Source organism: Emydura macquarii, unplaced genomic scaffold (genome assembly GCF_026122565.2).
Source record: "Emydura macquarii macquarii isolate MOO-44397 ecotype Brisbane River unplaced genomic scaffold, CSIRO-AGI_Emac_v2 contig_1253, whole genome shotgun sequence".
Lineage (NCBI taxonomy): Eukaryota > Metazoa > Chordata > Testudines > Chelidae > Emydura > Emydura macquarii.
In genome coordinates, this window is record NW_027131390.1 from 15,301,294 (window position 1) to 15,416,231 (window position 114,938).

General features: G+C 43.1%; 1 protein-coding gene across 1 annotated transcript; it reads left to right on the forward strand.

Moving 5' to 3' along the window:
• The first annotated feature begins 8,252 nt into the window (after window positions 1-8,252).
• Window positions 8,253-102,153, forward strand: GAB3 (GRB2 associated binding protein 3). Its single transcript, XM_067548203.1, has 11 exons — window positions 8,253-8,312; window positions 9,244-9,449; window positions 68,886-69,189; window positions 81,654-81,870; window positions 84,577-85,052; window positions 88,555-88,610; window positions 89,947-90,202; window positions 92,211-92,292; window positions 94,184-94,286; window positions 95,567-95,680; window positions 96,767-102,153. The coding sequence occupies exons 2-11, from the start codon at window positions 9,378-9,380 to the stop codon at window positions 96,881-96,883; spliced, it is 1,797 nt and encodes a 598-aa protein (XP_067404304.1). The 5' UTR covers window positions 8,253-8,312; window positions 9,244-9,377; the 3' UTR covers window positions 96,884-102,153.
• The last annotated feature ends 12,785 nt before the right edge of the window (window positions 102,154-114,938 follow it).

A 114,938-nucleotide genomic window follows, 5' to 3' on the forward strand; every position in this document is an offset into this window, starting at 1 on the left:
AACTCGTAAAAACTGTAGTTTTAGTCAGAATGGGAGACAGTTTTTATAATTTAGACTTGTAAACCCTCTTATAGGTGTTTTTGTGGTGATTATTTGCAGTACTTCAACTCTCTTTTCACTGCTGAGCTGCAGAGCTCGCTAACTTAAATACATCATAAGTGCCTTAGACCTGCAGTCATCACTCAGTCTGCTACTCTCTGGGTTTGAAGGCAGTATTCTGAATAAACAGCTTAACTTGACGCTCAAACAAAAAGCGGTTACAACTTGCTTCAAATAATCTCTTTGCTCAAACAAGATATTACTCACCCACAAAAAGTAAAGGTGCAAACTAACCTGGTGTCAGCACATTGTACACACAAATGGGATTATGTAAGAAAGTAGTATTTTGATTACACAGCAGATGGGAAAGCAAGGGTCAGTCTTCAAATTTAGAGATCTATTTTCTACTTTCTGCATATGTAGCAAGAGAAGGGACCTCCCAATGTGCTAAAATTACTAGGAAGCAGGGAAGTCATGGGAATCAGAAATGGGAGCAGCAGGAGGAGTTTGTGCCTGGCTCAGAAATTTCTGGGGTTCCTGGCCATTTCTGTTGGTTTTTATAACACAGCAACAACACTTGATTTGTCAGGGGAGGAGGGAGATGAGAGAAGGGTCAGAAGTGTTTCTTCAGCCGCCTGTCCTCTAAAAGGGATTTATTTACCACCCCTCTCCTTTCACTCACACCTCACAGCTTCCCCATATCTTACATGGTGAAGGGGAGGGAGAAAGTGATACTTAAGACTAAAGCTATCTGTTGTTGCATCAAGTGTGTAAGGCTGGTCAACATTTCAAGAGTTTTTCATCTACAAAGAACTGTACTGAAACCACCAAACTCGCTCTTGCCATCTGCTGTTTAAAAGGACATAATGAGCCTTGGATCAAATGTCTTAAACCTAAAAAATAAATATGGCAAGCCAATCAACAGTTTTGTTTCAAACAAATAAATCCTTACGCACTTATCTGGTCGCCGTCACCACAGTATTGCTACAGAAGGGGGTAATGGATGCCCACTAAGAGTCCTTGACATTGTCACCCACCCAGTGTGAAACCATAGAAAGTGGAGAGTCCATACAAACCCACGCAGAGGGTCTCTAAGGGACTTTTGTAAGGCTAATGGCCCAGGTTTGCCTGGTCAGCCACACCACTGCGGCAGAGGGGAGGGGTTGTTTCCCTGTGTGTTCAAGCAGTTGGTATGAGGGAGTAGAAGCTGGAAAGAAGCAATGGCAGAGAGTTTTTGGCTTGCGGTCCCTGTGAGAAAGGGAGGAGACAGCGCCATCTCTTGGGACAGGACATTAGTGCAGGGCCAGAGATTTTTGTCAAAAGGGGTTGCTTGTGCACTGCTTGTTACCACCTGTGCTTCAGAAAACAGGACTCATGCATTTGTAAATAAACTGATTACATAAAGAAACTCCAACTTTGTCAAAAATTTCTGTTCCAAATGGGAAGTTTGACCTGAGAGACCTGCTGCTATTCTCCAGAGAGACAATGGTATTTAAGTGCGTAGTTCTGGCTTACCCACTTATGGGAGTCGAGGGAGAAACAGACAAAATCATGTCTGTGTATTATGATAGTATCAGCCAGCTTTTGGCAAAGTAAGATTCTTCCCTGTCTGTGTCAACAATGGACACCACCCACATGCTGCTCACAAACTTGACGTGTTTCTCCCAGCACAAACACAATGGGGACATAAGTTCAAGTGTCTGCTTTCCTCTTTTATTTTTACAGTGGCTCCGTCTTTCAAAAGCAGGTAGCTGACCATTTGGCCCCAATGCCCTGGGCACAGAATGACAGACTGAATAGGAATGCCTACTCTCTGGCATTGTGCATTCAGGAATGCACCCACTAACCCAGCAGAGAGGTGCAGACATATGCTATGTGGGTTAGACTCCGGTTTATGCAGTGAATTGTTAAAAAATAAATCCTAATGCTCTGAGAGTCTGTGTGCTTGCCTCTAACAAACCTGATTTGTAAGGAAGGGCTGTACTCCAAGGAAGCGGGAGGCAAAGAGGCTGACACCAACATCCCCTCTAACTTTCTTCATTCAAATGGAAAAGAAGGGAAATATTTGGTCTGTAGGAGGAATCAGAGTGGTGGCTGTCAGGGACAGCTGGAACATGTATAGTATATCATTTCTTTTTTGTGAGACTGGGTTTTTCTGCTGGCTGGGGGAATGCTGCAGAAGCACGTTAACATTTTGCTGAGTAAGGGCGGCACCAGCTCCGTATGTAAACAGGGATCAGTCACTACATGAGCAAAAAGGGTTGCTGCTTATGCATGACAATGGCTGCCTTCTGCATGCTTCCCTAGCCTCTATCCAGTGAGGGGGTATAGTACATGAAATAAGAACGCAGATTTGTAAATAGGCACTTCAAAAATTGTTCCAATACAGGCCAGTTTAGCTGAATACACATGGAGGATGACAGATACATTATGGCTATTGTAAAACACTTTATTCGCTACGTAAGTTCTAGATGCTACCCAAAGGGATTTTATTTTATTTATTTGTTTATTTATTTTTTATAACTGACCTTTAGAAAAATGTACTTGCCTTGGACCCTCAGTTATGGTCACTGTGCTCATAGGTAAGAATAACATAGAAATGCTGCAGTTTGGGGAGATGGAGAAGGTTTAAAGTGGAGGAGGAGGAGGACAATGGAAAGATGCAGATGAGGGTGTAGGAGCAGAAATGTTCCCATCAGTTGGGTTTCTCAGATTTTTGTTGTGATAGGCGCATGTTTTGTCTCCCTAAGCACATCCCCTTATCAGCTACAGCCCCATGGATCTTCTCTCTGAATCTGTGGGTGTTGGGCTGACAGGGAATCTGTTCATGTTAACTACAGGGCTGTGGCTAATAAGGTATGCTCTATCCATGATTAAATCATGGGTAAAGGCCTTGGCTTTGTTTATGCAACTAAGATCTGATTGGATGACTCACATGGCCCTTTGTTAGTGTCAGCTTTCCCCAGACTTTCTCGCTATGAAGCATGACTGAGTTGAGAGAGAATCTCTGACGTGGACTGGCTCAGCCAGCTTTCCAACTTTAGATACAGGAGACAAAACTGACTTTGGCGTGATTTAGTTTTATCCTGTTATTTCTGAGACTCAGGTAGGGTTAAAGATAAGAATAATTGTAGTGAGGCATGAGCTGAATTAGTTTTCTCAAAACGGCACTGGTTTCTTTTTTGCTCATTGGTGCAGTTCGAGAAGTTAGATATTGATCTACAGAGTCTTATATGGCTATGTGAGAGGCCACATCTCTGCAATCTCACTGCAGCTGAGATCAACTGAGCCACCAGTGCCAACAAGTCCACAGATTTGAATGTCTAGGACCTTTGGGAAGGATATTTTGTCACAGGGCCCTTCAACAGGCATTCATTTCTTCCCCTCCCTGTCTGATGGCACCAGGGTATGATTTCTGCCAGGGTAGACAGACCCAGGATCTTAAGACCATTGTGTGTTCTTTTTCTCAGGCCTTTGACTAGTGGAATGGGGAACTTGGTAAGCATCTTGTTCTACGCAGGTTGGCATCTTAAAAACTATTTTCACAAAAGGGGCCAGATCCAGGTACTGCATGCCTTTCATAAAAGTAAAAATAGAGTAATGCTGTGAAACACTGCTGAAGAAGCATTACTCCAAACAAGATATCTGCAACATTAAGAGCTATTGTACTATTTACAGTAAATCAATTTAGTGAGATCTGCTAGTGCCCACTCAAGTTAGTGGCCAAATCATCAACAGGACTAAGAACATTCTGACTCAATTATTGACTTCTCCAGAAGAGGAAAACCCCCTGTCACAAAAGCCTAATGGGCCTGAGTTTTTGTATGATTCCTTTGGAGCACAAAAAGTGAGGTAAGGTGAAACTTTACTCTTGAGTGAACTTCTTAGTCGTATGTATAAATTTGAGACCAAAAATTCAAAGGAAGTCGGTATGCACAGGACACATTTTCATCCTGACTAGGGTCAGCAAAAATACAGAAAGATGATGTTCTTAAAATCAGTTGGATAATTTTGGCCCAGTTTTCTGGTGAGTGGTATGAAGTGTTGGCTAGCCACAGGTAGAAAACATGCTCTCTTAATATCCTAATGTATTGCATATGATAAAAGAGAAGTAATCTATTGGTCATTTAAATATTTATTAGAACCAAACTAACTCTTCTTGCAAGGATAAAAGCAAACTGTTTCCCAATAGCATCACTATTCACTCTCTGGCAAACTCAAACATAGATTTGCTAGCTAGAATGAATTTGTTTTTCTTTAAAAAAAACAAAACAAGAAACCAAAACAGACCCTAACTCTTCTTTAATATACTGGTGCCTCTACATACGTACAAATTAGTATATTCCAAGTACAACACTTGCATCATCTCTGTGAAGACTGTTTAGTTTTGTGGAGGTATTTTAGTTGAAATGAGGCTTATTTTCCTCCTTCCCCTTTCAGAATAACCCAACAGCTATAGGGACTTCATCCTTGTTGTGGATCCTTGTGGTTTAAAAAAAAAAAAAATTGGCCATTGTACCACTGATGAAAGATACTGAAACATTTCAAGCAGGTAGCAAGGGACTAGCAAATACTAGTCTCTTAGGGAAAAATTTTCAAAAACATCTAAGTGATTGAGGAGCTTCAGCCATGGCTGGTTTGTAAGGAACTGAATTAAGGGAGCCAACTTTAATGTTATAATTGTCTTATGGTTTTAGGTTTGTTTTAGCCTTGATCTATTTTCTTATGCTTCCTCCCTTTAAGTCCCATGGGACATAGGTTCCTAAATCACGTAAGTGCTTTTGAGTAGACTACCATCAGTAGAAATGCTGCATTGACTGGAGACTAAACAAAATTGTTCTGCATGGGGATTTCTGAAGTAGTTTAGTAAGGATTGTCCCTTGGTGTGGTCTCAAGTATTGCTGAATCCCTTTTCCCTCCCTCAGCCCTTCCCCTCCTGGACCACCAGCCATATAGCACACCTAAATGAATAATTATTACTATTCATTATTTATGCTGCAGGATTTCTTTTTTGTATGTCTGTTGAAAATACACATAGGCAAAAGAAGCAATCCCTCACAAAGATGAAACTTATGCAGCATTTCCAGTTAATAAATCTCATTAAAAAACAAAAAATACAACTTATAATGTTAGGGAAGAATCAAAACATCCAGCACATGCCGAATGTTTAACTAAACTCAGTGAGGCTACTACTATAGTAAGGCAAGTAGGGCTTGGCCTTGTTTCCACAAACAAGATACTCAAAATACTACAGAGATGAGAGGGGGATTAATGCATACACAGACATGACTAAAATGTCTGAATGCAGCCATGTGGTCTGTGAGACTAAAGACAAAAAAATAAGGCTTTCAGTGGTTTAAGATTTCCAGACAAAGACCTGGCAGACTTCTGGAGAAACCAGCGGAGCAGCACGGTGCTAGAATCCCACAGGTTCACTGTTCTTGATGACTGCAGCCTCCATGTAGACAGTTTACAAGGATGCCATAATTTCCAAACTCCTCCCCTGTATGGAAAGCATGGAGTTCATGCAAACCATCTCCAGTCCCACATGCTCAGCTAGACATTCACTCTGCCTGATATTTAGTCTGTAGACTAGTGTAGACACAGCAACAGACACTCATCCAGGCAAAGGTTATGGCCTTCCTTTTCCTCTCTCAGGCAAAGTAAGCAGCAAAACTGGTTCAGCCAAGAACTGCTGTATCCCATATATTTTCAGCACACCTTAAGCAGGCCAACTACCCACCTACAAGGTTTCTACTTGCTCATGAACACTATAATTTCCCTGTGATGATGGCCACTAACGCCCTGTCCCCTAGACAGCCTCTCTCCTGAACTGACTTGAAGGTACTTGAACTCGTCAGCCTGGTTCAATCAAGCCCTATTAATCTCTATATCCAGTTTCCCTGTGACACTCAACTGACCCACATTACTTCAGTCTTAGTCACGCTCATTTTCACCTCATTACTGCTTAGCTGGTTATACCACTAGTTTACTATTTCATCTGGGTCTTCTTTAGAGGACATCCTTATCACCATGTGTGACCCACTTGATGCCCACTGACAGAGGGTTACAAGGATCCCCTGGGTCTAATATCCATAGTTTGTCAAAGGGTGTCATGTAAAGTCTCTAATGAAAGCCTGTGTCAGTCTGATCATCATAATCATTGTGAAATGCATGTAAGGATAAGGAGTTGCATGTATATATATACTGAAATTTATGCTCTTAAAGTCTGTGAGTTGGGTTGGTCTCTAGAAGATGATAAACAGGTTTATCTACCTGTCAGGCTATATGTAAATAGGGTATTGTATACTTTACTATGAATGCCTGTTTAAAGTCTGAGCAAAATGCTAATCAAGCAATTGTAAAGCCTCCCGGGAAGATTATATACAGGAGAAAACAAGCAGCAGGGGGTACTTGTTTACAAGGAAAAGTAATAGATGTTTGAAACTATATCTGAGGATGCGGAGATACACACAGGTATCCTTCGCCTACAGGACAAGATGTCAAGATATCAACTGACTTGTCTTATGAATGGATGATCACAGCCGGTCCGTTTGATTAGCACTAGGAGAAAAACTTTGGGTGAACCATCCTTTATGAGACAGGATAATGTCTAGCTAGTTAAGTTTGGGCTCTAGAAAGGGTGTTATGATTTAATTTTATATGTAACCATTGGTTTCCATTCATTCTATTTGCTTCTGAAATTGCTATTATTCGTTAAATAAACAGTCACTTGTTTTCATTATAAACAAATATAGGTGTTGGGTGTTGAGCGGAGCTGTGATCCTGAGGTGAAACTGATAGGGTGGTGTGTACGGACCCTTCAGTGTAGCAGATCTGTGAATTCTTTGAGTGCCCAGGGGAAAAGGGTCTGGGCGAGCCAGTGGGATGCTCGGAGTGTTCCAGGGCTGGAGTGCACCTGTTGCTAACCTGCGGAAGGACTGCGGGGCCTGCGTAGGCTGAAAGAGAAGTGTTTATGTTTCCTGTGGCTGGTGGAATGGGGGAGCTGACCACCTGGTGGGCACAGACGGGGCTTGCACATACAAAGGGCAGGTGGTGGCGAGGTGCGTTACAACCCTGGGAACCCCAGAAAACGCCACTGTCATCTGCATATAGCAGCTTCCCATCTTTTCCCCGTGGGACCTTCCCACTGATGTCCATCAACATGATAAACAGCAGCAGACTGAGGGCTGACCCTTGATGCCATGCGACTTCCACTTCAAAGAGGCTTGGAATCCTAAAACAGGTTTGGATCACTGTTTTAAGTGTTCCTAGTGTTAACATTGTTATTAAATTCTCAGACATTTTGTATTTCCTCAGCACTGGTGTGATTATCCTTCTATCCACTTTGTTGTATGCCTTTTCTAGGTCTGTAAAAGCCCAGAAGCTCTCCTGTTGGCACTCTAGCCGCTTGTCTAGCACTTGCTGAATTACAAACATGGCATCTCCCTTTCCTAAAGCTAAACTGTTCTTGTTCAAGGAAGGCTGTCACCCTTCTCCTACTCTTAGCATCTAAGATGTCTTCCGGTACATTCATCCCATGTGTCACTAACTTTATGCCTCCACAGTTTCTGCATTCATGGGTGCTTCTCTTCTTAGATATTCTTTCTTATGTAGCGGGACCAACATAGCTTTGCACCTATCTCCATTGTCTTGCCATATGGCTTTAATCTCTCTGCTCATCCATTTTTTGCCTCTCACCAGGTCTGCCGTCACTTCATCAGATCCTGCTGTCCTTCAGAATCAGGACTACCTCTCACTTCTTCCACAAGATCACATGTTGGCAACTCCACCCACAAAGGGGTTTGCTTCACCTAAGAGATTCCCACCTCACCTTCACTTGTTCAACTGTTACTAGCAGACCCCTGGTCATCATTTACATATACGGAGCTGTAATGACATTTCATCTATGACTCACCAAGGCAGCTGTTCTCCACTGGGTCAGTTCTACTCACAAAACCCAGAACTAAGAGTCTGCCAGCTGTGGACAAATTGCTGTCAGCTGAAGGGGATTTGCAGGGATGAGAGCTTCCAGAGGAGCTCAGACTAAGCCAGCGTCTGACCGCTTTCGGGGCAGGATGCAGACCCTTCCTCTCTTTCCCACCACAGCCAAATTAATGGGAACGTCCCGGGGGGGGGAAGGAGGGGAGTCAATATGCCCTTAGGTGGGTGATTTTCAAACTGGGGTATGCCAGTTCTTACTGGGGGTATGCAAGAAAAACCCTGTAATAGTGGACAACGCATCTTATTTAGTAAGACTTGGCAATCTAATGGTAAGTATGTCAGGACCTTATCTCAGACGGGGGACCGGGAGGCTACATTATTTGGAAGGGGGCAGGTGGCCTAACAAATATGAAACCCACTGCCCCTGGGGCACCTCTGGACCAGGGAACAGCAGGAGACTCCTGCCATCCACTAGGCACCTGGTCAGACGACTTGATTTCTTAGGGGAACATGCAGAGGCTAGTGGGAGGGTAATGTTTCCTCCGGCTCATGTCCAGTGCCGCTGGGAAGCCTGGAGGGCGACCTGTCCCTGCAGCCGAAGAGAGGGAAACCAGAGTCACCTCGCCCTGGCTTCCGGTCAATGTGACAGCTCGCCGCCGCCCCGGCTGGGGTGCTGGCTGAGCCGGGTCGCACGGCAGGTGGCTCGGAGCGCATCCTTCGGCCGGCAGCCGGCGCCCAGGGGCTCGGGCGGGGCCCGACGTGTTTGTTGCGGGCGGCGTTGGCTGGGTACGAAACCCGCGCCCGGCTGAGCCTGCGGGTGGATGGATGCGGAGCGATCCCCGCCCTCCTTCCCGTCGCCTGAGACGGAGCAGGTTCCTCCCCCTAATGGGCTGGGGGCTCGGAGTGAATCACACGCCGGCTTTCCCGTCCGCTTCTGTCCGTCCGCCCGCTTTCCAGAGCCCGGCGGACCCCCCTCCCCAGCCGCCTGCTCCAGTCCAAGGTGACCGAACAGGAGGGCCAACCCTGCACCAGACTGCGGGCGAGACGCAGCCGCTGGTCCGGCCCCAGCCGGGCGGTGCTCGGAGAACCGGCGGCGCGTCAGTTTCGGGCTGTTTTGCACACGCTTGTTTTTGTTTATCCCAGTCCCTGGCCCTCGGCCCCGTCACGTGCTCCGTGTGTTGCATTGTGTTGTCCGTGGGAGGGGAGCCGCCTGTGTCCGCGATCAATGTTGTGACTGACTTCCTCCTTATGCTACAGCAGCATTGGAGCCCAGCTGAAGGAAGCCGATCGCTGCTAGTTTCAAATTGGCTGGGAAGGAACAATACACACACACAGACACACACACACACACACACACTGGGTTCCGTGCCTCTTCTCTTCCAGAGGGGGGGAAGATGAGCTCGGGGGACGTTGTTTGCACTGGATGGCTCATTAAATCACCCCCCGAGAAGAAACTGAAGAGATACGTAAGTAAAGCGCCTCTCCTGCTATTTATTCTTCCGTGTCCAAGAGCGTTGGGTGCATCTGCTCCGTGTCTAACTCTCTTGCCTTTGAAATGTGTCGCTGATTTAAGCGTTGGTCGGGACCAACACAATAAGAGAAAAGTCTCCACGCTTGTTAAGTGATTGAACGTTCGGTAACATTTTCGTGCCTTTCGAAAGGAACCTTTCCGGCTCGCAAGACCCGAATACTTAAATTGTATGTTATGCAACGTAGCTTAGGTTTAAACCACATTTCAGTTTCAGTTAATGTTGCCATAACTATAACAGTGTTGTAACAGTCACTCCAATGTATCTTTTCCAGAAGCTGAGAAGAACCTAATGTAAAATCCTGGCTTGAATTACGGTGATATGTTTTGCTAAGATGCTATGTAATGGCAATTAGACTTGATAATGCCAGTGTTTTGTGACATTTTTGTTTGCCAGATTAACATCCCAATTGCGTTTACACCGCTGCACTTTTTTTGCCTGTCATAAAGAAGTGCTAGGAGATGCCTTGCTATAAAGTTCCAAAAGGTAAAATGGACTGAGCAAAACAAACCAGGATTTCCAAGCCTGGATAGCAGCGACTGCATTATGAGCAACGGGGGCCCCCTTGTTTCATTTTCTATCTGTCTGCCTGTTTTCCTACAAAAAAGGGTGTGTGTTACAAACATAGCAAACCGGATCACTGGTAGGCTGCATGGAAGGCATTCCAGGCAGAAATAAATAACTTTTTTCTTTCTTTTTAAATTTGCTTGGAACAGCACTAAACTTAAACCCATCTTGTGCCATTCTGCATGCACATTTATGAAAAATCCTAATTCAGGCATGTTATTGTTCAGTCTTTTGGAACTGTATGATGTTCACTTAAGCAATTAGCACTTTCAATCTATCTTGCCCTACAGCACTTTCCTAGACTAAAAGGATGCCACCATATGTTTCTATCATAATTTTGTAGCCATTACATCATTTGTCATATTTGCGTGGGTTTATTGGCATTTTTCTTCTGGACTGCTGATGCTAGCTTTTTCTAGTAATATGGGGAACCACTCTGTCTTGTGAAGAATGAAATCACAGCTCTTTTGCAATGGACTTCTTTTCTAAAAGCAAACAAAAGAGGTAATTTGCTGATGATAAAACTGACTCACTTATTCTAAGCATCAGTTTCTTCTCTCAAACCATGGTAGTGCATTTAAATGACTGAATCTTTGCTTTGTTCAGATCACATTTTTTAACTAAAATAACCCCTCAAATCTGTCTTGAGGAGCAGAATATAAATAGGGAAATCTAGGTTTTGTAGTATTTTCTTTAATAAATAGCATACTAACACTGTTTTGCAGCAGGCACTAGACAGTGTATAAGCCACTGATTCATCCAGCTGGTAGCATTAGAAACTCTGTCAGTGAAACTATTTTTGATGACTCAATATTCATAAAAGGCAAGGAAGAGAAAACAGAATGTGACAAAGCTGGGAGTTGAAAGCCCCCATTATACAGTCAAGATAATAGTCGCAGCAGGGGCAGTGATCAGCTCACAAAACTAGCTGCAATCTGCAAAAGCTGTCTCTATAAACCCCTGTGGAATTGGGTCTACATTATTCTTCAAACCTGAGCCATTAGATTAGCTAGATTTCTCCCCTGATTAATGTTTGTTTTCTGGTCAATGGGATAAACTACTGCCTTGTTCACAGTAAAGCAGAAGCAAATCTACTGTAAGTACAGCAAAGATTAACGTCCTTTCTCTTATCCCAGTGGTTACAGTGTGGGTGGCAAAACCTGAATGGTAAAGTAATTTTTGGTAGTAATAATACCTACTTCTTATATTGCATTTTTCATCTGTAAATATCAAAGCACTTTAAGGGATGATTTTTTTTCTGCTATGGTTTCATCACCAGTATTTTCTGGCATAATGACCCCCAAAAAAAACAACCAACCCTGTTAAACGAGTGACTGACTAAATTACTTTCTGCATGTACTAAGTATCAATTTCTTACTTCAGAATGCTATAGGCTACGATTGTGGACAGAAACCATCCACTGATCCCAAAGCTTGCACCACTCTTTGTGCCCAGTTGTCAGTGTATATTCGGATACGGAAGCTTTCACAGATTTTAAAACTTATTCTGTTCAAATTGTAAACACATGGGTCTGATGTGCCACTCGTTCGCACCAGTTTTACACTAGTAACTCAGCTGACTTCACTGGTGTTGCTCCCAGTTTACACTGATCTGAGTATAGGATGGAGACCCATAAAAGATCAGGTACTCTCCCTGTTCATACACACAAGTGTTCTTATGCTGCATCTATTGCAGCCATTGGGAAATTCTCAGTGATTTCAATGGGATAAGGAGCAGAGGTATATGGAGGGGAAGGGAATAGACCCTCAGTCTCAGACTTACACATTAGGGTGCTGAGGCTGCAAAGACTCACAGGTGCTTAATGTTGTGCATTGTGAGTAGTCCCACTGAAGTCAATGGGGCTACTAGCAATGTGTAAAAGGAAGCATACGTGTACCTCTTTGCAGGATTGGGACCTAACGCTCAGTCTGCCCTCTCTGAGGCCTGGCCTGCACTTCAAAGTTAGGTCAATGTATCTACGGTGATCCAAGGTATGAAGCTTATGCCCCTGAGTGCTGTAGCTATGCTGACCTGACCCAGTTTAGGCACAGCTAGGTTGATGGAAGAATGCTTACATTGACCTAACTACCATCACCCAGGGAGGTGCAGTTCCTACAATGACAGAAAGAAAACTCCTTTCAGTTGCTGTAGGAAGTGTCTCTAGTATGGCTACAGCACTGAAGCTGTGCCAGTGTAGCGCCCGTAGTGTAGACAGGGCCTCATGCTTCTACCCAGTGAACTCAGTTAGTTAGGTTCCATGAGCATAAACAAAGTCAGAATTTGGCAGTAAATAAGGATAAAATTATTCTGAAGCCTGTGGAAACTGAAAAACAGGTGTTGGAGTCTGTATTTTTCCTGTAATGTCTCACGAAGCTGATACTCTTAGTATTGCTATCCTTAGAAGTGTCTTATCATTCCCTAACAAAGGGTGCTGTCTTACATGTGCAGGAAATGAATGTGAGATTAATTATCAACATGTAACTTTCTGTAAAAACATAGCCTAATGCTAAATGCAGAGAATTCATTAGAAAGCACAGGACACTTGATTTTTTTAAAAAATCTTTTAACAGTATTCCTGTACAATATTGTACTGCTTTCTTAGCGTGAAACATTAATTTTTCATCAGCCTATCTAAAGGCTTAACTGTGCAAGGAATCTCCCTGGAGACTATTTGGTGTTTGCTGCAGCCCTTTGTCCCATATATATGACCTGCAAATGGCTGAGCTCTCATTTCCCCACTTTGTTCCATTTTGGGCTTTTCTCCATTGATTTAAGCTATGTAGGTTTGGGGGGAAAGTGGTATTCTATAAGGTGCTGGTGCAGGGTTTGGTGGGCGGGAGAGGATAGGAAGATGCTGGGGGAGTAACCATGAAAGCACTAGTTACAGAGTAGGCGGGGACCATAGTTTCCTAGAATAAGAATTCTAAATATCAGGCTCAATATACTTTAAATTTGGACATTTTGGGCGAAATCCTGGCCCCATTGAAGTCAATGGGATTTTTGTCATTGACTTTGATGGGGCCAGGGTTCTGTACTGGATGACAAGGGATTATCTGGGCTTGTTCGGAGAGTGGGCACTGAATATTTAGGTCTCTTTTGCTGGTGTGCTTTTATCCCCTCTATTAACACTTAATAAATTCAGCCAAGTCAGCAAATTAGATTAAGTATGTAACATCTCACTGGAGAGAGCACTTACTGTAGAATAAACTATGTATGCATCTGCATCTTTCCAGCCAAAGCCGACTCTAGCCACTTGTAGCTAAGGCAATGAGAGTTCAGAAAGGAAGAGCGGGCCGGGATATGCCATCTACAATCAGTTATACAGTATGAGTCCTGAAAAATAGGAGCTTTTTGGTATCCTTAGTGTTGTAGATGTAGCTGGGAATAACCACCAGTCTCTCACTGTTGAGAAAAATAAAACTGCTTCATGGCCTAGAAGAGAGAGGAAGTATTGTCAGTCAGGGTGTCAAATTTACTACTAGCCAAGAAAGACACAAAAGAGGAGGATCCACAGCTATGCTGGCGAACTCCAGGACTAGCACCCTGGTGAGAAGCCTAGCCCCATAGATGCTTTTTTGGTTTCCCCCACCCCATAACCATAAAGGCTAGAAACTCTAAGGCCAGATTCTTAACTGGTGTAAATCAGGGTAGTAGCTCCATTGAAGTCTGTACTGCATAGACTACCAGCAGCTGAAAATCTGACCCTTCGTTTTTAAGCTTCAATACTGTAGAAATTGATGGGGTAGTCATCCTTCCTCACCAGGCCAAAGTTTCCACTTGACTTGGGTGAATGGATCTTTCAAATAGTACCAACAATCAAAATTCCTTGTCCAGAGCTTGAAAATATAGGCTAAAATGGATCCAATGTAAGGAGAGAGAGAGACTTCAGTTTTTCACCATAATCCTTCTTGGAGCTTCTATGTTAGAAATGTCATGAATTGAAGTTAGCTTTGGATTTTTGACAGGTTAGCTAAATTGCTAAACTAGGTTGTGGTAAACAATATTAGTTCAGAATATCTGAAGCTTCATGATCCACACACATGGTTTGACATTGAATGCTAAGCTTTAGAAAGATATGAGAATGGCTAACAGTTTCCTCTGAACAACTTCTCCATTTTTTGCTGAAGTTCTGGTATTTGTCAGGAGAACATACAGGAAGCTACTAGCAGCTAAGAAGAAACCAAGAAAAATTTAATTATGGGAATAAAGTGCTCAAGCAATGGAAACAAAAATCCTGCTGCTGGGATGTAAAATATCATCCAGAATGGTCTATGATTCCTTAGTACTTGAGTTGATGTCAGCAGGGGACACTTCCATCCTGCTTGAAACAAAGTCTGCACATTCTACATACAGGTCAAATTAACCCCTTTAGTAAGGTTTTACTTTATTGGTATTGCTTTAAAAAGAACAGAAGAAATCCCTGAACTTAAGTTTCTCTCTAAGCCTACTTATTTCTTGCAGTGCAGAATCTTCCGATTTTTACCCTATCCCCCCGCAGACAGTAATGCCCATCCTTTATGCTCTAGTGGGATTAATAAGATGCACTTGTCACAGAGAGACAGCCAACCACTTTATGAAAGGCTTATAACTCCTGTTAACAACAGAAGACCCCTATGTCCTCATGTGTAGGTCATAGATCCTGTCTCCTTGATATAAATTGTGTGTTCTTCAGCTATGTTCTATTCTATGTGTTGATAGTGGCTGGTGTTCCTATCAGACTACTAATTTTTGAGAAGGGTACAGAAAACTGAGGTACCAAGTGAAGACTGGTTGCAATGGAAGTTCCTTTGGGGCAAGGACCATGCCCTTTAAAGCACTAGAGAGACTGATGTCAAACAGTGAAGTTATTTGCAGAGTTTCCTTCTCTGCTATTAAATGTTCATAATTCGGTGAGTGTTAATCAGATCATTTAATCCTACTTTAACCATGTGTTGGTGGTCTGATATAATGTTTACTCTTTTGAGATAGGGATTAATTCTAAGAAAAAAAATTATAAAAAATAACCACTGCTGTTCTTGGCACTCTGAATATCAAAATTTCCGTCAGACTATTAATTTGGGTGGAGCCGTAATAGCCCTGAAGCCCCAGTTTAATCTTTGACTACATGTTTTCAGTGCCCTGGAATGTCCAGCTATTGGTTTCTTTTCAAAACAGCAAAAGAGAAGTTATCAAATCTTTGCATTTGAAAATAAGGACTTTAAAAAAAAAAAAAAGGCATTCCATGAACTAAAGTGGAGAAGGAAATGTTAACTTAATGGTAATTAACCTAGTGATGCAATCAGACATACAGTAGAGGAGAAAAAAAGCTGTTAAAATAGTGGCCTTGTGGGAGAACCTTTGTTATAGCCTATGGAAATTGCAAGGCACCTAACAACGTTTCTTCTACCCAATATTATTATTAAAAACATTATGATAGAGCAACATTTGTATTGGTCATCTCAGAGCATCTGCCACTTTTAATGTGTTCTATACTAATTTGTTTTATTATTATTAGTTTTTTTGGGGGGAAGGCATATTATGTGGCAAATTTACACTTGTAAAGTTTTTCAGAAGAGAGGTTTTTTTCATCTGTGCTGAAAGTGAATTAGTAATATGATCATGCAGGAAAAAAGCCACACATGCTAAATCAGAAATGAAATTTGCATGTCAAAACATTTCATCCAGGCAGATGATGTAAATTTGCTCCATCTTATTTGACTATTGAATAAAATGCTTTAATTCAACTTTTTGTTTTATTATTTTTTAAAATCCCTGCTTTAGTTGGTTTTCTGTTTCACCCAACTTGCACCAGGACACAACTGGCTTTTCAAATGTATATCAAGAGAAAATTGAAATTTAACGAGCCTTGAGAGGTATCAGCCAGGGTGGTGTAAATTACAGTATTATCAACCCCAAGCATTCAAAAGTCATGGGTGAGATCCCCAAAAAAGTAACGAGATTCTTTTAACAAGAATTCACTTTTTTTAAAAAAAAATATGCCTTCTGGCTTTTGCACTTGTGGGGTCCATGTTTGCTTTTCTGCACAATGATGAAGGCTAGAAACTGTCTCTTTATTTAATTAGATCTGAGATTCTTACAATCACATAACTCTGTGATCTGAAGCCTTAAGAAAAACACCAAATATCACAAGACTTGCAATGAAATCATGACAGTTGGCAACATATACAGATGATAAAGTGGTGTAAAGTTCCTACTGAACATAGGATCTGGTTGAAATATAGTTAGGACCCTGCAACCTCTAAGGGAAGGGTCCTGTTTTACAATATAAGGGCATAGGCAAGGCCCTGTATATAACTTAGTTCTGCAGTCATTTTTTTAAAAGAGTGCTCATTTGTGCTCTGGAGCTATTAGTTAAAAATAAATCGAGTCTTAATGGTGTAGAAATGCTTTCCTCACCATTTTGAAGCTGAGCATTGTTATCTTCCTGAGTCTGCAAAGAGACAGAGCTGAAACAATAGTTCTTATAGGTGTGAGCTGCTCTATGCATTTGTGTCAACAGGCTATCTAATTGTGAAGGCAAATGATAATATCAACATTGTTTGTTCTTCTCTGCTGATCTTTTTAGCAGGAACGTCAAGCTAAGGTACTTACTAACTGTTGTTATTGAGTGTATTGGCACATATTGAAGGGGGCAATTAACTGCTGTTATAGGTTGCTGGAATAAGGGATTCAAGAACCCGCTCTCACTTAGCATTTAAAGTAATCATTGCTCTTCCCAAAATGGGGAGGAGGGGGGAAAAAAGAATCCATCCCTTACCAATAACAATCTGGCTGTCAACAGCCCCAGCTGCCCTGGACTGTCACAACTAGCTCTGGCTTCCCTCCCAACAACTTGTACAGTACAGTTCTGCATTTTCAAGGCAAGTATCAAAGCACATTGCTTCTATATTTTCAAAATCCAATTAAATTCAATAGCAAATAACACAAGAAACAGCTAACTTATTTATTTACGTTCTCATTCGCTAAAAACCTGTGTGTTAAAATGTCCCTGAATATGCAACGGACTGTCCAGTTTGCTGCAGGAAAACCTGCACTGTAGGCCCCTGATGAAGGTCCGGAGTACATGAGACCTTGCTCTTCTGGTGCTCCCTTCCTGCAGAATTTGCAGGTCACAGGTAACATTCAGGAGAATAATGGTGATGCTACCTCTGTGACTTTCCACTTATCACTTAATTTTTGTTACTTTGCTATTGTTTGTCTTCTAGAAATCCAGCATAATCCTTCTGTTTATGAAAGAGACAAGCTTTTGAGCTACACAGAACTCTTCAGGTCTGAGGAAGATACTCAGAGTGTCACAGCTAAATACAAGGTGAAACAGATTGTAGCAGCATGTGTAGTTAACACATATTCTAAGGCCATTTAAGCTAAAGTGATTCTGGCAATTACAGGCCAGTAAATATAACTTCAGTACCAGGCACATTGGTTGAAACTATAGTAAAGAACAGAATTATCAGACACATAGATTAACACAATATGTTGGGGAAGAGTCAACACGGCTTTTGTAAAGGGAAATCATGCCTCACCAAACTATTAGACTTCTTTGAGGGTGTCAACAAACATGTACAAGGGTGATCCAGTGAATATAGTATACGTGGACTTTCAGAAAGCCTTTGACAAGGTCCCTCACCAAAGGCTCTTAATTAAAGTGAGCAGTCATGGGATAAGAGGGAAGGTTCTCTCATGGATCAGTGACTGGTTAAAAGACAGGAAACAAAGGGTAGGAAGAATTGTCAGTTTTCAGAGTGAAGAGGCAAATACGGCGGCCCCCCACAAGTGTCCATACTGTGACCAGTGTCGTTCATAAAATGATCTGAAAAAAGAGAGAAACAGTGAGATGGCAAAGTTTGCAGATTCAAAATTATTGGAGATAGTTAAGTCCAAAGCAGACTGCAAAGAGTTACAAAGGATCTTACAAGACTGGGTCACTGGGCAAGAAAATGGCAGAAGAAATTCAGTGTTAATAAACACAAAGTAATACACATGGGCAAACATAACCCCCAACTTTGTGTACAGAAAGATAGGGTCCAAATTAGCTCTTACCATTCAAGAAAGAGACTGTGGAGTCATCGTGGATAATTCCCTGACAACATCTGGTCAATGTGCAGTGGCAGTCCAAAAAGCTAACAGAATTAAGAACCATTAGGAAAGGGAGAGATAATAAGACACAAAATATCATAATGCCACTATATAAATCCATGGTATGCCCACACTGAGAATACTGTGCTCAGATCTGGTTCCCCTATCTCAAAGAAGATCTATTAGAATTGGAAAAAGTACAGAGAAGGGCAACAACAATGGTTAGGTGGATGGAACAGCTTCCATATGAAGAAAAATTAAAAAGACTGGGACTGGTGTTCATGGGCCACTTCACCTTAGAATGTGTGTGTCAGGAATCAGAGGCTGCAGCAGATCTAATGTCCAGGCAGCCTCATCACTACAGCTGGCTTGCAGCAGGCTGCCTGATTGGCCATGCCACCTGATTGGCACCACGGCCGGCAGACTGGCTTTGAGCAGCCAGCCAGCAAGGTGCTGCTGCTGAGTGCTGGCTTAAATGTTGTCTGCCACTGTGCCTGTTCCTGTGTTATCTACTTCCTGCTGCTCCTGCCTTGCCCCCAGCCTTGTCTCTTGCCTGCCTAAGTCCCCTTCTTGCCTGATACCATGCCTGCTCTAGTTCCTGCCCTCCAGTTTGACCTTGGTTTTGGATCCTGATGCTGGCTCTGACCCTAGTCTTTGGGATCTGACGCCTGCTCCAATCACTAGGCTAGACCACCCTTGTCCCAGTCAGCTGACTGTGTTAATTATCGATATTAAACAATCTGTTTTACCTTGTCTTTAGCTGTGGCTCTCTGAGTACCTTTCCCAGACCACAAGAAGAGCTCTGTCTGGCTCAAAAGTTTGTTTCTCTCACCAACAGAAGTTGGCCCAATAACAGATATTACCTCACCCACCTTGGCTCTCTAATATCCTGGGTCCAACACAGTTACGACAACACTGCAAACAGTAAAATATTTGTCATGAGTAGAATGGATTTAAAATTAAATTAATCAAGGGCTAAATTTAAATGTGAATTGAACTGAACCCTGAAAACAGTATTATAAAGTCTCACGACTGATTTTAGACAACAAATTTTAAGTTAATGGTCACCATTATAAATTGTGTGAATCCCATGTTTCAGTTATCATGGATTATATAAACTCTTCTGACAGGCTTTTTAATGGTTATAACTGGACAGTCAGTCACAGCTGTAAACTCAGCAGAGTATATAGCTCGTGAACCAGCTGCTTCTACATCCAAGACTTTTACAAATTCTTTGTAAAGGTCCAAGGAATTTACAGTTGAGAAGCTGTATTTCCAGGCTGCCAATGGCTGCCAAAGAGAAACCAACAGTTCACAGTGATCATGAATTAGCTATTTTTATACTTGCAGCAATTACACACTCTGCAGAGAAAGCTACTGAGTTAATAAAGGTCTTGAGCTATCTGTGAGATCACAAACTTACACACTCTGCAAAAAGGTGGACATTTATAAATGGTGTGAAATAGCATTTCTAGGATCTGCCGCACATTTACAGAGAAGCCAGAGAGTTCATAAAGTTCATGCACAACTAAAATAGATATGAGCAGAGAAACAAGCACTAAGATGGCAACTACATTTTCGGTGGCAGTGAAGAGACAATTTTTCAAGAAAGCCTACCCTAATTCACAATGGCATCATTAATCCTGCCAATCTATCTATTATTTAATAATGTTGACCGTGTCAGCTAGGTGCTTCCCAGCCTTAAGTAGTTTAACTTTTATTAAGTTCAAGAGTTTGAACCCAAGCCTAATACGAATGATTGTCTGAGTTCTCACTGAAACTTAGGGTAAACTTCAAAAGTGCTTACGTGATTTAGGAGCCAAAGTCCCATTTTTTAAAAGTGATGTAAGCACTTAAAGAGACTTACTTTCATTGGGAAAGCCAATGGGATTTCGACTGCTAAATGCCATTTGAAAATAGGACTTTGGCTCTGAAGTTACTTAGGGTTGAATCCCTAAAGGGCACTTAGCTCAGCATTGCAACACTGAACTTAGGTGCCCTGTGACCTGACTGAATCCACAGCCCTGAGGCAGATGTCCAGGCTCCCAATGAAATGCATGGGGTGAGTTAGGCATCTAAGAATAGATTCCACAAATGCCATCAAGGTGAACGGAAAGCTAGCTAAGCTAGCCAATAGGAAATGCCAAGGAGAGCCGTTATGGCTTAAGCCAGTCCCTCAAAGGGTGTTAGGCGCTGCAGTCTGCACCTGTCTCCATGTCGGATTCACAGCTGTGAACCCTCTCCTGGATTCAGGTGCCTAAGCCTTCGGTTGCAAAAGACAGCGGTGGAGGCGGCACCTCCTGTATAACCTTTGGCACAGAGGTTAGAGCACTCACTCAGGAAGCCTCCGTTCAAACCCTCCAGCTGCCTGATTTGTAGCAGAGATTTGAAACCTACTTGTCAGGGGAATATCCTAATGGCTGAGATATATAGGATATTCGGGGGGCGGAGGAGGAGGCCCTTTCTCAATCTTTCCTGTTGAAGCCATTCTATTTGACTCCTACCTCCCAAGTAAGTGCCCTAGCTACTGTCTGTAGTCATTCTCACCCTTCCTTTAGCTCAATGAATGTTTGATTATTTATGCGCCGTGGAACAGCTTCCAAAGGAGAGACTGAAAGAGACACTCCCCCTGAATATTTTGAGGTACTCTCCTGAGCAGTGGGTTCAAATCCTTGCTCCAAATCAGGTAAAAGGAGGATTTGAACACAGATCTTCCATACCAAGGGTGAACACTATAACCAGTGGACTGAAGATTGTAAGGAGGACAGTGGCACCACCACCATCCCCTCCCACAGCTTCCTGTGGGGCACAGTTTGTTAGGCAGCCTCTGAGATTTCATATCACATCAGGCCCCACCGGTGAGATAGACAAGGGAATGCTTAGTTTGAGACCCCCCCCCCCCCCAGGGCTTAGGTGTGAGCTAGACCGTGGGTGTCAGGACTTAGGTGTCTGTGTGTATGCTCACCAGCAGGTTTGTAGGTGTTACGGGGACTTTTATCAGCAGAAACCCTTAGGGATTTTAGGCACATCCAGGGTTAATGACAGCTGAGTGGGGGAAGTGGGGATCTGAATTTTGGATTTAGCCATTTACAGTGACAGATGTCTAAATTCCTCTGGGGATCTAGCTCTCAGACACCTAAAATGTTTTACTCCTAGAGCATCGTAGATCATGTTGTTCTGGAGCTATAGATGGTCAAATAATGTTGAACTATTTTTGAAAAGTGGGAAGAAACCCACTTTCCTCCACTAAGTTGCATTAATAATTCAAACTATTCCAAAAGCCACTCTACTCTGCTTTGAAACCATGCTACACGTGCTCACATGTTTGTAAAATAAAGGTTGGAGTGAGGGAGGTAAGAGGTTTATTATGGGAACAACCTCCATGATGGCTTTTCTGTTGTGATTCCATATGCATCTCTCTGTGCTTTGTGTATTGCACAAACTGAAAACACTGTAATACTGGCTTTTTAAAAGAAAAAATGAAACCATTATCAGAGGGTTATTAAATTGAAATTCTTTAACAGACTTTTCATATGAAAAACATGTTTGGTGGTTTTTTGGTTTTTTTTTAAACTGACATCTGAAAATTCTGTTGCTATGTTACTGTAATAGTGTGTAGGCTGCTAAATAAATAAAGGGAGTTTAGTCCATGCCAAAAATAGAAAGTCAGGTCAGAGGTGACATTTGGGAAAAAATATATATAATTATTACTTTTTCTTCCTATCTCTCTCTTCTGTTTCTTCACCCCAGACTGGGCACAAGTGGGTGCTGCACTAACCCCAGAGGCTTTGGATCTCTGACACCCCAAGAGTTCACTTTGGTGTGTTTTGTTTTGTTTTGTTTCACATTCCAGCCCAAATCTGCAAAGGAAATTCTGGCAAAATTACTGAGTTTTACATGCTTCTTAAACAGAGAATAAGCCCCTCCTGGGAGCCTGTGGGGAGGGGAATTGTCCGAAAATGCAGCTGAAGTTGGTTTGCTCCGATGGTAACATGGATGAATGGTGTGAACTTGAAGGAAGGATGGTCTTGCAGTTAAGGAGCCGACTGAGACTCATGAGATGTCAGTTTACTTCCTGGTTCTGCCCCAGACTCCCTGTGTGGCCCAAGGCCAGATTTACAAAGGTATTTAGGTGTCTTAGGCACTCTTGTGAATTCCACTAGGTGCCTAAGTGAGTCAGATGCCTAACTGTCAGTGACTTTCAACAGGAGGTAAGCCCCTAACCCGCTTAGATGCTTTTGTGAACCCCACTAATTGCCTAGCTGCATCTTTAGGTGCCTAAATACCTTTATAAATCTGGCTTCTAATTTCTCGCTGTGGCAGTTCTCATCTGTTCATTTTGTAATCTTTTCATGGCGAGGACTATCCCTTTCTCTGTGTGTACATTGCCTAGATCCGTGAGCTTCACTATTTTTCAAGTGGGGGCCACTTTGGCAAAAAACCTTCAGTGTGAGAGCCACATCAACTACTAAATTAACACGTTGGTTGCTATGGTAATATTATGGTTATTATACAACGGATACACTTAGATGTACTTATTGGCGCGTGTCGTACCATGTGGCCAATGTGACGTGTAAAGAAGGGGGACTTAGAATATGTACTGAGTTTATCAAATGTTAAAAACAAAATAAATTGGAATATAAATAGTTAGTCAGGGAGCCGCACTTAGGGTTGATGGGAGCCGCCACTGGCTCCCGGGCCTTGCAATGAAGAACACTGGTCTAGAACAACAGGACCGTGCTGCTACCATTATACAAATAACAGAAAAGAAGCTGGTGAAGCTGAGGCAATTTTAGAATTTGTAACAAAACTTAAAACCAGGCAAGTGGTGCTTTCAGAATGAAAGATTATTACTGCTCAAGTTTTGATGTCATTTCGTCTCCCAGAATGTGAGCCTGATCCTACCTCCGTTCATGTCAATGGGAGCAGAAGTAGGCCTTGTATTAGAAATAAATACATCCTGCTGCCTTGTTGCTTATGGTGAATGCCCTATGTCCACAGACCTGTTTGTTACTAAAGTATTATCTCACTTGCTGCACATTTCTATACTACACACATCTAGCCACAAAACTCTTGTTAAGTACCTGTATCCCCAAAGCTACTGCCTCATGCACCTGTGTGATTGTATTGCTCATTTGATGGTCCATTCTTATCATGCCTGTGGCCTTTATCCTTTTGTTTTGGCACAGCTGATCGTGCATGAGAGCAGATAGCCCTTGTCTATCCAGTAGAGCAGATATAATTTGTCAAACCTTCCTGCTAGAGGGAAGAAACTGATCAATATGGACTAAGGTCAATGGCCTCTGTTGTTTAAGGTCTGGTCTACGCACAGAGTTGTATAGGTTTAATTTAAGGTGTGATTTTTATTCTGAGTGAGGGCTTGTCTACATGGCACCACCATCAGGAGTACAAGGTTGTGAATTGTAGAACACTCTCATGTGTTGTTCTCTAATGACACCACTCACATGAACTAAATGGTACCTAGTTCACATTAACGTAGTCCTGTTTGAAATGGGACTACCATCAATGCGAACTAGGTACCTTTTAGTATGCAGGGTCTACATGGTGCAGTGAGAGTACTTTGCAGTTGAACAAGGCTTTAAAACCCCCCGTAGTTCTGACTGCAGCACCATGTACATAAGCCCTTAGGAGTGTTCAGATGCAGTTCAACCAATTTAACTATCGCTTTAGATTGCACCAGTAAATCAACAGGCACAAGCGAAACCCAATAATTAGTTTTCACTCACAAAGTTGCACTGATTTAACTAACCTGATTTTAAATTAAACTTGTGCAACTTATTAGAGGAGACAAGCCCCAAAAGTCCAAAACAAATTATTCACATCATAAGATACAGAGCATCTAATTTCTTTATGAGTTAAGAAGAGGATCCACAACCTTCCAGCAAAGTTAAACATGACCAACACAGTTCAGTAGATTTCTTGCCATTATTTATATAGTTCCACATGTGTAGTAGGCAAAAATATAGATGTGGTCCCTGCCCCAGAGAACTTTTGGTCTCAGGATGGGATTTTAGGTGGTCCTAAAAATCCTACGTTCAATCTAAAATGTATAGATGAAAACTGAATAATGGGGTATAACAAAAGCACAGATGATTGAGCAGTAATGCTAAGCAGAAGTTTTATTGATTCCATGGTTAGTTTTTATTTTTAATCTCCTTTCACTTTTTAATACTAGTTTGAGTAGAAGGTTAGGGTTTCAATGGCTCAGGGTGTCTCCTCACATAATGGATTAGACTACCTAGCTTTATAAGGAACTGTCCTAATCTTTAACCACAAGACAGTCCATAATGGCAAAGAGCTTGAGATGTGGTCACAGAAAGTGTGGGGTGCTGTGTTATAAAGTCAGACTAATAGTTTGGGTCTGTGATTAATATTTTCTTAGAGGTTTTGCTGCTGCAGTTATCATTGGGAAGAAAGTTGGAGTGGGGCAGTTTATTTTTCACTTCAATGTAGAACAACCAGTGTTCAACACCATATCAAAAGGGGATGTCAGAGACATGCCAGACCCTAGTGGCGTTCAAACCCCTTTCACTTAACTCTGCCAAATCCTCCATTTTCATGAGGGATGAATTTTACCCTTGACTAACAAAGAAAATCTGAAGAACAATTGTTATTGTTTGATATCATGTATTTGTTTGCCTCTGGAATGAACTAGATTGTACCAGGCACTTTCCGCAAAAATCATATGGCAAGGATAATCCTGAATCCCCCACCACCACCACGATCCCGTCACAGGGGCTGTGTCCCCATGCTCTGTGAACTACCCACTTTGAGCATCAAGCAATAAAGGTCCTGTTTATTTTTCATTGTACTTCTAGATCCTCTCTGCTTGAAATGACCGTCTAACCCTTATACATAAACACCACGCTCCTCACTGATAACTTAGGTAATTATCCATTCTATTATTAAAACACACTGCAACTAAGTTTGTCCATCATGTTGTCAGGCTTACAGCTCGATCACAGAAGTTGGATGAGACTAACAGGCAGAAGACTTCTGACTCTGGCAAGTTTCAGAGCTACTGTAGTTATGTAATTGTTAGGCCTTTCTGTTTGTGGTGTACTGTGGCTTTAAATCCCCAAGGAGGCTGCTGTACACAGAGATGGTAGCTAGCCACTTGGTCTTCACTTCAGTTACCTTGTTTAGACTTAAACACGCTGCACAAGTGCAGGTGCAGCAAGTTAAAGACGTGGGGAAATGGAGAGAGCCCTCTTGACGTTGCAACTATGCATAATATTTTTAAGCATGTATCTAGAGGGAGAATCAGTTACAGAGATGTGCCCAAACGAAAACTTGGGGATCTGAACTTTGGGGGCTATTCACACCCAAATGACATATATCAGCACCAATTCCAGACAAACAATTTGTATATGTTTATAGTGCCATGAACTATATAAATATTGGATTAGTAGCAAACTTATTTCTCCCAAGCACAGAATTTATTGTGAGTCCAGAGGCTAGATTTAGTTTGACTAGTTTGTGGGTTTCCTGGTTCTAGAAGTGGGACCATCACTGTGCTATTAGAATATCATGACTTGTTTTGGCTTAGAATGTAGTCGTTGGAGAAAGCAAATTAAAAAAAAAAAATTCAGATACGCTTAGAAATAAATGTGGAGTAGATGAAAGCAAACTCCAGGGATCAGTTTGCGGCAAAATATATCAAGCAGCTTGTCACCTTCAGTTGCTGCTGTGAAGCTGTGAGCAGTGGTTAGGAACATGGCTTTGTGAACCCCCTTAAGTAAAACCCATAGACTTGTCAGCAGGGCAGGGTCATTATGGTGATGGGGGCATGTTCCAGCGGTCCAGCCGCAGCAGCAGCTGAATATGGAGGGGCGGGGTCTGAGCACTGGCTGAGTCAGCGCTATGAGTCGGGAGCGTCTCCCTTGCAAATAATAAAGCAATAATAGCAAGGAACGCTGACAGCTTCTCTCATTAACTGACAGAATTAAAACATAACAATGTGCTAGCTCAGGCCATGAAGTTCAGCTCCGGGGCCAAACTTCATCTGGTTTGGGGAGTTTAGCTCTGTGTTTTTAGTATGTACCCACTGGTTCACACACCTCTGCAAAATAGCTTTTTGCCCTTGGTAGTAAGGATGTCATGTGGGAATCTCATGCTTATTGAAATCATTTACAGTATTCAGGTAACATATTCTGAAAAAGAAATGGACTATCATGCTGCTTGGAAATTAGAAAGGCAGCAGTCTGAGGAGAACCTAAGTAAGCCATAGTCTCCTCTTTTGTGATCTTTACATGACTAAAATGTGTGGGCTGTACTTATATTTGCTCTACTTGTTCCTTGCTTCTAACTGTCATTTATGATCACTACTACTTGTCTTCATTAATAAAAACTGGACTCGATTGTAAGACTTGAGCTACCGATTTTTCCTTTTAGGGAATGATTGGTTTTGGTATTTGTTTCAGTTGCAAAGTGAAAAGCTGAATGCCGGTTAAGCTGAACAAGTGGAACTGTGTGCTGCTCTGTACCTGTGGCAGTGCTGCTTCCAACCTAACTTCCTGTGCTCCCTGTTTTCCTGGTGACTTTTCAATAACTGTCCCTCCAGAGAACCTTGACCCTCCGACTCCAGTTCCACTGATCATGATACACTCTGTGTCAGTGTCCTGGTCCTTCTGGCTGCAATAGGTCTCACCCCATTGGTTTTGGTCCTTTATCCCCTCAATGCCTGCACTGGACTGTTTTGGCAACGCTTTGATGGGGTATTGCTGTGGGCCAAAAATGCTACCAAAGGGTCTGAACCAGAAGGAACAGCCTTGTGTAACAGTCTCTTAGTGCTTTTCACAGCTGATTCCACCTTACCATAGGTGTACTGACTGAATCATTCCACTCCAGATATCACAACCAGAAGCTCTTTTTTCTATTTGGGCATACCTTATTCAGTCTCTGAAAGGGGTTTTCTGGCATAAGCAGCCAGCTGTTCCTTCAGAATAGCTACATCCAGTCCTTTCTCTGATGCATCACATCACTGGAGTGTCAGTGGCTCTCATGGCTGGTAGTACTTCAGGATAGGGGCATCCAATACCATTTGTTTCAATGTGTCAAATGTTTGCTATTGGCGACCTGCCCAGTCCTACTCAACATTCTGCCTTGTGAGCTGACGTATGGGTTCTGCTGCTGTAGCCAGGTGTAGACAGAACTTGGACAGAAAATTTGTCATTCCTATGAAGTGCTGAACCCTTTCACATCCACTGGAGCTGACACGTCTCTGAGTGTCTTGATCTTGTTGGGTTCTGCTTTCACACCATCTGCCGTGAGCCAATGTATGTCAGTCACCTCATTTTTTCTAGGTTATGTTTTATGTTCTTGTCACTGTAATGCTGTAGAAAAGCTTGTTGTTTTATGTCGTTCAGCTTCTGTATCATTCACTTTCACCTCTAGTGAGAATATGGTCTGCAATTATTTTCACCTCCGGCAATCCTTTCACGCTTGGGTGACTGGTTAGTCCTGCTCTGAGCAGGGGGTTGGACTAGATGACATCCTGTGGTCCCTTCCAACGCTATGATTCTATGACTGTTCTCTGGAACACTTCCGATGCTCAGCTTATGCCCATTGGCATGCAAAGCCATCTGTAGCAAACAAATGGTGTTGCAAAAGTTGTCACCATGCTGGGCTCTTTATCCAGGCTTATATGGCTAAACCAGTTCCTCATATCACAGACTGCAAAGATTCTGACTTTGAAACGTTCTGGCAAGATGTTATCAATTATGGGCAGTGGCTAGTGGCATCTTTTCAGTGCCTGCTTCTGTGGCTTTGTGTCTATGCAGATGCGTAATTTGGCTTCTTTACCACTACTATGCTGCTTATCCAAGCTGTACTAGTCTCTACAGGTGCAATGAAACCCCTACTCTGCAGACTTTCGAGATCCTTACATACTGGTTTTTGTAGTGCTACTGGGATTTTCCTTTGTGGTAAGCACACAGATTCCACAGTGGAGTTACTTCCAGTTGCAGCTTTCCTTCAAGGCACCTGTGATTTTTAAAATCGTTCCCATATGCTCTTAAAATTGTCCATGGTTGCTGTCTTCTAAAGGAAAATACCAGCACGCTGCCATGGCCAAAATTCTTGGTGTCTTCAGTGTAACTGTGAGATATAGTAGTGGATATAGAAATTGTGATGCATAGTCAGCTTGTAGTTGGAAACTGAAGAGAAAAAAAATTGTGTCTAGATTCTATCAATAGTGAAGGAAAAAATAGCACAATTCATCTTCGTTTTGAACAGCAGCTTTTGTACAGACAATATCCATTTCAAAAGCCATTAGATTTGGATATACTTATGGTGATAAATAAGAACTGAGTCAAAGAGAAATTAATCTCTTTAAAGAACCAACTGTCATTATTTGGAAAGTCTCTCACTTTCTATCTGTGGGATCAAAATTTATACAACAGAGTAGCCATTTTTGCTTTGCATAGTGCGGATTTTGTATGACTCACACTCAGCAGCAGTACCTATTGCTGAGGACTGAGAGAGAGACAGCTGTGAGCTGGAGAATTCTCATAGCATCCTTGAGCTTACTTGATGGGCAGAACAAGGTGTGCCATGTCTGTGTATTTACTGCCCTTCCCCTCCACAAGGTAATAGAGGGAGTGAGCAGCCTTGACACTAGCTCTAAAAGCAGCTGCATATGCAGAAGTATATCCTAGCTGAAGAGGAGAGGACTATAATAGTCCAAGCAGGAAGGAGAAGGTTTCCAAATGCGAGGACGTACAATTTAAGGATTGCATGCAAAAACAGAGAGTTGCATTCCTAATTCTAGAAAGCAGACAGCTCAGCAGATGGCCTAGCAGATGAGTTGTAGGTATCAGAATGTTGTGTGAGAATATGATACTGTTAAGTGAAACTGGGAGGCTGTGTGCAGAAGATTTACCCTGTTTGACTGAATGGTATTGGGGGGGTGATCTGATGCCATATTGCACTACCTGACTGGCAGACGCGCCCATGTTTCTCCCACTGTCCTACCAATGTGCCTCTTATCACTTCTGGTCGGTCACAAGAGGGTAGTCCAGTTTTCATGCCTCCCCTTGGTCAGCCCACCAAAAAGGGTGTTCTTTAGCACCAGTAGGTTTGGAGATCTGTCCGCTGGAAACTGGACCAAGACCACCAAATTCGTTTCACATAGTGCAATAGCAGCCACTTTTTGTCATTCTCATTCTAGCTTGCCTTTGAACTGACAACCTCGCTAGTTAATGTCCTGTTAATCCCCTGAGCCAGGAACTCCCCCAAACAGTGGGGTTCCTACAAAGCAGCAAGTGAGTGAGTGACTCTGCTAATGGTGCTGTTTGTTTGTTGTATTGCTGACAGGTGTTCAGCAATGAGTGTGGTACATTCTGGTGCTTCTGCAGGAAATATTTGTCAGAGAATTCGGTGTAATGTTTACAGGCATCCTAAACCAAGGTTTGTGTATGTATAATAGACAAAAATCACTAAACCACAAAAACCAGTTGTTATAATGATGCGTCCAATCTGTCTTTCAAGCTACAGAGCTTTGAGTTGAAGTGAAGGGTTCTGTTCTAAGGAAACAGTGAATTAAACATCATCTGATACAAACATCATCTGCTTTAATGAAAGGAAGCAGAGAGGTGCTTTAAAATATATTCCTATGATTTATTATTTTATTGTAAATAAGATGATCCCTCAGAGTATCATACATTTTTATAGTAAAGCAATTAAATAATAAATAATGAAATACATCATGGAATTAAAATGGGTTTCTCAGCCCTAACATACCTGTGAGGTGGAATAGTAAGAATGGAACAATCTGACTGTGATTTTTTTTTCCACAGCTTGAAACTCTGGTGACCAGCTGGGAAATTACATGGTTAGGTATGCTCAACAAGTCCAGCAATCAGTCTAGTCACTTTTAAGGAACTTAAAACTTGTTTTACACAAGCAAATAGAACTGGCAACATGTTCAGTTAAGAGAATCTTGTTTGGTCTTGTTCTTACTTTGTGATAATATAAATCTCTCTCTCAGTGGGCCTGGTGCTGCAGTCCTCACTCAACCAAAATTCCCATTGATCTGAATGTAAGTTTTGCCTCCATGGGTATGTCTGCCCTGCAGTGTAAGCCCAGGGTTTTTAGAACTCAAGTTAGCAGACACTAGGTTTGTTAACCTAGGGCTCGAGCATCTACACTTATTTGTAATCACAGGTTAGGAATTATTGAAACCTAAATCCCAACCGAGGGCTCCAGGGTTTTCAGTGCATTATCCAGGCCCAGATCCAGTCACCCATATCCCAGACTTTCTAGCACCCTCCTAAAATGTGGCCGCTCTAATCCTTTGTTTGTGGTGCAGTGTGGGGAAACGTGACTGTCCACCAAACTTGATTGTCCAGATGACAAAGGAAGTTGGCCCGTGGGATTGTGGGATACTTTTGGCAGACTCCTAGGGTCTGCCTACACTGCATTAAAATATCTGCAGCTGGCCTGTGTCAGCTGCCTCAGGCTTGCCAGGCTTGGGTTGAGGGGTTATAAAACTGTAATGTAGATGTTCAGGTTTGGACTGGAGACCGGGCTCTGGAACATCTGCACTGCAAATGTATAGCCCCACAGCCTGAGCCCCATGAGCCGAGTCAGCTGACCGACCAGCCATGGGTGGTTTAGTGCAGTGTACACATACCCGCAAAGAACGAGTCCTGTGGGGCAGTGTCTACACTGCAAAACAATAGATCTTGAAAGCTGGGTCCCAGCTTGACTCAGGCTCAGACTTTCCACCCCCATGAGGTCCTGGGATCTTGGGTTGAAGCCTTGATTAGCATAATTTGTGTGTAGATGGAAGGGGGGTTAGGGTGGAGCCTGAGTTCAAACTATGGGCCTGTATTGCAGTGCAGATATACCCCATGAGAACTGCAGGAGCAGGTCCAAAATGTTTCAGTTAAAAGGCATTTGAGACTTCTTCAGAGCTGGCTTCATAATGCAGAAGATACGCACGTCCCACTACAGGCAATCCAATAATCCCCCTCGGGGTAAGAGACAAATGAAGGATCCAGGGCTATGACCTTTTACTCATGTGATTAGTCTTTAGTGATATAAGTAGTCTTCTTGGCATGAAGGAGTTAACCACAAAGCATGATTTAGCATTCTTAGTTCTCAGGTCAGCAGAGGATCCAGTTCTTTGTAAGGTGATTCTAGGAAATCCACATAGATCTGGGCTAATTACACTTTATTTCCGGTTTGTTGGCCCTTTCAGGAAGTTGAAAAAATTTCATTTTGGGTCAGACTAAAAACGAACATTTTTAAATTTTCAGCAAATCAAAAAATGTTTTGTTTCAGATTGAATGAAATGTTTCATTTTGATAAATTTGAAACATTTCATTTCTGTGTTGACCATTTTAAAAATGTTTTTGAAATTTTTAAAATTAAGGACACTGAAATAAAAAGTCATTTCAAACTGGAAAATGGAAACCTTTTGATTTTTTTTTCATAATTGCTTTTGAACCAAACAATTTGGTGAAATTGACATGAAGTTGCAAAATGATTTGGTGTCACCCAACCTGCATTTTTGCTGAAAAAGTTTCAGCCAAAAAAAAGTCTATCAGCTCTAAATCCATGGGCTTCATCTCTCTGCCACTGAGTTCAAAAGAAAAATGCATGTTTTGCTTTTGATATTAATGGGTGTAGGACCCCGATCAGTGTTTGTGCCTTCTGTGTGCATGCAGGAAATTCCGTCTTTAGGGGAGGACAGGGAACAGAGGGAGTGTTTTGCGGTTTTTTGACAAGTATTCTTCTGATTCATTCATAATTTTTAAAAAGCAAGACTAATTTTGAAAAATATCAATTGAAGTTGCCAGCTATCCCATGGTTAATAAAGTGTGTTGCTATTTTGTCTTCAGATTAAAAATGCTGAGCCATGCATTGTGCCTCTCTGCTTCTCACTCTTAATTAGTCGGCAAATACCAGAGAGGCGCTTTAGGGAGTCAGTGAAAGAGAAATGGGGAAATGTTCATTAATGATCCAGTTATTCAACAAGAATGTTGACTTGCTGAACTTCTAGCAAAGAACGGGTAACAACATTCTTATAGTGCTTAGCATCTCAGTTGTTTTCAAGGCCACAAGTGTGATAAGACTGGCAGTATCTATTAGCTGTGTGCAACGAAGAGGTGAGATATCAGATAGCTACATAGCTAACTGAGCCTTCATAAGACCTTTATAGCTCTATCCCACCACTCTTTGGAAACTCCTGTGGCAAGGCATCTCCTTTGTCTTGCTGGGCCATGGTGGGGCAGGGAGCCTGGGATAAATCATTCCCACTCGGGGGAGTTTTCATTCCTCACTCAGGTTTTATTTTTCAATATTTACAAGGTGGGCCTCAGGGTAGGCCCAAGGAGTACCCTTCAGCCAAACCAAAGAAACAAATTTATACCACGCAAAGAAGGAATACCTTTCCCTATCCTCTCTCTGGGGTATTGCCTTATTATGTAGGCGGCCCCAGGGTGCCAGTCCTTCCCCAAACAGGCAATTAGCTCGGTTTCTTCCCCTACAGCTTCTTCCACCCGGGAGAAGCCTTTTTTCCCCATTGCCATGAGCCCTGCTGCTGCTTGCCTCTTCTTCTTCCCTCTCACCAGAGAGTGGTTTTAAAGGTTACAGGCAGCCCTTAATAGGACTCAAAGAAAAGGGCCATTACCATTCAAGGGCTGAGACATCCCTGCCCTCCACCTCTGTCTCGCAGGTGTGGAGCTGTTGGGACCAGCATGCCAGCCTTGCATAGCTAGGTTTGCCACAGCTTTCCATCGGGGCCAGACTCGACCCCTTCCCTTGCTCTCTCCCTGGCTGCTGCTGCTGTTTAAGGGGGCCGTGCTGGCCTGCCTTCCGGAGGGGAGTGGTGCCTATCCCTCGGCCCCCACAGCATACTCCCAGATAGTTGCAACCCCTCCACACACTGCCCCGTCATCTGCCCCACCGCCTTGTCTAGCTCATCTCTAGTGGCCAGGGCCCTTTTCCCACCCTAACAAGGAAGCATGGTGTCTGGTGCCTCCTGGTGTTGCCTCGCCCCACATAGTGACCTATGTGTAGGCACTGGCGCGGGTGGTGGGGCCCACGGCCATCGCAGCAGCCTCCACCATGTACGGGAAGGTCATCTTCCTGGCATTGGAGGCTGCCACCCAGGAGGCGGTGGAGAAGGGCCTTGTGGTGGGAGGCGTTTATGTACCACTTGAACCTTGGAGGACCTGAGTATACAGGTGGTCTTCAGCTCTCTCCCACATTTCCTCCCTCACGCTGCCCTTTTGCACTTCCTCTCCACTCTGGGAAAGCCTACCTCCGTTATTAACCCTCTCCTGTTGGGCTGTAAGGATCCCGCCCTCTGTCACCTCCTTTCATTCTGCCAGCAGATGCAACTCCAGCTGCCACTGGTGGGCATGACGGGGAGGCTCTCAAGGGGTCCTTTCTGGTGCCCTATCAGGGGGCCCAGTACTGGACTTCTATTCATCAGGGGAAGCCTGGTGTTTCCTCTGGGGTAGACTGCACCCTTGCCTGGCACGGAGGGGTGCCTGGGACCCCTCAAGACTCCAGAGGGTGTTGGCCTTGTCACCGCCAACAACTCTGGACACCAAGTCCCCAATGCTGCCTCCCCTACTCCATTGTCTGCCTCCATCTCTGCTCCAGTCTCAGGGGTGGCCCCTCCCCACATTGTTCCCAGACAAGCAGGCGCATAATAGTGCAGGCCCATGGAGGAAAGGGTGGCCGGGTCAGTCCCAGACTTGAAAAAGGGCCCACCCCAGGGGGAGGTTTCCTATCTCCCTGTTGTCCTACCCTTGCCTCCTTGACCCCTGAAGTCATCGCCCTTCACCCTGGACCCGTCCCTACTGGCCCGCCCTCCACTACCTCCTTGGAGGGCTGGGTGCTTGTTGAGGAGAAGCGCAGCAAGTGCAAAGCACGGGCTCAGCACCTCCCCCTCAATACAGAGAGGGAAGAGGCCCCTCAAAAGTCCATGAGGGGGGCTGCTGTTGATGCGCCTCCTGCTGTGGCCCCTGACAAGGTCCAGCAGGTGGAGCCGGCGAAGGAAGCCATGTCAGTGGAGAGGGGCAGTGCAGGCCCCCTTTTGGAGTCGCTCCCCGAGGAGGCCTCCCAATCCACCCGGGCTGGTGTTCTCCCTCCACCACCATCCCTTGGCCCAGGGAGTGAACCAGGCAGCACGGTGCCAGCAGTACAGGCACCACGCTGGGGATCTTCCCCATTTGCCCATCTGTGCCAGCCGTGGGGCTGTTTCAGGGACCCAGACAGAGGATGACAGGGAGTCTCGGACCCTGGCTCCCGACGCACCGTGAGATGAGCTGTGTTTTTCTGCAGGAACAGAGTGCAGCTCGCTCTCTAGTGCTGGGGGGATTTCCATCTCATCCTCCAGGCCATGAGGGCTATTCTGAGGGGGGGCAAAAGAAGGGGAGGCAGGGTGCTGTGGCTGAACAGTGGACCCGCAGCTTCCGTGACTCCCCAATGGCCTTCGGGGTCGGTCATGGATTGCTGTGGGACCCAATGGCGGCCGCTAGCACTCCTGCCCGTGAGAATCCTCCCCAGCCCTCATCATGGCACCAACCATCTTCACAGCATTGAACACCTGGGGCTGTAGGGTGGGTGTCTGCAGGTGCCAGGTGCTCCCCTTTCTTTGGGAATGCGGGTACTCTGATCTTCCTGCAGGAGACCCACACGGATCCAGCCGTCGAGGTCATCTGGCAGCTGGAGTCGGGGGACAGGGTTCACTTTAGCCACCTCACAGTTTGTACAGCTGGAGTGGCCACCCTCTTCTCCCCTGACCTATGGCCCGGGGCACTGGGGGTTGCCCAGGCTCGTGTGAAGGGGCTGACATGATTCTGAAATAAGAATGTCCACGCATGGAGTTATTGCTATTGGGCTTTATATTCTCATCCTACCTCAGTCCGTCTTAATTTTCAAGTGTAGACAAGCACTGAGACTGTAGATTAAGGGCCTGGTTTTGCAACCCTTGGGCCTTGTCTTCATTAGGAAAAAAAAAGGTGTGTTCTTATCTCACAGTAGCTAACACATGTAATTAACACAAGGTAAAATTCTAGTAAAGACAAGGCAAGTTGTAATTTTCACATGAGCTTGGCAGATCAAGATTCACCAGATGGCCTTTAACTCATGTGAAAACTACAAACTGCCTTGTCTTGCCTAGGATATTACCTAGAGTTAGTTAATACAAAGTAAGAACACACCTTTTTTCCTGGTGAAGACACACTCTTGCTCAACGTGAGTGACCCTTACCTGAGTAGTACCATTTTCTTCAATGGGACTACTTAAATGTGAAATTGAGACTCAATGTGAGTAAAACTTGCAGAATTTGCACATATAGAAACATGCAAGTAAGACAATGTTGCAGTAAGGGTGACATGCGCTCATTAAGACCGACACACAAATATAATCTGTAGCTCTGGTTTGGAACAGTTTTCAAATGATTTGTAATGTTTCACCATCATGGTACTGGCTTCATTAGTAGAAAATAAAGCCTGTCTGCTCTGGCCCAATTTTGCAGGTTTTTATTCAGGGAAAACTCATGAGAGTAGGGACAAAGAAGAGTAGAATTTGGACCATTTTCTATCTCTGATATACATGAGTGTGTGCACAGCTACTCAGTGGAACCCACACACAGGCAGATCTTTGCCCTTTCATAAACAAAGATTAAGGAAAAATATTAGTTCAAGTTAAGAAAACTGACTGGGTAAATTAGGTTAGCATAACCAGCTCATCCTGACTTTATTGATTCTTTAACTATCAGACAAAATACAATGCTGGTTCCTCATACTGATGAATAGGAAGCCTGCACATAATGTTGAGTCTGTATTCCCTGGGTTTGGTCAATTTGCATGTCCAAGTTCAAAATGACACCTCCTTGCTTCATCTGTCTACCATGCAAATTGAGATGCTGATTAGAAAGACTTGATGACACAGGAACATATGAAATCTTTGCTGTTGATCTTTACTGACTCACTTGTGGTTCCATTACTTGTAAGTTAAAGCTTATGAATAATGCTCAGAGACATTTATCTCCAAGATCAGCCCACTGGATAGCTTGCATTGTGTAGAGGTTATCCTGAAGCACCTCAGTTTTACTCATACTGTCTTCTTGCCATTTACACAATATTGTCAGGTTGAAAGCACTGCTCCGCAGCAAAGGTTTTGAGCTGCTTGTGAATGTGATTGTTTTGACAAGTATATTGTCACCTTTTTCGAAAACATCTGACCATTTTACTTCTGATGCTGCACATCTGGTATGTGGCAGACAGCATTCTGATGCTGTACAGGTGAAATTCACCACTGTGCAGAGGGGCCATACAAGGTCTAGGTATATTTCAGTGCTCCAAACAAGATTTAAGGGGGATTAAGTGGTGGATAGGCCTTTTGATGGCTGTATACACAGGGGTGAATTTCATACCTTTACATTACTCTTATGCTCCAAGAGTGCAGTAGGGGTCCGATTCAAACTCCATTGACTTCCATGGAGCTGGATCAGGCTTGATATTACTCCTGTTAAGTTCCTGTACTGACATTCAATAAAATCACATTGATTTGAAAATTCTTGTTATTGACATTTAAGGTATTGAATGGTTTTGCACCATCCTATTTATCTGACCTTTTAGTTTTATATTCTGAATTCTTTAGTAAGATCCAAATAGGTTAGCTCTTTAACTTGTCCTGAATTTACTCGAATAAAATTAGGAGCCAGGACTGTTTGTGATTTGAGCCATGTCTGTGATGTGTCAACATTACAAACTCCACATCGATAGCAGAACAGACATGCATTGCTATGTTGTGTTCTTACTGCTGGGCTGGATTATGTTCTCATCTACACATGTATGTACAGCGGTGATATACTCCAGTATAAACCTAACTCCATTTGAGTTACTCTGGATTTACACCAGCATAACAGAGAGCAGAATCTGGCCTTCTGTTACCTGTAGTGTAGGAGTATAGAGTGCTCAAGAATTTTTCTATGGCCTTTACAAGTGCAGGTTTTCTGTTGTAGATGGGCTTGTACTAGGATGCGGAACATAGTATAAATATGAAAAAAGATGTACAATATATTCTGGGCTAAACTTTCAAAGATTTGGCCTCCTTTTTTTGCAGATGCAAATCAGGCAGCTAGCCATTCAACTGGTGATAGCTTATACACTATCTGGCTTGGATTTTATATAGCTTTCTTTCACTATGCATATTATTTAAAAAATGCTTTAGAGAGTTAGTCATATGATAAAGAGAGAAGATGGGTTTTAAGGTGAGATTTAGGGAGAGGATTCAGTGCCTCCTAGGGAGAAAGAAAAAGAATTCCAGATGTGGAGCAGCGTAAGTCAAAGAGCGACTTATAGCCCCACATCAGATCATGGAGAGGCATAAGTGGGGAGTCCAAACCTGATTTTCCTCTCACTTGCACCAGTGTAATTTCTTTGCATAACAGTGGGGCAGATTATCAATTGGTGTAAATTGCCAGAGGATGTGCCTTAATGGAGTTGCATCAGGCTCAAAGTGTGTAAGTGCATTACCTAGAAAGACTCTCATTGACTTTAATAGGGCTACAAGTGAGAGGAGAATTGGGCTCCAAGATGACAGGAGTGAAGTAAGCAGATGGGGCGGTAGCTGGAGATTGGAGAAGTAGGATAAAATCATTCCATGGAGTGTTCTGAATACTAGCAGGATAACTTTGTACTGGATCTGGTGACTTGACTGACAAGAAGCCAGTGAAATAGACACATCCTTCAACTCCTGCCACCTGCCCCGAGACAGGCTAAATCGCTACTTGAAATGTTGTGTTTTGTTTGTTTTGTTTTTTTGTTTGAAATATTTCTCTGTATGGTGCAGGGCATGGGATAAATTCATGACTGTAATAGTGCTGCCTTAGCCTGAAATCCTCTTATAATGCATATGCCTCAACCATAATAAATAACAAAGGCATGGAATTAAATAATCTCAGATATGTTTTTTTCTTACCAAAAAAATAAAAATAAAGCAAGATCAAACTATCTAATAAACTAATAAATAAACTAACAAAGCCAGAAGCACTAAAAGTTGCCAAATTAATGTTCTCCAAGTAATTTTTTAATGTCTTGTGGATTATTTCCAGGAAATTAGAGAGATCTTGTGCAAACACTTTCAAGCATTTCTTGCATTTGTTCCTCTAGTTATACACTATGAGACAAGAAAGATCATTCCATCTCTTTGGCCAGGAAGTTAGATATTGAAACAGTGAACTCCCATTTAAAGCCACTAATGCTTAATTTAATTTAAAAAAAAATATTGAAAAACTTGCAAGTGGTTTTGCCGCCAGTTACACTCTTTAAAAAAATCCTCTGCTTTTAGTGTAAAACATATTTTGATGTAAATTGAAAGAAGCAAGCTGAAAACTCTTTATGTGGTAAAATTCAAAGCAGGAGTTTAATATAGTGATTATGGGGATGAAGCTATGTAAATACTCTCAAAATTGAAAGCCACAAGCAGATCTGGGAATCATGTCCCTGCCAAGTTAGCTCAGATTCCAGGGTTGATTATGTTACATGAATAAATGATTGGGAAGGTACATTCTGAGCTTGTCTTTTTTCCAGGGGGGAGTGAAGAGAGTGATCCATATTTATCTTTTGAAAGCAGAGCCAAGATGTTACAATGAATATGACATTGCTGATTTTCTGCCAATTGGATTTTTAGATGGCCCTTCTGAGCAATGCTGGTGAAAATATTCCTCAGATTAACTTTCTGATCAACTTTTAGTTAAGGGCCAGATTTTTCAAAGGTAGTTAGGTGCCCTAAGATGCGGATAGGAGCCTACTGGGATTGTCAGAAGTTCCTAAAAAGTGTAGGTGCCTAATTCCCATTGGTGCCAATGGAAGTTAGGTACTTAACCTGCTTGGTTGCTTTTGAACATCCCACTAGGCTCCCATCCACTCTTGGGGTGCCTAAATATCTTTGAAAATCTGGCCCTAATTGTACACTCACTAGCCCCCTCACATCTCTAAAGAAATGTTTTTTTGAGATTGTCTCTCGTCCTCCACCATTATGGATGGCCTTGTGGGTAAGGCATAGGAGTGAGTGTCAAGGGACCTTTTCTTAACTCTGTCACAAATTCACTGTGTGACCTTGGGCAAATCACTTAGCCTCCCTCAGTTACCCAGTCTGTAAAATGGAATTAATAATAGCTATCTCACATGCAAATTTAGGATTAAATGATCAATGCTATAGTTACGAAGCAGTAGGAGAGCGGTGGATACAAGCATTCGTTTAAATCTATATAAATAAATATGGAAGTGTTATGGTGTTTGGTACAGGTGTACAAATCCGTGTGTTATTTCTGCAGAATCTCATAAAATGCTACAGTATGACTCGCTGTATTGCTTTGCATTGGTTCTTTGCACATGTCAGGCCTTTTGGCATACTGCCTTTTACCATGAAAGGGGATATTAAAGCCTTAAGAACCATGACACTGTATGGCCACAACTGTACTTCTTTAGTAAAGATGAATTTGTGATCACCTCATGGAGGCAGGAAGTTTTTCCATCTTCATGATAATTTGTGTTAAAGGCCTATCTAAATAGGCTACATAAGATACTGTTTGCCCCAAGACCATTTTCAAATGTAAACCAAATCACATACAAAATATAAGGAACATAGCCTGAATATATGTTCCTCTTGGCATCTATTTTAGGTGCTATGCTGAAAGATCACTGTTAAGCGAGTGGCGGTTTTATTTTGTTCTCCCTGCCGTACCTTCTGAGGCCAGCTCAGTCCCATAATAAAGTTCAAATCTGGATTTCAAAGATATATTAAAATCAATGCTGACAAATAACGATTTTTTAAAAGTGCGTGCTAACTCCTTCCATTGATTAAAAAAAAAGTTGTTTAATGGTACTATGACTCAGGGAGATAGAAATCAATTATTTTTTAAAATCAGGGTTTTAAAAAATGTAAGGTAATTTTTCTTTTTAAAAATAAGCCTATTTAAAAGTAAAATTGACGTAGGTTGTCACAGTGTTAAGGACTAGACTTGCTACCTCTAGTAAAATAATTTAAATTCAATTAAAAATACCTTGCAGTACACGTTTGCTGCTGAAGTTTAACCCACTAAGCGTGTGGAAGTCAGTGGCTAAGCACCTGGAACAGAATTTGTTAACATGCTAAACCACTTTTAACAGCAGTAGCCTCTTCCGCAAGTTCAGAGAGAATATTTTCTTCATTTCAGTTTATTGAACTAGTTCAGTGCAATGATTAGTTCATTCGAAGTTGAGAACCCCGTTGGGAGTTGAAAAAGCAGGAAAGTTTATTTTCTTCTTCCACTCTATGAATAAAAATGAGTTGAGAGAAGATGAGACCTACCACTTCCAAAATCTTGAAGGACATAGGGACCAGAAACAATATTGCCTCCTGGTTTAGTAAAAAGAAGTATGGTATTATAGCAACCAATGAGAATCAACCTTTCTTTAGGAAAATAACTAAAAAAGTGCAAAGGCAAATCAAGATTAAAATCAATAATTTAAATGAAGGTTTCCTGCTTGCTGATTTAAATCACGATTAAAATCAGCGAGTTAAATCGTTTTGATTTAAATCATTCCACCATGCTATGACTATTCCTTCTAACACAGCAAGAGTTAGGGATGGTAATGGATTCAGTGGTATCGTTGTTAATAATCTTGATTGCTTTTTCTCTTTTTAAACATCTTGGAAGTTCAGCTGATGTGGTATTCACATCTAAAGCTGAATATTGTCAATCATAGGACTTGGTGGTGTTCCATCCCACTCAAAGTTTTCATGTGCATCATCTGTTTAGATGTTAAGCTCTTCACAGCAGGGTCCTTCTCATACCTTTCTCTAAAGTAGGTAGCATGATGTTGATAATATATAAATAAAAACAACAGCCCTCTCCTTACAGGTCTTTTTCTGTGCAACAACCAGAGTACCCGCCCATATTCTGTGGAGAGCTCTGCTAAACACAACGGTTTGGTTTACACAGGGTCTCAGAATATTTCCTTCAGCTCCACACTGTGTGGGCTTCACAGCCCTCTGAGTTTCTGCTTTAAACTCAAAGCAGAACTACTGCTGAGTTTTACCTGGTTATGTATTGAAACCATTCGAAACCACAAATTTCACGTGGTTTGTAGTGCGAAGCCAGAACTAGCCAGAGTTTCTTGACTAGTTCTTGTGCTTGAATTGAAACCCCCAGCAAGACACAGTTTACTTGGTTATAAGTTTTGCTGCAAATATTTCACGTGGCTTTAAATACTTCTTAAATTTCCTTCAATTTTAAGACCATGCAAAGGAAAACCATCAAAGAAATTTCATAATTCATTCTTTGAGGCACTGCATGGTCTTGCTGATCCTTACGTTGCCCAGTAGATCTGCTCTTTGAATGCTCCTGGTTAACCAAAGGAAAAAGAAAGAGTAACTCTAATAGGGCAAAATGTTGGTCCTATTGCAGTCCATGGAAACTTTACTATTGGCCAGGTTTTTGGTTTGTTTGTTTTGTTTTTTTTGATCCATTGTTTTCAAATATGGTGCCCGCTTCTCCCTTCCCAGTCGTCCCTCTAAATTGTACTCTCCCCCTCTTTTTTCACTGCAAGGTCCTTGGTGTGTTTATTGAAAGCATCTTCAAGCCATCAGACTCATACCACAGTCCTCTATATGATCTTCACCTCAGTTATACTCACATCCATTGATTGGGTTCCTTAACATTACTATTTAAAAAAAAAAAAAACCCTTATCTGTGGCTAATATGGCAAATTAGGTATATACTATTTAAATTATTTTCATTAATAATTGGTATTTGCTTTTTATTGTGCTCCTTACAATTCTAGTAGCAGGGTTTAAGCATTTAACAGCCACATGTGCAGCCTTTCATCTGATCCTTCTTTGTTTATGGCGCCCAGTATCTATATATATATATATATATATATTTTTACACGGTATCCTTCACGCACACTCTCACAAAACACTTCACTGAAAAACACAGCAAGAAAGTCGTACGCAAAGAAGAAGAGTAGGAGGAATTCAGCATTCACAGCTAAATTTGTATCAAGTGTGGGATGTAAGTTAAAATAAAAAAGAGATAATAATTGGAGCTCTGTTGTTTTTTTGCACATTGCTCTGAAAAGGAATCTTTTGATAACTCTAAACCTCTTTACAAAATGTTATTTCTACTGGAGGCTCTTTACTAAAATAGTGCATAGGTTAAAAGTAAACAACTGGGTGATATTTGCTCTTGCCTTTTTTGTAATCTGCCCAGAAATGGGTAACATGCAAATATTTCTCTGTGGTTAACAAATAAGTCATGAAGTCTAAAAAACGAAAGCAGTGTGTGCTTTCTGTGTACAGCCTTTCCTTTCAGATAAGTCTTTTTTGTCTGTTTGTGCCTGTATGATTGGGGATTGGTTTTTACTTTAAAAAAATAGCATTGTTGATGTTGGTGAGGGTGGGAGGAGAAGTTTTTGTAGTTTTCTTGTTGCTTTTGCCTGAAAGAGAGCTGCTAATATCAGTCATATGAAAATGAGTTAGGGCTATGTAAATAAGACAATAAGAAAAGTGCCTGTTTCACTATAAAACATAAAAAATGTGTCATTCAAAGAACCATCAGGGTTTTGTTCTTCAAAGAACGTAAACCTAAGAACCATCAACCTAAAATCTAGTTAATTTCAGAAAACTGAAGTGAGGGTAGTTTCAAGTACTTTAACCATCCCAGAGTTCCCCTGCTAATCTTGGTTTTACAAACACATTTCCTATTGTTTTTCTTAAATGTTGTTCTCTCCCCTGTTGCTGTGTGAACCATCCAAACACACAGGGGAAACTGACTATTCCAGGGAAACAGTGGAATGGTCTTTACATAAAGTTCTGTCAAATACAGTAAGCAAACAAACTCAAAAATAGAGAAAAATGATTTTTCTCTCTTCTTGTTCGGTTGCAACCATTTTGTTTGTTACAGGTAGCAATTATTTACAACAGAAATGGAGACAGAAGTGATAATGTTCCTTTAAGGGCCATTGTTACAAGTCACTGAGCAACGCACAGTCCCTCTGGAAGCAACGTGAGTAGAGGGGTGATCAACCCTTCAATGGCCAATCCCTATGGCCAAGACTTTCCACCGGGTATCTGAAGTTAAGCTCCTAAGTAGAGCTGGTGGGAGAAATTGTCAGGGGCCAGCCTGAAGCAGAGCCAGTTCCCTGGCATCCTAATGGGAGCAGCTGTCCCTGGTAGAAGTTGTCAGATTGGCTGTAGGAGTCATGCTGCTCCTTGCCTGCAGCTGTGCTTGGTTCTGCCCCAATCACTCCCTGCCCCCACCCCGCCACCCTGCTCCATCCTGGCTTCTGACTTCCAGCTCCCAATCTCAGTTATGCCTCCTGACTGCCACTCTGTTAACGCTTTGGCTTCTGACTCTTCGCTATACCTTCTGACTATGGTGTAGGCTTCTGATCCCGGTTCTGACTTCTGGCTTCACTCCAGGACCCCGTCCCAGCTGGAGTCAGCTCTAAGCGTTAGGTCAGACTGTTGCTCCAACCATTAGGCCAGACCACCCACGACACAATCACTGACAGAAACTTTGCTCGAACCGTGTTCCTTCGGAATATGCAGTTCTGTTGAAATCAAAACACTTTGCGAAACTGGGTCGATTCTGCAGGAATTTCATTTTGGAACAAAACCAGGAAAAACATTTTTTGACACTGTCAAATAAATTTTTGAAATGGTTTTTGTTTGTTTGTTTGTTTGTTTTGAAACAACTTTTTGTTTTTAAATATTTTTATTTCCTGTTTTATTACAAATCTCAAAATCCTTTGCCAAATGGAATTTCCATCCTTCATACAGCTCTAGTTCAAAGCCTCCGGGCAGCTTTTACATTGATGTTTTTCAATGAAAAGCAGAAGGAAAATACAATTTCATTATATTTTCCTCTTATCTTCCAAACCCTTGAGACCCTAATTGTTTTGTAGATGTTGCTAAATTGGATTTAATTTAGCTTGTGTCAGTCTCAATTAATATGAGTTGTATCACTCTGGTGAACTGGAAGACTCCATGGTTAGTTCTACTTCATTTGGGACTTCCACTGCTCCACGCTACAGTGTGAGAGTCCTGTGCCCCCAGAGGGGAGTATTCTCTTGTACCTTACTAATGGATCACAGAAATCCCTCTCCTCTGTATAACCATCCATTTTATTTTTTGAAGATATATACTTCAGAATTGCTACTGTAAGGAACAACTGTAACAAGGTGTAATGCAGCAAAAAGATCATTGAGTAATTAGTTCAATATTTTACAGTTGGAATTGTTTCTTCATCAGCTTCATTTCTTAATTAATTCTGACTTATAATATGTACATTAGTCTTATTTTAAGAAATGATGGGGACCCACAAATCTATTTGAGCCATTGGAGCGCAGAGCTCAGCACCTCTGGAAATCAGGCTGGTAATTTATATTTTTAGGAATTCAAACCTCTTGAAGTTCAGTCTTTGTTCTGCTGGAGTTATTATTATTATGGTTCCCATGTCACACAATAGCTTGTCATTTGCATATCTTGGAAGGTTTTGGCTACTGAGTTGCTTTCTTTATAATATCATAAATCAAAACAAAAAAATCCATAAAAACATTTTAACTCTTTTAGGGAGGAGAGTTGTAGAAATCTATTTTAATAAAGCAGAAATACAAGCCAAGATCACACATTTTGGTTTAAAATGACAGTGAATGTTTTGGAACCAAAAATCAACTTACCTGTACAGTGGCTCCCCCTAGAAGAGCTCACTTCCTGGAATCCAGGGGTCTCTTTATTTTTGCAACTGGTTATGCACTGATTTCTTATTACATCTACCAACAGTGCGTGGAGGACCATATGATTCAAGGGAGACAGGAAACTGGACAGAACTTTTCACTTGGTTTAAGAAACAGAAAGCAAATACATGCTATCCAGAACACACAACAACATGAGACAGAGACAGCTATCAATACACAACACATATACAGTCCACAAGAACTAAACACAATACAAAAAATGCCTGATTCTGCTCTCATTGAAGAATGGCCATTAACTTCAGTAGTAGCTGGATTGGGCCCACACCTTACCTAATAGGGAAATACTAATATTCCTCTGTTCCTTAACTCTGGTAAGGATATTCGAGGTAGCTGGTAAATGTGCAGCATTGTCGTCTAGGTTGAAATTCACTCTCATCTCGTTACATCACTATCGGTACAAAATTAGACTTCTTCAGATCTTGTTTTCTTCGGACCCAGGGTCAGTGCGCTGGTGTTTGTTGTTGTCATTTCTATAGTTACACTGGAAGCACTAAATATTTTGGCTGCCCAGTGCCAGAAATAACTAGCTGGAATAAAGTGTTAATAATGTGATGGCTGTGTGCATGAGTCACAGCTCCAGTGGCCTTTGAGACAGAAGAGAGATTGCATTGCTGTATCAGTTTTGAGAGCCCTCCTCTGGGGCATTTGCCTCCAGATTGAAATATTTCTTGTAGGCCATATACACACAGGGTACTCTTCCTTCCTCTGACTCCCTTGGATGCATGGGGATCCCAAGAGATATTAAGGGGTTGGATCCATGACTTTGTCTTGTGGGTGGGTAAACCCCACCTCAACCCTCACTGGAGCAACTGGGGAGAAATCTCTTTGAGGAGACCCTATGGAAATTTCCTCCCTGGTGTCTGCTTCCCACAGAAGCAATTGATTGGGCCCATCGTTTTTAGACAACCCTCTCGAACTCCCACTGAAGTCTTGAGTAAGGACAAGAGGCTTTAGTTCAGTATATCTAAGTCACTCACAGGCACACATGCATTTCCACATGGTGCATGTTTTGCCCTGGAATTTGCCTCAGAGGATTTTCTCTTTTGCCTTAGTAGGGCTCAGTCATGTTTAGTGTTACCAGTGTCGTGAGTTAGGACAGGGAGGCTTTCTTTCTGAAGGAGCCTAGAAGAACCGTCAAATATGAGCAACTCAGTTGTATGGGACCAAATCCTAAGATCCTTAGAACATTCTTACCTCAGACAAACACTCATAGACTTCAAACAATAAAAACAGAGCAAAGAGCTCAAGTTGTGGCCCAGGCATATCAAGGTCCCAATTCCAGCAGGTATATAACCACATTCTGAACTTTAAGCACACAACTATTCGCACTGAAGTCAATGGATTACTCCTGTGCTTTATATTAAGCACATGCTTGAGTACCTTCTGAGATTGGGGTCTAAATTTTGATGACAAATGTGTTGGCTAAATGGCTTCTTTGGTACTCACGGAAAACTGCTGTACACCAAAAAGGAGTCGTTTCTATTCAAATGTACGACTGGATGGTTGAATCCTGAATGTATTCCCTTTAGACTTAAAAATCTTATTTTTTAAATAGCATTAACTCTATTGAGGTGTAAGAAACAAAAGGCTCATGTTTGTTTTTTATTTATACTCAAAACAGCCCTTTTCTCACATCGCTTTTTTGTGATTCAGCGAGCAAAATTGGTCACAGTGAACTTCGCACTTCCTCTTGTAGGTTCTGACATACTTTTTGGTTTGTGCATTCTATACATTTTGCAGATTGTGTTCGAGTTTTGTTGCTGTTAACGTGAAGCTACAGATGCCACAGCACAACATGCTGCGGCATTTGATTAGCATAGCTTCCCATTCTGTGGCCAGAGTTGGAAGTAGATCACATTACAAAAGCAAATCATTGTTGAATTATTGGTGCTAGTAACCTACATTTTCAAAAGTGACCGGTGATTCTGGGCAACAGCCTGGCTTTGCACGCTCAACTTGAGACACCTTAATGGGCCTGATTTTTCTGAAAATTAAAGGCTCCCAAAATCATTTGTCAATTTTGAAAATGTGGGCCATTATTTCTAAACATACAGTTGCACTAAGAGGAAATCTGCCCAGAACACGTTCCGTGTGTGTGTGTAAATATGGAAGGGGGATGGGAAGGGATGCAACTGAACTTTATTTTTTCCTAACCTGTTACAGTGAATTTCTTTTCCTTATTTATGTTTTAATCTGCTCAGAAAGACTGATGCATGCAAAAGACTTTTGTGGTTTTAAGTAAATAGGCTTGCAGTAGAAAAATATTTGCATGAAGAGTCACTTGGTTTCTTTTATTGAGACTTTGTTTTTTTTAATTTGCAAATACACGTTAATATAAACGGCTGTTCTCATCCACTGGAGGCAGGGTGGGCAGAGGAGGAAGGAGTGTTGCATTATTAGAACTGTACACCATACAATACTGTTTGGAACAAACCTGCATTTGAAAGGGTTGGCATTTCTTGAAGAGTGTGTTAGAATCACTTTGTTTCCTGTGTACCCTATTCTAAAATACGGTGAAAGCCTCAATAACAGTTTTAAATGTATTTATGATGATTATCTTTGGCCCCAATGGCATCAGTGGATTTGCTCATAGTGCATGAGATTAAGCACCTGCATAAATCTATGCAGGATTGGGACCTTTGGCATGAAATGCTAAAGCTTTAATCCATTTTATTCCTGTTGCAAAGGTCCAGTTTGTTTTGAAACTGCAATGCTATATGAGTGATAGCACCTAGTTAATAAAGTCTTGGGATATTCCATAACTTTGTTATTTAACATAAATCTCAGGATGGAAATTATATTGCTGTAAACATCTGATCCAGCAAAACTCTTTGTGGTGATATATGTTTGTCTATATATGCAGGGTAGCTATCTGTTCAACCTGTAGACCATTGTTTGCACAGGGCTTTGAGATCCCCAGGAGAACAAGTGTAAAAATTAAGGACAGCATTATTTTCTGCTGCTGAAACAGAATTTGCTCAGTGAGTCATGAGACTATCACAGTGATGAAGAGGAATTACACAAAAATGTCCAAATGTGACACATATATATATATCCATAGTCTATTGGGTTGTTTTTAGTGGATCCAGGAGCGCTGGATGGAAAACAGGGAAAGTCCTGACTTTTTGTGTCAAGGAGCAAAACACTACAGATATATTGTTAAATTCAGAGGTGAATCTGACTAAGGGGCTGTCTATATTGAGGATATCAGAATCAGTCAGTCAGCAGGGTGAGTCACATAGGCAAATGCCAGCACATATGACTTGAACACAGATATTTGCCTGCTGATCAGTACAGTATTAGAAACTAATTTACCTGACACAATACATCCTAAGAGTAAGACTTTGCTTTAAAAGCCATAATTTAAAATATGTGTTCCCTCACTTCACCAGGGGCCTGCCAACAGCTGAGCATCCAGAATTTGATCCCCCACTTGATTTCTCATTTACTGTGCCAAGAAATGGCTGAAAGCATCAGAGATGATGCTTTAAAAACAAAAACAAAAAAATGATGGCTGCTGTGCTGGACGGCTGAGTAAAAGCTGTTCCCCAGGCTCCATAGGGAGCATGGTCTGGTTTCCCAGGCTGAACTATGTTACTGTGGCACTAATCTCCCTGTAAAGACAAGAACTCTTGCAAATAACACTTAGCACTTGCAGTATAATGCTTATGACTGTACATTCTTCGGGGAAGTGATTGTTGTTTTTGTACAGCACCTAGCACAATGGGGTTCTGGGCTATTCCTGGCCACTGTAGTAATACAATAATAATAACAACGGTATATGGCCCTGTTCACTTTCAAAGTGCTGTACAGCCTTATCTTCCCCCATCAGCTAAATATGAGAAACACTATTTTATAGAGGTAAAAATTGGGCAGAGAGAACTCAAGTGACTTTCTCCAGGCCGCACATGGAGTGAGTGTCAGAGCCAGAATAACAACACAGCAGTTGCTGTCTCCCAGCTCCATACACAGATCTCTTCTGCTTGGAAGTTGTGCAGGAGGGATCTCCAGTGGGTGGGATGAATCTGGGAAATAATGGAGGCCCCGCTATAAAATGTTTATTGCAGGGGGAGTAATCCTGCCTCCCATGATCCCCAGCTTCTATCCAGAGTCAGTGCCTTACTCTGACCGTACTTGGGACCAAGGCGGAGCTGGTGTGATGCAACAATGATATGCTCCTAGAATCCGAATGGATCAATTTTCCCCTTTCTCATTCTCACACGTGCATGCACAAACACATACCTCTTGCTATTCCAAAAAGGATATCTAAGTTAGCCTCTGAGGAATAGCTATAAAATACAGGCGAGAGGTCAGTTTTAAGAGCTGTCAGCGGTTCTGCATGAATGGCTCAATGGCAGGGCAAAGCAGGGTGGGGTCACTGAGCCCTTGCACAATTCTATCAGCTCCCTTTTCTCTTCTGCACATGTGGCCTCTTCAGGATCTTTTATATCTTGCTCCAGTTAGTCACACAGCAAAGGCTCTCTCCTTTCCTAAGCAGGCCCGACAGACATAGCTATCTAGCCAGTCAGACTAGCCCTCTCCAGCACAATCACAGGAAGTTATTCCAAGCCTCAGACAAATCCCATTTCTATCTCTGGAAGAGTAAAAGGTCAAAAAACACCAGGCTGTAGCTTTGCCAGCAATATCAGCCCTAGCAGTCGCAGCGGCGGCGGCAGGGCAGAACAGAGGGGAACACGTAGCAAGCAATCATGTGCTAGTGACTGCCAGCCTACTGCTCACGCTCATCCTGACATGCCTGGACTCCCAGTTCCCACGTGGGTCACAGGCTCCGAAAGGAAGCGAAGGTGAGTGGGGGGCTCAAAATGGATTATGGAAGCTGCGTCAGTCAAAGAGCAGCCCTGGGAGAGTGAAGAAGAAAACGTAACAGCCAAATGACCAAAGCAGCTCTCTTCAAGTTCTGTGAGGCCTGTTGTCCCTCGGGACTCTAATATTTTCTTGAAAAAATGAGACGAAAGTGTCTCTTTGTTATATTTTTGTGCCGTGCCTAGCGCAATGGGGCCCTGGAATCGACGTGCTACAGCACTGCAGATAACAAATGCTGTTAAAACGCCCAGTCCATCCAGTGTTCAGCTTTGCTCCCTATTTCCATCCCCAGGCGATCATCATTGTTCTATCCCTAGTCAGGTGCACGCACAGGATCAATGGGAGATAGGTTGCTGGGATCAAGCCAACCAGAAAGCTCATGCAAAGCTACCAGAAAATGCTTAGCCAGCTGGGATTTGAGGCTTTAGTTCAGTGGTTCCCAACCTGTGGCCCGGGAGCCAAAAGTGGCCTGTGGGGTCTTTCAAAGTGGTCCGCTGCTCCCCTCCTGCTGGCTACGGAATGGAACCACCTAAGGACCCAGGCAGAGCGCGTTGCTGCGGGGCTAAAAGACCGGGGCAGGCTTCTTGCTGCAGCCAAGTGGATGGGAGATCAGCGCTCCCCTCCCTCAGCTGTAGCAGGAAGCACAGCAAAGCGCTACACCTGGGTCTGCAGAAGGGAGCCACTGCCTAGGGACCCAGGTGGAGTGCACAGGGCTACAGGACACGTGCAGTTTCTCTGCTGCAGCCTGGGGAACGGGAGATCAGCGAGAAGACAGCCTCCTCACTGAACTCCTTCCGTGCGGATGGGGGGCTGCTGGCGGAGACCAATGGCCCTTCAGAGTTGTAAAAATGGCATCTGTGGTCCTTGAGCCGAAAAGGTTGGGAACCACTGCTTTAGTTAATCAGTGAGCTCCGTCACTTGGTGCACCATGGGCGTTGTGGGGCTTCAGCGAAAGAAGGGATGAAGGAAAAGATAGTGAAAGAGACGTTACAGAAAAGCAGAAACAAGTGCTGCAGTTCTCAAAATGATTGCGGGAAACCCCTGCTGGTTTGTTATCAGCACTTTCATAAAGGTGAACTCAAGTAACCATTCCCCAAACACACATTTTTATCATCCCTGTTGATTACTGAGAATGGTGGAACTGTTTAAAAAAGATTAAGACCCTGATACAAAACTGGTGCAAATAGCTCCATTGACTTCCGTGGAATTATGCCAGTTCATAGCAACTGAGAATTTGGCCCTGTTTCAAATATTAGCATTATGACAGTTTGAGAAATGATAGAAAGGGAGCGATTACTCCTCTCCCACATTACATATATTTAAGATATGGCATTTAATTACCCATTGTTCCCAATAGAGCAAGCTCTAGTCTCTAATCTTTTCTTTCTGGAGCATGTTTTTTTCCCCAAACTGTTTTAATAATCGTAAAGTTTTGCATAGAGTTTTACTTCTGCTGCACTGGCAAAGCTTGCCTTAAAAAATGCTACCAAGTTGCATAACGTAACCCCAAAGAAAAGGCACCTGTTCAAGAATACAGTTCTGTCTGCTTGTAATTTAGGAAACTGCTCATTTTTGCTGTGCCTAGAAGAGTCAGACCATGAAGGGAAGGACTGAGAATTGCAAGGAAACAAATTGAGGGACACGTTAGTTCGCAATGGTATCGTGACAGGAGTGTAGCATTGTATGACTCAGAAATATAAAGGGAAACATATAATTCACAGTGCTAAAAAGGTTCAGTGTGCAATGTGCCAATTATAATTGTTTTCCATTTCTGACCTATTATATTCAGATGTTGAGGAAATGATTTAATATTTCTGAACACTGTGATTTCATCATTTGGTTAAGCAAGGGAAGTGTGAGACTAATGTAATTTAAAACAAACAACAAATACACCATAGTTAGTATTTTATTAAGTTTCATGACTTTCCATTACCTTACATAAACCACAGTCCATCAATTAAAAGCAAGATTATGCAAGATATGCAAATCAGTGCCATATTGTCTGCATAAAAGACATAATGCACACCAATATTAGCAGACAATATTAAAAAGACAACCTGTGTGTGATTCTCTTGTGTGAGTGAAAGGCTCAGTCCTGCCAGGTGCTGAGCCCCCTCAGCTCCCATTGAAGGCAGTGGACATTGAGTGCTCAGCACGGTGCAGGATTAGAGTCTAAGAGTGTGATCTGTTCCAAAGCCCTCTAATGGCAGCAAAAAGGCTTCCATTGACTTCAGTGGGTTTTGGATCAGGCCCTAAGTTCCAGTTCCAATTTACCTTTTCAGCGTATACACTGGTATAGAGCAGGCAGAGTGTGAAATCGATACACTGAGAGACAAAGCACGTGTCTGTAGAATTTCACATCCAGTGTTCCCTTTCCACACCAAAGCGTGGAACTTTGCACAGGCTTATCTCATGAGCATGAGAAATTTAAGTAACAAATGCTTAGATGCTTGAGCTGACTTTACCCATGTGCAGGATGCATCTAGAAGTGATAGCTAGAATTTGAAGGAAAGTAGGGGTTTTTCCATATAAGGAATGAAAATATAATTTTTAAACTATATTTCCACTCATAACCCTGCTTGTTTGCAAGAACCAGATAATGCAAAAAAGAAAGGAAAGGAAAAAAACCCCACACAACCAACAACTTACAAGGAATTCTTATAAATAAATAAAATCAAAAGTGGCATATAGAATTTTGCTTTCATTTTGAATTAGATTTCTGTATTTTAAAATTAAAAGGGCAAACAAATATTGATGCCTAGAGAGCCCTATGATTAATGATCAGCATGTTTCCATAAACTAAATAGGGTCAAAAAGTAATTATAGAAGTCCATAAATCCAGCTTACTTCTCCTATCAAATGTAAAATAGAGAAGAATAATTTCGAGTAGATCACAGACTTATAGACTCATAGATTTTAAGGTCAGAGGAAACCAGCATGATCATCTAGTCTGACCTCCTGCACATTGCAGGCCACAGAACCTCGCCCACCCACTCCTGTAATAGACCCTGGCTCTAAAGAAGAGAAAAAATAAGTTCTTAAAGTGGAACAATTCCTAATTAGATACAGAAAGGAAAAATAACACATCTTCGGCAGTAAAAATCCAGTCAAAAAAATCAGACATTAGAATAAAACAGCTTTTTACAGTCCTTAGGGTAACTTTGTAATTATCCTAGTACTATACTCTGAATTAAGCAGTCTCATGTATATCAACTATTCAGTGGTTCCTATTGTTATCACTTGATCTTCAGTGTTTTTCAAATAATGCTAATTTACAAAATACAGATGGGCCCGACAATGGAGTTCAGATCCAAATTCAGATCCAAATCCAAAATCTCTTAAATGTTGCACAGTGTTCAGGCCCAGCATTCAGGCCCGTGTGTATGTGTGGGCACTTTTGTTTTGTTTGTTTGCTTGTTTGTTTGTGAATTGTCTGCAAGCCACTGACTATTTTTTGGAGTGAGTTCAGTTATTCACTGAATTATTCTGGCAAATAAGTCTTGATCTGTAGCTTGTTCAGATGTAATTTCTTGTAAGTAGTCAATGATTGAAATTTGAGCTATGTTGGTTAGCCTTGATTGAGCACACAAATCACATGGCTCAGTGTGACAAATCAAATTTCCAGGGCAGATACCCATATTTACATATTTAAAATGTTTGTTTATTTGTTTACTTATTTCTTACTTATGCCATGGTAGTGCCCACAATGCGCCAGTCACCGTCTACACATAAATGAAGACCAACTCCCTGCCCAGAGAGCTCACCATATCTTTCTTCCAAAATTGTCTTAAATGTTGCTATTTCCACAACCCTTCTTGTCAGTAAATCTGTGGGACAGAATATTCAGAGAATCTCACCAGAAGTCCTGTTCCCATGAGATTTTTACCCCCCTTTTACAGGACCAATGGATGAAACCCTGCGCCCATTGAAGTCAGTGGGAGTTCTGGCATTGACTTCAGGGGAGCCAGGATTTTACCCAGGAAGACTGGATATATCCTATTGGACTCAGTTCTGCAAGATGTTGACTTCTCTTCCCCCAATCCAGCAAAGCACTTAAGAGTCTGCATAATTTTTCAGCATGTGAGTAGTCATGGGACTACTCGGGTGCTTACCAGTAAGCACATGCTCAAGTGCTTTGCTGGTTTGGAACCTCGTGATGATATATGATCTCTTTACATTTTCCTTTCTTTGTGTATATGTTGGGAATGTTAGTTCTTCTCTTCAGCATTTTATGGCATAATCTCTAGGACAAATCTGCCCTCGGCACCCTCACCATTTAAGACTGGGAGAGCCTTGAAGCTTCCTGAGAAATCTCAAAACAGCACAAATATTTCCAGATTTGGGCATCTTCCAAAGGAGTTATTTATAAAGATCTTTCCCTTGTCACTTGCAGGATCTTTCTTTCTCCAGGCAATTTTAGGTGGGACACACGATACAGAGTCAAATCCTGCTCACCTTACTATGGAGATAGTACTAGTGAAAGCAGGAAGGTGTGATTAAGACTATCAAGATTTGGACCCAAAATAGTTTAGAAAATATTTTTGATCTGTTAGATTTGATTCTTCTATGAATAATTTCCTAGAAACTCACGAGTGAAACCCTAAAAGTCAGTCCATTACAGTAGAAACTCAGGGTTACGAACACCGGCGTTACAAACTGACCAGTCAACCACACACCTCCTTTGGAACCAGAAGTACACAAGCAGGCAACAGCAGAGATGACAAACAAACACAAAAAAACCAAATACAATGCAGTACTGTGTTAAATGTAAACTACTAAAAGAATAAAGGGAAAGCAGCGTTTTTCTTCTGCATAGTAAAGTTTCAGAGCTGTATTAAGTCAATCTTCAGTTGTAAACTTTTGAAAGAACAGTCATAATGTTTTGTTCAGAGTTACAAACAACCTCCATTCCTGACATGTTTGTAATTCTGAGGTTCTACTACATTTGCATTCCTGTTGAGCAGCATTGTTAGTATCAGCATCACCATCACCGCACAAACCGTTGTGGCTTTTTCTGAATTCCCACTCTTCTAGTTACCTTGGTAATTAAATACAAAATTTTACTATTGCTGAAGAGTTGATTTGTTATTTTTAACAGTATTGCGGGGCTCCTGCTCACAGAGTCACTTTGCCCAATTTCCTGTTTATGTTCCTTCTCTTCAGAACTATAGCATCATGTGCGTTCAGACAGTTAAAGATAGGCTACATGACTGTTGCTGACCTCATACCACATGCTCAGTTAAGGTGAAACAGCAAAATTGGTTCTGTTTATGTAGACTGTACTGAGAACTGCCAGTTCTAGGTAAAATAAAAAGAAAAGGACTCCAGATAGCCCAAGGCACAACATAATCTACAAGCTGTAGACACCTGCAGATCTTTTCAGCCTTTAACTGCTTTGCACATCTGTATTTACACTAATCTCGCAAGCTGCAAGACAGGGCATTAGCCCCAACTCCAGGTTTTTTGGTTTTTTTTTCCCTCAGCAAAGAAGCTTTGGAGTCTTTCCATAAAAGCCATTAGTTTAGAAGGCTTGCTCAAAATTTGTCAAAAGTTCAGTTCCCTTAATACAAGCCACTTCCCACACGCACGCCCCAGAATAAGATACTAATTCTCCATTTACTTCAGTTTAGTTACACCAGCAGAGGATTTGTCCCCAGATGTGTGCATTTCAGTGTTGCTGTCCCCTTAAATTACATGGGGGAATAAACAAAACAGGTAAACCCTGTTTTTTACGAAGGTACATCCAAAACCTTTAAAAATCATTTGAGATTCCATAAGAATTTCAGAGAGGGGACTAAGTGTGCCTTTGGAGAATAGGGATTTATCTTTACTATATCCAGTATTAAATGGTCTTACTGCTTTATTGATCATTAAGAAAGCATTTGTAAGTGAAGTGGAGAAATCGCCAATGTAGCCATGTCATTTTACAAAAATGACTTTGACATTGCAGGAGAAATCGTCGCTGGCATGCAAGTGGCATTAGTGGCACAACTCCCATTATCGTGACTGGTGGCTGCACTGCTAAATCCACAAGCACCAGGGGGGAAATGTATTGGTTCTTCTATAAATGTTCCTGTTTCTTCCTGTTTCTTAATAAATTTGTGTAAAGGGCCTAATCCAGCACCCTCTGAAATTAGTGGAAGTTTTACTTTAACTTCAGGTCAAACAGAATGAGATCCTAACTGAATGGAATAGGAATATTAGTACTTTGTAGGTTTCTAGTGTTTTTCCATCCATAGCTCTCAAACCAACTTATACAGATGGGCATATTTAATTATCTCCATTGTACAGATGGAGAAACTGAGTCACGTAGAGATGAAGATCAAAGTGTTCACATTTGGATGCTTAAAGTTTAGGCACCTATATCCATATTTGGCCACTTAAATAAGTGGCCTAATTCGCATCTGAGTTGATCACCACCCCAAAGGTGGATGCATTTCAGTGACCAGTGAACTAGTCACTGCACATGTAACTTGCAATCAGCAGGTACAATTTGCTGAGTGCTTAGGATTTTGGGGTGAAGAGGAATAGAGGAATCTAAGTTACAATAATGTAATGTCATCTTAGATGCTACACATAAATATGCTGATGATGGGAGAAGGGAATGGAACTAAAACTCTTGGCTAGCTGGCTTATCTGTAAACATCCTCACATAAAAGGCCTTGCCTGTAAGTCTTCACTGTCAGTAAGCTCAGATGCCTGGGAGAATTCAGCAGCATTCAGAAGGTGCAATGTGGGAGAGGACTGGAGAGAACTAGTTTTTTCAGTTTGCATACCCTGGAAGGGAAAGAAAGAGAAGAGGGTGCTCCATGGGGTGGGAGGAAGGAGAAGAGGGAGGCCCAATGGTGATGGGAGACCATCAAATGGCTTAAACCCAACTCCCTTGTATCCAGTTGTTTCAGCTCTTTTTCCAGCCTTTGGGATCTTCGTTTTGAAGCTGAACCTATTTTACACCCCAATTAAAAAGGAAAAGAATCCGGTAGCCTTCAGAGAACCTTAGTCAAGCCTGCAGTAAGTGAGCAATTTAAAGTAATGAGACTGTCAGCCTCAGAGGAATCCCACGTGATACTTTAAAAAGGATAGATGTGCCCTGTACTTGGGCAGATTTCACACAAAGGTTGGCTTTATTGTTCTCAGACTGATTTTTGACAGTCTGCAGATCCTTGCAGGCTTTGCTTTTAAAATGATGCTCCATCAAGACCAATCACTGTTACTTTTCTCAGAACATTGTCATCTGAATCTGTTTCCATTCTACATTAGTCACAGTGTAAAATAATATCCAGATTGTGCTTGAAAGGTGTCATTTTATTTATTTATTAGCTTGTACCTTTTTACTGAAGCATGGAAGAGGAGCACAGACCGAAAAACCGCAGATCAAATCCAAAGACCAGCAACGATTAGGAAAGTTTTAATAGGGGCCCAGACTTTGGACTTATAATAAAAGGGCCCAACATACTAAACATGTACCTTTTAGTAATGAGTCATGCTTACACTTTCAGTAAATGAATTCAAAGGAGCCTTCAGATATGCAGAGGCATTTATTGCTAGAAGAGTTCCAAGATTTCATCATTGCTCCAGGAAGATTAAGGAAACCCTATTTTGGGATGAGCATTAGTAGCGTTGCTTATTTCTGGCCCATATTGGGATCAATGACATAGGAGTCTTCTATTGTAGTAAGTTATCTTTATGCTGGAATCACCGGTCCAGCCAATATCCTTCCTTCCAAAGATTGGAGATATTTTTCATGCTATCCCTGTGCCAATAACATTCACATTCTTTATTTACTGGAGAGCCTCTTGGTGTACGCAGAAGGCCCTCAGGTGTAACTGAAGACAAAGTGGAAGAGGTAGATACTGTAGCCACTTTCTATTGTTCAGGAGGTTCCTAATGGGAAATCTCTGCTTGCAGTAATTGCATGAGAAGGAAGGAGACAATCTTTTTCCCTGGCAACACCCCACAAGAAAGTCCCTAATCAACAATTTTGTGAAAACTCTGATGATTCCTGTTTCTTTGCCCACTCTTGACTAAAATGACACTCAAATGATGATTTAATCACACATCTGCCTCCCTCCCCATAAAAATTTATCCATATCTATATACAGAACTTGATGTGAGATCTTCTCAATGGTCTTTTGAAGTAATAAAATTCCAAAGCTTTCAGGTCACTTTGACCTTGCATGCCCAAAGGAACATTAGCTTTACAAAGAATTTGCAAGTTTATTAAATAGCAGTGACTCATTCAGTTGCAGATGTTCGTATATATAAAGTACCATAAATATTATGGATTAGGATGTGAAATATGTGATGGGAATGTGTTTGGGGAAGCAGGCAACATTTTGCTCTGGTTTTATTCAGTTTGCGGCAATCTTCTCTTTCTGTGCAAACCGTAGGCTTCTTTCTGTGCATTACAGAAACAGAGAAAACCTTATAGGTTCGTGAAGACATCATCTCAGATGCTTTATAATAAAGCATTCATTGCACACCGTGGTGCAGGAAATTTTCAGTCTAGTGCTTTTAGTCAATGAAATGTGTGTGTGTCACCATGAAAGGAACAAGGTATTTCCCCTTTGACTCTGCACCAGGAGTAGAAACTTCTTAGGTCCTCGCAGCAAGATTTCTGCTGGCTTTCCTGAAATCAGGTTGTTTAAGAGTCGTATTGAAACTCAGTAAATGATTCATTTCTAGCAGATGGCATTGTAATGAGGTTAGACATTTGTCTACCCTAAAATGATCACAGCTCAGTCATTTGTCATAAGATGAGCGGCACCGTTCTTAGTGGTCTCAGCAAAGAGTTAGCTTTTATGATAATACCGTTCGAGGCTTCTCAACGGGCACTAGCATTAGGCTGGGCAATGACAGCAGGGCCATCAGAAACCTGGCTGCAGAGTGGTGGCAGTGAATGGGCAGAGGGAAGGGAGGGATCACTCCTCTGCTGGCGTGGTTGCATGGGCAGCAGTTGGGTTGGGTAAGCAGGGTAGCAGGATGTCGGCTATGTTGTGAAGCAACGGAAAGGGCTCAACAGCCCATTTAGTGAAATGAAAGCTCAGCTTCTGCGGAAAGTAACCCAGCTACAGAAGGGCTGGAGCTGGCATTGGCAAAGGCTTCTGAGAACCTGGCATGGCCGGAGAGAGACAAGTGGCTTTACTGCTGTTTTATTTGGAGCTTGGTGCCCTTAGAGATAGGTTATTATGTTGGCTAGGTGCCTGGGCCCCTCACCAGGACCAGCACTGGGTAGCTGGGATTCGGAAGCTCTGGTTTGCAGGACATTTCAGGGGCTCAGCACAGAAAGGCATACGGTGATCTTGCTGCCACTTTTCCTGGCTTGGGGCCTGGTCCAGAAGCCTTTCGTGAATAGATCCAGTAACCCGCGCACCCCAATGGAGGGCTTTCATTAAAGGAAATGTCAGGGACCAGTCCAGCTAGGAGCAGCCGTTGTCCTGCTCCCTGACTACTGCGCTGCTGAGCAACCAGTGAGCCCAGCTGCACTGCCTGAGAACTGGCCGAATGGCCACAGCCTCCGTGGGCTTCTGGTTCAGTCGTCCTGCTTATAAGCCTGGCCCACGTAGCAGTTCAGTGGCCACTCAGTGCGTACCATGCCTGCGGCTGCACTTGCCCTTATTCCAGTTCCTGCTCCTCCTTGTTCCAGCCTGCTTCCAGTCCCTGCTCCTGCTCTGCTCCAGCCCCTGCTCCTCTCTGGCTTCGACCCCCACCTCTGCCTCTGGCTTATGGCTCAAGCTGACCCTCCAGTTCTGGCATTTGACTTCTGTCTCTCCAGTACTGATTCCTGGCTCCGCCTCTGGCTTGCAACTCTGGTTTACCCCTTCCGGGTCTGGCATTTGGCTTCTGCTCCTCTGGTACTGACCCTTGATTTGTTTCCTGGATTCCGCCCACCCTCCCCCTAGCTCTACCTGGTAGGCTGGGCTCTCATCTTCGTCACTAGGCTCATGGCCTGGTTGTCAACAGGAAGGAAACAATTGCAGAAGAAGCACACTGTCTCCTGTCCCTCCCTGGGCTGCGTTTGCTGGGATTACATGGCCACAGAGACAGAGGGAATCCTTGTCTCCTAAAGGAAGGATGTTCTCACCTTTAAATGGAATCTGTGCTGAATTTTTCCATCCATGACGCATAGGTTTAGGTATGTCGATGCTGTGGAGATGGGCACAGGGTGAGATCCTAGATAGATAATTAATTGGTGGCTCTAGGTAAGTCAACTGCCAAAAAAATTAGGAGTGAAGAATTAAATGTATCGGCACGAGGGGAAACAGCCAAGCTGATGGCCGAGTATTGCATGGGGACACACTAACAGGCAGCTCATTAAAGAGAGATGTATTATGCAGAGCTGATGGGAGATGCAAACCAACAGTCGCGATTGAAATCTCTCAGCAATGGCTTTGTCAGGGAGCTGGACTTGCTGGTTTAATCAGTGTCTTTCATCTCCTGTTTCTGTGTCAGCTGATAATGGTGCTATCTGATGATAGTGCTCAATGGAGGAAGAGACAGTCTGTGCCACAAAACGCTTACAATCCAAGAAAACATGATTTATTAACTACTGACTGATTTCTGTGTTGTAGCGTGTTTGCTCCAACAGCATGACACACCTACTCTAGCGTCCCATTCCCTTTGAATCCAGGCATACCACCTCGGAGCTCTGTCCTGAGCTCCTTACATAGGCAAAGCTCCTTCCTCAATCCCAGGCATCACAGTCCCATCTCTCCCTGGGCTGGTGCAGAGGGAGAAACTAATCTGATTTATAGATCCTTAATAGGCTAGACATCAGCTGCTTTCAAAGCGGTCTGTGTATGAATTTTAACTTCCTCTTTTTAAATCATTTATAGGAAATGCTATAAAGTTCCTCTTAATATTTTCCTCCAAAATAACCCTTTAAAAACATTTCCATGCTTTATTTTTGAAGCACGGAAAACTACAGTCTGAAATGCTAGAGCCGGCCTAGGGCTTTGTTGGCTGTTCTGCTAGTGTACTTGGACGAGGTCGGCTGTCTCACAGCTCAAGAAAGCCCAGCCACAGTGGGTACACAAGGAACACTGCTAGTACAACAGCCCCAAAGCACCATGCATACGCTTCCCCTGCCTGCCGTCACCGTGCCATTCTGCGGCCACACCCCTACACCAGGCCAGCCCTAGTAGCCCTACCCAGCGTGCTGCTTCCGTGGCTTGGAGTGCTGCAGCAGTCCTGTCAAGCTGCAACCACTCCTTGAACACCCCAGCAGCACTCCCACTATATTAGTGACTGCAGAGTAAGAGGGGGTAGGGGAAGGAATTCTTCCTAGCATTCTCTCCAGTGCAGCCTTGCCTTTGTATGCTGATTAGGAGTGTCTGAACCTGTTCAACTAAAATGAATTGAAATCCAAAACTTTGGTCAGCTCTTGACTTGGATCGCAGACATCCCCCTTTTCTGAGTGTTAAACAGCTGCAGTTCGTTTTCCCCATTGCGGGCAGGTTGGTTTTCTATCCTGGGCTCTCCCAGATCACCCTGATCATCGCGCAGCATTCCCTGAGCCATTCTTGCAGGTTGTTCGTGGGTTCCAAAATCACCTTCGTGCCCTGCGACACATCACGTTGCATTGTGGGGTTGTTTTGCAGTTTGGGGTGCTTCATGGCATGATCACCTTGCAGCAGAACTTCAACAAGAGTGAAAGGTTGCCAGACCCTGTTCATGTGGGATTTAGAGCCCAGCCATTCCTAGTGGCACAGATGGGCCTCATAGAGTTTGGTTAAATATACAAACTTCTAAGTGTAGACTTGTTGCAATCTTTCAGTCCTTTCCCATTTCACCAATTGCTGAATCATTTCTGAACCGATCCATTGTAGGCTAATAGATTAACACAGAAGGATGGGACGGGGAGTCGGGACACATCAGTTGTTTCCCAAACTTCCTGTATGCATCCTCGAGCAAGTCACTTGATATCTCTTTGCCTCAGCTTCCTCTTCTGTAAAAGAAATAAGATAATATTTCCCTACCTCACAGGGGAATTTTGAGTCTTAATTTAGTGGTGAAGACCTTTCAGGTCTTTGGACGAAAGGGGTTGTGATTAAAAAAATACCAAGTATGAACTGTACACTTTTGCTAATGTTATATCACATAGCTAGTATGTGATCTAATACTTAGATATGCTTAGATGTCAGATGTGTATTTTGCACATGAGCATTTAGAAATGAAAATATGTTCACCAAACAAAATGCAAATTAGTCACCTCTTCAGTTGAAACTTAGCCCTTGTAGGCATGACTCTCATTCTGCTATTGTTGTTTACTAGTGCGCTGGCTGGTTTTCAGTACATTATAATTTTGTTTGTGGCCTGTCTTATCTGACAGTGTAATATCTACACGTCAGCAAGTGTTCATAGCTCAGAGGAGAGTAACATTCCTCACACCTCAAACCACTTATTTGGCAGATACAGAGGTGTTGATCTGTGGAAGCAGCAGTCACTACTGTAATAATAATGACAGGTATTCATCTTTTCTTTAGAAGTGTCTATGGAGATTCCTGAAACTAAAAACTCAGAGGCAAGCGGAAAACACTGATGTCGTGTGCTGCACAAATCAACACCCAGGCATCAGACCAACACTGCTCTAAAACCTCTCCTCTCATTGGCAATGGACCATTGCACATGTGAAAGACCAATGAAAATTGTTATTAATTTATGTTACCTCTTATCTCAAATAAGTTGTGGCTTTCTATGCCAACAATGGCAAATTTCTGAGGCTATCTAAACATATAGTGAAGCCCTTGGCAATTTCAAAAGGCACCAAAATAAATGTAATATTTCTCCTGGCCACCTAGAGATTGTCTACATTACAATAGCAAAATCGAATGCAAACTGGGCAATTCTTTGCTGTAGAGATCCCAGCCCTTCTCACATGGTAGTTGAGCTAGACTCCCCTATAGATTTGATATTGTATTTAGTTTTGAGCATGTAAACAAAACAGTATTCTTTCCAAACTTTACCGACTCTGAGCAGATGAAACCAAACTATCCCCACCCCCGTTCTACCACTTCTGGTTTTGCTAGTTTGTGAAGTGTCCGTGAAGCTCAGCACAATCAGCATTCACAATATTGCCCTGCCCCTCAAAATACCAGTCACTTGCTAGTTTTGTATTGACAAATTGGAGCAGCAACAGAAACTGTTGCTGAGGCAGTGATACTTTATTTCCAAGTGATCCTGCAACATTGGTAGCTCAATGAGCCGCACTTTGAATGAGTGGATTGTGAGGAATGAATTCAAATAATCTCTGGATCCCACTTACACTGGAATAGGACAGTCCTTTAACCATTTGTAAGCACACCCCAAGAAAAGGCAGAGAAAGTTTGACACCTATAGATGCTTGCAGATAAGGATGATCTGTATGGCTTTCTTCAATATTCTTACAGAGTCAGCCAGATTTGCATATCTCCTAGAACTGCATGAATATCACATGTTGGCAAATGCGTAACTATTTGGGATGAGTTTTACAATGGAGTCCTTGGGCACTTAAAACTCTCAGCACATAATGCATTTAGCATAGTTGAATGTGCAAAATGTTTTTAAGGTAAAAATACTTTTGCAGATCAGAGGCATAATAATGTAGAAAGCTTTTTAAAGTGGAAATAACCCATTCTATGGTAGCTGCTAACTGTGCCATGATATGGTGGTAGGATGAAAATTTAAATTGAGAAAAGAGGTGAAAAACAGAGTCACTAACCAAATAAAAACCCAAGTGAAAGCCTTATTTTGCCTTTCCTAAAGATGTGAGACATAGCATCTTGTAGGCCCTTATATCAATTGGCCAGTAGTAATGTTGGTTGAAAATAAATGACAGTATGTGTCACTTATAGAAAGGAGAGATGGCCAAGTGGTTAGGAATTAGCCTAGGATTTAGGAGACCTGGATTTAAATCCCTGCTCCAGCACCTTGGGCAGGTAATTTAGTGTCTCTGTAACTCAGTTCCCTGTCTGTAGAATGAGAATAACAGCATTTCTCTGCTTTGCATGGGTGCTGTGAGGATAAATACATTAAAGTTTGGGAGGTGCTCAGATACTTATGGTAATGAAGGCCATCTAAATACTAAAGAAGGTGGATGTACTGTAATGCTCTTTGTCTAAGGATCACAAAGCTATTTTTACAATCATTGATGAATAAAGCAACACATCACCCACACGAAGCAGGTCTTAGACTTACTTTGTTGATGGGCAAACTGAGGCACTGAACAGTTCAGCAACTTCCCCAGGCTAAAATGTTGAGCCAGAACTAGGAATAGAACCTAAGGGTCCTGACTCGTGGTCATGGGTTTTAGGGCCTGACGCTAACCCTACTCATGCCTGTGGTGGTCTTTCAGTTAACGTTCAATGGGATTTAAACCAGACTTTCAATCACTAGACAAAACTCCCTCCATAATTCTATGGAACCTATGGGTGTGTACACTGGGTGGGCTCTATAGCATGTACGTGACTTGCTGTGTATACCGACGTGGATGAAGGCAGTGGCATTTTTCTGACTCATGTTCTGTTACTCGTTTTCTTTATCATTTGAGACCACAGAGCCTCTTACTAACCCCAAAAATTTGATTACAGAGAAAGAGAAATGGTGTAGTGATAGAAGCCGCCTTCTGCTACTGTTGTTTACTCCAAATGCCCTATTAAAGCACATTATGAATTTAGTCATTGTTTTTTAATGGTAGGACGGGGATTAGCGAGAACCAAAGGCCCTCTACTGTTCTGTCTTTTTTTCAACTCCATTTTCTGTATAGATTTGGAAAAGGAGGGTAAATTGCCAGTGGATTATATGACTAGGTTTGGAGTCATCTGTGCCCTTAAGAGACAATGTGCTATGAAGAGAGAAACTGAGTCTTCTGGTTAGATTAATGCTTGGAACCTACATTACTGCTAAGCATAGAACTGCTTTCATTTGTGTCACCGTACATAATTCAGCATTCCACCCTAAGCCTTAACCTGGAGTTTCTTGCACACCCGGACTTCCATTGAAGTTGGGCCTTGCACATTTAATTGTCCATCCCTCCAGCATTCACCTACACACATTCTTTATAATAGAGCTAAGAATAATGTTCGTTTTCTCACATATTCGTAACAAAACAAAACAAAAGTGATATGGCCAGATGGGTGTGCAAGTGAAACCAATGCAGTTACAGTCATTTTTACCGGAGTGGAGAATCTGGCCCAGGGTTTTCAAATGGCAGATTTGAAATACTTTGTACAGCCTTGTGTTTCAGCTTCTGAGACTCTGCTCTAGCGTGGCTGCTGGAGTTGTGTTTGAGACCTACAGACGTTTTAGATTCAGCAAAGCATAAAGTCTAAACAAACTTAGACATAGGGCTGTCCTGCACTGTACCTTGAACTTCTTAAGAATGTTATGTCTCAGACTGCGTGCTTGATTCTCCCTGGCATCCAAGCTCTGCTTATCACAGAGGGGGTGGAGGATGCTGCTTACAGTTCCCCGATTCTATGCTAGGCCAGCTCCAGCATCAGTTAGAGCAGCCTAGGGAAGCTCTGTCATGCCCTCCCCCTCCTTGGCACACCTGCTACCCTGGGGGAATCAGAGCAGCTGGCACAGGAGTGCTTCCTCTGGGTTTATGCCAGCAGGGAATTCTCTGTTGGTCATTTTAGAGCCAGAATTGTACCAAAGAATGTAGCCCTATATGTTTTGTTTTGTGATGGGCTGTTCATGATACAAGCATGATACTTCATTGAATACTGGAGCTGTTCCCTGCTAGGTTATCCAGCAAATTCTCACTTTTTTAACTGTGAAACTGGATCTCTTGAGTTTTGTCCATGAATTCTTTGGCTCTAATGAGATCAAACACATCTGAAACTCCTGGGCATTCCCTCCACATAAATGGTAATTATTTACAAAAGGTGAGATAAAAATCCACAGCTAAGTGGCATATCCAAATGCCAACAGTTGAAAGCAATTAATAGGGCTCTTTGGGAGAGAAGGGTGAATATTCCATACCAATATCCTTTTTTCATTATCGCACACATGGCTTGAAAGAGAGAGTGAAAAAATATAAGGGTGCTTCTTCACTGAGACTGGTGACGTGTCTGTCCAGTCACCTGCCAACTCAGGAACTGTGTTTGATAGGCGGAGAAGCCCGGAAGTTGGTGAGGAGGTATGTATTCTGTGGTATAATATACACCTCTGCACTTCAAACATTGCTAGTGGTTCTCCAGAAGCTGCCCTGAGTTTCTCTACAAACAGAGAAAACAAATGTTTAAATCTTGACGTGTCCTGTTTTACAGGCCTGACGATTAACCAAAAACTTTACAGGGTTTGTATTTGCCTAATAACATTTTCAACGTATGCCATTTCACAATTTGTCCCTAAAAGAGATTAAATCTCCAGACCTTATGAGAAACACTCCTTGGTGGCCTCTGTCCATTTCCAAGAAGACAACAGTCCACATCACAAAAACCGCCACTGTCACTGTTAACTAATAACCGGGTTGGAAGATGCAACAGGAGGGCCAATGGGCAAAGAGACCAAATCACCCTCTAACTTCTAGAGGTCAAAAGATCAAGATTATACCACAGCAGGCAGTGTAGGGGGAAAGCTTGCACTGCCAGTGCTTGTGCTGTCCACCCTATACCTACACCACTTCCTGACCTGGCCCACCATGCCTCATTCAAGTCCCTTCTCAAAACCCACTTATTTACATAGGCTGATAAATAGATCGTTCAGGCTTGCAAAATCCTTGTCTAACATATTACCTCAGTCTCCGTCTCTGATTTGGATAGCCTTGCACTTTAGAAGTAGGTCGTGGCACTGCTGGTTGAATGGACATGCTTTTAAGTAAGCTAGTCAATGAATATTTTATTGGAGTATTTATTCCATATGCATCTCTGATAGTAGACTCCCAAAGCTTTGATGTATCCTGACAGGAGGACTGGAGACTCTTCACATTCAGTTTATTTGCATCAAAAGAACGTGAGAATAATGGAAATCAGCTTGAAAACCTTCACTGTCAGGCAGCCACTTTGGGGTCATGTCATATTTCCTTCTTGATTAATGTAGACTGTAGGGGTTATTTTTCTTCCATATTTTAGTGGCCATTGTACCCATTGGACATGGGTATCAGCAAAAATTGTAGTAAATGTGTTGACTTTTAAGGTACATAACGAGGATTTTTACATTCCAGCTAAAACATTTTGCAATCAATTGCTTGGTCTCACGAGATGCTGGACCTGCTTGCCAGCTTAAAAATAGCCACCTTACCTCAAAACGGGCGTGATTGTAGCTCTCAGTAAGAATTTTCAAATGACTGACAACTGCTCCGTTTTGTGTTGTTATGACTAGTCATTTCACAAGCAGCAGTTGAGTAAGATTCAGGCAAGGAGATCACCTCTTTTGTGGTTGTTCAAATTGTTTTTCTTCTTGTCCCTTTTGAATTTTATGAAGAATGAAGCAGCCAATGGCCATTTAGCAGATGTAATGAACTGGCTAATGTGTGTGCGCACCACTGTTCTCTAGTGAAATCGGCATTGCTCATCTAAGTGTCATAACCCTTACACTGCTTGCAGCCAGTGGAGATGCTCCTTTAATTCAAGTGCTTTAGGAGCAAAGGAATCTGAGTTTTAACTTTGCTGTCATTGTGAAGTTCCAGCTGATCAAGTGTGATAACTGCGACATTCTTAGGTGGCCAGGGGTTTGCAACACAGTATATAATAAAAGCTCTGGGAAGGTAGGAAAGAACTCTAAGGGTGGTGACATCGCAAGGACATGTCCTATTTCCCTCTGCCAGCCATCAGAGACAAACAACATTGTTTTATTTTTGATCATGTGACCTGATTTTGTCCAATCACATTCTTTATAAAAATTCAGTAGGTGAAGAGCTCCTAATTTCTCAGTTTAATTTTTATCCATGGAATGGGAAGTATGGAGGGGGATTCACTTCTGGGTCCTATAGTAAGTATATTGGTGACAGCTGTAACCAACACAGTACTGTACATGAACTGAAACAGCTGTTGAAACAGAGGAAAAAAATCAGATGCCTTTTTTTTTTAATTTTTCCAAATTCTACATACAGTTTTATAAAATCCTATGGTGTCTTAATCTATATGTGACTTTGCTTACCCCTGTGTGAAATCCAGGTTATTAATCATTTGTGCCAAAAAGAGATAAATATTTATTAATATACAGTTCTGTGCAGAGAGAGTTATTCAAGCCGTTATGTGTGATATAGAGGATTTTGTAGCATTTTGAAGTCCTCTGTTTAACTTTTTTAGCGCTACAACCCCCTCAAGGTCTGTTCTCCTTAATTTGCATAAGTAACTGTCAGCTCATTAACAGCTCTTTATTAGCACTGAAAACCTTCTGATGGAAACATGCTAGATTCATCTTAAGGCCTTGTCTTCACTAGGAGAAAAGGTGTTTTCTACCAGGTGTTAGCTAACACATGGTAACTAAGGCCATGTCTACAGTATAGGGACTGTACTGCATAGCTACAGCACCTTAGCTGTATTACCCCATATCTTAGAACAATGGAGGTTCATTTGTTGTTGTTGCTATAGGAACACCACCTCCCCTAACGACGGTAGCTAACTCAACAGCAGCATTCTTCTGTCAGCCTAGTTGTGTCTACACTGGGGGGTTAGGTCAGCATAGCTACATTGCTCAGGGGTGTGGAGTTTTTCACATCTCTGAGTGCTCTAGCAATATTGATCTAAATTGCAAGTATAGACCAGGCCTAACACATGATAGAATCCTAGATATGCCTTGTCTTCACTAAGAAAAAAGATGTGTTCTTACCTCACATTAGCTAACATGCTGTAACTAAAATCCTAGTGAAGACAAGGCTGTTTGTAGCTTTAACACGTGGGACTAGATGGAGGAGTCCATGGAGGAGTCTATGGCTTACCTTGCCCTGCTAACTCTTGTTAAAATTAGAGTTACACACCTTTCTTCCTAGGATAGACAGGCCTTATGGGGATGGATTTCAAATCACCAGTCACAGTTCAGCCTGGTTTTTAAGGTAAACATAAAATCAAAAGAAAATATTTAGGGTTAGGCCTGTTTACAAAATGTGATGCCCAGTTTGAAGGCTAAAGCAGGAAAGGAAACAAATTCCCCATCTGTAACATGTGTCCAATTGTGTATCCTGCAGGCATGGCGGAAGCGTTGGTTTGTGCTCCGCAGGGGCCGCATGAGTGGGAACCCAGACGTTCTGGAGTACTACAGAAACAACCATTCCAAGAAACCCATTCGGATTATAGACCTTAACGAGTGTGAAGTGCTGAAGCAGTCAGGGCCCAACTTCATCAAGAAAGAATTCCAGAATAACTTCATCTTCATCGTGAAAACCACCTACCGTACCTTTTACTTGGTGGCCAAAACGGAGGAGGAAATGCAGATATGGGTGCACAACATCAGCCAGATCTGTAACTTTGGACACTTGGATGATGGCACAGGTAGGTATGGAACCATGTGTCAAGCTCTGTGGAAATAACTTGGAACTGGAATCTCCCTCAGGCAACACAATGGCCAGAGGAGAGTGTTGATTCATCTCACTGGGAACATTATAGTGACAACTGGTTTGATTTTAGAAAGGTTGCTTAAAACTACCAAAGGTATCAGTTCTGTTGTGTACAAATAATAGCCAACTGGTTTTGATCTTACTTCTGTGAGCTAACTCCTTTTTGAATAAGCCAGCTTATCTCTTATAAGAGAAGGTACTGTTTATGTACAATACTAAACGTTATCTCATGGGGCTTTATATTTCATTACATGTTCAGTATTTATTTAATTTGACTTACCATCAGACCCCCATCTCAGCCAGAGAGAGTGTCCTACAAAATTCACATTGTCTCAAGCACTGTAAGAGGTGATACATAAATCTTAGTGCTAAAACTGTAGAACCACCTTACCCTTGTAAAGAGAAAAAAAAGAAAGAAAGAAAAGGCAGGAAAAAAGAGGCAGAGAATCAAATGCTCCAGGAGTGTGATAGAAATGTGTGTCTAGACCCAAGAGATGTTCTTGATGGTGAAAATGACGACAACTTATTTTGTAAAGGCTTCCACCCGTATATGGAGAGAACCCCATAAGACAGTTCGTTACAGGGAATTTGTTGGACCTCCTTTTAGAATTAGCCACTACAAGTTGAATCTGGCCAATAATTAACACAGGAACCTGGATCATTAGCTTGTTTTTAAAATGAGCAATTTGTTCTCAGATAAATGCAAACTGTCTTTCTCCAAGGGACAGATACTGCAGTGGTTTGAAAGCAGAAACGGAAATAAGTCAGATTGAGTCCCATGGTCATGAAGAAGGCCAGAAGTGGATGGTGCTGGGGGAACTCACTCAAAGACTTATCTCATTAAAAGGGATAATAGCATTTTTAATCTCATAAACTTGAAAGGAGACAAAAGCCCATGCTGGGATCCTTTATTTTCCTCTATTCCAATTCATGCATTCTTTAATCTTCTCTTCATTAGGATATAGAGAAGGGGAATGGAAGGGAGTGGGGCGATTTTGGCAGTGTTCCTGTTATAACTTCACTATCTGTCATTTTCACATTCAGTAAAAAATGTCCAAAGATCATCAGGAAAACTAGGTGTCATATTTGGACTGGGCCTGTGGTATCTCCTGTATAGCCGTAACTCCAGCTAGCAAAGTAGGATTTAGACACAGGCAGCATGAGCTAGGAGCCTTGAGGGGGCTGGAATCACTAGCACAGCTGAGCTTGGATGACATATGAGGATGGTTCAGAAACAAACTCTCTTAACTTTGCTGAAATTGTAAGGTTTGGGGTTTGTGTTGCTGCATTGTTGTTATTATTCTATCTATAATTTCGGTAAAAAGTACGAGGGTAAGGCTTTCCCTGGGAAGAGAAAATATATCCTTTGCTCGTGAGACAAAGAAGTAAAGTCGTGAAAAGCCAAAGAAAAGGATAGATGAAGGTTAGTTTCCATGAGGCCCAGGGATTTGAAGTGATCCTTTTATAAAGGGAGTAGAGTCAGTGTTGCCTGAAGTCAGGATACCTTCAGAGCTAGTGCTCAAACAATGTAAGGGCTTATCTTCGCACAGTTTGTGCTCCTAAGCTTTGTCTACCCTTAAAAGTTTTAGTGGCATAACTATGGTTAAGGAGTGTGTGATATTTTCAGGGCCCAAGCATAATTTTTTCAGGCCCAGTAAAAACTTTTAACACGGGTCCTCTCCCGTAGGGTAATGGGGGTTGCAGCCTGGGCCGGGCCTCCCAGTGTTTCCGGGCCCCGGTAAAGTGTAGGTTTTTTCCCCCCCTTGTGGGGGCTCTGGATATTTTACTGACACAGCTATGCTGGTAAAAGACTGAGTGTTGTCCATGTCTGTACTAGAAGTCCTTCAAACAGTACAGGCAAACCAGGATGCTATAACAGCAAAGTGCTTCTAGTGTGGGCACAGCTCTACAGGAAAAGCAGTGCTTTGTATCAGTGTAGTAAAACCATTCCCCAGAAGTGAAACAAGCTATCTTAGAATCATAGAATCATAGAATATTAGAGTTGGAAGGGACCTCAGGAGGTCATCTAGTCCAACCCCCTGCTCAAAGCAGGACTAACCTCAGCTATATTATCCCAGCCAGGGCTTTGTCAAGCCTCAGCTTAAAAACCTCTAAGGATGGAGATTCCACCACCTCCTTAGGTAACCTATTCCAGTGCTTCACCACCCTTCTAGTGAAAAACTTTTTCCTAATGTCCAACCTAGACCTCCCGCCCTGCAACTTGAGACCGTTGCTCCTTGTTCTATCATCTGCCACCACCGAGAACAGCCTAGCCCCATCCTCCCTGGAACCCCCTTTCAGGTAGTTAAAGGCCGCTATCAAATCCCCCCTCATTTTTCTCTTTTGCAGACTAAACAAGCCCAGTTCCCTCAGCTTCTCCTCATAAGTCCTGTGCTCCAGCCCCCTAATCATTTTTGTTGCCCTCCGCTGGACGCGCTCCAACTTGTCCACATCCTTTTTGTAGTGGGGGGCCCAAAACTGGACACAATATTCTAAATGCGGCCTCACCAATGCTGAATAGAGGGGAATAATCACTTCCCGTGACCTGCTGGCAATGCCCCTCCTAATGCAGCCCAATATGCTATTAGCCTTCTTGACAACCAGGGCACACTGCTGACTCATATCCAGCTTTTTATCCACTGTTACCCCCAGGTCCTTTTCTGCAGAGCTGCTGGTTAAAGTGCTTGTTGTTATAACTGCATCTGCACTGGGGACTTCTGCCAACATGACTGTTGGTCAGGGATAACATCTCTTCACAACCCTGAGTGACACAGCTATGCCAGCAAAAGGCTGTAGTGTAGACCTAGCTTTAGACACTGATATGCAGATATAATTTATGTCAAGGGCACCCGTACAAGCACTTTTATATTGATATTGCTTTGTCTTCATTAGGTGGTTTTGCTGGTTTAACTATGCTGATACAACTGTATACAAAGCCTAAATTGCTTTAGAAACTGATTAATTTGGTGCAACCTCTCTGCATGCTTTAAATTGGTTTAAAAGAGCCTTAAATCCATGTAGTTTAATTCAGTAACTGAGTCTGTAGTTACGCCTGTGCACATTTCCTTAATTAGACAAGCCCTGTGTCTTCCTGCTCACACCATAGGGGTCCTCACCCTTATTCAGACCTTTAATGGCAGTCATTATTTTTAGAGTCATTAGGACCTTATCTGGTTTACCCTACAATTCCCAGTGGTCTGGGAATATTGGGGAAGGGTGGATTCAGGGCCATATTCTGGTACAGTTTACTACCAAGTCTATAAAGTTGCATAGATTGTACCTCAGCTTTTAATCAGATGCTAATTACTCATGCTTACTAGAAGCACCATCCCCAAAGTGTCTGTAGGTTTAAAAAAATTACCATTAAAAATTAACATAAGAAGAGAACAGAACTATGAAATGCCATGTGCTTTATTGACTTAAATGCTACTGTGTTTTAAAAAAATTCCCAGGATGAATCATCATATCAAAGACATGTCAATTACGGGAAATTTTAATAAACTGTTCAGTGCATTAAAAATTAATCTCCAAGCCAATATTATGTAGCTACCCTGATCTTTCTTAATCCTTTTTCACTTGTTTGTGACTTTTGGGCCAGAATCTAATTTCAGATTCTTTGTGCACGATGTATGCAAAAGGGCAGTGGCAGATTTGCTCCGTGACTCAGCCAGATGCCCAGCGAACTTGTGCTTTGAATTAGCCCCTTCAAATGAAGAAGAGTCTGGGTTAATAGTCAGGCTCATATGATCAAAGAGCCATTTCTACAGCCAAGATGGGACAGACACGAATTGCAGTTTGTGAGTCCTACACAGGGTCCATACTGCCCATCACAAGTAGCTGTTTTCAGTCAACACAGAGAGGGACAGCAAAGAGTAAGAGAAGAGAAATGCAAGTTCCAAACAGATGTCAGGAAGCACCTGTGTGCATAGCTGTCGGGAAGGGCTTACCAGGCAAGGGTGTTCAGGCAGCAACGTTTGAGTAACCCAAGAAACCGTGCCACTTGCTGGTTACGCTAGGAAATGGCAGCTAGGGAAGGAGCTGTGCAATCCTCCATCATGTTTCTGTTTTGTACCCTTTTCTGCATGAGTATTTCCCCACTCCCTCTCTTTAACAGCCTGCTCCCACCCTTGGCCATAACTGAGAAGCACGCAACAGAACTCCCTTGGGAACGCTACGGCCAATACTGCCTCAAACGGGTCATGGGGAAATAATTAAGACATTAGCATAGTGGTGAGCACAGTATAAAAACCTAAACAGACAGATTATACAAGCCTTGTTTCCCTGTCACAGCTGCCAGATGCCTGTGAAGGGACAGCATGGGCAGGGCACTCTGCTACCAGTGTATAGGAACAAAAAAACCCCATCAGATCATCAAGTCCCATCACCTTGAAGGGCAGGATCCATTCCCAGAGAGAGGACTCTATCCCCATGTGCTGCTGAGTCAGCCTTTTGCTGTACACCAGCTGTTCCTGAACTGTGATCCACAGAGCACATGCTGGTGATCCACAGATCCATCGCTGATTGGCCATGTGGTGCTGGCTCTCATCTTTGTTCCCAGCAGCTTTTACAAGCTGCCAGGCAAAGAAGAACTGCAAAATCAGCTGGGAACAAGCGGGAGCCAGCCTAGCTGTTTCTGCCCAGACTGAAACTGGAGCTTCCAGCAGCTGGCAGCAAAGGGATGTCCAAGGGATAAAGGCACAAGGCAGCCGTCCAAGGAAGCAAAAGGAGTAAAGGAGCAAGTGGCTGGGCAGCATGTCCTGGGAAGAAGGGAACCAAGGAGCAGAGAAGCACGTGCAAAGAGAGAGGAGGAAGAGGGGACCCACAGCAGAGAAACGCTACACACCCCATACTGTATGCAAGCTGAAAAGAAAGCTGCAAGTTAACTGGAGTAATGTAATCTAACAAGATTTCATTGGCGATCCAGATTGTTCAGGCTTTTTCATTGCTAAGCCCTACTTTCAAAGATTATAACTCTGCATTAAAATCCTCCTCCAGGCTGCGGCTTGGCGGGGAGTTCCTCGGCCCAGGAACCTTTCCTCTTGAATTCTCCCTTCCAATTCTTTCATGGGCTTCAGGTAACATTTCACATTCAGCATGACTGTACTGCTCCTTACTTACCAAGGCCTTACGCAAAGTCGCCTGTCAATCTCAGTGTTACTCCCCACCCCCAGACGTGCACGCCCATCAGCAGCGCCCAGCTACTGCAGAGTCTAGAGTGAAGTCCCTGGGCTTGATGCCTGGCACCGATGTGTTCAAAATATTTCTCCATGTCGGTACTTGCAGACTGTAATCAAGTCACCCCAGAACCTCCTCTTTGTTAAGCTAAATAGACTGAGCTCTTTGAGCCCGTCACTATAAGACACATTTTCTAATCCTTGGATCATTCTCATGGCTTGTGTCTGAACCTTCTCTGATTTATCAACATCCTCCTTGAATTGTGGGCACCGGGACTGGCCACAGCCGCAGTCACACCAACATTAAATACAGAGATAAAATAGCCTCTCTGTTCTAGTCTACAGTCCCCTGTTTACACATCCAAGGGAGGCATTGCCTAATGTCCAGCTGACTAGCCACCATGACCCCCTGAAAACAAATAGAGTTTTGGGGGTGTAATTTTATCCTTCACAACTTTTACCTCCCTCTTTGTGTGCTACTGTCTCCTCTGCCAAAGACATCGCCGTGCCTCCTTTCATCCTCCCCTCCACCATGCCTGGAGCATCCTCCCCCAAGTGATCCATACAGTGCTCCTCTTTCAGACCCGTCCTCAAGCCCTACCTCTGCTGCAGTGCCGCCAAGCAATCAGCAATTCACAATGGCTGTTACTAGAGAGTGTCTGGGGACACAGCATTTCTCTCTCTGACAGGGTATACCAACCCTGCACTGAGCAACAAGGGGTTAAGGAACTACTCAGCCCCACCCCGCCCCGCCACACCTGTAGCAAATGCATCCAGTGGAGAAGGCGCTAAAAGGCAGCTCCTTTGGGGCAGACCAGGGAGGAGAGCAGACCTGCTACTGGCGGGGAGAGGAGGTGAGGGAAGGTAAAATCTCTCCCAAAACAACTGCCCAAAGGCCCCTCCCTGAGGGAAGGGAGGGCCTGCTGCAGAGGCAGCCTGAGAGGGAAGCATTGAACTCTCCCATGAACTCTGGATTGATCCACTTTGTTTTTGTTTGGACTACCCCAGCAGGGGAAAGCCTTGAAACTGAGCTGGCCCAGGAGGAGACAGTTTGCCCTCACACTGCCTTACCCCAGATAGCAACCTGGGCAGCTGCAGGAAGGTGGTGGGAAGTGGCCAAGGGAGGGCTGCCTTAAGCATCCGCAGCTGTCAGAGCACTGATAACCCTCAAAGGACCCTGGGCCAGAGCCTGGTGGAGTGGGAGGACCTGGGCTCCCCTATCAACAACCCCCCTGCACGTCACCAGCCTAAGCACTAACCACTAGGCAGCACTCCCCTACCAACCAACTCTGAGTGAGGGCCGTCACACCCTTTCTGAGGCCACTCTTGGAGTCTATTGGGGAAATTGTGCAGTAAATTATCTGCAAATAGAGAAAAGTGGAGTAGCCCAAGTATGTGGAAGAGAGTCAGTCTGGAAATGAAAGTGAAATGGAACACACTTGCAAGAGAATGCTAAATGCTAGTGGAGATCCAGCCAGAACAAATGCACCATCACAGTCAGCAATAGCTGCTGGATTAACACTGTCCTTTCCAGAGGTGAAGGGCTGATACCCAGGACCTCTGCATGGGGCATTTGGTATCCTGGGAGAAGCCCCTTCCTTCCATAAAAGAGCAACCCCTAAGGGACCCATTGTGTCACATTTGGATTTCTGAAATCACAGCTGCCAAACAGAATAACTGACGTCTATTGAATAAATATGGTAGTTCTCGTCTCCCTTTAGAAAGCGGTAGATTATCAGGGTATTAGGAGGAGTTGTTTTATTCAAGCTAATGAAGTGTGTGCCATGTTTCCATTGTGGGTGCTGCTGAGACATGATGTTTATGGCAGGTAACTAGTCAAATGTGAAATGAGTGAGTCCTGCTTGAGAAGTCAGCAGAGGATGGGGTCCTGGGAACCCCCACATCCGAATCTTGCCTCTGATTGTGACTCTCTCTGAATGCTTGGGCAAGTAACTTCCGCCTCAGGTCCCCGTCTGCCCAGCAGAAATGACACTAGTTAGCTGCCTCATAGGGTGCGATGAGCACTGACTGATTAGTGCATCTGAAGACCCAGTTCTGTCACCATTGCGCTTTGATCCCATTTTGTTTCAGGGCTTGGAAGTAGGAAGGGGCACAGGTGGCAAATAAGCCCCTAACCTGTGCTTTGGAATCAGTGGCAAATGGAAGGCGAAACGCCGAAAGGGAGGTGAGCGCAGGCATCTTAATGGACACGGGCCGCACACAAGAGGGAAAGCAAAGTTCCTCAGGTGCAGAGCACTGACCAGGCGTTGGTGAGAGCGGCACACACCAGGCGGCTCCACAGGGCGGGAGCTGTGCTGGGAACATGCGCAGTTAATGAGTGGATTTTAATTAGGTTCTTCTGTGCTCTGGTCCCCCCAGGTCTTGCTCTGACTGCAGACTCGGCCTGGGAACCTCCACCCTTTTCTTGAAGAATATAAACCTTGCTAGTGGTTTATACAGCTCCGCACTGTGTCTGGTGTGGTTTGTTCCTGTGACTCCAGCAGGCTGTTGGGCGATGCAGCTGTTGCTGTAGCGGTCGCTTCTCTCTGGTTGAAACACAGACTAGTCCCGTGGGGGCAGCACCTGAGGGGGGCTGATAATCTACGGTCTCCATTGACAGAGAAGGGGGGTTACGCAGCACCTCTTGGGCTCCAACCTAACACCCTGCTGTTGAAGGTCCCCCTCAAAAGGGGCTGTTGTCCCCTCTGTGTGAGTGGCAAGGATGAGGCGGGTTTCATCTCGGATGGCGGGGTCCTTGTTTTTCCTTTTTTTTTTTCTTTTCCTCTATGTGAATTGAGTGCTCATGCAAGATGGCTGTCCCCCAGAACAGCCCTCCCTCCCCCGCACCACGCAGCATGGGATGCTGTAGGCAGCAGCACAACCAGCTCCCCCACCTCAGGCTGGATGGCCCTGGTCCTTGTGTGGGCCTGAGGGGAAGTGTCAGGGCATCTCCCAGTGCTTACTGGAGAATGCAGGGACTACTCCCTCCCAGAGGCCCCCAGGGGCCGTGTGACCCAGGGCCACTCTTTAATGCATGATTTGATCCATTGTCACAAGAGATCGGAGGGTACTTTCATCTCCTTGACTTCTCTGCTAATATGGGCAGCATGGAATCCAGCTGGCTCCATGGACAGCTGCCTGCAAGGACCTGCCCTGAAACACTGAAGTCATTTCACCTACATCCCCAAACAGCTTTCAGGTGGTAATTACTTTCAGTCTCTGGACTGGATTCGAACCAGCAAATGAGGGGCAAAGAACCATCACTGAGGTGAGTTATGCACATACCTTGATGGGAGATCACCCCACTAAGGGTGCAGCAAGGAGATCCATCCTCCAGGATCTACTGCACAGCAGAGGTTGGATTTTATACGCCTTGCTGTCACTTAACTCGCAAATGAACTCCTCTCCAAAATGATGCAGCTCTGTTACTTCTTTGTAATATACAGAGCCTGAACCTATGTGGGATGGTGCTACACCCAACTCCTCAGCTCTCCCTGGTGGCAATTAGCACTAAATGAAGCAGCTATTTCGGCGGCAGAATCAGCTTGCTGTCTTGTTGGGGTCGGGTGGGAGGAGGGAAAACCGCATAAAGCCTATCCTCTGTGTTTCCTCTGTAGAAAATGGACATGCATAATTTATTCTCCCCGGCTGCTGCAGTATAACTTTAATGCACATTGATGCTATTACCAGAAAAGCCCAGAAGCTGACCTGTTCTCTTGGGAGCTGACTACAGAGGTCAGGACAGCCCGAAGGTTACAAAAGGGCACAGCCATATTCTCCCCATCAGTGCTATGCACTTACCAGTGGGATAAATCTGATGCTAATCATAGTGAATACCAGATGGAACTAATGCCTGTCAATTTGGTGTTTGTATTAATAATTCAGAGAGCCATTGATTTCTCCTTATTGTGCGGGTTTTTAGTAGTCAGATGGTGACATGCACATGTTTTCCTGAGATTCTCACAGAATTAACCCAGTGTATATTTGAGTTGCCACAGCTGAGGCTGTAGCTCTAAGAAATCAAAGTCTGAATAGCAGCATATGAGCCTGCAAAGTGTTTCTCGGGGATAAAACTTCAGGAAACGTTGTTTAGCATGTTTGTAATACTTTGGGCCACCAATACCACAGTTAGCTGTAATACGCTTTAAGAGCCTGATCCTGAGATGCTTACTTTCAGCTGTAACATTCGATGCTGTGAACAGTGTGACTGAAACCACTGGCTGCACAGATTCAGGAATGCACATAAGCACATGCTTAAAGTTAAAGGGAATATGAAAGGCAAGATTTAAACACATGCTTAAATGCTTTGCTGACTCGGTGCCTAAGTGTGTATAGCATTAGGCCCTAATCCAGCAAGAAGAAATAGTTGTCAGACACAATATTGAGAAGAAAAACACAAATCCCCAGTAACTCTCTTGCTGAATTTTATATAAAGGTACCATTATTGGGGCCATTGATATGTAGTTGTTTGATTGCCCTAGGCCAGGTGTTGCTGGCATTACTTATATGGAGTACGTGTATTGCCTTGCTCTCTTAGTCCCACTGAAGTCAATGAAGTATGTTAGTACTCAGTATTAGGCTGGGAAAATGTGGCTCTAAATGAGTTTTTATACTCTTAGACTAGGCGGTCAATGGAGCTATGCTGATTTTACACCAGTTGACGAGCTGGTCTTCCATGGGTGAAGTGTACTCATTATATGGTTGGTTGGTTGGTTGGGGTAGAGAGCAAGGATAGCTAACATCAAGGCATACAGGGCCAAATTCTTACTCGTCCTTATTGATTTGTTTACACTTATGCATTGCATCCATCACAACTTTCCAGGTGCTTACAAAATTAAAAACTGTTAGCATTAATCAACCGTGTCACAAAACCATTGACATCAACTGGAGTTGTGTCCAGTAAAAGACTGAGGAAAATCTGAGGAAGGATCGCAGGGTCTAGCCCACTTTTGAATGCCTGTTGACAGTGAGATGTCTTCAAGATTTCTAACAGGCAGCCCCTGAAATCACAACTTTGGAAAAATTGACAAGCTTGCTACCACTGAATCTTGATTTAGCAGTACTTAGCACCTTGAAAGCATGCTTTCAAGTCTGTATTTATCAGGGTTTTTGGTGGAATAAAGCTGCTTTGATTGATGAAGTGTGTAAGTTTGAGAGACGTGCTTTGTCCTAGATGGTAAATACCTACTGTTAACATCAGAGTAACGCTAACAATAGCACAAACAATGGGTGGTGGAACAAGATGCACCCCATCTGGCGGCTATAATGGGGTAGTGCAGTATCACAGGAATATTTTGGATTTCCAATGCTCACCAGTTACTCAGATGAAGTCTTATTTCCGGAATACATTCCCAACCTGATAGGGAACAGGGTAATTCTCGCTTTGAAGGCCTTTGTAGCTTCTCTCAGATACTTTAAGGAGTTCCCCTGTATCGGATATTCTAGCACAGCCTGTTGGGAGGGGGAAGAGGAAATCTGCCAGAACCTCTGGGGAATTGTGTACAACTTCCACGGGAACTCACAGTGACTGTTCCAAAGCTGCCCAGCTAGAAATGGGCCCAAATTGCCAATTGGGAGCCAGATTCAGATCTAAACTCCCCTGAAGTTCGGGGAGGATGCGAGGTTGGGGTGGCTGTAGCTAGGGTTATGGTTCAGACCTGGCTTTATGTTGTTCTTTCTCAGTCACTGAGCTATTTGCTTGTGTGTTCAAACATATCCAAACTGTTCAAACCCGAAGGACACTGTGTGGGAAGGAGAGACTGTACCTCTGATCCAGCCCCACTGAAGTCAAAGGGCCACACTTTCTGCTTTCTGCCCTGGCTGCTTGGTGCTGCTCTGAAGGCGTAAAGTGGCCGGATCCTGGCCCTAATCGGCCAGTTGAGAATTTTCCTAGTGGACGGGAAGCCACTGCTAGTATAAAGTTTGGGGAGGCTGCTCCTGCATCAGCCCTGCCATTGGGGGTGTGGCCCAGCAGAGCTCCATTCCTCTGCCATCCAGTGGCACCTGGTCTCTCAGGAGCCCCTAACTAAAGCTGGGGCCAGGGGGCCCTAACTGTCTCCCTGGTGTCCCTGCCCCTGCACCCAGTGGAGCTCAACTACAGGGAGAATTGAGCCCAAAGCAAGCTTTGTCGTTGGCTCCAGGATCGGGCTCCCTAAGAGGAGCAGACAGGGAGCCCACAAGCACAACACATGGGCAAACTGGAAAAGTCGCCGCATCCAATCAAAAGAGACGTCATTGTCCTGCTGGTGGTGCCAGCTTTTTATTTTCCTGGAGGTGCTGCAGTCAGAGCGCGTGCAGGAGCACTAGGCGCCTGGGCAAACCTTCAGCCTGGCACCGCCCCCCCCCCCACCACACACACAATTAACTTTTGAAAATGAAAATTGTGCATTAGTGTGAATGACAATTCTGCATTTATAATGCCAGGTTTATCTTACATGAAAAAGACAGACTATTACGATATGGATTGTACATTCTCAGTGACTTTTCATTCCCACTGCCGAAGCCTGTTTTGTTTACTTATGTAGTTTCTTGAATAGTTCATCTGGTGTTTTGTCACCCCCTCAAATTTTGCCAACCTAGCTGACCGCCTGGTTAGCCTCACAGTTGCACCAGCCCTGGCTGCGGTACAAATACCACCCCATCCACGCCAAGTACTAAGGGAATTGTAGGGCCTCATAAAATGGAGGATGACTTTTATTTACCTCTAGCCATCATTTTTGAGTGATTTAGACAACGAGGCTGCCACAGGGCGAGGCACAGCATTTTCCTAGAGGATTTCCAAGCGCCGCAGGGACCTGCTGAGTTCACAATTTGTCACTGACACAAGCTTGCATGTGTTTTAGGGTTGCCTTTCAGCGTAGATGTTGGGGTCTGTGTCCTCGCCTGGAATCTCACGCTCACTAGTCCTGTTCACTCTTTCTAGTGCACAGGACTGGTTTTCAAGTCCATGCTGAGTTTTTGTGGGAAGAGTGTTTTGGCTGCTGAGTTTTCTGGGCCCTAATGTCTCTTCCTGAGTAAACACTTCACTTCTTAGGACGTCGCATTAGTTAATGACTTGGCCTCCTTCCCCAGACACTGTTTATGGGGTAGGGAAGCGGCGTTCCCAGTCAGGATCAACACCTGGTGTGATCTGTGACTGCTCACTGCTCTTTAGGAATAGGTGGGTGTGCAGCATTCTCAGGGGAGGGAGACAGTGCAAATCCATCACAATCCTATTCCATTGCAGATTCTGTGGAGAGCCTGTCTCACACCACCTCCTCCCTCCAGCCCTCGCCAGCCGTCTCCACCCATACCTCAAGGATCACCGACCCCTCCTCCTCTGTAGGCAGTACCACCACAGATGCCTCTGCTGCTGAAGAGACCAGGAGCGAGTCGGAGTCAGTCTTCCTCCCCGATTACCTCTTCCTATCCAACTGCGAGACAGGCAAGCTCAATCATACCAGGTAAGTTTGTAACCTAAACGGCATGTCGTGCTCTAAAGCCGTGTTACTGCTGATATATGTCTCTGCCAATGAGCCACATCCTCCATTCCTGGCCCCAGGAAGCTGAGACGGGGGCCGAGTGGCTTTAATCCACCTTTGTGCCTCTTGTATTCTGGGTGTGGCCATGGTCCTGTGCATGGGTCAGAGCAGCCCTGAGGCTGATTTAACTTACATTGGGCTCTCTAGGGGCCTTTCTGCAGCTGAGACGAGCTGGAGCGCAGCATGTTCCAGCCATGAACCTTTCCTCCCAACATCCTCCTTGTGAGCTGCAAGAGGATGAGGGGTATGGCTTTTGCACTGGCTCTGCACCCCCCTGATTACCTTCTCGTGGCAAGGAAATTCCATGGGGGCTGGTTACAGCCCTTTTACATCCTCAAGGGCTGCAGCACACCAAGAAATATGCTGCAGTGTTTCTATTCCCAGCAAATTAACAGTCCCCCAGGGGCTTGTCTTTAGTTCCTTCGTCCCGCTCCTCTACATGGTTGAAATCCATAGTTGCTGGAACGAGCGGTGCTGGGCGTGCAGCTTGAAGTGGTTTCCGTCCTATATAGGGTTTACAGTTTGGTTCAGTGGCTCTCAGCACCCCCGCCATACACATCGTTCCAGCTCCCTGGGTGAAATCTGAAAGACCCAAGAAAAGCTCAGCTCGTTCTGCCCCTTCTGGTTCCAGTCTCCCAGGGCGGCATTGGGGAACGTTGGGCTTCAGGAAATGGTACTGAGGGTTTGCTTTCCCCCAGGAGCCAGTATGGAGCCAAGGCCCCAGGGTGGTGCTGCTAGAGGGCCATGTGCTCCTAGTGGCGCCATCTTTCAGACAGGATGTAAACCTGGAGTTCTGACTGTCAGTGGCTTTTAAAGGGCCCAGGCACTTTTCCAGGGTTAGGTTGTTAACCTCCGTGACCAGGACACATTGTAGCTGAGGTAGGAACATTCTTTTCCCCCAACTTGCCTCTCTGATTTAAACTGCCCCAATTTCTGGGCACTGTTGCTATGTGGTGTTAAACAGCAGCCACATGTCTCCCTCCAAGTGGCTGCTCTTCAGCGGTGGGTGACGTAATTCCTCTGCATAGATATGTCAATGACAGATACCCCCCACCAGTGCGGGATGAAGTACTGACAGCTGTGCTTCTCCGTGGAGGCTGTGGAGGAGAAAGACTCCTACCCCAGGCCACAGAGTGGCAGCAGTAGCAGTGGTGTCTGGCGTGTCGCCCCTTCACATGCCAAAAGCCTGGTGGACTCCTACATCTGGCCATAGCCTGCCCCCAAACCTCTCCGTGTGCTAGGGTTCAAGGAGCCCCTGCAGAGCTAGCACTCTATGCGAGTCCCTTAATCCTGCCCCCTATATCCTCCAAGTGGAGCCTCATCAACTATCTGTGGGAGCCTCTTCACAGCCATGGAGGAGAGGGCAGGATTTAGCCCACAGTGCACTTTCAGGCAGGTAGCATCGTCCTGCCGTCAGAATTCAATGTGCAGCGAAAGGTGGTAAAGGTCTAAGCCAAGGACTGTATTCTCAGTCCTTCCTTTGCTGTTCTGAAAGCCCCCAGGGTTTGGGTTTGAGCTTCTGCAACAAGAAGACTTGCTTGATTTATTGAAATAATGCTTTGGGGGCTGCTTACCCATAGTCTGGGTGACTAGATCCTCTCCGGCTACGCTGTTGAGGTTGAAACTCCAGCAGCAAGGTGACCCAAGAGTTGTCTTCCCTTTTCATGTATACTACCAGTCGCTTTGACTCAATGCCATTGCTATTGACAGAACGGGCAAAATTCCCATTTACTGCAGTGGGAACAGGATCAGACCCTATTTGGCATCATGGCTCCCCCTCAAGACTGCTATCTGGCTGGTGAGGAAGGATTTAGTCAATAGGAAGGAAAAATGAATGACCAGGGTTACTCTGAGCCGTACCCCTAGGTGCACACTGTCCTCTAATGAGCATGTACATAACAGCACTTAAGACGTTAGGCACACATCCAAAGCCCAGAACCGCAGCCCAAGTACCTGGCCTGGGTGCCAGGCAAATGTATGAAGTAGACTATACAGTGCCTCATGCAATCTCCTCTGGCCTGATGAAGGTGGAAAGGAGGTTCCTCACAGCAGTGGATCTTCTGGCCCCATCCCAGTCTCCCCCACATGCTGCCACACAGTGAGTAGAACCAGAGCAGGTTTCTACACCACACAGCATGTGAGCCCACTGCATGGCCCCCTTACATCCAATGCCCCCTCTCTGCACAGCTGCACCACACCACATCCTTTGTAAAGAGAGAATGGAGCTGAATCTGCCACTCGAGGGATTGGGCCCTTTTTGGAAAACGACTCCTGCAGTAATGAGTAAAGACACACACACACACACAGCATTCCCATGGTGGGTGCTTCACAGTGGGGGAATGAAACTAAATGATCAATGCACAACTTCAAAAGTGGGAACGAAAAGCCTAAGTCTGAGGCTGGTCTCAAGAGCTGACTTAAATCTGGCGAGACTGGATTTTGAATTTAAAAACCCAGAAAAGAAAAATTGTATGAAGCCGCTGAAGCCTTGAGTTGGTTGTGTTATTGTTGATCAGTGGGCATGTAGATATACCTCTCAGATAGTGTGAACTCATCAGAGCACATACTAGTTCAGCTGCAACAGTGGTAGAACAAAGATACAGACTTTGGTCTTTGTCTTCCATCCAGATGCGACAGCTGGTCGAATTCCGACAGATCCCTGGAGCAGACTTCATCGGATGATGTTTTTGTTGATGCCTTGCAGTCCCAACCCTCCCTTCACTTACAGCCATCCAGCAATGGCAGCGTGCACCAGGATGGGGGCCAGCCAGCGAATCATGGGATTCTGCCCAGAAGCATAGATGTTAGTGGGCCATTCAGTGACGTCTCCTCCTCCTCCCCTCTATTAGGGCCTCCTTTAACACCAACCTTTCAGATTGATAAAAGCCAAACCGCGCTGCCCTATGGTGTAACAGAACTGGACATTTTGTCTAACACGCCACCACCCCGGCCACCCAAACCAACCCATTTCTCAGACAGGAGGGGAGAAGAGCCATCCAATGGGGCTCTTCAGAATGGACACGCTGGGATTTGCGGGGCTCAGGTTGCCTCGGTGCCAAGAAGAATCTCCTTGTCCAGTTTGGATAACGTGCGGCATTGGAAAGGTAATGACATTGCAGCACATTCAAGCCTGCTGACCAGGGAAAGCCTGAGTGGGGAATTTGTCACTAGGTGCAAAACAGAGCAGCCTCTTGAGTGCAGAACTGATGTACGTCTCCTTTGAGTCTTGCACCTCTGCCCACTTCTGAACTATTAACTCTCCCCCCTGCCTTTCCTCTCCTGAGCTGCTGTGCTGTGACAGTGTGAGCACATCTAAAGAGGTTCTTGTGTCTACAGCGAAGCTGACCCCTTTGTGAGTGTGCACAGGCTCCTGTTCTGCATGAAGGGGGATCTGAGTGGCAGTGGTTAGAGGTTGTGTTGCCCAATGAGCGTGAAAGAGTGGGAGGCAAGACTTATGTGTTCTCCTCCTGGTTCTGTGATCTTAGGTGAGTCACCCTGGGTGAGTCCTGAATGCAGTGGCCAGGTTTTCAGCTCCCCTTGCAAACTGGGTGCTGAGCCCTTTTGAAAATCTGCCCACTGCATTCAGGTACCTAAATAAGAGCCGAGCACTTTTGAAACTTGGGCCCTTCTGTGCCTTAGCATTCCCACCTTCTAGGGCCACTGTGCGGCTCAGTCAGGGACTGATTTCAAATTAGTGTGGTTGATAAGCGATTTATAAATGCTCAGTATCATTGTAGCATGAAGGCACAATTGATATCCCTCAGCTACATACAGCCCCTGCTCCTGTGCATGGAATTAACAGTGTAAATACCAGTCAACAGTTAGCTGTCATCTTCCCAAACGTGACAATTTGTGAGTTTGGTTTGTTACTTTTTAACACAAAACAAACAAAACAAAAAACAAAACCCCCAAGCAGCCCAAAACCAGGCCTGCACGTCGATCAATTCCAAGCTCAAACTTCCACAAAATTCCGGTTTATTTGGGCGAAGTGCCCATTTCAGTGCAATACCTCTGCTGCAGCATGCGGCACACTGCATGGAACAAGGATGCCTCTTAGCTTGTTCAGAGCAAAGGGCAGGAAGAAGGGATGGGAGATAATCCCATTTGAATCAGTGATGCCCGGTGTGATATTAAACAAATCCATTGATGTCCCTGCATTTCAATAAGCCTCGGTGGAAAACCGGGTATAAAGCAGGACACTTCACTGCAAACCAAATGCTGCACTGGAGCTGAGCTGGACTATTTCACCTGTTCTCGAGACATTGTTAAGAAAGCAAGCAAGCAAGGGTGAGCCATGGAACAGTGTGACTCAAATACAGTCGTGTTCTGCAGAGCCTTAGAACAGGATGGGCAGATAACATGTCTAGCTGGAAACTATCAAATGTGTTGTACTCGAGCCATAACTTTCTAAATGGAGACAACAACAGGTTTCCTTTATTGATTGGTTTCCTTTATTCTGCAGTTCAAACCGTCACTTGTGCATTGTGCAGAGCCTGGGTGTTTGAATTGTCTTATTAAAGCCAAAGCATGGAGAGTTTTGCCCAGCCTGTTTATCAGTGTTCTAAAAGTTTCCAAGAATTGCTTGAAGAAACACCCATAGCTGGAAATAGGATTCTTAATAATCAGCTATGATTGAAAGCTGCCTGTGAAATGTTCTATGTACTTATGGGTGTGTCTCTGTCTCACACACACACACAATCTAACTGGAGATAGTTAATATTTCTCCATTCCAATTTACATTGAAGTGCATTTGAAAGGAGTAAGTGCCAAATGTCATATTCTGTGAACGTGCTGCAAGGTTATCTCTGCCTGACAGGGGGCAGCAATGAATTAATAAGCATTGCTTCTTATTTTTTGTACCCTAACTGTAGCTGAAGCTATTTGTGACTTTAAAATATAAATATAAGTGTGAATCAAAATTGAGACATGCAGTAGACATACAAATGGTCCAGTTGCTTCTCACCGGTTGAGGTGGTGAGGTGAACACACTCCTGGCGAGTTGTCTGTTCTTAGGCTTTGTCTACACATACAAGTTGTACTGCTTTAACTATTCCAGTATAGGTAAAGCAGTTACAAACCCCTTGTGTGAATTCAGTTGTACAAGTATAAAGATGCTTTATACTGGTGTAGCTTATTCCCATATGTGAAGGGGACTAATCTATGCTTGTCTAAGACTCTTTTATACACTAGGGCTTGTAGCTCTATAGCTATTTTGGTACACAATCGCTCCCCTGATCAACATAGTTATACAAGTACAAAATCTGTGTGTAACTGAGAAAGTACAAGTAGCTAATAACAGCTGTCTAGAAGGCTGTTTATTCTGGGTACCGATGATAGTTTCTTTCAATCTTGTCCTCTTTATATTGTCTATTACACTGTTATCACTACAAAAAAAAATACTCCACTTCCACCACAGGATAGAACTCCATATCAGTCAGATTGTATCATACTATTAACCTGCGTGGAATTTTTTTATGGCATTCCAGAGAGAAACTCTATAGACTCTCAGTAGGGAAATGGCCCGTTTCTCAATTTATAGATATTTCCTACAAAGGAAAAAGGATGGACAGTTTAAGCATAGGGAGGAAAATATGGTTTTGAGTGGAAAGAGGCAGCCATTTGTCCTCCCACTCTCCCAATTACTCTTTTTCTTCTGTAAACTCCCCAAAAGCAAATGGCAATATACAGCCATAGATTTAGAGCAAAATCTTACCAAGCGAACAGAATCTGTCTACCAATCCCACTACTGCTCCACAGGTACACACCCTCTGTCCACTACGCAATGGAAACAATCACACGAGTTCTGTCCAGCAGCTGATCAACACACTGAATACATTTTTCAATGTCCTTTACCTCTGTTTTGAAAAGAAAACATATTAAGAACCAAAAAGAAATAAGTGGCATAAGCCAAATTTGCACTAGCAGGCATTATGACAGAGACCTTTTTACTTGTTGGGGAGATGGATTTATTCTAAGCCACTTGTGTGTTATGATCATTCATCATTAACACATAGACATATTTCTCTTCTTATAGTGCATACTATCATGTATTCCATCCATACAATAATTTGCATTTTGCTAGTGCCTAAGATCTGAGGATCTCAAAACACTTTACAAACAATAATGAATTAAATTTTCCCAGCATGCCTTTGTGGTATAATTGACCCCATTTTACAGATAGGGAAACTGAGACATAGAAAAGTCCAAAGGTTATACAAGAAGTTGCTGACAGAGCAGGAATTAGATCTCAGATTTCCTGTCTCCTTGTCCCATAGACAAGGATCTCACTCTTCATCTAGATGTGGTTAGATAAACTCAGACTAGGATTATAGGTGTGCATTGATTGTTTCTTGTTTTCAATGTGCTTAAAACTAATATAGCATTGTAAGTAGCCTACTCATACAATTATAGCGTGTTATTTTTGATCTCATATTTCATCAGGTTTTCCCATTTCAGGAAGACTAGCAAGATATTTCATGACCTTTAGAACACCACAATTATTTTAATACCATATGCCTTGTCCAGAATTATATCCTTCATCTTCCATTCCCCTTTTGCTTATAAAATTGTTCATCATTGGGGGCTTTTTTTTTTCTTTTTCTTCAGCCGACATGGAAGGAAACTCTCTAAGAAGTCGAGATAAGAGGCTTAGTTTGAATTTGGTAAGTACTCTATTTGCATATTTTTAAACACTGGCTAAAGCAAGTTCATTGTCTTGTGACCTGATGTTCTGTTACTTATCTCCTGTGTGCAGCACGGGAATGGAAGAGGAGATCACAGGTCGCTTTATACCACATTTGCACCTCCTATATTCCGGGTGTGTGGAGGCTTGCCCAGCCTCTGCTGTAAGTTAGAGTAAACTAGGGCTTTTCATGGTCCCTTAGGGTGTCCCTCTTAGCACGCTGGCCCTGCTGACTGTCTTGGAACACCTCTTCCCTCCCACCAGGCCCGGAGACCGAGCAGAGCAGAACATGCAGATCAGCTCTTCACAGAGGCCCGTGCACTGAGGGATGTTTCCTGGGGTCCATTTCCCTGTTGAGGGGATGGGTCACAACAGAGAAAGGAGCCCTGTGTGTTGCAAGTTTCTGTATCATTTTGGGGTCATGCGTGTGATCTCCTCTTTGGGGCTCGTTAACTGTCCCTACCCTCAAAACCCGCAGGGTGCGGTGACCCAGCTTTAGACTGCAGAGGTTTAGCTCCTGCTAGTCAGTGTTGCTCAGAAAGCACACTAGGCAGTGACTCCCCCGCACCCCAGGGTTCCCTGCCCTCGAGGGCTGAGCACGCTGCCTCTGCCTCACCAAGCCGAGGGACGCCTGAGAGCCAGAACTGGACTTTCCCCAGCGGGAAAGCCCTGTGCTGCCTTTAGGCTGCTAGACCAGGAGCCAGCTCCGTTGTCTTTGAGGGACGCCATGTTTTTCTCACCTTTGAAATTGATCCCACCAGATCTGTAGTCAACGCTTCTGGATACGCAACCAGCATTAACCTGCGTGACATGAATGCCTAGGGCATACCCTCAGCCATCACATGTCTTCTCTGTGCATGTGTCTCTGCCCTCAGAGCTTTCACCTTTGCGAAGGAATAACTCACCAGATGGCATCCTTTAGAGGACCGATCTCCTAAAGTGCTTCTTGCATTATAAGCCTCCTTTCATTTTGTGGCTCTGATTTGCTGCTGGTGTAGGCAAGTGCTCCTCCATGGAAGCCAGTAGATTTGAACCTGCTTTTGCCAGCAGTACCTTTGCTCCCATGTTTCCAGCAGTCACAGGCCTGAGCTGCCAAGTTCAGATCTGAACTTTGCCAGAGTTGGCACAGAGGTCTGCCTGGGTGGTTTTGGCTCCTGCCGTTCCAGTGATAGGCCATGGCAAAAGTTCAGATCGGGGGAGTGTTCAAACCTGGGCTTAGTTCAGGTCCATCCCTAATTTGTAGCAGTCTCTCAGTTAGCCTTGTCTGGTGATTCAAGTTGTTCACTGACTGGAATGCTCTTTCTTTTCCTTCTCAGCCGTGTCGGTTCACCCCGCTCTACTCTTCAGCATCAGACGGTACAGAGGACAGTTATGTACCCATGCGCCCCAGCGCCTCTCCACCCATCCCAGGGTCGGACTGCTCCCCTGATGGCTACACTCCCATGAGCCCAAGCTCAGCAACCTTTACCTTTCCTGTAGTTAACACTGAAAAACTCTCCAGCCCACTGCCTGAACTTCCCACGGACCTGGAACCGCCTCCAGTGAATCGAGATCTCAAGCCCCGTAGGAAATGTAAGGCATTATACCAACCCAGTAAGCAATTAGAAGCAAAAGTACATCACTGAAGGAGTACAGGACTGCTAACTTCCATTTCCATAGCCCTTGGCATCCTAGGTCATCACAAAGCATTTCACAAACTTTAGATGCAGTCAGATCTAGGGTAGGAGGTGGTAGCTAATAGCCTTGAGGGAGAAACTTTTTTTGTCAAGATCACTTGGGCAAATCTCTATCTCATTAAAAGTGCTGTGGAATCTTTAAAAAACAAGGTGGTATCCACTCTGATAGGATGCTGAAGATCCTAGGAGAAAGAACCTCATGCAATAACCTACTTACTGCGAACTGGCTTTGTTAAATTTGGGGCATGCTGAATGATATGCTTTAATGTATTAGGGACACGGGAGGATAGACAGAAAATGCCATAGCACTGCCAGTATGCCGAGTATCTTTGAAAATTGATATTTAACCAATCCTATGACACTCCATGAATGTGGCATCAAAGCTCCATACAAAGGGCTCCATGCCCCGCTATGTGGGTCAGGCACACTTTGGGAAGGGGCAAATCCATAGGTTTTCATTTGCAATTTCCTTCTAATGGTTTGAAAGGGAGAGTTTCTTCCCAAGCCCCATGCCACCTCCAAATCCTCTGTGACTCACACACATCGGGAGGACAAGATTCATCTTTGCAGAAGCCCTGTGTCTCTGCACAGCCACATGGCCCTTCTAGTTCCCTGTGGGCTTCTGGAGTAGTTCAGCTGCCCCTGGAACTGCCTTTGCTTGGGGAGGAGAGAATTCCACAGCGTTGATGGGAAGGCACTGCAAGTTGCACTCCTGTGCCATGCAGGCTTGGGGGGCAGGTGGAGAATCTGGAGACGACCTACAGGCTCTCTATCTCCCCACAAACGGAGCTGGAACCCCAACAGAGAACCCACAGAGGGGCTTCCACTGGATCACGGGGAGGGAGGAGCATGCTATGGAAGTGGCACTTTCCATTTCCACACAACCTCAAGGTTGGGATCAGCAAGTGCGAGCTCACTTCCCCTGTCAGAACCAGAGGGGAGTTTGGGGGCCTAAACTCCTTACACTACAAAGGGTTTACAGAATGGGCCAAATCCTGCGTGCCTTACTCACACAAGTATCCTTATGGGCCTGCTTCCATGATAGGATGAGCAGGGTTTGGCCCATAAAGTAGACAAGATAAGAGGGAAAAATGTATTTCTGTTCCCACAGCCTTCCTCAGCAGGTGCCACAGGGATCCGAAACATCTGGTATTTCTCATTCTCCCAGCTACAACATTTAGGGTCTGCAGAGAACTTGAGTCTCCAGAGCAGATTTAAACAGTCCGCAAGATTTCCTGAGGATAATCTCGCACAGAGTACTAGGCTGAATACTATAACCAATCATTATCCACCCTGTTTGTTACGGTAGTGCTTAGGCGCCAGCAAGAACAGGGCCTTATTGTGCTAGGCACTGTACAAACACAGGAGCAGACTGTCGCTGCCTTGCAGAGCTTACAGTCTAAACACACCAGACAGATGCAAGGTGGGGAAGGGGTATGTGACCCAAGCAACATGAACAATGTGATGGCAGCAAATGGCATCTTAGTTCCAAAATGTTTTGGAGAGTGGAATGGAGGGTTTAGTTAGGAGGGGACTAGATAAATGGGGAGGGAGATGAGGGGAACAGGACAAGAGAGAAGGTGGTAAGAAGGGCAAATGTGGAGTGAAGGCGAGGTGAAGAGACAGGGAGTTGGTGCAAACAGCCATTTGGCACAAGGCAGAGTAAGTCCGTTCAGAAATGTGGAAAGTTCTCTAAGCATCTGAAGGTCCCTGCTTTGGCTGCTTCTGCCCCTACCATCTGGAGTTTCTGGCTGGCTCCTCTCTGCAGTTTTTTTCCCCAAGGCCACATGGGGAGAGGGGTCCTAGTGCCCCAGAGTTCAGGGAGAGGTGCCTCTCATTTATTTCTGTTATTAGAGCTATTCATAAATCCTTCTTTTAAAATTCCTGTTTGTGCCCGTTTGCAGCCCGTCCCCCTCCGCTGGATCTGCGAAACCTCTCCACAATCCGGGAACACGCCACCTTGACCAGGATGTGGACTGTGCCTTAGTAAGTGGCTGAGAAACCTGACATGGAAATCTCTCAAGCATGAGCATTGTGAAATGGAATTATAAATAACTTACCACATTCCGCAAGAAATAGTTTGTTGGCAAAGGCTATAAACAAACATGCTATGCAAATTCCATGGGACTCCTTCCAACATTTCACAGGCTTTTGCTGTCCTAAAAAAAAGGTTTCTTTTAAAGACAGATACAGTGCACTTCCTTCAGACAGTGCCATGAGAAATTCTGTGCTTTGGATCTCTTGCAAATTAGGGCTACCTCAAAGCCTAGATTGTCTCTTTTGAAGCCTCCTTATGTAAGTTTCAAGAGGGCTGGAGCTAATCTGTTTTTCTGGAACAGCTGCCATAGTGTTAGCCATCAACCCTTTTAATATTTTTCCTGGGGGGAGCAGACATCTTTGTTCTGGAAGATTAATATGGCAAAAGGTCAGGAAAAACTAAACTAATTTAAAGGGCCTGGCTGGCCTGGTGACTTGGGGCTAACGTTCTCTACTGCCATGCAGAAACTGAGACCCAATTCCTGGTCCTAATTTATTGGCACTGCAAACTAATTGTGTGGTGGAGGCAATGTCTTGGGTCACTCTCCCTAAATGATGAGTAAGCCACTGTATCAGTGGGCCCCAAATGGAGTCACAGCCACTAATTCTTAGCTGTAGGACAGCAGCAATGAGATGAAGCATTGCTGGCGTGGGGAATGGTGGCAGGAGATTCTCAGAGCTGATGGGGGAGGTTTGAAGGAGTTTGCCACTTGCCCCTTGAAAAGACCTGGGTGAGCAGAGAATTCTTCCAAAACTTCCTGTGTGGCGCCTGTTAGTGCCTGGCACTTTAACAGGGGCACGCCAAACACTGCCTTTTCACTCACATGTCAGGGACTCAGAAGAAGGGCTGCCTCGCTTGAAAGAAGCTGACACTGTCTGGAATCTGGTGCCAGCCATCAGAATCTTCCTCAGGCGTCCAGGTTAGCAGTTAAAAACCTGCTAATCCTGTAGGTGCCATGAACCTGACAATTTCGGCAAACCCCCAGGTCCAGTGCTGGCCCATGAACCAGCCAGCTCGCGTGCCGTGGTGAATGAATTGTGACTCATTCAGCTGCAGCACAGGGTCTGCAGGGAAGAGGAGCATTGAGTGATACGTTGGAAGCTGAATACCAACTTTTTTTATACTAAACAAATCAAACAAGAGTTTAAATGACCAAATGTGCTCAAAACAAATAAAGTGAAAACCAAGGGATAACTGTTTGGACTGAATTGTTTATGCTGTGTGAAGTACACATCTAATCTCTGGCTAAGTAGCCATATTTGCCAAGCTGCAGTAATTTAGTGATGATTTGCAGTAGGTTTGAATTACATTACACAGACTGCTTCTGACAGTTAGATTAGCAGTTATTTTTTTCTTTTAAAAGGACTGAGCTGCAGACATCTCCAAGGCGCACATAGCACGTGTTCGTACTGTGTTCAAAGCCAGCCAAATTGCTCTGCGTGCAGCTACAGTAGCTGATTAATTCATTTCAATCTCAGAAATGGTGGTACCCATACAACAAAGTAACTGCTCCATCAGGGCATATGACACAGTTGAATGTCGGCCTCCATTTGTGTTCCTTGCTGGAGCATTGCTCTGATGTCTCCTGCTTTCTGTCATGCCATAGCTTGCAAACTTTTATAGTGTCAAGATAAATCCCAGAAATGAAAAATCCACCAAAGATGTTATTGATGTAACTGTAACACGCTTTATAGCTAAATAATGTTTTTGGATGCCCACGCCATAAAGGCTTTAGCATTAGGGCGAGTTTATTCACCATATGGGGTGTGTCAGACTTTGGCTTCTTTTCAGAGCATCTGTAAGATGCTTCCTTAACCTCTCCTGTGTTTCTCTTCCTAGCAATCGAACGAGCTTTAATTCTCCAGAAAGAGACGGTATTAATTCAGCAAGAATATTTGCCAATTCAGTTTCCGGAGAAGAGGAAGAAAGTTACATTCAAATGGTAATTCTTCATTTTCACACAGCTATCCTTTCTGTCACATGGACTGAGAATTCAGAAGTTCATTTTCTAAGAAAAATGTTCAGCAGGTTTGTCCTTTGCCCTCTTAAAAAAAATCAAATGGTTTTAAACTAGACACTGGGTCTGATTTACAGAGAGATAAGGGAAGCTCTTTTTCTGCTATGCAGATCTCAGCTGTTCACCCACAAATGTTGCTGAGCCGTTCCAAGAGATCACAGGGATCAGGCATATTTACATGAGAACTCATTAAAGACAAAGGAAAACTAAGTCCTTTCACCTTTTACAAGGGTTGCCAGCAGAATCTCCTAGGAAATGGCAGACAGTCTTCAGTGCACTTCCTACAGGAACTCACAAATGTTGTATAGAAACAAAACTCCCATTAAAGTCTCCTATTGCGCCTGCTTTGGCTAGTTGCATTAACCCTACTTCTCATTACATAAAAAAAAAAAAAAAATCTCCTGGCATTATGACTTCCTTTTCTTCATTAATTCTTTGGCCACATCTAGAAATAATCCAGAACCTAATCCCCTTCAAATTTCAGGTGGGAGTTGATCTAGACTTCCTAGATCTGAGCCAGCTCCAGCAGATTTGGTTCCAGATTCAAAGCCTGAAGGGGCCAGCTTTCCAATTCCAGTTTGGAAATGACTGAACAAATAGTTTACACGACTGGTCACTCCAAACAGAAATCTTACTCCCCCAGCTCCAGACCCAGACTAAACCTGGAGCTGATCTGAACCTCTGCACTAGCTACTCAGCTCAGCTCTAGTCATAACCACACTCCAATTTTACTGTTAAAAAAGCCAAAACCTGGAACGTGTTTGTGATCATCTATGACTTTCCATTTTGATGTTCAATTGCCAGAGATGAACCAGAACCATTTATTCCTACTCCTGAAACTTTGATGGCTTAGATGAAATAGGATCCAGAGGTAAGCCACTCCAGGTTTGGGTTTTGTAAAACAAAATCCTTACTGATGTTTTGCTAAACCTGAGTGAAAATCACCCCCCATTTTGCCCATATTTACTGTACTTACCCCAAATCAGTGTTCCTGAATTTCTTTGTGCAGTCACGTTATTAGACATTGCTAGGGTCTTGGAATTATTTGATGAATGCACCTTTGACATACTATACAAATTATGTGCATCAGAGCTTTCCTTCTTTGCTTACAGCTGGATTAGAAATAATGCTAAACAGATCCTTTTAGGATCATGTTTTTAAGGGTTTTAAATTATTCATTAAAAGTTTCTCTTATTCCACCATAGGAGCACAAACAGGCAACCTCTCCATGCAGTGGTGCTTTCCCATGGTCAAGGAAGTCCAACCTTGATTACTTAGCATTGGATTTTAATTCTGCTTCCCCATCCCCTGTACAGAAGGTAAGAATCATTTTTGCAAATTCCCACCATTTATTGTACATCCTGTTGTCTCTCGCTGATGGAGGCAAACAGACAGAGATTCTCACTTCTGGGTACCATAAATACAATGAAAGCAGTCATGCTCTTCCAGCTGATTGCATTCATCATAGGCTCAACATGAACATAGTGGTAACATGACAAAACCACAATTAACGTTACGACAGTGGTGCCAGTATCATGCCTTAATGTCATTCCATTCACATGTGCTCAGCAGTAGGCATAATGGCTCCATCCGAGTGTACAGTAGTAAGAATATATGGGCAAGTTTGTAGGTGCTTGCAGAAATTCTGCAAGCTCTTTTTTCATTCTCAAACGAGAGACAGTTTCCAACAAGACTTTCCTGCCAATTGCCCCACAAATCCCAGCTGCAGTAACTTTCTGTAGCCTGAGTATGACTCTCAGCAGGGTCACAGGAAGACATTGTAACAATGCAAAATATTTATTATTATTATTATTCATGTAGTACCAGAAGGGTCTTAGGTTGTTTAGACATAGCAAGAAGATAAGATCCCAGCTCCAAAGAACTTTACAATCTAAATAGACAATGGCAGACAAAAAAGAGGAATGCAATGAAAAGCAAATACATTTACTGTAAAATGTAGAGACTATCTTGATAGTTTGCTGAGTTTTTGTTTTACATCATTTCAATCAACAGTTTTGTTAATATTCCTTTGGGGTGATGGTCTTGAGGTTTCTAGACCTCCTTTAATTTAAACCCTCCTATGATTAAAATTCATGCAGGTCATCACTGTAGCAGGATCTTATTGAAGGCAAGAGAATAATGATCCTTGCTCTTGGATGAAGTTAGCTTGTACAGAATGTTTCCATATCTCACTGTGCTGGGCTGGGTGACAAGGTGACAGATGGATAATTCTATCTAAAGCAGATTGTAAAGCAATGCTCTTGTCAGCTGATATCACTGAAAGCTTCAAGGTGATGTGAAACGACCAGGAAAGAATGAAGAGAAGGAATAGAAAACAAAACCAGTTTTCCTAGCATCCACGTTCTCTCTAATATAAAATGATTGTTTCTTCCTCTCTCCTACAGAAACCTAATCTCTCTGAAGAGCAAAGAGTAGACTATGTCCAGGTAGATGAACAGAAGACTCAAGCCCTACAGAACACTAAACAGGAATGGACAGATGTGAGGCAATCTAAAGTTTAAAGTAGGAAGGTTTGGGGTTTGGTTTTTTGCACTGGAACAACATTGTGAACCAAACAGCGATAACAGCAGAGTTCAAAGGCAGGCAGAATGTAAGATTCTGGTGGTCTCTAAAGGAATGACATTTTAAAGGGAAAATCTTCAAGTTCAGCTGAAAACAGTATGTTGAATGAGATTGTTAAAGTAACATATTCATCTTCTTTACCACCCCTTGCAAGCAAGTTACATGGTACAGTTTTATGGCATGATTGCGGGAACCACACGTTTAATGGTAACAAATGCCACTACACATTGCAGTTATCTATTTAACCCGGCCTTCTGCCTGTATTGTGTAACTCCTTGTTCCTAAGGCTGGTTTTTGATATTCTACAAATACTGCAGGTGCTAAGGCTGCTTCTAGCTTCTGGTGTCAGACAGGTGTTGGGGATTAATCAACCAAGGGCTAAAAAACTGAAATAATAAAGAGCAGAAGTTTTTAATATATATAGTGCTTAAGCAAACAGAATTGTGGAGAATATTTTTCCCCCAGATATAAAATGTCTGACTTTGAGTGACACTGTTAGAGACTATAAATAGGTCTTGGCACCAATGGAACTGGAATGCGTGGTTGTCGACACCCTGACAATATGACGTTCATCATATTGAATTTCTTCTTTCTGTTGCGGTTCACGTCATCACCTTTTCCATCCAATTACTCCTGATGTCTTCTCCCTCGAATGAGGAGTTTCTTCAGAACAACACAGCAGCTTCTCTGACAGGAAGCTGCAGACATACAATTCTTCGCTGGACAAAAAATAAAAACGGAAGCGGCGAGCTTGTTTCTGCAAGTGTTGGAAAGGTTGGCAAAATATCAAGAATGCTTTTGTCTGAACTGCAAAAGAAGAAATGCAATTGAAATTCCTGGTAACGGTGATCGGACTGAGTGTCTTGTTAGCCTCATCCTAGCAAATGAAGTAATTAGGAAATGCAGCCTTAGTCAGGCAATCAGGTAATAATGAGCATTATTAGGCATGCAACTCTGCCTATATAAAGCAGCCACTTAATACACTTAAGCGATGTGAAGACGTATTCAGGAAGCTTATCTACTTTGGTATTTGTTATGGGGACAATCTCAGGATCAGATAAGTGTATATTTTATAATGTATTTAACTTTATTAGTTTGCTTAAATCCTTATTTTAAGATGTGCACAGGCAGTTCAGATCAAGGAAGTGCAGCACCCTTCAGTTATTCCATTGGATTCAGTCTTGAAAGTCTTTACTCATGCAAGAGATCCCACTGGCTTTACTGGGTCTACTGTTGTGAGCCAGGACTAAAGAATCAGGAGCTTTATGGAAGATTTTCCTTCATGCTGGATCCAAATTCACATTCCTCCTCCTCAGACCTGCTGATATCACACAATGTTACTGTAAATTATTGACATCCAAAAATGCTGAATTACCAAACGGGGGTTAGAAAAAATGTTATTTATGTCAAAGAAATGACATCCTTTCAAGCTTCTGTAGTATGTTTCATGTATCCCTCATTTTGTATTATTGTCACACATTTGGGCCCAGAGGAAGGTTGAAAGCAATGACTACCTGATTTTCACTGTATCACTAGAAGAGGGCAGCTTAGCTGATGGAAACATCATTTTCTCCTATCTCAAGATCGCTGAAGGTGTTGGCAGTTCATGCTGCTTCATTAAAGTAAAACACGTTTGTGAGTCTGCGATAAATGTTTGCTCAGTTTTACCAGTGAGAATGACAGGGGTTACCTGTTCATTTATTGGCTTGGGGACGAATCAAACACCCCAGTCTGCGGGCACAAAGCGTTGTGGATTAGAGTTAGTGGAAACCAGGATGTTTCTGCTTTCTGCAGAAAATGTTGACTTTTTATCCAAAAAAAAATTGACTGAAAAATTATTGTTTTGGCCAGAAAGATATAGACAAAAACTCAATATTTTCTGCAGAAAGCAGACACTTCCAGTGAAAAATTGAATGTGATGGAAAAAAACAATTTTCTGTTGATTTAAACAGGCTAGAAAAAGGAAAATCTTTGACCAGCCTTATCCTGGATGCAGTTTTGCTGCATGAGAGGCAGGATTCAGGGAACCTGCATGCGCTCAGTGGTGCAGAGTACACCTCAGTGGAGGCTGGCATGGATCGGAAGTACCACACCTACAACAAGGTTTGCCTTCATGCCCAAAAGCATTCCCTTTACTTTGAGGAGATAGGCTGATCTCTTGCCTATGCCTATAGGGCTAAGCAAATGATCTGTCACTGAATGTGCTTTGTGTGTCCTAAGAGTTAAGGAAACAAGGTGTGCTTTACAGCAAGAGATCAGCATGCTGAAGAGCAGTGAGAGGCACAAGTCAAAGCAGGTGTCACCTTACATGTAGAAATGAAATTGCATTACACTGCCCTGGTCCCCAAATGCTCAGTGATAGCAAGACAGCTTCTCGGTTATTTTAAAGTACAATTTTAATAAAAACCGTTCTGTGTGTTGTTGGAATATGTTCTTCCATGACGCAAACAAATGCTCTGGAGCAGAAAAATACAAAGTAAAAAGTATTAAAGAAAAATAGGGAAGGATGTTTTCCCCGCTACTCTCATTTCTTTGAAATATTTGAACTTTGGTAGATGTGCTGAAGGGTGACTGAGGAGTCTAGTATGTGTCTTTTCTGGCAATGTTGCTGAGAGACGGGCCCGAACCATAAACCTGGATCTGAATAGCCCTGAATGGGGGTCTCTCTCTAGTGTCATTGTACCTCCCGCCTGCCTCTGGCACCACAGCATCCTGCAGTTGTTGATCAGACAAGGCTGTGCTGCTTTCAACCTTCACTTTTTATCCAGACATTACACTTTATCCAGACATGATCCAATGTAGCAATCCATTTCCCCCGATATATGCAGTAACTCTCATGTGGGTATAATGCAGGGACATGCAAACAACTGAATTTGTGTTTTAGTGAAAGTTAAAAGCACCGCTGACCGCACCCCGATCACAATTCAACATGTGCCTTTACGAGCAACTGGGGTTTCCCTTTTTACTCAAACGGAGAATTCCACAATATGACAAACTACAGTAAACAGTGTCCTTTTCCCGTAAACGTGTGTATTCACCTGCTTTTTGAAAGGTTTCAATCTGAATACAATTGCGCCCCCTTGCAGATCAGCTATTCCATCCGTTCGTTCCTTGTAATGACTGTGGCATTACAAAGTGTTACTGTGGCATCAGAACTCTTGGCATCACTGTGACCTAACGGCAGGAGAGAAAAGGTATTACAGAGAAAGAAGGAGCCTGTGTTTAATTAAACACACTCATAACTGACCCTCAGCCAAAGAAGAAGGGGAAACTGATGTGGATTTAGCTTACAAAAGTGACTCGTCTGAGAATCCTTCTTTAGTACTAGTTGTGGAATCGGCCAAACCACAGCTTATTTATGGCACAGAATGCATCCGTCCTTAACTGAGGGTTAATGCTTTATTATTTAGTTATTTTTATTTATTTATTTTTTTAAAATAAAGAGCATAAATGAAGAGGGAGATGTGGCCCTGGGTGGGGCAGTCTTGCAAACAGGCGCTGTAGCTGTTGTTTCTTTTAAAATTGTCTTTTGGGGGAATCTGCTTAAGGCATTATCCAGCACATGTCCTTCAGCAGTGCCTATCCAACCACTCTTGCTTTTTATTTAAGGCAGAGGGAAGCATTAGACAACCCTAATATTTTTGTTTAATTATAAACGTAGCTGGGTTCAATGTAGCATGGCAAAGTGGAAAGTAAACAAGCAAAGTGGTTTTAGACCATGGGGTTATCATGAGAGATTCCCATAGTTGGAATGTTATGTTGATCAGTTGAATTTTTCCAAACTCTTGGACACAGCAGATTTATGAGCCAGAGCATTAATGCCAACTCATTGGAAGAAGAAGACTGTTTTCCCTGGTGTCTTCTTCCATTTGCCTTAGAGTGCTATCTCTTAAAGAGGCAGGATCCCATCTAACCAGCCACACAGTGCACTGAAGAAGCTACCATTCCATTTGTAAATCTTTGTTAGTGTGAGCTGATCTGCTTCTGTGAATAAGCAGGCTGATACAGGATTGCCCTTTAACAATTCTAACTCCTTAATGCTGATATTTGGGTCAAATCCTGCTGTTTTTACTCAGACAAAACTTCCACTGACCTCAGTGACTGACTCACTGACCTTCCACTGACTGCAGATTTTTGTAGGTTTGTCTGCACTGCGGCTGGGAGGCGTGATTCCTCGTGTGGGTAGACAGACCTATACTAGCTTGCTATAAATAGCAGTGTGGGATGGTTGTGGCACTGGCGGCAGCTCAGGCTAGCATGTGAACTTGAACACAGGGGACAAATGGGCTTGGACACAGGCAGATAGCCTGAGCTGCTATTTTTAGCATGCTGGCTTAAACTGAGCTAGCATGAGTCTGTCTACCTTTGCTGGGAATCACACTTCCTTGCTGCCGCAAAGACATATCTGGTATGCCACAATACAATAAGGTGTTAATTCAAGAAAGCACTTGAGCCCCTGCTTAATCACACCCTTAATTCCTTTGCTCAGCAGGGAGGGATTTAAATACTTGCTTAAAGTTAAGCACATGCTTAAATTCTTTCCTGAGTGGGGTTTAAGCCATATTCTGCAGTCTGTGTGTGATTTGAGCAAGGGGTTGCAGGACTCCTCATCAAGATAATATATATTTTTCACTGATTTCTAAGCCTATCATTACATACAACAGCATTAATTGCATTAGAGGTGGAAATGAGCATTTTAACGGAAAAACCTCAACATGTCTCTAACTCCAGACTGGTGTTTTCTATCTGTTCACTTCAGCCGGGGGTAGCGCTCTCTCTTTTCATTATTGCTAACTCTGTAATAGACGTGGATTTTGGAACTGCACTCATTTTAAATAATTCAGTGGTTTAGTAATAAAAGATCTCCGATGCTGGGCAATCCCTTTTCTTTGTTCCCCTGTTCTGCTCAGGTTAAAAAAAAAAGTCACCAAAACAACAGACTTTTTCACTTTCAAAGACAGAGTATTTGTTGTTCAAGTAAAAGTAAATAAATAAATGAAGCCTCCTGGCCTGTGCAAAGGAAGCATTACTCTTTGTATATGTAAATCTTTGGAAAAGCATTAAAACAGTCATCTCTGGTATGAAGGATTAAAGTCATTAAACAAAGGGGAGTGACTGTCTTCCTGCTGTTTCATTGTGATGTTTATTGTATATATTTGCACATTAAACTGTGTTCCTTTTTTTTCTAATAAACTAAGATAAAATTTAATCTTGATCTTTAGTGATTTTTGATGATCTAGATTACTTATAGAAATATTCCCCTTCCACTTTTTCTATTCATTGTCTCTTAAACATGCTTTCTTCCTTTTAGGTTCATGGTAAATGTTATTTATGCATCTTCTGCCTGCAAATGGATTTTATGCAAAAATATCATTGGTTGGTGATTTGGGATGAGCAAGAGGCGGGAATGGTGGGGGATAACTCCTAGGTCTAATCCTGGCTCCATCACTGACTTTTTTCTTGATGGCCATGGGTAAATCACTAGATCCTCAAAGGTCTAGGCAGCTAACTCCCAGCTAAATACCTTTAACTCCTATTGATTTCAGTGGGAGTTAGGTGCTCAAATACCATTGAGGATCTCAGGCTCAGTTTCCACATCTTTAATATGTGGCAAATACTGACCAAATAGGGGTGTTGTGCACACAAATTAACTGTTTGTACTGCTCTGAAGTTAAAGTGAATCATGTGCTTTGCTGGATCGGGGCCTAAATAGAAAGTGGTGTTGTTATTTGGGCTGATCATGCAATCGGTCGGGGTTCAGAACTCCTGCTGATTTTAATGGGATTTACACACACAAAGTGCTGGCAACATTGGGACCATAGTAACATACATATCTCAGGAGCACTAAGGCCAAAACAAGATACAGTCTAAGTGTCCCAGCATTAGCAACTCTTTCAGATATTCAAAAGTGATGAGAAGGTTTGGAAAATATTTTACTGGTTACTTAAAGCTACTGTTATTTTCAGAACTGTAGGTCTTTTAATCTTTGCTAGATACCCACTGTGCTGTTGATAAGAGGGATGGACTGTGAGAGCTGAGAATGATGTTGATGAAAACTCAGGTACGTGTGCCAAGGATCCATATAAACTGTTATCAAACTGGATTTATTGGGCCCCATAATTGGGTAACTGGTGACATTCTTTGGCCTGTGTTACATGGCAGGTCAGACTAGATGATCTAATGGTCCCTTCTGGCCTTAAACATCTCTGAATATGAATCTATGAATAAACATTATAGGAGAAAAGTGCTGTTGGGATGGTCTGAAAACTCAAACTATTTATTAAACCAGGAATGTAAAACCTTGTACGAAGTCAGGTGCTTATATACAATGGTGATAAGTGACAGTGAGAGAAGTTGATAGTTAGTCACAGATCAAACGGCCTCAAACAGCTGGATTTATATACAGATTTGGTAAAGATTAGCCACCTTTCTTTAACGATATTTTTGCAGTTCCAAAACACCCTTTACAAATCTGCTGAAGAACAAGGACACAGAGTGAATTGCTGGGTTATCAAATCAAGGTTATTTTTGCACAGTGCAAACCTTGCTCCATTCCTAAGCGCCTCCAGTGTCAAATAACAAGCAAAAAGATGGAGATGCTATGACATGCCCGGAAATGTTTCATCCCCCTTCATTGATTTATATTGCCACATTTTGCCTCTTCACTTTGAAGAACTGAATATTAAGGCTTGATCAACGCATAGTTTACTGATTTAATTATTTTCTTTAGGGCTGTGATTTTTTTATTCTTTACTGAAATAGTTACATCTGTACAACCCCTAGTGTGTATGCAGTTATGTCAGTATGCAGGCACTTTATATTACTACAGTCATTCCCCTATAGCTGTGTCTACACTAAACATTGTACTGATGTAATTATAGCAGTTTCAAAACAATATAGTTAAAGCACCACAAAAACTGTGTTTTGACAAGCCCTAAGATAAGCTTTCCCTTCCAAAGAGAGTCCAAAGCAGACCTGCCAGTTATTCAGAATAGACAGTATAGAAGGTCTGTTGCTGAATCTCAGCCAGTCCTGTTTAGGGGATTCCATTTTGTGTCTCTCAGTAGTGCCACATCTAGACATTTAAAAAAGGAAGAAGTCTTCTAATGCTGCAGCCCCATGTATCAACTGGGGAGCTGATTACAGGGCTGTGGTGTAAAGCAGTAGCAAACTGACCAACGGAGCCTTGAATTTACGATTCTTTTTTACTTTGAAATTTTGACTTCCTTTAACATTTGACAGCAAGATCTGTGCTAACAGTCAGAAAATCCTGACAAATCACCCACTGGGAAAGCTAGTAAAATCTCGGTGTTTGGGAACGTGTTGGTAAATGAATCATGCTGCATAACAACCAACCAAAAAAAAAAAAAAAAGCCACCTAGTAAAACAGGTAGAAATATACTTGTCCCATGGGTGGCTGTTAATAAGTTTAAATGGACTTGATGTAGCCTTTTGCATATATTCATTGTACAAATGAAATATATGATGGGGGAGGGGAAGGGGTTAATTCAGAAATATATTCAGCTCCTGGTTGGAAAAAGGTAAAGGAGCTCAGCTGTGCTTCTTGTAAGCACAGTCTACAGAGGGTATTATTATTTGTATTTTATTATAACCTCCTTCCCTGTGAGAACATCAGGTAGGGATGGAGGGGGCCTAATCTGCACAACTTTATATTTCCTCTGCCACGGGAAAAAAAATAGACACCTAGCAAGAAAGCTGCTTTGCTAGCTGGCTCTGCAGCACACACTGTGAGAGGACACTGCTCGGAGAATACTGCTGGTCTTTCAAGGAAGAGGTCTGGAAAATTATAGGTTCGTGGAAATGGTAAAGCATCCAATTAAGGCAGCATGCAAGGCAGCCTGCCCTATGCTGGAGGAGTTGCCAGAAGGCAAACACAACCTATGACATCAAGTGGTCAGACCAAAGTTCAGACTGGCAATCAGCACGACCTTTTGCAAGCTCTGCGATAGACTGTTTCCCTAGAAAGAAATAGAGAACTGAGGAATACAGAGAATTATAAAACCTCTAGGACTTTTATGGTCTTGGGCTCCATTTAAAAGAAAATCAAGTTAATTTCACGTTTGAAAAGATCCCATCTTAGGGACAGAAGAGCCAAGATTTTCTAGTGATTTGGGGTCCATGCCTGGATTACCCAACTGAGAAACATTAAAATGTCTCAATTTTCAGAAGTGCTGCACAGCTACCCTCTGAAAATTGGGCTGCTTTATGGTGCCTCAGGTTGGGAACTGAAGCCCCCTAAATCACTAGGTACTTCTGAACATTTTATCTGAGCTTTCTTTTTATCCACAGCACAAATACAGCAATGTGCGATTCCCTCCACTGTCCGTCCCCTCCCCCCCTTCCAATGTACCTCTGTCACGACATGGAGAGCCCAGCTGTGGGGACAAGAAGGTTGTTCGGTTTGTTTCTATTTAAATCTTGACCGGTCTGCTGAGATTTGCAACAAGAGCATTGTTTGTGGTCATGGGATTTTTTGTTACATGTTGTTTTTGGTTTTTTTTTCTGTCCACTGGGGATTGGAGAGGCTAATAACATAGTTTGCACAGGCCACCCACCAGAATTCAGATAGACTTTGTGATCTAGCGAGCTGTGGATATTTTGAGGAGGTCACCGTCCCTGTGTGTCACAGTTTGGAAAATTTGTGACTTGGCAGTAGTTGCCAGGACGTTTAGACTCTGAACCCAAGAACAGAGGTGGCTGGGTATAGCTTGTAAATAAAGGCCTCACTCAATTCACTATTGCTGTTGCCGTATTTTTCTTGATTGCTGTGTTCTAATCCAGTTAATCATTGTAGTTAATCAGAAATGTTTTTTGTGATTTACTGAATTTCAGGGGACACTTGCAGTAACTACTTTGGCTACTACCAATTTAGAAAGGATTCAAACCAGCACCCTAAATATGAAATATTCTATTAAACAAGTATCCTGCTTCTCTAAATGGAGTGTTTAAAAAAATACTAGCCTCCTAGAAAATATTCTTTTCGATTAACAAAACAATAAGAATGGCATACCAGGTCAGACCAGTGGTCCATCTAACCCAGTATCCTGTCTTCTGACAGCGACAAATACCAAATGCTTTAGAGGGAATAAACTGAACAGGGCAATTATTAAGTGATCCAGCCCATTATCCAGTCCCAGTTTCTGGCAATCAGAGATTCAGGAACACCAAGAGCCTGGGGGTTGTATCCCTGACCATCTAGGCTAATAGCCATTGATGGATCAATATTTCATGAATTTATCTAATTCTTTTTTTTAACTCATTTATAGTTTTGGCCTTCACAACAGCCCCTGGCAATGAGTTCCACAGGTTGACTATGCATTGTGTGAAGTACTTCCTTATGTTTGTTTTAAACCTATTAATTTCATTGGGTGATCCCTGGTTCTTGTGTTATTTGAAGGGGTAAATAGTATTTCCTTATTCACTTTCTCCACACCATTCATGATTTTATAGACCTCTAGCATATCCCCATTTAGTGGTCTCTTTTGTAAACTGAAGTTCTAGTCTTTTTAAATTCTTCTCATATGGAATCTGTTCCATACACCTAATCATTTTTGTTGCCCTTACTTTTTCAATTCTAATATATCTGTCTTGAGATGGGGCAAACAGAATTGCATGCACTATTCAAGGTGTGGGCATGGATTTATATAGTGGCATTATGATATTTTCTGTCTTATTATCTAGTCCTTTCCTAATGGTTCCTAACATTCTGTTACTTTTTTTGACTGCCGCTGCACGCTGAGCAGATGTTTTCAGAGAGCTATCCATAATTGATTCCATGTTCTCTTTCTTGCATGGTAACAGCTCATTTAGACCCCATAATTTTGTGTGTATAGCTGGGTTTATGTTTTTCCAGTGTGCATTATTTTGCATTTATCAACATTGAATCTCATCTGCCATTTTGTTGTTCAGTCACCCTGTTTTGTGAGAGTCTTTTGTAACTTCACAGTTAGCTTTGGATTTAACTGTCTTCTGCAATTTTTCTATGGTTTTATCACCTCATTGTTCACACCTTTTTCTAGAGCATTTATGAATATGTTGTACAGCACTGGTCCCAGTACAGATCCTTCCGAGACCCCACTATTTATGTCTCCATTGTGAAAACTGACCATTTATTCCTACCCTTTGTTTCCTATCTTTTAACCAGTTATTGATCCATGAAAGAACCTTCCTTATTATCCCATGACTGCCTATTTTACTTAAGAGTCTTTGGTGAGGAACCTTGTCAAAGGCTTTCTGAAAATCTAATTACACTATATCCACTGGATCACCCTTGCACACGTTTGTTGACACCCTCAAAGTATTCCAGCAGATGGGTAAGGCATGATTTCCCTTTGCAAAAGCTGTGTTGACTCTTCCCCACCAATGTTCATCTATGTGTCAGATAATTCTGTCCTTTACTAGTTTCAACTAATTTGCCTGGTACTGAAGTTAGGCTTACTGACCTGTAATTGCCAGAATAACCTCTGGAGCCTTTTAAAATATTTGTCATTACATTAGTTATCTACCAGTCATCTGGTACAAAAGTCGATTTAAGCAATAGGTTACATAGCACAGTTAGTAGTTCTGCAATTTCATATTTGAGTTCCTTCAGAACTCTTGGGTGAATGCCATCTGGCCCGCGTGACATATTACTCTTTAATTTATCAATTTGTTCTAAAATTACCTCTATTGACACCTCAGTCTAGGACAGTTCCTCAGATTTGTCACCTAAAAAGAATGGCTCGGGTGTGGGAATCTCCCTCATATCCTCTGCAGTGAAGACAGATACAAAGAATTCATTGGCTTCCCTGAAATGGCTTTGTCTTCCTTGAGTGCACCATTAGCACCTCGATTGTCCAGTGGTTCCACTGGTTGTTGGACAGGCTTCCTGCACCAGATATACTTTTTTTAAAAGTGCTGTTAGTTTTTGTCGTCTTTGCTAGTTGCTCTCCAAATTTTTATTTGCTTTGCCTGATTACACTTTTACACTTGATTTGCCAGAGTATATGCTCCTTTTTGTTTCCTCAATAGGATTTGACTTCCAATTTTAAAGATGTCTTTTTGTCTCTAACTGTCTCTTTTACTCTGTTGTGGTGGTTTTTTTGGGCCTCTTAATTTTATTTTATTTATTGCAGTATACATATAATTTGAGCCTGTATTATTCTGTTTTAGAAAAGCTTGCAGGCATTTTTTCTAGACTTTTAATCATTTGTGTTGCTCTTGTCTGGACTTTCTCCAATTTGTCCACATCTTTCCTGAAATGTGGCACCCAGAACTGTCACAATACTCCAGCTGAGGCCTAATCAGAATGGAGTAGAGCAGAATAATTATTTCTCGTGCCTTGCTTACAACACTCAACTACTAATACATCCCAGAATGTCTGCTTTTTTTGCAACAGTGTTACACTGTTGACTTATATTTACTTTGCGATCCACTATATCCCTGAGAATCCCTTTCCGTAGTACTTCTTCCTAGGCAGTTATTTCCTATTTTGTATGTGTGCAGCTGATTGGTCCTTCCTACAGAGAGTACTCTGCATTTTTCCTTATTGAATTTCATCCTATTTACTTCAGACTATTTTTCTAATTTGTCCAGATCATTTTTAATTTTAATCCTCTCCTCCAAAGCACTTGCAATCCCTCCCAGTTTGGCATCGCCTGCAAATTTTATAAGTGTACTCTCTATTCCATTATCTAAATCATTAATGAACAGAACTAGACCCAGAACTGATTCCTGTAGGACCACACTTGTTATGCCCTTCCAGCTTGACCGTGAACCACTGATAACAACTCTTTAGTAATGGTTTTCCAACCAGTTATGCACCCACCTCACCATAGCTCCAACTAGTTTGTATTTCCTTAGGACTTGTCTACACTTACCTCCAAGATTCGGCGGCAGTCGACCAGAGTTATGCAAGCTACGCAAAAAACTTGCGTAACTCCTGTCGACTTCTCTGCTTCTCTTCTGTGCGCCGTATTCATTGCACTGCGTCGATGGGAACCGCGTTCCCATCGATGCAGCGCTACGCCACTTGAGAAGGTGGTTTTAATACGTCGATTGCTGGATCGACTGAGTGGGTCTGCTCAGTTGATCCAGAGAAGTCGATCTGACAGCGGCGACTTTGTCGCCATCAGTGTAGCCGTAGCTTTAGTTTGTTTATGAGAAGGTCATGCGAGACAGTACCAGAAGTCTCACTAAAGTCAAGATATACCACATCTACTGCTTCCCCCCATCCACAAGGCTTTCCTGTCAAAGAAAGCTATTAGGTTGGTTTGACACAATTTCTTCTTGACAAATCCATGGTGACTGTTACTTATCACCTTATTATCATCTTCTAGGTGTTTGCAAATTGATTGAGACCCTGCAATTCTACCTATCTAACTGGCCCTGCATGTGGAACAGGAAGCATTTCAGAGAATGCTACTATGGAGGTCCTCAACTTTAATCTCTTACTAGCAGGCTAAATTTGGCCTCCAGGACTTGTCTACTACTTTTCCCTATATGATTAGTAGCTTCAGAGCCGGCTGTAGACCAAAATGACGCCCCAGGTAAGGCGTGTCTTCGGTGCCCCCTCCTCCATTTGTTAATCTTTTTAATACTTTATTTTTTATTGCATGTGTAGCCCATATCACAACTTTGATGCACAATTTGCATATATAATTTGTCCCTGTCTTATAAGATTGCAAATTTGCCTGCTAAGATCTGTAAATCTGTATTTATTCATGCCATATATAAGCAAATAAAAAAATTTTGTTTCCTCTAAGCTTATAGAAACATTTTAATTTTAAGAATAACTGAAATGTAGCTAACATCAAGAGACTGAACTGTGCACCAACATGGGTGGACCAGTATTAAATAGTGTTACAGTAGGTGGCAGCCTTAGAATGTTCATCCTAGTCCTTAAATTCAAAAGGTTGCTTTTCTCGCCTTTGCCCTCATGAACTGAAGCACAGCGTCAGAGAGATCCAAAGACTGGCCAGTGGCATTTTCAAGCAATAAAATAGCAAGTGATGTCAGTCACTCGTCGGCCCTCATCGATCAAAGATATGTTTTAATGAGCCTGAGCTTTGAAAAGCTGTGCTCACCACTCATGGTTGTGACTGGCAGTAGGAGCAGAATCCTCAAAGCCATCCACACATTAGGAAAAGCATCCTTCAGCTCTGCAGCATGAATGAACTGGACAACCTGGAGTGGAGAGTGCTTCCTGTGTGGCAAAATGTGATGGATGTTGTCCAATTCAACATAAATGTCTATGATTGACATCCGATATTCTCCATGTGTCAGCGTTCAGTGAAAGGCCATACAATTGCTCGAGTGTTTTCCTGTCTGCTGGCAGCTTACTAAGGCCATACAAAAGCCCCCAGGTCTTTTCGTGCTGCTTCATTTGTCCAAACCTTTCTTCAATGGACACTCAAGCAGTGTCAACGAGTAAGCAAAAAAACTCCCTCTTTAATTTTTTTCTTCCGAGCTTCCCATCCCTCGTCACCCTCATAACCAAACTCTCTCTTCTTCCCTTGAATACGAGTTTCCTGGAAGACAGGCTCAACTTCTAAGTTTTCCGCCATTTCTTTGGCAATAGTGATGGCATCTTCAAATTCGTTGTCTTTGTAGGTCACAGCAAAATCAAGGCAGCTTCTCCTCAAAGTAGTAGCGGTCGTGATGTCCACTAACTGAGTTTGTAATGCCTTACTTACAGTGTTTACTTGGAACAGGATATCGTGCCAAACACAGTAAGACCAGAAATTTGAAGTCAGTGATCTGGTTTGCCTGGCTTTGTGCCCAGTGCCGGATTCCGGCCTCAACTGCACCAGTTCCATGAGGGCATCAGTCACTTGGTACTTCACTGGCCTTACGCTGTCAATGCGACTCTTCCAGTGAGTGTCACTTAGCAGCGTCACGGTCAGATTTGTAACATTGTCCGTGAGGATCTTCCACCTGACAGTTGATGCTGAACACAGTACGTGTATCCTTTGCAGTGCTCCTGGGGCAGGGCGCCAACAAGCCTGCCCTGTTTCTGTTCCTTTTCTCTCACAAAGCCGGTCAGAGATCCTCGGTTCTGGAACCACTGGTGTAAGTTTATTTGTAAGTTGTGCTGCTACCACCACCTTTTCTCAGACACAGCCTGCTCTTTTAGCAGCTAGGCGCAGGAGGGACGAGCCACCATTCTGCTTCCACTCCCCAGATCCCTTCTCCCTGCTTTCTTCCTTTCAGCCCTTTATACAGCTCCAGGCTAATTGGGCTGGAAGTTGCCTCTAATTGTCTAATTAGGTGCTGGTTTTCTCCAGCCAGCTCCAATTTACCTCCCTAAATGGGAGCTGGCGTGACAGGGAGCGGACTCAGCAGTCCTTGCGCAGCACCTGTCACAGCTCCGAAGACAGATACTGAATCTAGAGAAGAGGACGCTGCATCTGACACAACCAGGTTGAAGGAATGGCAGCCAAAAGGCACAAAGAAAGCTCTTGGATTCAGCACCAGGATCCTTGCCTGGACACCACTGTTTCTGCCCGTCATGTTCATTCTGTTGTCATAGCCCTGGCTGCAGCAGTCCAGAAGCTTTATTTTATTCTTATTCAGAACATTCATGAACAGTTGTGTTAGGCCTTTTCCAGTAGGAGTTTGAGAACTATCTCTGGTGGCTCATTAAACATGTCCTTTATTAGTCGCTACTTACATTCTTCAAGTCTTAGAACACAAGTACACTGTCACAATTACACAGTAAAACATGGTTCACAACATCGCAGCTGGGCTCTAACTTCACTTCAGTTCTTTCTCATATCTCACTGACTGACTGGCGATGCCCCCATCACATGGGCATGGCTGACAACACTCGGGGAGGTTCAAGGGAAGTGTAGTTCTCAAAAAGTCTGGAAAGGGCCATAAGATTCTACAAAGGTCCAGAACTTTCTAGGAGGTTAGTGAAAAATGAATCCACATATAGAATACCTGAAACATTTTACTTGAAACATTTTATTTTCCATATTGTCGCTAAAAAAAACCCAGCACCCTGAGCCTGGCGCCTCGCCACCCCACCTCCAGCACCTCCCCCACCACCCCCCACCACCGGCGCCCTAGGCAGTTGCCTGGGTTGCCTGCCCCTGAATCCAGCCCTGTGTACCTATATGTACCATGTCCAATGGCTCCTCCTCAGTACTGCACATAAATCCGTTTAGATGTCTCACGAGCTCCACAACCTTCGCACCCACCAGGCGGTTCTCCCAATCATGCATTTCTCCCGGTCATCACAAATCCAACTATCTATATTTTTAATAATCAAAACTCATGTTCAAATAATTAAAAAAGCACAGGATGCTGAACATTGGCAAATAAATCTTTTTAAAAGGCTAATATCAATCCAGCAGAAAACTGACCTGGATTTTTGATGCATATTACTCTTTCCTCAAAAAGGGGAGAACCCAAATTTACAGCCTTTAACAGAAAACATCTTTCTATCGTGATCAGTTTTTTAAAGTTCAAAAGGAGGAGAGAGAATTATTTTAAAGGATAAAAATAATTCATCGTCATGCTCTCAGGCTGATTTCCTCAGAAGTTAGTCAAGAAGTCATCAGGAAACACTAGCTCAGGAAATCCTTCCCATGCTGCATGGTCAGCACAAGGATCTTGTGCAATCAGAGGAGAATGGGTAAGGACACAGTGTTACTAGGCAAGAGAACAGGAGAAGCTTGCAAAGAGATGGCTCAGAGCAAGTGGAAGTGATATTTACAAAGCAAAACATTCATTAACAGGAAAATACAATAATTATAGTTTTCCGTGATTCAGAATATAACCAGGGCCAGATGCTGATCTCTCTACATCAGTGAAAATCTGCAGTAATGCCAGAGTTACTCCAGATTTATGCTGCTTGTGTAACAGATAAGCATCTAGCTCTGTAACGTCAGCTCCTCAGGCTTTACTGGTACTTTTCCCCCAGCGTGTCCTGTTTCCTGCTTGAGATGGACCCTGGGCTATTGCTATAGGTCTGTTTTATACAGCAGAATTACCTAACTCCTCTCTGCTCCTCTTGATTGGCTGCTGCTGTACCTGTTACTCTTAATACAAACTACAGCTGGGCTGGTTCAGACCTAATGGCATTCATTTGCAGAGAGTGCTTGAATGCTTACCAGCTCCATGTTCTCAGAATCAAGCTGGGGAGAGGACTCGACTATTATTTCCTCATCAAGTACAGTAGTCCCTCCATCCATGGACTGAAAAAAATAGTCTCATTTTAATTTGTATTCTTTCTCTTTTCACTGGGAAATGCTGGCCTTTCCTGCTAGCTTTTGCTGAGCTGTGGCTGCAATGAACCACTCTGTCATCCACATAGACCCTTCTATAGGGAACAGGTGGGAAGAAGAATTGGTTTCTCTCAATGCTGAGCAAGGGTTACAAAGAAAGAAAGAATAGATGCATGTACCATACACCATTCACATCACATTTGCAAAAGCCAGAATTCCCCTGGAGAGAGAAAAGTCTAGAAACGAAAAGGAACATTCCTATGGACTAATCGGCCTTTATGGCATAGTGAAAGGCCTAGCTCCTTTCTCAGGCTCTACCTTGAGTGGGATTGATTTAATTAGTAGCAGTGTTTATTTATTTATACTACAGTAGCACCCAAAATGTGTTAGGTGCTTTATGGCTACATAGAAAGGGACAATCTCTGCCCTTAAAATCTTGGCATCTAAAAATACAGTAAGTTCTTAGGGGCACAGACCATCTTTTTTTTCTGTGCACCCACAGCACCTAGCACAATGAAGTCTTAGTCCATGACTAGGGGTGGAGGAGCAGGTGCTACTGCAATACAAATAAATAAATAACAATCACTAGGTGCTTTAGAGGAAAATAAGCAGACAGGGTCCCTGTCCTGAAAAGTTTGCAATCTCAATTGTCTACAAATAATTAGGGTGCAACAGCAAATAATTGACTGAGCAGTGAATTCATACACAGCTTGTTAATGCCAACATTATTTTTAGCTTTTTTTAATTTATTTTATTTTCTGTTGCCTGTTTTCCTCACACTTGTTTGAGGAGAGGAAAAGATTTTAAGATGACATTTTCAAAAATCCCTAAGTGACTTGGGAGCCTAAGTCCTATTTTCAAAAGTGAACTGAGCACTGAGGATCCTGAGTCTCACTGAAAGTCAAAGGGGCTTAGGCTCCTAACGGACAGATTTTTTTAAGGGATTTAGGGATCTAAAGACAGAGATAGGTGTCTAGTGGGATTTTCAAAGGTACCTAGGTACCAACACCCATTGATTTCAATGGGAGTTAGGCACTGCTGTGCTTCCAAAAGTGCCTCTCATACTACATATGCACCGATAGCCTTTCAAAACTCCTCAGCATGTGAAAAAAAATTATGTTTACAATGTAACCCTTCTGCCAGGCAGAGCTGGCAGCAGCAAAGGGCCGGGTTCTATATCTAGGGGTTCCTGTCAATGATACAACACCAAATCGGCTCGAGCCCCCACCCAGTCACCTGGGAAATCACACACCTGGGCACCCCCAAAAGGCAATACTTCCCCTCTCACAAGCACAGAGTCTGAGTGTAGAAAGTAAACCTTTTCATAACTGGAAGGAGGTAACATAGCACTGGTTATGGAACCAGTGCAAACAGAATTTAACTCAATGAGCCAAACCCACCGCAGAATACGGGGGCATGTCCTTCTCCTCTCCCTTCTTGCTTTCCCCTGTACTGACTGTCGTAGTTGCAGTGTCCACCTCTCAGTTGGGGGTTCAGCCAGACCCCTTCTGCAGGCTCCTGCCAGACATGGGCTTGACCAGGCCCTCTTTGCTGCTGTCTCCTGCCACTTCTGGGCCTCGCTGAGTCCCCACTACTGGCTCCCACCATCTGCAGACACCGACCGCTCCTGGCTCCTCTCTGGTGGTTGTCAGTCAAGGTTTCCCAGTTCCTCTAGTGATTTCATTTGTAGTGAATTGCAGCTTTCAACTCAGGGAAAACCTGCTGACAGAGGAGCAATGTCCCTGTTTTCAACCAAAAAAAA

Excerpts from the sequence above, each read along its gene's own strand:
- GAB3 (XM_067548203.1), top strand. The coding sequence starts at position 9,378 with ATGAGCTCGGGGGACGTTGTTTGCACTGGATGGCTCATTAAATCACCC. Across the intron at positions 90,203-92,210 it reads TCTCAAGCCCCGTAGGAAAT|CCCGTCCCCCTCCGCTGGAT; the intron begins GTAAGGCATTAT and ends GCCCGTTTGCAG. Across the intron at positions 95,681-96,766 it reads CCCCATCCCCTGTACAGAAG|AAACCTAATCTCTCTGAAGA; the intron begins GTAAGAATCATT and ends TCTCTCCTACAG.